This window comes from Ambystoma mexicanum, chromosome 2q (assembly GCF_040938575.1).
Source record: "Ambystoma mexicanum isolate Mex_15411 chromosome 2q, UKY_AmexF1_1, whole genome shotgun sequence".
Lineage (NCBI taxonomy): Eukaryota > Metazoa > Chordata > Amphibia > Caudata > Ambystomatidae > Ambystoma > Ambystoma mexicanum.
In genome coordinates, this window is record NC_090924.1 from 1403341529 (window position 1) to 1403485707 (window position 144179).

A 144179-nucleotide genomic window follows, 5' to 3' on the forward strand; every position below is an offset into this window, starting at 1 on the left:
AGAAGAACTCCAAGGTAGCAGGGGCGAACGGAATGGGAGCACACGGGGGAGCGTTTTACCCAAGAAAACAGGAATATTGGGTTGAACGCACTGCTGTTGTGACCCAAAACTAGGTGGCGGCCATGTTGCTGGGAGACTAGAGCGATACACACATTCGCGGAACGAACGTGGCGGCACCAAAATGGCGACCAATCCTATGTCTCCATTGATGCTAGAATGGCGAAACTATGACAGTACCTCTCAAGTAGCCGTAAAAAACGGTCTTTGGACCTAATCACGGGACAGGGGCCCTTCTTGGATGATGAATATAGAATATCACGCTGCCATATATGGCTTCCGCAGTGTAGTCTGATTACAAAGCAAAGTTATTTGGTGAAACTCTGAATCGCCCAGAATTCCAGGAATTTAAAGTAGCAAGATTCACCGAAAACACTTGCTGTTTATACAAAACAAGACATGGCCTTGCATGGATGATACCCATACCAAGTTAGTTCATAGTTTGAGCTGCCAGCTTCCAAAACTACATGGCTCTCTTCCTCAGGCAGAAACAATACAGCTGGCAATGAGTCTTCATTGATATGGAAGAGTAGTTTGATTAATAATAATGATGTGTTATTCTCTTAGCCTTTTGCCTTTCTGGAGAATGTATTGGAGGTTCCTAGCCATCTTGATCAGCCCTTTCAGGTGCTACCAGGGGCACATGGTCATTGCTCACTTTTCGTTTATGTTCCAGCAGTTAATTTCAGAGAATTATGTTGGCCTATGCATCTAGTGGCCCAAAATCTTGTGGTTTTAGCTGCGGTTTGAGAATTCTCTCCTGAAGACAGCATTTTAATAGTCCCTGTCAGCTTCATCAAAATCCATTGAAAGGATATTGTCCGATTAAAGACGGTGGCATTTTTTGTGTGTGTTTCGGGTAGAAGCTTTCACTTTTATGGTAGCAGGGCAGTCAGTGGGGTTGCGCTATATTTGTCTGTATTTTTATGTTCCTTGCCGATGGTGGTATCTAAAATCTGAAATACTTTTGATGCGGGTGTGAAATCCATCAACGGTGTTGTGAAACTGTACAGACTGCTGTTCACATGCAATTCAATATCCAGTGATAAGGTGGGTGACATTTCCCCAAATGTGCACTCCCACGAAAATCAAGCACTTACCCCAAATATTCTAGGACTGGAGTTAGACTAGTTAGTTAGACAGTTGGCCTGACAGGGGGTGAGCCCTTCATTTGATTATACGCAGCCCGGAGATGCAGTGAGGTGAGCGCTCCCCGCTGGGGGAGCACTGGTCATTATGCAGCCCAGGGCCCGCGGCGGTTATGAAAGGGAGGCAGCGGTTTAAAGTCTAGAGGGCAGGAGGGATATCGAATCTCACAAGAGGGACAAAGATGAAAGAATATGTCTATCGCCCACAAGTGTCGTCCTCTACATCAATATCCAGGAAGGAAGACCAGACATCATTGAAACTGTCCATGCAACCCCTGTGTGTGTGTCAATTGCATGCACCAGCATTGGAAGATGAGTACTTCATTACTCTAAACATCGAGAGACGGTGGAGTGGACAACTTCCAATTTCTTAGTATCATCATTTCAGCAATTTTTGCACCTTTGAAAAACAGATCTGGTTGTGTAGGCAACTTTCTTAGCTTTTGGTTGTCTCTCAGTATAAAAAGAGGTTTCCTCAACTGAATATCTTTTTGCAGGATCAAGTTGACCCTCTCTGAAATTTTTCCGAACCCCCGGGTTCTAAAGCAGAACCAAATCTGATATCGAAGTCAGGCCGTGGTATTTTTGCCTCCCCAGGCGGCATCTGTGTCAGACAACTGTCTTTGGTGCATCCACACTGCTTGCTTGTTCAGGACAGGAGCTAGATATGATATAATCTCATGCTCCAATCGAGCAACATCAGGGCACCCTTCCTGTAGCATCTCTTCCAGACCTCTGCCCTATTTCTTATCAAATTCTCACGATATTTGTGAGATTCTACTGTTGCTTAGTCGTTTATACATGTTGGAAGATGGATGCACTGCACTTTGCCTTGCACGATGGGCTGAGTTGAAAGTTTGCGTGGCTCTGCCCAAGTTCCTCCCACAGCTTCACTGTTTCATGGTGACTAACAATCATGAAGTTTCAGCCATGCATCTCTACTGCCGATGCAATCCGGGGCCAACTGCTGCCATATTGCACTTTACGCTTGCACTTCATGCAACCGTTTGTTATTTAGGCAGGTGTGCGGGTAGTGGTTGCCTGATAGGTAATGCTGGCAGTCTTAAAGAGTACTCCAATTAGAATGTGAATCCAGTACTTTTTCTCTATCCACTTATGAGTCCTGCCACAGTGTGGGGTTAGACGTGTCGTCTCAATGCCGTTGAGGAATGTGTTTTCCCCCATTGAAATGGGAGTTTACCAGTGATGGACTGTGGTTCTAAAATCCTTAGGTGGTAAGAGGGGATTTAACTTGCGGAGGAGGGTTAGCTGGTACCAGGTGGTTTGGGGACTTTCGTTTATATGTTGTCAGAAGAAGAGAGCATTGTGTATAGTGAATCTGAGTGATATGGCGGTCGAGCCAGGAGAGGTGAGAAGCTATCGAGGTGCATGTAGTTTAGCCATCATTGAATGGTATCCTGCTTATGTGGGTCACCGAGTAGGACTAATTATGTCCTTGTGGGGTTGAGCTTCAGGTGTGTGCTGGTCATCCAGGCGTGGATGTAGGTACCACAGACGTTTAGTTATAACTAGGTATGGTTGGTGTAGTGATCTGTCAAGGTCATTGAGAAGTGATCACAATGATTTCTGTCAAGATTAAAGATCAACCGAAACAATAATGAGGCTTGTGGGACTCTGCAGCTGGTTGGGTAGTGGTCTTACTTCAATTTGCCTCTCCGTACAACAGCTCGTGTTTTATTGTACATTACTTTGCTTTCTGCATATTCCGCCATAGGGGAGGACTCCAGTAGACTAGATGATATGTCAGGTAGATATGTGCTTGAAGGAGACGCAATCCTGCAAGTTGTGCTCTGTTTTTCAATTGTTTGATCAAACTCATCGCCCATATTTGTAAAATACCCTGAATAAAACTTGTGTATGTATTACTTGTTTGTTTATCATACTAAGCTTTCTCACACTTGGGCAATACAAGTACCAACATTGGCACCAAGACAGGCCCAATATGTTTTCTGATCCGGAGCGGATTGTTGGTAAGAAGGAATTTAAAGGTTGTTGCCATGGAGGCATGGGAGACTCTGTGTTGGAGGTGTGAGGAGCCAGGAATGAGACACAGACACAGGGGACTAATGTTTTGGGCCGTAAACATTTATGGAAACAAAAGGGGGTTGGAAAATGGCTCTCTGTCCCTATTCTAAGAGGTATTTCCCTACCGAAAACAGAACTGCAGGTCTGTCCGATGTCAAGATGTCCAAAGTAAAATGCCCTGTGTCCAATGTACTATTCTGGCCCTCACATTCTAAAAATAAATAACTCCAAGGTGTAAAGGGAAAATTGAATTGGCCTTGAAAAGTGTTCAAATGTTCAAAAAGGAAATGTGTAACTCCAACACAAAGTTCCAGGAGGATAAAGTTCACAGTTCCAGAGGATGGTTCCCTTCTCCTGGATTTCTCTTCACAATGCTTTATACTTTTAGGGATATCGGTTCCTTGAGTTTCCTTTGATCGAAACATAACGGGTATTCAGAACAACATGCCGGTTAGACTGAATCTTGGAGGGATACCTGGGATACTCTCCTGCCAGGTTTCTTCTATTTAATATCTTTAACACTATCTTTAGCTATTTCCGAGTGTATCCTTCTCAGGACCTTCTCATGTATTATACTTTACACAATGATTAACTTGATCTTGTCTGGTATACTCTCCTGCCAGGGCTTTCTCATATGAATGTACTTGTACTTTGAATCTGACTGGTATACTCTCCTGCCAGGATTTCCTTCTTGTAACTTGAATCTACCTGGTATATTCTCCTGCCAGGGCTTTTTGCATATGAATACACTTGCAACTTGAATCTGCCTGGTATACTCTCCTGCCAGGGCTTTCTCATAAGTACACGGCGTATACTTGCAAACTTAATAGTCTTTTATATTTTCCAATCTGTTCCTTTAAGAAGTATTGCATTTTCCATTCTTTCTTATTCGCTTTGCTTACTTATAATTGCCTTCAATACAATTGCCAAAATATTCTTTGTTATTTACTTTGTTTACTTTTATTTGCTTTAAACATGTTTGCTGAAATGTCCCAATGTCCCTGCTTCCTTCGGGTGTACTCACTGGTTCTCTGAAAGCCTGCAACAGCTCTTCAGCATCCCACTTTCTCTCTCCAGGGTTTCCACCTCTGCGTCTCGGCTTCTATCCCTCTTGTGGCTTCCGTTTACCTGCTTTAGGTCCCTCTTTGATTTTAGGTGCCGATGCACGCCAGGCAGCATTCCTTTCCTTTCTAGCATCCTTTGCTGTGTACCGCCTTCGATTGCCTCCCCTTTTCAGACTCTTTTGCCAGCCAGTTGGATCCACGGTCCTCCCACAAACCCAGCGGTTTCTCAGTCGGCGCCAAGAGGATTGGACTTCCCCTACCAGCTTCTCTGTGTCAGCTGGTTCAGCGGTTTAACAGTCCTGGCTTCTAGTACAGGCTCACAACTAGAGCGCAGCTTGTGTTCTTAACTTCCATTGATCTTCATTACTCGTCTCAGCTTCCTCGTTACAGTATTGTGGTATTTAGGAAAAGGGAAGTCAGTTCTTGATGACTTATATCCAGAGCTTGATAAAGTATTCTTAGTAGCTTTGATAGATAGATGAAAAGAGATTTACAAGAACAAGATAATTAAAAACAACAACAGATCAAGAGGTTAAAAGATACTATTTTAAACAAGACTTGAAAAGAGAGAAAGAAGAGATGGAATGCAGGGACAGATGAAGAGCCTTCTCGGTTTTAGGGGCAAGAAGAAAAACGTGATTGGGCACATGGAGCACGAGGAACAGTCAACAGAAGAGATTTAGAACAAAGAGAGCAGGTTGGATAATATAAAGAAACTAAAGAATAGAGATAAGGTGGAGCCTGGAGAGGGATTTAAAGACAATACAAAGGAAATTAAAGAGTAAACAATGTTTTGATCGCAGAGCAGAGGTGATAGAATCCTGAGGAGCAAGAGTGCAAAGAACTTGACTAGAGGAATGATAGCTAGAGACGAGGGGTTACATGCTAAGCAGGAAGACCAAAAAGAAGAGAAGAGCAATAAAAATGATGAGAGAAGAAGCTTAGCTGAAGACGTAAGAAACCAACAATCATTTTGAATGTTAAAGAGTTAATAGCAACAGAAATGTGAAAAATAGGAGATATGGGCAGAGAAAGAAAAAGACGAATACAAAATAATACTGAGATTACGAACTGAGAGAGAGAAGAGGGAGGAAAAGAAAGAAAAGGAGGAGTGAGAGGACAAGGAATAGTGAAGCAGGGAAAAACAAGACCTCGGTTTTCAAGTGGTACACCGTTCGTTACAGTGAGTAGATTATACCAAATATATCGAGACAAAAAATGTTTTTCCACTCACAACCATGTAAGTTCCTATTCATATTTACATTCAAGGAGAAAAACATGAACGTTTCTCTAAACCTATTTAGTTAAACAATGTTATTTGGCTTCTGTGAGGCATAGCTTCCCTCCTCTTGTGCTTGTGCCTCTTTAAGGTATTTTCCTTCCTGAGTTGTCCATTCATCCAGGAAATCTGACACTTTTGCACAACATTACAGCAGATTGAAAAAAAAGAAATGTCTTGCACATTTTTTAAAGTCTTGTCTACTTTACAGTTTGATTCCCATCTAGTTAACTCCTTATTCTCTAACCTATTTAATCATGTAACATTTTTGCTCAGTTAACTTATTCTTTAAATACATGTCCTTGAGGAAGGCCTTAAAGAAGTGAAACTCCCAACCTACCTTAGACTCCTCACCTATATTCATGGGTTGTATGGGAATTGAACCCAGCCCTTTAAGGAGGACGACCGGAATAATGACTTATGCACGACACTGCCGACGGACTGGGCAGCCAGCCAATGGAATCTTCAGTCTTCCTGGAGAGCCACATTAAGTATGCATCAGAAGAACATGTAGATAGAGAGCGGAGCTGCGAAGAGGAGGTGCAAAGTCGGAAATTAAAACTGTGTTCGGTGAGCGGAGGGCACAGCGCTGTAGACGCTGATGCTTCTACAAAGCTGGAGTCCCCAGACACAGAGGGACCATTGAGGCAGGGAGCATGACCTCTACACAGAAGAATAAAACAGCAAGAGACACAACCCTACAAAGGGGTACCGCAATGGCTTGAGGAGCCCAAACCCTATCAGAGACATCATCATAACAAGGGTAGCAGACTGGCTTGAGGAGCCAATAGCCCGCAAGGGGCTACCAGAGACTCACCACCACAGAGAGATATCGCATCGGCTTGAGGAGTCCATAGCCTGCCAGGGGGTACCAGAGACACTCCCCCCCCCCCCCCCACAAAGGAGTACCACACCGGCTCAAAGAGACCACATCCCATGAAGGGCCACCAGAGACCCATCCCCACAGAGGGGTAGAACAGAGGCTGCGAGGGGCTACAATAGACAGCCTCCCCTAAAATAGGTTCTGTACCAGCTTGAGGAGCCAGCCGCCCATGAAGAGCTACCCGGGACACAACCCCACAAAGGTATATTGCATCAGGCTGAAAAGCCTACAGCCCGCGAGAGACATGAATGAGGTAAACCCTCAAGTTATCAATTTACAGAGGGCAGAAGACACCCAAAACCCACATAAGGCTGAGAGGGGAAAGCCCTGCTGAATCAACAGGAAAGCCTAGAACTGGCAAGTCCATGAACCATAAATACCGACCCCACGAGTCCACGCAATCTCTCCCTGGAGGGTAAACGGAGAAGGAACAGATGAGATTCCTGTTTCCACTGCAAAAGAAGGTTTGAAAGACCATTTTCTTTGGAAAAAATTGTGCCATTTTGTATGTTTTGACAAACAAGACATGGCACGGAATGTAGGGGAAAGGTCCGCGAACCAGCCATCTCCCTGGGTGAAGTAAACCTCATCTAAGCAAGAGCTTGGAATTCTTTCTTTCTAGAAAAGAATGTTAGAGTTACATTAGACTAGCAGGCCGATTCATGGAAATAATGTGCGCGGAAAAACCGGCGCATGCGTGCGAAAACGTGCGATTCGCAGTGGCACAGAAAAAATGGCAGAAAATCGCACAGAAAACAGCGCACATCCATTCATGGAAGCACGGGCACGCACGAAATGTGGGATGTGCGCTGAGAAAGTGCGCGGCGCACGCTGGCGCACGCTGGCGCACAGGTCATCGAACGCCGTGCGATAAGGCCACAGCGAATTCGCACATAGCGCGGCGCACAGAACAAAAGTAGGCGTAACACGGGGCGTCACACGCAGAATGGGGAACAACTCGAGAAAATGTGGGCGTCACGGGGGAAGTACAGGAGGCAAGTACGCAGAACACCCACACGCTCGCCTACAACACGTATTCATGGAATCGAATAGGGAAAAACAGCACATGGACAAAGACGCGCACAGGCCCATACATGTCCGCCACACGAAAGCAGGCGGTAGCGTCCCTGCGCAGGAAAAAAATGTGCGCCAAAGTCCTACACGCGATCGGGCCTGGGCGCGTGTATTTCAGGGGCTCGCGGGTGTATTCACACGCGATTGTCCTGGGCGCGTGTATTTCAGGGGTGCGCGAGAAGATTCACACGCGATCGGGCCTGGGGGAGCGTGTGCGTGTATTTCAGGGGTGCGCGTGAAGTCCCACACGCGATTGGCCTGGGCGCGTGTATTTCAGGGGCTCGCGGGTGTATTCACACGCGATTGTCCTGGGCGCGTGTATTTCAGGGGTGCGCGAGAAGATTCACACGCGATCGGGCCTGGGGGAGCGTGTGCGTGTATTTCAGGGGTGTGCGTGAAGTCCCACACGCGATTGGCCTGGGCGCGTGTATTTCAAGGGTTCGCGGGTGTATTCACACGCGATTGTCCTGGGCGCGTGTATTTCAGGGGTGCGCGAGAAGATTCACACGCGATCGGGCCTGGGGGAGCGTGTGCGTGTATTTCAGGGGTGCGCGTGAAGTCCCACACGCGATTGTCCTGGGCGCTTGTATTTCAGGGACTTGCGGGTGTATTCACACGCGATTGTCCTGGGCGCGTGTATTTCAGGGGTGCGCGAGAAGATTCACATGCGATCGGGCCTGGGGGAGCGTGTGCGTGTATTTCAGGGGCTTGCGGGTGTTCTCACACGCGATTGTCCTGGGCGCGTGTATTTCAGGGGTGCGCGAGAAGATTCACACGCGATCGGGCCTGGGGGAGCGTGTGCGTGTATTTCAGGGGCTCGCGGGTGTTTTCACACGCGATTGTCCTGGGCGCGTGTATTTCAGGGGTGCGCGAGAAGATTCACACGCGATCGGGCCTGGGGGAGCATGTGCGTGTATTTCAGGGGCCTGCGGGTGGTTCCACACGCGATGGTGCCTGGGGGAGCGGGGTGCGTGTATTTCAGGGGCTCGCGGGTGTTTTCACACGCGATTGTCCTGGGCGCGTGTATTTCAGGGGTGCGCGAGAAGATTCACACGCGATCGGGCCTGGGGGAGCGTGTGCGTGTATTTCAGGGGCCTGCGGGTGGTTCCACACGCGATGGGGCCTGGGGGAGCAGGGTGCGTGTATTTCAGGGGCTCGCGGGTGTTTTCACACGCGATTGTCCTGGGCGCGTGTATTTCAGGGGTGCGCGAGAAGATTGACACGCGATCGGGCCAGGGGGAGCGTGTGCGTGTATTTCAGGGGCCTTCGGGTGGTCCCACACGCGATGGGCCTGGGGGAGCGGGGTGCGTGTATTTCAGGGGCTCGCGGGTGTATTCACACGCGATTGTCCTGGCCGTGTGTATTTCAGGGGTGCGCGAGAAGATTCACACGCGATCGGGCCTGGTGGAGCGTGTGCGTGTATTTCAGGGGCTCGTGGGTGTTTTCACACGCGATTGTCCTGGCCGCGTGTATTCCGGGGGTGCGCGAGAAGTTCTACACGCGTTTTGGCTGGGTGCATGTATTTCAGGGGTGCGCGAGAATTTTCACACGCGTATTGGCTGGGTACGCGAATCCATTGGACCAAAGGCCCTTACAGCGCAGGCGCGTCTGTGACGTGAACTGCACGTCCTAGTATCAGCATTTGTAATAGGTCCTTAGCACGTATAGGCGGAAGTGACGTTGGACGTGTGATCCGGTTTAAAAGGTACGTGTAGGACGTCATTTCCTTTTACGTGCTTTTCGTGGAGAGCGAGTGGGTGAAATCTGTACTTCTTGTCGGTTCACACGCGAATTACTTCACAGCGTTTCGAGTTCGTACTCCCTGTTACCTCTGTCAGATTTTTTTTTACTCTTTTTCTCTGGACCTGTTCCCTCAGACAGCGTTCACTTCTCCTGTAGTCCTGTCTCCTCAGACAGCGTACAATTCTTCTTTTGGCGGGGGTGTTGCCAACGCGTGCGCGCGCACGCGCGTGTACTTCACGCACTTTTTCCAGGCAGACGGTGAGTTGCGCACCTATTTTCCAACAGTGCTTGCCCCGTGTGTCGCGTACCCCTTCAGAGGTCATTGTAGGCTGCGTGTGACACGCATATGTTCATTATTGTGTTTCTGGGTGCCACAGCGTAGTGCGTGTTTTTGTTTACACGCACGTGGTCTACGAGGGGTCGCTTGCACGTCATTTTCTGTTATTGGGGTGCCTGTGCATTGCGTGACCCGTCATCTTTCCCCAGGGGTTCCATTCAGCCTTGCAAGTGCACTAGGGTACGAATACCATCTAGTACCCTACCCCTTTGACCCCCAATTTCCCAGGACAATACTTCCCTGTTACTCCCATACGCACAGCTACATCAGTGCCATGTCTGGGAGGCGAGCAAGAGGTAAGGGTGGCAAAGGTGGCCGACCCTCAAGAGGTGGGCGTGTTGGGCGCGGTAGGGGACGTGGCCGGGATTTGCAGGCTACCCTAGCACCCCACGTGTGGAGGACCAGTCAGGGAGACCCATGCCCCCCCCCATGGTTGAGGAAAACGTGGCTGACACCATCGATGCTCAGCCCTTGTAGGTCCCGTCCATTGTGGCACCTGACCTGGCACAGGCTGACTCCGAGACTGATTTCCAGGTCCACAAGTCTAGGCCACGGGTGGCCGTGCCATTCAGTGTCACCAGGCCACGTGTATCAGGGGCAGCCATGTCATCTGCTGACCCAAGTAGGCGGGGTGGGAAGGCTGCAGGGGCAGCTGCAGCTCCGTCCACCCCAGCTCTGACTCTCCCAGCCAGCAGTGTTGGTCCCAGTCCGTCAGTCTGAGGTTCCCCCTGCCACTATCACACTCGAGCTAATGCCTGCAGGAAGTCAGATGGTCAGTGTGCCATTGCACACTACGACACAGTCCACCGGTGCTCCTGCCCCGAGTGGCCAGAGCGGCATATGCCACTCACAGTCCCCACCACCTTACAAGAGGAAGAGGAAGAGTGCACGTGCACTACAGGCTGATGCCCCAGACACGGCTACACAGTCCGGCACGCCGAGGAAGCCTAGCTTCAATGATGCCGAACTGAATCAACTTGTGCAGTACGTGTCCGATCATGACGCCGAAATGTTGAGCACTCCAGGGTCTAGGATCACACCTGCTCGCCGTCAGGCACACTGGCAGGCCGTCGCGGACAGCATAAGTTCCCTTGGGTTTATGAGGCGCACAGCTACCGAGTGCTACAAGCGATGGAATGACCTGAAGCGCAGGGCAAAGAGTAAGCTGGCCTCAAGTCATGCCGCAACTCTGGTGACTGGAGGTGGGTCTCCAGTAGAGGACATTGAGCTCACTCCACATGAGAATGTCGCTGGGACCTACGTCACAGAGGAGCAGATCCAAGGTGTGGGAGAACTTTCAGATTACGAGGCATTGTCCGGTGAGTGCACATGCATGTGTGTGTGATCCATGTGTACGTTGCATGTGGGAGGGGTCCAGGGTGGGTGCCAGGTCAGGGTGTGTGTGCCTGAGTGGTTTGGGTCACCCATGTGCTTCATCCAATGCATTTTGCCCCCCGGGATTTGGGTATTGCAGTGTCCCTTCTGGCCACAGCAGGCATTTGCCACTATATTGCGCCAGTTGACCTTGAAGTGGCAACATGCAACAACATTGTTCCGTATTTCGCTGTGCACGTTCTGGCTGATTGTAGGAATACCCCCAGTTCTATTGCACATCACTCTGCCCTATTCTCACAAATATGACATGCCTATGGTACATGCCAACTGTGGGATGGCACTGCTAGCCAGCATGCATCTGATGTGTTGCCCTTCCATCTTGGTGTCATCAGTGTCTGACATTTACCTCCCCTTCCAACTCAGTGACAGTGCATGCATGTGAGGGACATAGTCATGTGGGACATGTGTCTATCAAGTACATTTCCTGTAGCTTGTCTGGCCTATTTGTGTGCCATGGTGCTAATGCCTGTTTCCATTTTCTGTCTCATGTTTTTTCAGAGGATGATGCACTTGATGCTGTTGAGGGTGAGGAGATGGTGCTCACCCAGGAGGGATCTCTGACACGTCCGAGCACGAGTGGGGGACGTGGTGTGTTGGTGGGTGAGAACCCACTCTTGCTGCAGGGCATTCTCTCCAGGTCTGTATATTGGTGCACCTCCCCAGAACTCTTTTCAGGTGTTGATTCGGATGAGACCCATGTGGATTCGCAGGTATGTGTTCATAGAAGGGATACTGTTCTGTCTGACCCACCTGCACCAGGGGTAGAGCCCACAATGGGGATGTCAGTGTTGGTAGGTGCGCCTGTGGTGGTTACGGATGCAGGGCCACACTCCGCAACATCTGATCCTGTTCCTGGGCCAGCAGATCAGAGGGGAAATGCAGTCCTGCAGCCTCAGGCAGTGCCGACACAGCGAGGCACAGTTTGCCTTGCCCCAGACAGGTGTGGTGCCCGCCAACGCGGTGGCCGTCCGCCACCTGGCAATACCGTATGGGAGCAATCCATATATGGTATGGCCAACCAACAGGCAGCATCATCAGAAATGATTGCTCAAGCCATGGACAGGGTGGCCACTTCCATTGTCCCCCCAGAAAGGCAGAGGGAGCTACTAGAGCAGGCAACAGCCTCCATTTGCCAATCAGTAAGGGAGGACATGTTGGCGTCCAACAGGGACAGACAGGCGGCCCTGGACAATCTGAGGGATTCAATTTCTCTAGATGCCCAGGGACAGAGGGAAGCCCTGAGGGGGGAGGTCCAGCACCTCAGGCAGACTCTACTGGACCTTGAGGCTTCCACTGTCACCAGGACAGAACAGCTGCTGGAGCGCGTCACCCGTACGCTCTCGGCAGAGATGCAGGCAACTCGTGCGGAGGTCCGGGCAACACGTCGGGTGTTGCATGGGGATCTCCGCACCATATCCCTCCAGAACGAGGCCTTCAACACCCGCATGCTTGCTGCAATGGAGGACCACACCAGGGCTTTGCGTGGGCTGCCTCCCATAGCACCACCACCTCCTGTGGCAGCAGCAGAGGTCGAGGAGAGCAAATCCAGCAGTGATTCTCCCACAAATTAGTAGCCGTGCAGGCCATGAGCCCTTGGAGGTTTTATTTTCGCAACATTCACCCAGGTGGCTGTTGGTGAGCATCCTGTCCTCGGACCTCCTGGGTGGCCTCCCCCACCCCCCCTGGCCCCCACATGGCCATTTTTGATTTTTGCTTTTTGATTTTTGAGGTGCAGTGTGTTGCCTTGTGTGGCTCCCGTGGGCTTCCACTGTGTTCCCTTGTGCACATGCAGGCTTGTCCTGAGTTTGGGTTAGATGCTTGGGTTTGTGAGACACACACCCCTCCTGCTTCCCGTTTCCATGGGCTTGCAAAGGGTGTGCCCAAGTGACAGTGAATTACACAGTGACGTTGGACTCCCATGAGCTATGTGGCCAGTCTGTAGTCAATACTGTGTATACATTCCTAGTGCATATTGTAGTAGTATTGTACACTGCATGGTGTATTGATGTGTGCTTGTGCTTCCATGTCTCCCTCCTAATTTGCAGGGTCAGTCCTCATGTCTTCACAAGCCCGTCTACTTTGGAGATGGAGTTCATGTTGTTAGCAGTGCACTCGCAGATGTGGCTGGCACCAACACTGTACAGTAAGAGGTGATCGATGTGCTGGCATCATCAGGTTGTAGGTCAACGTATCCTTTGGTATTTGGTCATGTTTGTTGTCATTTATACATGTATGTGGGCATACTGTGTGTGGGCAGTTTCCATTTGGGACACTGTACTCTGTGGCACTTGTGTAATGTTTGGGGTATGAATTTGTTTGCTCTCACATTGCATGACATGCCATGGTGGAGATGAGTGTGGGCCTGTTGGCAGGTGCCCCTCACTGCTGGGGGGTGGGGGTGCAGGGGGACATGGATGGGGGCCTGGGGGGGAGGTGTTGGGTGACATGGCACTGCTGTCATTTACTATCTTTGATGGTGGTAGTGATATTGACATCATTGAAGTGTGTCTTTTGATGACACAGCATTGGTGGTGTTTGTGTAGGTAGGGTGGCACACAATGGTACACTTCCAGTTGTACAGTCTCAGGCTGGTATGGTTGTGACAGGTGACTCTCCATTGAGGCATCATCTTTGTCAGAATGAGTCATCATTGATTGTCAGCTGGTATGTGCCAGGGCTGTGCCCACTCCACAGGGGTGTGATTTTATGTGAAGTAATCAGCCACCAGCTGCGTGCGGGCTGCCTCCCCCTGTGCCCTTTCCCCTCCCATGCGCAGCGGGCGTGCATGTGGTTGGGGATGTGGGGGCACCACCATGTCCACGGCCAGGCCCCGGCGTGTTGCAACGTTGTGCAGGACACATGCTGCCACTATGATCCTACACACTACTGGGGGAGCGTATAACAGCTGCCCACCAGAACGGTCAAGGGAGCGAAAGCGTGACTTGAGCACTCCGAATGTGCGCTCCACTATGCCCCGGGTTGCAATGTGGGCTGTGTTGTATCTTACCTGGGGTGGCGTGGTGGGGTTCCGAATTGGCGTCATCATGTGGGTGCTGAGAGGGTAGGCACTGTCCCCTGGGGAGGTGGTGATGGGTATCATTAGTGGGGTTGTGACATTACTCAGTATCTGACATGCATGCACGCGCAGTGGCATTTATACTCACCGAGCAGCCATTTATCGCCATGCCGCCCAGCCTCTATGTCCCGGTTTAGGGTAGACATTCTGTAGATGAAGCTGTCGTGGGTTGAGCCTGGATAGTTTGCATATACTGAGGTGATGATTCCCTTGGCATCACATACTACCTGGACGTTGATGGAATGCCAGTGCTTGCGGTTTCTATAGATGTGCTCAGTTGCCCTGGGGGGACGTAGAGCCACATGGGTGCAATCAATGGCGCCTAGCACTTTGGGGAATTGTGCCACCCTGTAGTATTCCTGTGCGACAGCCTGCCTTTCTGCAGGTGTTCTGGGCAGGTATATGTGCCTGCGGACTGATGGGCGTGCAGTGATGATGGCCAAGACCTGGTGTAGGCAGCGTGACTGGGTGGCCTGTGACACCCCCCCCACTATGGCACTTTTCCGCTGAAATGATCCAGTGGCCAAGAAGTGCAGTACATTGAGGACCTTCTCCAGGGGGCTGAGGGCTTGGGAGCAAAGGGTGGGTGATGTGAGGTCATCCTCCCACTCACTGACCAGGTCGAGTATAATGTGAGGTGGGAACCTGTACCTCCCATACACCTGGTCATCAGGCATCCCAAAAAGGCTGGTTCTGGGTGTGAAAATTCTGGCCCGGACTATCCTCCTCCTCCTGCGATATCCCACGGCCACTGCTGCTAGGAACGGTATATTCATCCTGGCGTCTGAGCTTGTTTGTTGTTTGCGTGCACTTTTATGCTGTGCGGGTCAACGTACGCCTGCTTCCTGCTGGCGTACGTGCTTCCGGATTGGCCACGTTCGATTCCATGAATGCGTGTTGTAGGCGAGCGTATAGGACTTCCCGCGCACCCCTGAAATACACGCACGCAGCCCAATCGCGTGTAGAATTACTCGCCCTCCCCTGTAATACACGCACCCAGCCCATTCGCGTGTAGAATTACTCGCCCTCCCCTGTAATACACGCACCCAGCCCATTCGCGTGTAGGATTACTCGCGCTCCCCTGTAATACACGCACGCAGCCCAATCGCGTGTGGAACTTCTCGCGCACCTCTGAAATACACGCATGCAGCCCAATCGCGTGTGGATCTTCCCGCGCACCCCAGAAATACACGCACGCAGCCCAATCGAGTGTGAAACCACCCGCGAGCCCCTGAAATACACGCGCCCAGGCCAATCGCGTGTGGAACTTCTCGCGCACCTCTGATATACACGCGCCCAGGCCAATCGCGTGTGGAACTTCCCGCGCACACCTGAAATACACGCGCCCAGGCTAATCACGTGTGGAACTTCTCGCGCTCCCCTGTAATACACGCACCCAGCCCATTCGCGTGTAGAATTACTCGCGCTCCCCTGTAATACACGCACCCAGCCCATTCGCGTGTAGGATTACTCGCGCTCCCCTGTAATACACGCACGCAGCCCAATCGCGTGTGGAACTTCTCGCGCACCTCTGAAATACACGCACGCAGCCCAATCGCGTGTGGATCTTCCCGCGCACCCCAGAAATACACGCACGCAGCCCAATCGAGTGTGAAACCACCTGCGAGCCCCTGAAATACACGCACCCAGGCCAATCGCGTGTGGAACTTCTCGCGCACCTCTGATATACACGCGCCCAGGCCAATCGCGTGTGGAACTTCTCGCGCACCCCTGAAATACACGCACGCAGCCCAATCGCGTGTGGAACTTCTCGCGCACCTCTGAAATACACGCACGCAGCCCAATCGCGTGTGGATCTTCCCGCGCACCCCAGAAATACACGCACGCAGCCCAATCGCGTGTGAAACCACCCGCGAGCCCCTGAAATACACGCGCCCAGGCCAACGCGTGTGGAACTTCTCGCTCACCCCTGAAATACACGCACGCAGCCCAATCGCGTGTGAAACCACCCGCGAGCCCCTGAAATACACGCGCCCAGGCCAATTGCGTGTGGACCTTCTCGCGCACCTCTGATATACACGCGCCCAGGCCAATCGCGTGTGGCACTTCTCGCGCACCCCTAAATTACTCGCACACGCTCCCCCAGGCCCGATCGCATGTGTAACCACCCGCGAGCCCCTGAAATACACGCGCCCAGGCCAATCGCGTGTGGGACTTCTCGCACATCCCTGATTTACACGCACACGCTCCCCCAGGTCGCGTGTGTTACTTCTCGCACTGGTACAGGGTTGGCGCAGCCCTTTGCGATGGTTTTGCGATCTTGATGGCTTTTCCTTGCGCGAGGGCGTTCTTGGGGGCGTAACTGGCGCTGCTGCAGGGTCGCTGCGATACTCTGCGCCACGGCTTGTTTTGGAGGATTAATCCATGAATACGATGTGCGCTGAAATGGATTTTATCGCACGCGGCTTGCGCAGACATTCGCACGGGAACACTCTGCGCCAGCCGCGTGCGATACTTTTGACTGTATTTCCATGAATCGGCCTGTAGGTGTTAAGACTGAGGACTGGCATTGATTTGGGACTTAATTCCTGGTTTATTATTTTCTTTGGTTTAGGGAAACCATCTTAGCTATAGGGACTAGAATAGGCTTGGCTCCTTTATGCTTATGAATAAAAAGTGACTTCCAAGATGGCCGCTGCATGTTGAACATCGTAACCCCGGAGTTCCCGACCTGTGAACCACCCGAAACAGCTGATTCAGTGTGTCCAGCCCTCCCCGGCTCCAGCATATCATTCAGCCCGAGGCAGGAACGAACCGGAGTGCGGGGTTAGAGTGTGGCGGTGTCTGGAATGGTGGCGGAGCAGTGAGGGAAGGAGACCGAGCTCTGCCTGCGGTGGCGTGGATTCCGGCCATTATCTCTGGGGGCGTCCCGGGCGTTCGCTGCTGTCTGCGCTCGGGCTGGCCGAGATGTGCCTCTGCCATTGGCCATCGGGAAGTTGGCCCTGTGGGAGGTGGGGGTGCGGGCCCCGGAGCTGCGGACGTTGAAGGTGCAGCGGAAGCGCCTTCCCGGAGTAGACCAGTGTGCCCGCTCCCTGCTACGGGGCTGAACTGTTGGCGGCGAGCGGTTCGGGAGGGAGTACCTGAACCGCTAGTCGGAGTGCTGTCGTCGGCGCTGCAGTTTTCCCTCCGGAGATGCGGATCATTGGGCCTCATTGGCACAGTGTCTGTGGAGGCTCCCTGGCCCCGAGACCCACTGAGTTCGGCATGAGGAGACTGGTCCAGTCCTCAGACCCCAGTGCATTCTGAAGCTGCTTTCTTGGAGGACTGGAGGGCTCAGACACTTGCTGTGGCCTTGGGAGGAGTCTGAGCCTGTTATTTAATAAAGTAAGTTGTGGTTTTGAGCCTGCTCCTGCTTCTACATTAGGTTTGGATTTCTGAGGCTTCTGACTGCCTCGGACGGCGATCTTCCTCTGGGTCGCTGTTGGTGGACCTTCCTTTTCATAGTGGGACTTTTGAGATTTCCTGCACCGCTGTCTTGCTGGGCATCCACTCGGTGGCGAAGGAGACCCTCGTGACGCAGAGATATCATGCGGGTGGCCCTGGGATCAGGGTGACTGGTTATTGGCTTTACAGGATTGGGGGCGATGGCTGGAGGGCCCACTGGTCTGGGGGAGCTGTGGATTTTGCCGGCCGGCTGGTGCGCTATAACAGGCGCAGGGCGGAGTCTGACAGCGAGGGATCCACGGTCTGGAGAAGTCTTTGCGAGCATTGAAGTAGCCCCGTGAGCTTCAGGTGTGGAGGGGTGGTGGTGGCTCTCTCGCAGGGACTTGCATGAGTCTACTTTGCTGGAGGAGCAGCTTGAGCAGCCCTTCGCTCTCTCATTCGTAGTCTGTACGGGGTGGAGATCGCCGTCCGAAAGAGAGCACAGGGTTTTTTTTTCTCTGGACTCGCTGGCTGAGGCCGGTTCTCCGGGACGGAACTTGAATTCTGATTTTCGCCATGTCCAGAAACAGAGTCAGGGACCCCCCTCAGCCTCCAAGTGCACTGGGAAGGGTCGAGAGACCACCCTGGCCAAACTATGGGCCAGGGACCATGATCCAGGAACTGATAGTCAGAAGGATTGTCCAGTGGAGGAGGGAGAAGATGGGCAAAAAAGGGACTCTCATGCTGACCACCAAGATGGGCTCGTTACATATACAGCACTTAGGCAACTCCTCGGAGAAATGGTGGATAAAATTATTTCGACAAGCCAAAAACAGATGGACACTCTGAGGGAGGACTTGGCCGAGGGGCTAAAAGATATAAAGCGTGATATACGCATTGTTGAGGAGCGAGTGGACACTAATGAACGGGCGATACAAGAGCTGACCGAGGACGCGAGTAAGGCGGGGAATCTCCTGGACGCGCTGGCTCAGGCCACCCAGAATTTGGAGCTGCAGGTGGAGGATTTGGAAAATCGCTCTAGGAGAATTAACATACGGGTCAAAGCACTGCCTGAGTCCGTACAGGCTCAGGATTTGGCGCAGACTCTCACGGCCGTATTTAAGGACCTTCTCGATGTGGACATGGCCGCAGATCTTCAGCTTGACAGGATTCACCGGGCTTCAGCTTGACAGGATTCACCGGGTGGGCACTCCCCATTTGGAGCCTGGCGCTAGACCAAGGGATGTTCTAGTTGCTTTCCGCAGCTTTGTGACGAAAGAAAGAATCCTTGGGAAAGCGAGGAAAGCTGGTCATATATATTGTAATGGGTGCCGAGATCTTTTTGTACCAGGATCTTTCACCAATAACGCTTAACAAAAGGTGGCGGATGCTCCCAATTTTGAAATTATTACGCGAGAGGCAGATCAGGTACAGATGGCTCCATCCTTTTGCTCTGATCTTTATGTGGGAGGGACAGCAGAGAAGGATTACGTCCTACGATCAAGGCCTGGACTTGTTGGGTATTGAGGAGCAGTCCTCGGCGGATCAGGAGGGCCCTCCCGGGCGGGACGGCTCGAACAAGTCTTGGGAGTGGGTTACGGTGAAGCGTAAGAGGTCAAAGAAACGGCCCGCCCGGATGGCGGATAGCGAGTCTCCGGGGGGGAGCCGTTTACACACGCGGGCCGCCTCTCCTGATGCACCGAATACAACTGCAGTTTTGTAATCAGAGGCCCAGCTGGGTAGGTCCGGGGAGGGTGCCAGCTGCATAATTTTGGTTTCGGGTACAAGTCAGCAGTTGAAGTTATAATGGTTCATGGCAGGGAGGGATGGGGGAGTATATCTTGGAATGGGATGGGGAGATCCCGCGTTGGGGGACACTGGGTTACTTTTTGGACACAGCTCTCGTCCTTTGGTGATGAGGGGGGCATATTGCCAGCTGGGTCCACCCAGGAGGTGGTTTGGGGTTTGGGGAGGGGGGAGGGAGAGAGGTTTTTCAGAAGCAGAGGGGAAGAGGGATCAGATTAGCCTAAATGCCCTGAGTAAAATGTCCGGTATCATGAAGGAATGGGGACACAGTGCGCTAGGCAACGTCTTTACGAGTTGCACCTTCCCTTAGTATGGACCAACTGAAGATATTGTCTTTGAATGTGAATGGGCTCAACTCTCCAGTTAAAAGGAAAAGGGTAGAGCTCTTCATACGTAAGGAGAGACCACACATAGTGGCCATGCAGGAAACCCACATTCAGACACGAGAGGTGTGGTGGGTTCGGATCTGGGGTTATGATCGGCTCCTTCAGGCCACACAGACATGTAAGAAGGGAGGAGTGGCCCTTGCCCTGAGAGATGGGTTGGACCTGTCGATCAAGCCAGTACAGAAAGACAATCAGGGAAGATATCTGGCGGTGCTGTTGGAGGGTAGGGGAGAGATGTACACCGTCGCCACGTTGTATGCGCCTAATACTTGTCAGGATGCCTACCTGCAGAGGTCTCTTGCCCGCCTGAGGGATTTTGCCAAGGGACGTATAGTTTTAACTGGGGACTTTAACATAGCTTGGGACCCCTCCAGGGATAGAAGCAGGGTTCTATGGGGTGCGTCTAATGGCCCCTCTGGGGACCTTAGAAAGAAAATTCAGGACTTGGCCTTAGTTGAAGCGTGGAGGGAGACTCATTTGCCCACAGAACACATTCCCGTATCAATTATATCTGGGTCTCCGCCCTTCTTCTGGGACATATCACTGAGATTTCACTTGGACCCATAGCGCTATCTGACCATGCCTCCATGACATTACTTCTGCGTAGACCGAGGGGATCCCCTGGGTTGTGTAAATGGCGCTATCCCTCTGCCCTGTTCAAAGATCCGGTTCTGATCCAGGAAGTGGACCAGGAGCTGGAGGAGTACGTGGAGAAGAATGCTTGGGAGGATACTTCTCCACAAATATGGTGGGACGCACTCAAGGCGACGATAAGGGGGAAAATCATGGCAATTAAAGCTAGAAGGGAGAGGGAGTTAAGACTTGAGGAAGAAAGCCTGGGCAGGAAGTTTAAGGAGGCAATGACATCATTGGCCACCAAACAAACACTGGCCGCAGCTAAAGAAGTCCGCATGCTGAGAGGGCAATTAAATCTTCAAACTAGAGCAACCGAGCGCAATTTATTGCGCCTTCGCCAAATGCACTACATTGCTAGCCCGAATGCTCCGTAAGGATGAAAAGCGTAGGACGATCCTAGCTATCAAGGGGGAGGGAGGGTCAGAGATTTACGACTAATGAGGCTATAGAGAGGGAATTTCGACAGTTTTATGCCACATTATACACCTCAAGTAGCCCTGATCCTTTATTGCAGAAGGCTTACCTGGATAGGCTTGATCTAGGGGCCCTCTCAGGTGACGAGCGAGATCTGGTTGAAGGGGAAATAACTGCTGATGAGGTCAGGAAAGCAATCTCCGCACTCTCCCCGAATAAAGGTCCAGGCCCCGATGGCTTTATCATTGAGTTCTTTAAGAATCACAAAGAGTGTCTCATCCCTTACCTAACTAGGCTCTTTAATTATGTCGGCGCGTGTGGTGTTCTCCCTGGTTCCATGGACAAGGCTAAAGTAACCCTTAAATATAAGCAGGGCAAAGATCCAGAGGAATGTGGATCTTATCGACCGATTTCTCTCATAAACGCCGATGCAAAGATTTATGCAAAGCTCTTTGCGTCCCGACTAGATTCCCTCATGCCCAAGCTAGTACAACGCGATCAGGCGGGCTTTATAAAGGGGCATCAGTCAGCAGATAATGTGCGCAGAGTAGTCCATTTGATCGAGAAGTCCCAGATTAAGGGGATCCTAGCCATTCTTTTAGCGGTCGATGCCGAGAAGGCTTTTGATCGCGTGGAATGGGGCTTCCTATTCGCCACGATGGTCAAAATGGGCTTCGGCCCCAAATTCTTGGCTCGAGTAATGGCTATCTATTGAAGCCCAACCCTTCGATTGGTAATCCATGGCCAGATCTCAGAACTGGTGCGAATAGGGAGGGGCACAAAACAAGGATGCCCCCTGTCTCTGCTGCTTTATGCACTCCATTTAGAACCTTTTTTAGAGGCAATAAGAGTAGACCGGGGGATAAATGGTATGTTATTTGGTGGGCAGAACCATAAAATAGCCGCATTTGCGGATGACTTGCTGCTCACGCTAACTAACCCTGAGACATCGCTGTCGGCGCTGAACGAGGAGGTTGACCGGTTTGGGTGGGTTGCTGGCGTGAAGGTAAATGCTAATAAGTCAGAGTTTCTGGGCCTGACCTGAACCTGCAAACACCCTTGGAGCAGGTTATCAAGCGAGATTATGCTTTCAGGTGGGCAAGGGAGGGGCTTAGATATCTAGGGGCACTCTCTTACTAAAACTGTGGAGGAATTGTATCGGGCTAACTACCTCCCCTTGCTGGAGAGAATTAAGTCCAAGTTGGTAGACTGGGGCCCATTGTGCATCTCATGGATGGGTCGCATTAATGTTCTTAAAATGGCAGTGCTTCCGAGGCTGCTGTATTGTTTTGCTGCCCTTCCAGTAGCAGTTCCCAGTTCCGTCTTTAGAACCATTTATAAGCTTACTAACCCTTTTCGTTTGGAACCATAAACGGCCCAGGGTAGCTGCAGCCCTTATGAGGACCCTTGCCGGCCGGGGTGCCCTGGGGGAACTTGATTTTAGAATCTACTATCTGGCTGCTCAGATGAGGGTCCTTCGAGATTGGCAAAGGGATGATCGAGACAAATCGTGGAGGCCAATGGATAGGGCGGTGGTAGCGGGAAGCCTGGAAGGTGCGCTTTGGCTCCCGAAAGCAGACAGACCCCCCTCAGATGTACAGGAACCGCGTCACCTCGGTTGTAGGGGAAGCCTGGGACGCAGCAGTCAAGAGAGCACACATCACTACCTTTCCCTCCCCTTATACACCTCTCTTTGATAATCCACAATTCTCGCCGGGTTATAAAACTTCAGCATTTGATGACTGGCACCTAGGGGGTTGTCGGATGATTCGAGACATGTTTGTGGGAGTTAAGGTGAAGGAATTCGAGCAGTGTAAATCAGAGTTCGGGCTGAAGGAGATCCACAGATATGGATATATACAACTGAGGCACTGGCTCTCCCACCCGGCTCAAAAACAGGCAGGTATATGCCCCTTGACCTTGTTTGAGAAGTATCTGGATACACACGAGGGGGCCAGGGGCCTCATAGCATCCATTTATAAGTTTATTAAATTGGGGGAGGTCTCCCACGCAGACCTTACATTGAGAAATGGGAGGTTGCCACGGCACAAGAATAGACGAGGGAGAGTGGCAGGAATTGTGGAAACAGATCCCGAAGCTCACTAGATCTATCCAGTTCCGGGAGACGTGGACGAAGATAATTCATCAGTGGCACCTAACCCCAGTCAGAATGAATAAAATGTCTGTGCACTCTTCCCCACTCTGTTGGAGGGACTGCGGGCATCATACTCCATGCAGGGAGGTCATATGAAATGTATATCTGATTGGACTCCCTTGTTGCTTTTTTTGAAGGAGGGATCACGTAGAGCTTGGTGTCCCAAAAGCATGGAACTGCTTGGCATCATACTCCCTCAAGAACACTCTGATCCAGGAACAGGCTAGAGACTAAGGTGTAAACTAATAGTTTTTGCACAAGATCTCAGGACACTATTTCGCCGAGATGTATTTTTTTTCTACCATGCAGGGGAAAACACTTTGTATTCGTCTCCTAGGTCTGACCTACCAGACGTGCCTTCCTCACCTTTAACACCTCACAAAATCTTAAAGATCTAGAGGTGGGTTTCATTTACCCTGGGTGTGTTCAGGCCCTGATATTTTTCACCCCCACAATCAATCGGTATGGGGGTGTCCAGGGAGGGGCTACATGGTGCCTATACATCTGTTGGGACCAGAGCAAATATAAAACAGGATTACCACTTGTGTTACTGCGAATTATACCGCAGAGGGCAGGGGAGGCAAGTTACCCTGGGTGTGTTCAGGACATTATGTCTTGCATCCCTGCAATAAGAATGTATGGGGAGCCCAGGGAGGGACACTAAGGTGCATATATATCGGTTGCGAACAGAGTGAATATAAAACAGGAAGACTACTTGCCTTGCTGCAAATTCAACCCAAATAGAGAAGGGGTGGGAAACCACCACGAGTGTGCTCAGGCCATGGCATCTTGCATCACAAAACCAAAATGTTTTGGGGGGTACAGCAAGCAGCTAGATGGTGCATATATATCTGTTGGAACTGGAACACATAAAACAGGATGACCACTTGCCTTAGAGCGAGTTAATCCAGAGACAGAGGGGATGTGAATTACCATGAGTGTGTGCATGCCATCATATCATGCATCCCCACAACCAAAAGGTATTTGGGGTATCCAGGGAGGGACTAAATGGTGCACATACATCGGTTGGGGCCAGAGTTAATATAAAGCAGGATGACCACTTGTATTAGTGTGAATTAAACCCAGAAAAACAGGGTATGTGAATTACCCTATGTGCGTTCAGGCCAGGCTATCTTGCAGCCCCAAAATCAAAAGTTATGAGGGTGTCCCAGGAGAGGCTAGGTGGTGCATATACATTGGTTAGAACCTGAGTAAATATAAAACAGGATGGCCACTTGGGTTGCTGCGAATTGCACCCTGGAAGGCAGGGGATTGAAATGATCATGGATGTGTTCAGGTCATGATATCTTGCATCCCTGCATTAAAACAATATGGGGGTGCCCAGGGAGGGGCTAGATGGAGCATATACATTAGTTGAGGGACAAGCTTGAATATAAAACAGGATGACCACTGGTCTTACTGTGAATAAATCCTGAGAGAGGGTTGAGGTGTGAATTGCCATGCGGTGTGTTAAAGCCGTGATAGCTTGCATCTCCCCAATCAAAATGTATGGGGTTGTCCAGTGAGGGCCTAAATCGTGCATATACATGTGTCTGGTTTTCCCCCACGGGCCACAATTTGTCATTTTGAAGCCAGAAAGACCACAACAGTGGTGATGGAAGCATGAGCCCCAAGGTGCAAAGTGTGGGGGGAGCGACTGTCCGGATTATTTTACATTAAATGTAAATTGCATGCAGGGAGCCACCACTGTTAGCTGTACGCAGGGCTCGAGTCCTAACAAAATGGGGGACTGTGACGTATACAACGGGAAGTGACCTCACAAAAAGTGAACATATGCTAGGGCGAAATGTGCACATTTTGATTTGTGGGCACATTATGTGTGGTCCAAATCAGCTCAAGGCCTAAAAGGTGGCGGGGGGACTCTGATGTACGCAATGTGAAGGGACATCACACAAAGTGAGGAAATGCTAAGGGGGTATTTGCAAATTTCATTCAATTTGTCTTTTCCAACTGAGAACAGATTTTCCTAGAACATTGCTGGCTAAGTATAAAAGGTGCACACCTTTTATGTCTATGAATGTGTGACTAAACAAATCTTGTATGGCAGATTGTCAATATGAGACAGTTTAGTGCTATATAATATGATATTCCTCTGGCCTTGTGGTTAAGTACCTGGATTCACATTGTGTGAGTTGGGTTATAATCTGAGCTGTGCATTCAAAAATGGGCTAACGCCCGAAAAATGGGCTGTCGCCCAAGAATCACACTTTGCTCGTAAACAGTAAGCTCCAAATACACTGGCCAAAGAATTGTTGTATGACATTCGGTATATCCATGGTAGATGATGGAGTGGCATTGCATGCTGGAACTGGAAGTTTAATTTTCACCTTTTAATCCAGCAATCCATATGTTTTTTGGGGTGATGGCAGGGGCCTGGTGATCTAAACTGCTCTGTGCTCCTTTCCCCAGCCGTCATTCGCGCGTTTGCGGGCTCTATTTCCTCACCCTGTGTTCTTTCTTCTGACCTGAAAGGGACACCACAGGAAGCAATGGGCCATGACTATCACTGGGTTGGGAGCCATCACTTCTGAAAGCAGGCTTCCTACATGCTGGGTACATTAATGTTTTCCAAATGTGCATCTTACACTTTCATAAAAGATTATTTTTTTTAAAGATATTTCCAATCTCAAAAATGCAGCACAAATGTCACTAGTTTGTCGGACTACCACACAAATACCCTGTAATGTTTTGCCCCTTCCTGTGTGTTTTATCACTGGTTATATCTATAAAGATGCTATATGATTAATCACAAATAAATGCTTCTGTTGTGCTGACAGCAGTTATTAGAAAATTAAACTGGGTTGATGGGTGCCAATTTTTGATTTTCACTCCAGGGGCAGAAATACGCCCATCCTCTGGCCACTTCTACTCCCTAAAAATAGGCAAACATTCCCAAAAATGAAAATAGGGAGTAAAAATACACCCCCCACTAAAATATACGAAAGACACGTAGAACCCTGTGCCCCTGCTTTTACACGCACACACACACATCTCCATAAATATGTATCGCTCAGTAATGCTTATAGTACCACAGGAGGAAACTACTATTATAACTGTCTGATCAGAAGAAGTAAACCTGAGTCTTTTCAGTTGCGTTTTCTAGTTAAAACATATTTTCCTCTCTTATAAAATACTCTTATAGGCAATTCGCCTTACATTTGTACTCCTTAAAAAATAAATTTTACTCCCAACTATAAAGAATAGGGAGTACAATACTCCCAACTTTCAACTCTTATCTGGAGCACTGGCGATAGCCCTTATGTCGGGATTGGACAAGGGAGGGAATATTTTGAGCCCTTGCTGAGACCCTCGCACCCCTGTCCGCCACAGAATGCAGGTTTATCACTATATTGTACATCCGCCCGTGACCCCTTTTTGTAGCAACCCTACCCATGTTTCCTTATCATGCCTTTTTTCCCGGCCTCAACGCCATGAAGTAGCAGGTTGTTCAACGGGTACACACTGTTATAACGTGCGCCGTAACCCATGTCAGGAGACGGGACGCATCATGAAACTAATAAAAAGGGGACATGTGCTTTCACGCGGGTCTAACACCCTGTGACTTGCATACTGGCTCCTGCACATCATTGCCAGGCCCTGCAGCCGGTGAACCGATGGCGCTGGGCCATAACACTGACAAATAAAATAAATGCCATAATGACAGAATGGCATGGGTCGCTGTGTATCTTGATTGTGTCTTTCCAGTGACCTGTGGCTGCAGTGTAGGACCAGAACATATTCAGTATTTAGTCCTTGAGTGTATTAAAGGGCCAATCTGTGATACTGTCACAATATATTATTCAGCACAAGCAAGTCAGGGATCTCTTTCTCTTGCAATGAATGCGGCGCACAGTAAAAACGCTTTTTATTTTTACAATCCCACTTCTTTTTTAAGGAGGCCTTCAACCCGTCTCGCACCCAACCTCCACAAGCACCCTGTGTCACAGTAGACCAGGAACCAGGTCAGTGTGTTATCAATTAATATTTATTAATGTATGATTTAATGGGAACATTGAATAAACAGTTGCAATAGCCACCAAGGTTTGGCGACACAAACTAGAGTTCTTTTAGTCAATTAGCACATCAAGACAACTCAAACTTGTATGGCACAAGGATTTAATTTACTGGTTTCACTGCTACTATCTACAGTTCAATACACCATGAAAATGAATGCAACCCACAGGAAAATGCATGCACACACAAAGGATTCTTGAGTCTCAGCAACCCTCACCCCCCGTAGACCTCCGCTAGGCTTGTCAGCTTTGCATAGAAGGCAGTGGCAGGGAATGGGATCACCCGTTAAAAATCAGATTTTTAATGGGGTTTTCAGAATAAATATGGGAGCCAGCAATGAATGAGACATTTTGTTTTTTCTGCACCAGGTAAAATGGGTTTTTACCTTGTTAGGACAACTGCTATGGGACAGCCCAAAAGGGTACTTTGTGCTGCTAAGACTAGATGACAAATAGGGCTTCAGAACAGACTAGCCAGCACACAATAGGAAATCGATTTTAGGACATGCAGCACATCGGCAAATAAAAAGAGAATGCAATTGGAAATTAGTTACCAAAATATAATAGGGGAAGAGGAATAGACTAGGAAAAACGGTTTTTAAAAGGTTAAGCGAAATTTCCAGGAAAACGAAAATGCAATGACACTCAATTTTACAAAGGCTGCAAATTACAGGTACGTTTTAAGCAATGGGGAACTCACAATAGGAAAATCGGTTTTCAGTTAAAAGGACAGAGTCAAATAACAGGTAGGCTCGAGGCAAAGAGAATACTCACAATAAGAGATTGGTTTGGGTTTAAATTGACAGAAGCAAATAGAAATTCGTTTTGTAAAACACCATTTAAACACATGGACACATTTGTTTTCAGCTCACCATTAATTTATTTTTTGGGGGAAACACCTTATAACTATAACAACTCACAAGACACTGGGAAGAGATAGTTAGTTTCGAATTCTAACTATATCGATCCCGTGAAATAACATGAAAATTAATTGATTTACTGAACAAAAATATACTAGGGTTCTACATAAGCAACTGGAGATTCTTCAATGGGAAAAGACTGACATGCACTGGCAAACACAAAGAATTTTCAGTTGGAACACCTACTACAATGCACCGACAAGTAAAATATTTTTTAATGGGAAAATGACTGAATTACACAAACAAAGAAGAAAGAGGAATCACTATGGCAATGCTGAAGAAGATAGGGCTTATTTAATCTATTGCTGCTGCTATACTTACAGGTGAGGGCTTGATGGACATCAAGGGGGCACCATGGCATCACTGCAGGGACAATCAATGGGTCATTCAAGGCCTCTGTTCTCCATAAAAGGTCCCACTCCAGCTCCTGGCTTCACTCCAAGATTTAGGCCCCTCTCTGCAAGTATGGTTCCAGATTTGGTCAGCTGCACAACTCAAGATTTGGTAGCGAGAGTCCTGATTTGAGGCAGAGTGACCTACTTACAAGGCAAGTGACATCACTTATGTGTCATAGTTCTCGCAGAATTTATAGGCCAGTGTTCAAGGGTTCCCTCCCATCTGTGGGCCGATAGGTCCAAAGAAAGTGTGAGGGTTCTGGGAAGACAAGGGAGGATACCTATTCCATCATCTAACTGGGACAGGGGGCTGGGTCTGGTTTTTGCACATAGAAATATCACTGTATGACAAATGCCCTTTCTCATCATATTTTCACCGTTATGCCAGCATTTTTTTATGCTACATTTTTCAAGGAATCGCATAAACCTTTTGTGAGGTCTGTGCGACCTACGGGTGCAAAACTACAGTATTTTCTCATTTACACCAGAACTATATTCATGAAAATTACAGCACTCGGTGGGCAGAACATGGATAATATTTATATATGTGCTCAAGGTTTTATGGTTCACACCTTACTACAGAGGTCACAATCAAGTTTTTCCTTGTAACTTTTGGTATGTTGGTGTCACCAAGATCGTTTTTGGCTCACCAGAAGCAGCTCGCTAACAGCTTTGCAATCAATATTTCCCAAGTTATCCCATAAACAGCATATCTCCCATTCTGTGCAATGGTTGTGAAACTACTACTTAGCTCTGCCCCTACCCTTAGAAGGGATCTGGTTTTTGGCTCTGACGTCAAGAGGGAGGCTTTTGTTTACAGCAGCCCAGAGCTTTAAGGGCTTATAGCCAGCTTTATGACGGCCTAAGTGTTTTTAGTCATATAACCTGGGAAGCAGGAGAGTTCCTCAACTCGTTTCCCTGACAACAACGCTTTGAAATCTAGTTTCACAATTGTGGAACCCACTGCAAAGAACTGAAACCAGGATTTCGGCCTCTCTCTGCTGAGCAGCATTTTACATTTAAATCAACTTTTAGAATTGCACCATTTCAACATGGAAAGCCCTTGTACAGTGGTTACCTGCAAACAGTGTTACAAAAGAGCAACATAATATGAAGACTTTAACTGTACATGTGAAGCTCAAAGTATCCCTTTAAAGGCACAATTGAAATGTCCTGTGTCAATTCCAGCCGTGAATGGCTTTCACTCTGCTGCAATTCAACATCTCCATGTAGATTCTGCAGATTATTGTTTCCTCTTGTGATGGGCTCCTGATGGACAAAACTTAAGTACATCTATTACACATCTTGCACACATGTTCAGGGACATATCTTTAATATAAAGGGAAACACAGATGTACACATTTCCTTTAATCTTTCTGCCGAAATACATTCTGCTTCACAGTAACGGTAGCTCACAATGCTGCAATCCCATTTAGGGACTGTAGTTCTGGAGGATGTTATTTCAGCTTTCTCATACTTTGGCAATTTATGCATTTGTCTTTCCTTCAATGAGGCAATAAACATTTTTAGGCATATTCAAGTTTTGATGGCTAATTTTGCTCCTTTTCTCTTCGAAATTGCAGGACCTTATTTTCATGTGAATTCAAAGCAGGCCTTTTGGGGAGCCCTCATACTGACTCCGGCCTGTAATTATGGCATTCAGGGCTATTTCGCCCCACAATACAAAACACCATGCTCATTTACCTAATGTGCCTTCTCCGAAACGAACCACCCACTATCCCCTCATGTTACTGGCTCCTCTCTTGCCCATATGCATTACTAGGAAAGGCGCAAAATCAGCCATAACTGGCTAAGACTAACACCCTCCATACCTGCAGATGTAAGGACCTGCTTTCCTATCAGTAGTGTGCGCATTGCTACTTCTGGACATGTGTGATATTGTATCACCAAAATACAAATGCAGTGTATAATCTCATACAATTTACTAGGTCAGTAATCATGGGCCAATGCCTGGTGGGCTTCAACCTCGTTATGACACAGTGCTGGCCCAGGATAATCCCTGTCACGACTAAAACCCTACAGAGTAGCAGATCCAGGATGTCAGAAAGATCCTGTGATACTTCAGAAGGAGAAGTGTGATGTATATAGTGAGGGGAAAGAGATTAATTATTACTGCACCCTAAATCTAGCAAGAGATCGATTTTGAAAGGATACATTCGTGGTTAGATACAAGCCTGCACATGACCAAGGGGTTTTAACTTATATTTCTGAAAGCACAAGAAGCATGCAACAAGTCAAATGCAGTTTCTGGTGCAATTTTAGGAACAGGCAGAGTCATTTGATTGATGGCTCACTTGCCTGACCCCAATCCAACATGCTTACCAGTCTTCCATGTACAGCTATCACAACAAATTTTCCTGAATATGCTCAGCGAGAGGCAGGAACAGTGGTAGCCGCCTGCTAACAAGTAATGATCTTCTCTGACACAGGACTCTCCTTACAGCACCAGGAATCCTTCCTGGGGCACTGAAAGGGCATGACGCTGCTTCTCAAAAGCCAGTTGACCTGGGGTTGGGTGAATCGGCGGCCATGATCCTGGCATGCAAATCAACCCAACAGGTATTTCACAGGCCCTAGCATTTTGGTACCCATTTCATTTGTACTCCCTTTTGACTTATCACGCCAGTTTCCTGCTAGGATACTGTGAAAACCACCAATAAATCATCAAACGGTAAGCAGAGCGGCAGCAGTCAGATTTATTTTCTAGAGAAACAGATGATGAACTAATACAATCCTAAACATATAGACAACCAACCACACACACTCTTTCATAAGCATAAGGTATTTCACAATGTGAATATGTGTAGTCAGTTATATTTAAACAATACAATTCCTAACAGACTCTCCTCTGTCCTTTAGCGGTATGGCTAACAGCACCATTCTTTTCCTGTCCACGTCTGTTCTTCTCTGCCTATTACGGATCACTTCGCCATGCGTAATGAGTGATAGCCTGGTAACTGATACCCAGTTCTCAGGCAAGACTAAGCCTCATCTTCACATGTGGCTCATCACTCAGGAGACGTCACTTGACGTGCCTATGTACCGAGGAGGGATTAACGTCACAGCCGTGTAGCCTCCTAGACTTTCCTGATTCTCGTCACCCAGCCAGTGGCATCTTGGGGTATAGCCATGTCACATCAGCAATAATGGCTGCGGCGCTGTCCTTCTCTGTACAATTGCATGCTCAGTACTCATGAGAGATCATGAAAATTTATCAGCATCAACAGTGTTTTAACTATGTTTCAAAACATGTATAATCATAGTCTAACAGTAAACAAATAAAATGACCCATAAAGAGCAACAGAGATACATTGGGATCGAGCGGAGATACCTGGCAGCCTTCACAAGTCAAACTGATCACTCAAGTGAGGGTTATCTTGCATTTTAAGAAACTGCCAAGTATGGAAATGCAAAAGCCCAGTAACGCTATTACTGTTGATCAACGGCTGCTCACTTCTTTCACCAACACATTTCTGACCAATAGGAACACAGCTTTCCGTGTTTTCTTTGCTAGGCTTGAGATGCTATGCAGGTCCTGATGCTTCGGCTCAAATCATTCTCATTCTTGTATAATACTTTGACTTTTACCTTCACCTAGTGCCAATTGCACTTGCACCAATGCAAGCTTTCTATAATAGGGCCCATGCACAGGTTTGCACTTTTTTGTTGCCACTAGCTGTCCATCCTCCTCCATTTCTATCTTGACCGGTTTGCAACATCAAACTGTATGAAAGGCAGGGGTGTTGCTAGGTCTGGAAAATATCTGAGGCTACACTTATGTCGGGACTCTGGGGTAGCTGGCCTTTTGTTTGTAGCCCCTGAGCTTCTTTCCAGGGCTACAACCAAAACACCCAGGGTTATAGCCCCCTTAAGCTCTCCCCAGCAATACATCTAGTGAAAAATGCCTGTGAATGTTTGACATTCTTATCATGTGCTCCTGAGTTTAAATTCTGCCTGTTTTTTCTGGACCTCAGCTTCATACCCTACAAGCTAACGTGGGCATTTCCCTTCCACAATCTACATTCCCACACCCTCTGCATCTGCCTTCATTCAATGGCTGCACAGTGAACGATGGCATGAGTGATGTCTGGAGCCAGTCTTGACGTTTCAGCCACTTTGCATTCTGGTACTTGCAGTTTCTCTCTGACCTTAATAATTGTGGTCCTAAAAGCCCAAACATGCAAATCAATGTTTGTTAAACATTCTGAAATGACAAATGGGGCCTGTGATGCTGGAAATGCATTGGAGAGTCGGGGCCTCCATATCCTTGTCCTGTATTGCTTTATCATGTATGTTCTGTGATGTTTTCCGTGCAGGAGTTCATATGGGACACCTGGGTGTGCGACGCTTCCTCTTTTTGGTTTGGTGAACAGACTCTTGGGATACCCTTATGGCATTGATGGGTTGGAGTACAATGCTGTACTTCTAGTGTATCTTTTTGGGCACCTGTGTGTGGCCCACAGAGCAAGGTACGGGGTGTTGGCAGCTCCGTTCTGAATTGTCAGGTGCCCTGTGTATCTTCCATTTTGGGATGCCCAGGCCCTGTCCTTGGAATCAGTGGATTCCTGATGGAGACAAGATGGCCCCTGTGGCCTCTTGTTTCCATGGTCTGTTACTTTGTTTTCCCAAAGTCCCGGGAAGCTCTGACTCTGTCCCTTCCCCTGACTGGTTGTTTGGTGGAAGTTCCATGTAGGGTATTGTGGGGAAATCCAGGCCAGACTAGCTGGAGCCTTACCAATGATTGTTGTGCATACGCCCCTTGGGGTGGGACCTGGGTGAATGGAGTGTGTGACGAATACGCTCTTCGTGTTATGGATGTCTGGTTTCTGGTGTATGACACAATGACTTAGACAGCCCTGCCAGAAACTGGTATGAATGCAGTGTGAAGTGCTGAATAGCCGGGTGCTTGTCCGAATCCACATTCCGTGTTCTGTGAGCCTGATTGGCTGCCTGCCTGCCTGAATGCCCTTCTGAGTGATTGGTTGCCTGAGTGTGACCCAGCAGAGTGAATGAGATACCAACAGTATATCTGGGGACCTCTCACTGAAGGAAATCGTTCAGAAGCTGAAGTCGAAACTTAATGCATAACCTTGAGGCCCGCTGGAAGAAGAATTGCTGCTGCTGTCCTTTACTAATCTGAAAGCTGCGTGACTATCAAGGAACTGATCCGAGCGAGGACCTGGCTAGGAGACCTCTTCCTGAGCTACGAGGGACCATCATGCACCATGATGAAACACATGTGTATAGGCGCGTTACAAATACCATATCATATCATATCATATCATACCAGCTGATCTTTTCCACAGCACCCTGGAAGTCAGACCCCGAAAGGCTGCCGACTGGAGAAGGGGACTGCCAAGGAATCTGAAGTGAAGCACTCAGACATCCAAGTCCATCATCGTTGACCAGGGTTTGCAGGTTTGCTAAACCGCTGGAAGCCTGTTGAGTCATGTTGCCCAGAAGAGGGGACAACTTGACGCTGTGCTGCTCAACTACCGTAGCTGCAATGCTCCATTGCCTAAGACATTTGAATCAAGGAGTCCCCTTGCTCATCATCGTGGACCGCTTTGTCCGGCTGGAGAAAGTCAAGGTCGTCGACGACCGAGGAGAATCCGCTGGTGGGTTTCCCGCCACCCGAAGTCCTCAAAGACCCCGAGGAAGATCCGAAGGCTACCTGTGGTCGAGACCCGATCGCTGAGGCTAGATGCCAACGACCTGATGCCCTTGCTGGGCCAAAGTTCTTCATTGACTCCTTGCGGCAACAAACTCTTGCCATCAAGGTGCACCGCACGCCTCATCTTCACAGGACGATCACAAGCCTTTGTCAACGAGCACCGCGAAGATCGAAGCTTCTCCAGCGACAACAGTGTTCACCTTTTCTTCACCAAGGAATCTCGATGACCTGTGGCTCCTGCCTTAAAGGGAGTTCACTCAAGAAGGGCCTGTCGACGACTCATCGAAGAACTCTACGAAACCAGTTACATTGGGGTTGTAGAACCTTTAGAAGGAATCTAGACTATATTAAGCATAACTGGACTGGGCTTGTCAATGCGCTTTATTTACAGGTTGCCCAAGTGGGAGGATCCTCACACAGAACAGTCTCATGGTAGAGGGTTAGACAGTCTGCCATTGCTTGATTTAACTTGCTTTCTTTCTGTGGTCTATTGTTGATTCATCTTACAATCTGATTCGTATGTCATTTAACTGTTAGAAGTTGATGCATTTCAAAGGAATCGATAGTTAACAGTGGTCCCATGTAGACCTGTATATATTTGCCAGTACAGTATTGCCAGAGTACAAAGTGTGTTATTTTTATTGTGTATATAACATGAACCTTATTTATATAAGGAACTGTGTTTTCACTAATATAGTGTGTGGACATTCGTTTTTTTGCTTGTGGACTACACTGTACTTAAGAACCAGCCTGCATCACCTCCTGAGAGCTTAACCCTTGATTGCTCGTCCACGTTATTTATCAATTAGAGAATCTTGGCTGTGGTGCTCTGTGCTTCGACTCTTCCATGTAGAGAGCAGGAGTAAAGTAACCCCCCCTCCAGCCTTTACAGGGCCGCACATGATAATTGGGCCACTTGGCAGAGAGATTACACATTGGCATATCTCTCGAAAATGTAACTCAATCCCAGGAGAGGTACGAAATACCCGACACCATAATGTAGTTCGGCGAAACACTACAAATGTGGCCGTTTCAAAAATACCTGCCAGACGCATAAAAAGCCCTCCCTCCATCAACAGCACTGCGCTTCTGTATTAAATGCCAATCCCAATGAGGTCACCGTCTTGTTGTAAATAGCACCACTGCTCTCAAGTTAGGTTGCGCTATAAGCGCACATGCCAACCCTCCCGATTTAGGCGGAAGACACCCGATTTTTGCGTGAAAAATATTGCTATTTTTCACGTTCTCCCACCTAAAATGAATCTTTGCCCAATACATTCCTATGGGCAAATCTCAGTTTCCCGATTTTTCGGACATAATCTCCCGCACAGGTGGGTTGAAATGTTGGCATGTATGGCCATAAGCAATAAGATAAAACTAACATTGGCGGTATTTTTTTGTCTCACCAAATTATAAAGGTCTTCTGTAAAAAAAAAATGCAACCCTACAGGACTTTAGGTCTAAAATTGACCACATCTATTTGAATAAAGATCATACTTGTCAGAAATATAAAATTGAATATGTCTGCCCTTTTCTCACAACAGCATTGTTTGCACTCACAAAGAATGAAAACCAAAAGTTTTGGTTCACGGCATAAAAAATATGTTACGTTTTCAATGGGTCGCAAGTACCTGATTCGTTTGCCTCTCCTCATCATTGCAACCAAAAAAAATGCAACCAAAAAAAAATGGCTGAAACTAAAAAGAGAACTGAAATCTGCCAGCCCACTTGCCAGCAGCTGCACCTCTGTGCAGAGCAGATAAGGAGCTGTCCCAGGCAGGCAGGCGGTGCAGCGATAGGCCCGGATCTCAGAGCATTTGATTCCAGAATGCTAATGACGACGCGCCTTTCCAGGGCCGCCTCGCGCGCTTGTAGATCTGTCTCCTTCCGCTATGACTGATATTTGCTTGTAAGTACACAGAACACTTGTTCGAAGGGCCTTATCTGTCGGCGCGCAGTAGGCTGACCTACATTGCGCTCGACGCCATCTCCTGCCCAAAACCGTCTCCTGTCGAATTTTTCATCGACGGCTTGAAGAAAAAGAAAAAAAAAGCGCGGGAGGGATAAAATAATGGCGCGCCGCGTCATGGCGCTAAATCAAAGATGACGTTGCAAGCCTAGCCGTAGGGGTGTCACTGGGGCGTGACTAGGGTTAGCCATTGTCTGGGGCCTAAAACGTTCTGTGCTCCACTGCAAGTTAATGACAATAAACAAGATTTCTCATCATGGTGCCGGATATCAAATGTTGGACAGAATGCATTCGAATGTTACTGTTTATTTTTAAGCTAGCTGTTTGAGCATGTTATCAATATGTTTATTGACATGCTGGACCCTTCAGACTTTTGTGTTAGTTGTTCAAAAAACAAACCTACATTGACCTGCCTTTGGGGCAGAGGGCGAATTGAGGTTCATGCAGGGTTTTAAGTAGGTCGCAGCTAGCCAGGGCCAAGCCCCAGTAGTCTCTGAGATGGGCTCCTGAGCCGGGACCCTGCCGCAGGTCATCCCGACTAGCCCCAGCCACGCTGACCTCTCAGGCAGCCGTTTAGCCAAGCGCTGCACGGTTACTCGGCTGCCTGCAGGTGACAATATTTTAGATAAGAAAAAAGGAAAGGCACAGCCTTTTTGAAATCCGAAATGCTGACACCTGAAGTCAGCTGTGCAACCGAGCAGCCCTTCGGCTAAACCTGCTGCGCAATGTCTCTTTATTCAGAAACAGGAGGAGGCCTGGGTTGGCCAGCCTCTCCTTTTTGTTTCTGAGTAAAGAGCTACCATGCAGCAGGAAGCCCATTAACCGTGCTTAGTTAAATTGCTTCCACTGCATGTTAGCTCTTTCCCCAGAAACAAAAGGAGAGGCTGGCCAACCCAGCCCAGCCCCCTCCTGTATCTGAATAAAGAGACATCACATGTGGTTGAAAGGGTTGCCTGAGGGGGCCAGCGACCCCTGCCAGTATGTTTTTAACCACAGATCCTTCAATGCAAGTGCTAAGGGGGCGCTTCACAATTTACCACCCCACACTACCTTCGAGAAGCAACAGAGCGTTTTACAGAGGTATTCAACAATAGAGATACTCAACGGAGCGCTTTACAGGGGTATGCAACAGTACAGATACACAACAGAGAGCTTTACAGGGGTATGCAACAGTACAGATACACAACGGAGAGCTTTACAGGGGTATGCAACAGTACAGATACACAACGGAGAGCTTTACAGGGGTATGCAACAGTACAGATACACAACGGAGAGCTTTACAGGGGTATGCAACAGTACAGATACACAACGGAGAGCTTTACAGGGGTATGCAACAGTACAGATACACAACGGAGAGCTTTACAGGGGTATGCATCAGTACAGATACACAACGGAGTGCTTGTCAGAGTTAACAACAGATCAGATATACAGCGGGGGGAGGGGTGTTAGGATACCGAGGGGCACTGAGGAGCGGTACAGCTGTACTGTGTGTCCGTGAGGAGAGGGAAGCAATGCTGTTGGCTACTCCAAACTGTACCATGACGTGAACAAATGTAGATATATCCAAGTCCTGGTGATCCAGGGGGGAGAAGAGGGAAGGGGGGGGCAAGTAAGAGATGTAGTCAAATAGTGGATTCCAACATTGGTAGCCCAATTCATGATGTGGTGGCGGGGGTAGAGCTACCCTGTGCTTCCTTCTTCCCCAGTGTTTCCGTTTCCCTCTGTTTTCCTTCACTCCCATGTGATCGTATCCCTAGCTAGCAGAGGCCTCTCGCATTATGGCAGGAGCAACCATTAATACCACCTATGGGGACATCCCATTTTGGAACCCTACCCTCTCTTGCAAACTCCCCTGAAATTATGGACCAATATGGAGACCGCTGGTGCCCCACTGCACTGCCTCACTGTAGAACTGTGCCGCCCTACAAGAAAACGCCAGCCAAGCCACTTGCTGGCATGCAGGATTCTGGCATCTACCGAGCTGTTATAGAGACCACACCAGCTGATTCCAGGTGCATCTTAGATCCTGGTGTGGATTTTTATTTGAAGTTTAGATTCTCCCTGGGCGTATAAGTGGAACCTCCAAAATCCATATGACGGCTTTTTAAGGAGTATGGATACTGTCTGGCTTCCGTGCATAGGTGTGATCTTCTCATCTATCTGTCCAACTTTCTTCTATCATGTGACTGGACACCACGAATTGAGCATTTTTGTTTATTTGATTTTATTCTTCAATAGTCCTCTGACGTCTTTTGATTTTGCTTGACCTTCTTGAACAGGAGCTTCTGTTCTTTCACATTAATTGTATCTAATGTCAGCCAATTTCAGTTCTGATAAGACCTTGGCTTTTGTGGCTCAGCCAACTCCTTAGCTGAAATATATTCTGTTTGATTCAATTTCTAGTGTAAATGAAACACTGAATTGAGGCCTTCCTCGTTATTCAGGACTGCTTTATATGTAGTGGAAACATTCATTCTTTATTTAATCCATATGTATCTATGAGGTATAGATGTATATATTGGCGCTTGCCGCCATTTAACTATTTAAAAGCATTTGGCGAGCTTCATGATTGCTTTGCTGCTTGCGTTTCATTGCATTTGTACATGTTTAAACTAACTAAGTTTCTTCATCATGTTTGTGGCATAAGTCTCTTCCTCTTGATCCCAAGATGTTACTTATCCTTGCTACTTCTTTGTACCTTATAAATTGCCTGCCTCTCTGGTCTGGTTATCCTCTATATGGAGTCGATTTAGCTTTGTATGACGTCACCATCCATCCTTGTCTGTTAGTTTCTTTACTTAGTCAGGAATCTCATTCAAATGACCATCGTATTGTCTTGGCTATAGGTATGGTTTCCTCAATGGGTACTTCACCTCCCATATTCTATTAGGTATAGGTATTCCTCTTTCTTCTCTTTTCTGGTTTAACTGTTCAGTATACGTCACATATTTTGGTTCATACGTTTCAGATAATGTAGGCGGGGCAGGTGGAGTGGGGGTACTTGGCTCCTCCTCTACAAAGCCTTTTAACCGTGCTTAGTTAAATGGCATCCAATGCATGTTAGCTCTTTACCCAGAAACAAAAGGAAGGCTAGCCAACCCAGCCCTTCTGTTTTGGAATAAAGAGACATCACTCAGCAGGCAGCCCATTGCCTTCAAGGAGCCGTGTGGTTGAAAGGGTTGCCTGGGAGTGTAAGAGGATTCAATTCAACACTACAGCTAAGTCAACGCCTAGTCTATAATACTGAATGAAAACCCTTATTGATATATCTTTATGTCCAGTTCATGCGTTCTGGATGACTACCCCTATATAACACCCCTCTCTTGGAATCCCCCTGACCCCACTGAGCCAAGAAGTAGTTCTGTTTTGCAAATTAAAAGGTTTATTTGATAATTTAAACAATATATATTATATCACGCTTTATAATAAATTAATAATTGAATATCACACTTAATCTGATATGATAAAGATTAACAACGGAGAATCTGGCACTAACACGCTTCTCTATAATCAATAAGGAGTTGACATGAAATGGATAAGATAGCACACTGGTAAATAGGAACAAAAGAAGAAGGTAGTAAAGAATGCTTTATGTAAGCTCAGGTGGATGCAAGGTTGAATGAATGAAATGCAGTATAGAAAATACTCAATATGATTTCAACAAAACAATGTAATCACTTTTCTCTGGCAATCCCCTCCCCCCCTTGATACAATGCAAGGAAATGGAAGGAAGCACACAGTTCTCAGAAATGCAATCAATGTAATTCAGTTCAATCCCCCCCAGCAAGCTTAGACTACAGAAGTTTGAAAACACAGGCCCAAATTGCTTTGATATGTGCTGGCAATGAATTAAAAAATATGCTAAAATGCTTTTAATTCCCTTTCAGAGGTTCAGGGTGAGTGGTATCTAGTTAATATTAGCTCAGGCTCACTCTTGCAATGATTCAGGGATAGTTTTTATGAGGCAAACGGTTTTCTGGCAAATGGAAGGCAAGCAGCAGCTGATTTTACATGTGGAGAAATTTGCAAATCGCGGTAAAATTCGCGGATGCGTGTTCCGCGATTGCGGTAAAACTATAGGGGGTAGGAATGCGGTTCTAGGTTCGTAGGAAAGCCACGATTCTAACCTTTCAGATGAAAGTTATTGCAAGTCTCTAGCACAAACGGTTGCGGAGATATGAGTGATTAAATAACGGTCGTTTTTCAGATTTGAAATTTTAAAAGCTCAAAATGACAAGTGACAGATTTTGCAGCTAGAATGACAGGTGACAGATTTGGAGCTATCAGACAGTTCTACTTAGGTTAAATAGATTGAATTAGATGAATTTAAACTAAGAGATTGGTTCTACACAGTTCTGCTGGGTACTCACACTATATTCTTGAATTAAATGGGCCTCATCACGGATCTGGTCAGGGTTTTAGACTGGGCTCTGGTCTCTCTCTGGGCACAGCGTCTGGTCTCTGGAACTGCTCGCTCTCTGGTCTGGTCTCTTAGTTCTGGATAGATTGAAGTCTCTAGTTTGGCTTTCTGGAGGTTGATGAATTTGAAGTCTGGATCTCTGGATGTTGTATGGTCCGGCAGAGCGCGTTGCAGCAAATGGAATTGAAGGTCCCTATCTGTCCTGTCTGTCTGTTTTTATGTGTTTTGAGAGTGGGTGGGTATGTTGGTCATAACTAAACTTGCCCCTCTCACTTGTCATTGGTCAAATTTCCATTCCTCACTTGATTGGCGAAGCTAAGTTGTGTCAGAGTGATGTCATTTTATGGCTTGCAGATAGGACACTCCTCTGTCAGATTGCACACATTCTATATTTGATAACAAAAGACATATTTCACAGTTACACAGTTGCTTGAAATTACATATACATGGTGTGGCTGAATTTAGCCATGTCTCTGTCCAAATCTGTTGTTTCTAAGAGCTTGCATTCAGAAATGGCACATAATTGACTTTTTAACTGATTTTTCAATTTCTGACATTGACCCAACTTTACATACATGTGCGCAGGGAGTATGGACATTAACTGATGAAGTTTCAGATTTTTAACATGCATACATTTAGAGTAATATCCACTTTTCCGCTGACACCCCCCTGAACATACCACCGGTTCTAAAACCTCTTAAACTGTGGGCAGAAAAATCACAAGAATTATGGTTTCATTTATAAAATTTTCACATGTCCGCTCTATGAATGATCCATCTTTTTAAAGTTATGTTCTGGCTCCAAAGGGGTGTGGTTTCCTCTCAGCACAAGGTAGAAATACTGGTTTATCCAGTTCTGCCAAGCCAGCTTCTGTCTCCAGTTTCTCCCCCTCCCAGTTTCTGCCAAGAGTAAGCCACTTTTACGACCCCTGCAATATAAGATTTGCTTGGGTCCTGAAAGGCTCATTGTTCAAGAGGAAGCCATTTATGATCCTCTCAATAAACCCTCTGCCTGGGTGAAGGGAGTTGCATTGTTCACTCTCCTGCAGAGCACAGGTAATTCAATTATCAGATAGATGGTATATTCTTAGTGTGGCCAGCAAAAAGGCAGATAGTCCTGGGAACACAGCTGTGACTCAAGTTTCACTCCTGATGGGGGTAGTTGTCAAGCAAAATCAAGTTCCTTAAGCCAGACTTTCAGCTAACTGTCATGTTTTTTGTTGCTTTTTAAATTAACTTGCAATTTTACACATGCAGCTAGAATGCTGATTCTAAGTGCAAAACTATGACATTTCAACAGTTACAAAGGCATGTGACACCAAACATAGGTCACTCATTTAATCTAAACATTTTCGATTTTAGTGTCTTTAAATCCAGTGCAACTTAAACTGCTGACTCCATAGCTCAGCCAGTTTTGTTATAAGCATTGTTCTGGGCTATTCATTTCCCAGATTTTGTAGGCACACAAAACTCCATTCTGCCAAATGTCTGCTGGTGTTCAGTGAATATTTTGCACATATTGTAATGTTTGAAAATAGGCATTTTGAGCCTGCCTTCAGAGAAACACAGGGTGGTTTTAAAACGCCGGCTTTTGGATAGTGGTGAGTACTGGTACTGCACCCATTTTTGGGATTTAACCAATGAATTCCCCACCATTCTAAGTTGCATTTGGCAATCAGCATTGCCATTCCCAATGGTTTCAGACTACTGTGCGGGTAGTCCAATGGTGGTTTTAAAGCGCTTTGAAGCTAACCGGCGCTACTGTTTTTCCTTTGGCAACCCATTTCCCTCATGGCAACCCGGCCTTTCATTCTCGCACTGGTGGGTGGCAAGTGAGGCAACCATTTTGGTGGGCGCACAAACTGCGCAGCTTTCCTGGATTTCGGCGCACATGTGGGTTTTCCGCCATCTTGAATTTTCTAAGCCCACAGCACCAAATGTTGTGGCATGATAGCTTAAACGTGGGTCAGGACACCCAACAAGGCCCCCCACGCGACTGCACTTTGAATTTGAGTCGATGGGGAGTCGCGTGCCCAAGGGTTTTGACCCACGCACCGGTCTGTCCGCATAATCTTCTTCCTACTCTGTAGATGGCACAGTTCAGCATCTTCTTCTCCATCCGGTACTGATCGATCGGTTCTCCTCGCCGGTCCTGATGGGAATATTGGGCGGTCCACTGAGCCCATTGGATCTTCGTTCCTGGTCTCCGGATCATCCTCCTTGGCCAGTCTCAAGGTCTTCTTTCTCCTAGGACGACAAAGGAAGAGCGGCAATACCTACTCATAGACGTTTTTCCACCACTGTTGAGATGGTGGGACAGCATATGCATTTCATCATGACGAAACATTACATTCTTATTTTGATAAAAAACAGTATAACTAAGAGACAGTTTCATGCAAATCACAATATTTTAGAGAATAGATGTGGTATGTTTTATGGTTGGAACTGAATTAGTCTGAGACAGTACCCGCTAGGATTCCAGAGGATTCCTCCAGTTGTTGCAGAGTGTGCCTGGGATGGCAACATTTCAACTGGTTTATGTGGACCCACTTGTCTTCCCCCGCTGCCAAAGGACCTTTGGGGATGTGGATTTTGTAGGCCACAGGGGAGATCTTGTCGATGATCTCAAAGGGTCCTTTCCATGTAGGCAAAAATTTGCGCTGCTTTGCCTGGTTTCTTTGGAAGTTGTATAGATAGACCCGGTCTCCCACCTGATATTCCTTCCTGGAAGTTTTCAGGTCATAATGGGTCTTCATGCTATCAGCTGATCTTTCTAGATTCCGCTGAGCATAAGCAAAAGCATGTTGGAGGTGTTTCCTTAAATTCTCTACATACTCATGAGTAGTGGAGGCATTTATCAGTGTCTGCTCTTGGGTCCTGTAGAGCAAATGCTGAGGAAGCACCATCTTGCGCCCAGTCATCAACTCAAATGGTGACATTTTGGTTGCAGATGAAGGGGTAGATCTGATGGCCATTAGGACCAGAGGTAATCGGATATCCCAACTTGGCCCAGAATCTGCCACAAACTTCTTTAATATGCTCACAATTGTCCGGTTATATCTCTCTACTGCCCCAGAAGAAGCTGGTCTATAAGCAATATGCAGCTTTCTCTTGACCCCCAGTATCTCCCACATCTTTGTCATTACTTCACTGGTGAAGTGGCTACCTCTATCTGACTCAATCCTTTGAGGTAGACCAAAACGGGAAAAGATGTGGTTAATCATCAAGGCAGCTGCAGTTTCTGCCTTGCAATTTGGGGCTGGGAGACATTCCACCCACTTGGTAAACAAGCATGTCACAGTCAACATGTACTTATTCCCCCTAGCCGAGCGAATCACAGGGCCTACAAAGTCGATTTGTAAATCTGACCATGGCAGTGTCATCCCCCTCTTTTGGAGAGGCGCGCGGTGCGTGAGGGATGATGGCTGAAATTGTGCACACACAAGACACCCCTTCAAGTATTGGTCGAGGTCCTGCCCCATGTGTGGCCAGTATGCAACCTCTCTTAAGATTTCCAGTGTTGTGTGAAACCCCCTATGACCGGCAGTGGCCGCATCATGGGCGTGACTTAACATCAGGCTTCGGAATGAGGTAGGAACCACCCACTGATCGTGGCCAGCTTTGGATTTCCTTACCAACAAACCGTCTTGGATTCGGAACATTTTTGGACATTTCATCAACACTCTTAGGTCCTCTTTCCCAATGTAATCGGTATCCGTCAGGGGAAAGTTCTCAGGGTCCTCAAGGTGCTGGTAAAATTTACCAATAATTGGATCCCCCTTCTGAGCGGTAATCAAATCAGCATCAGGGGTCTCCTTACTCCATTGTACAATTGAAAGGTCGTTGTGAGCATTTGTCTGGGACCTAGTGATGGCAGTGACCTGGATTTCCCCCAACAGGGACTCAATCTCAATTAGATCCCCTTGGATGGCCCCGGTTTTGGCCAGCTGATCAGCTAAGTCATTTCCAGTTTTGTCTGGTCCCTCTACTTTGGAATGACCCTTGATCTTTTTCCAGTAGATGGTCATCCCATTCAATGTGACCAGATCATCAATGTTTTGGATCAACTTCCCATGTTTCAAGGGTTTGTTGTTAGCACATAACATGCCTCTGGTTTTCCAATTAACCAGGTGCTCCACGAACCCGTTCCGTACATAATCCAAATCTGTGATTATGACCAGTTCGTGGAGTTGATGCTGGACAGCAGTGAGGATGGCCTGATGCACAGCCATCAATTCTGCCACCTGACTACTTCGGGGACCAATTTTGTATCCAGCGGAGGGTTCTGGGGACTCATTCACCCATGCATTCCCTACGCCGGCCACCAGTTCTTTCTCCCCGTTGTTGTCAACATGGTAAGAGCATCCATCCACATAGACAGTGGGCATTCCCTCACACTTGTCCTCTTCAAAGACTTTGTGTGGGGAATTAAGGTATGCCTCCGTGTTGTCCTTTATTTTTAGACTCTCGTCCTCGAGACAGTTTTCTCTGGCACAATCATGCAAGTCAGCCAGACCTTGCGCGAGGGGACTCTTCTTGTTTTGGCCATATCTGACTTCCACAGGAAAGCCTTGCATTGACAGAATCCAGGAAGTAATTCGGGAATTACTCACATTTCCGGCCCGGATTCTGTCACTTTGGAGATATTGCAGAGGCTGGTGTGGAGTCTCCACTATGATGTGTTCCCCCTGGATAAACGGGCGGTAATTCTTCAATGCCCACACCGTTGCCAGGAGTGCCTTCTCACAATCGTTGAATTTTTCCTCCACAGAGGATAAAGTTTTGCTCGCATAGGAGATTACTTTATTGACCTTGTCATGCTTTTGGTATAATACTGCCGTCAAGCACGTATTAGAGAACCCTGTCTCCAGGAAGAACTCCTTGTTTCTGACAGGGTAAGCTAGGCAAGGCGCTTGTGAGAGGCTTCTTTTGAGTTGTTTTACCGCCTCGGCTTGTTCTGGACCCCATTCCCACTTGACCCCCCCCTTCAGGAGATGAATCAGGGGTCTGGTGATCTCTGCGTAGCCCTCAATGAACTTCCTGCTGTAATTAGTCAGTCCAAGGAGGCTCCTTAGTTCTCGCAGAGTTGTGGGGTCTTTCAGTTTCTGAAGTGCTTCCACTTTCTTTTCCTGGGGACAGAGACCCTGAGGAGTAATCTCATGCCCCAAGAAATTAACACGGGTTCTACACCACTGTGCTTTCTGAAAGGAAAGTTTTGCTCCGGCGGCCCTCAACTGTGTCAGAACATAACGGATCTCCGCTATGTGTTCCTCCACAGATGAACTTTTGATGAGGACATCATCTACATAAGCCAGGTTACCCCTCGCACCCAGGTCGGGCATGGCCTTATGTAGGAAAATGTTGAATTCATTGCCGGAGTTGAGGTATCCGAAGGGAGTCCGGGTCCATGTGTACTGCTGGCCCCCAAAGGTAAAAGCCAGTTTGTATTGGTCCTCCCTACTGACAGGCACGGTCCAGTATCCATTGGTCAGGTCTATTGCAGTGAATACCTGTGACCCCTGGATCTGGGCCAGCCCTTGGTCAATGTAGGGCAGTGGCCATCGGGAAGTATGGACCCGTTTGTTGAGCTCCCTGAGGTCGGCGCAGAGTCTCCACTGGCCGTTTGGCTTCAATATTCCCAGCACCGGATTATTGAAGGTGCTGTGGACTGGACGGATTATTCCCCGGGACTCAAGGTTCTTAATTATTTCAGTAAGTGACTCCATGGATGCGAGAGGCAAACGATATTGCTTCACAAACACAGGAGTCATGCCAGGGTCCGTGGGGATTGTTGTTGTGTGGATGTCGGTGCGGCCACAGTCATATGAGTCTACCGCAAAGAGATCTTGGAAATCCAAGAAAACTTGTTTCAACTTTTGCTTTTGTTCCAGAGTCACACAGGCGTCAGCTAGGTTGACTCTCTCTTCCACCATCTGCCTGAAGCCTGGAAAGACTTCTGGTTTGGCTATCTCAGCGGCCTCCTCCAGCTGGGTGGAGAAGTCCCTGGTCAGAGTGCTGATTTGGACTGGAGGCTTCAGGTGGGAAAGGCAGCCCTCATGGACCTGGAAAATCACCTCATCCCGACCTGAAGTCACAAGTCACATCTTCCTTACCATAGGGGCAGGAAGTGTACACCAGGAAGTTTCCCCCATGCCGGGTAAAAATCCTGTCTGGTGTTGTTTTGTCCTCACTGTCACTGTCAAAACAGTCCTTGGGGATTGGTCCTAACAGTTCATTTACTAAGTCGATGGAAAAATGTCGGTCATCAACCGCCATTCCAATAATGGTGCCTGCGGCTAGAGTAATACTCTTTAAGTCGCTGTTATCCACCTCTATTGGAATGGTGTCATGTTCTATGTTGACTAATGGAGTTGGGTTTACCCCCAACCCTTGCTGTTGGAGAGAAGCATTGAGATGTATGTAAGCATCAGGGTTTTTTAAATGTTGTCCTCTTTTAACTTTCACTTCCAGGGAGAATTGTCGGGTCCTTTCTGGGATGGTGACTTCCTCTTTAATCTGAATTTCAACTGCATAAGGTAGCAATTGGGCTGACCTAAATGCTTTTTCTGGATCATCAAAGCCCATGGGATTATCCGCTAATCGGGACCAAGCTTTGAAGTTTATTAGGTCCAAACTAATGGCAAAGCGATTGAGAATGTCACTGCCTAAGTAAAAGGCGGCAGTGACGTCTCGCACGACCCAACAATTGTGGACTATGCTCTTGTTGCCAATGGAGATTTTGAGCATGCACCTGCTTGGCAGGAGATGTTTGGAATTAGGTGCTTCCAGGTCCATTTCCCATTTGTCTATCAGTTTGAAGGTGGGAATGGCTGGATCTTTTGGGAGTTGGCGGAACATGGCTTCGCTGATGAAGCTCTTACCGTTGTTCACACACACTCGAGCGAGAACAGAGTCCTTCCCATCATTTAACTGAACAGGGATGAACAACTGCTCTCCAATTTGCTGAATATCAGCCAGGCTCTGAGCTGATTTCACATCTTTCTGGACTATTGGAGTGGGAGTTTCTGATTGTGGATTAGTGTAGAATTTCAGGGTGTTTCCTTCCAGCGTGGAGTACCACTTTAGACTGGAAGGAAGGTTGATTTTCAGAAATAGAGAGGACCCCCCATCACCAGTCTGTTGTCCTACTGCTATTACTGTCACGTCTGGAATCTGGTTGTTCTGGAAGTGAAATTCTACTTGGTCAGATTTTTGTTCAACCATGTGGCATGTGCCGTTTAAACTAACATGGTTGACACTCTGTTTTAATTTTATGGGTCGGCTAGTCTGGGTCCAGAGGACCTTGTTTACGCAATCTATTAGGGGTGACAACCTTCTCAGGAGGTCATTCCCTAGTAAACAAGGGGTGCCCTCTGGGGTCACAACTATGACCGGGTGTTTCAACTTATGTCGCCCAATTTTAATGTCCAAATCTGCCGTCCCCTCGACGGGAATTTCCTTCCCGTCAAAGTTCTGCAGTTGTCCAGGAAGAGAGGTGAGAGGAATTTGGTAATTCTCTCCCCTTCCTGCATTCAGTTCGTCAAAGGCCCTTCTGGACAGAAGGGTAGCTTGAGATCCAGTGTCCACCAGTGCCGAGATTGTACCCTGCCCCTGTACTTGTACCGGGGCATAATATCTTCCCTCCTTCTCCTCAAGGGGGCACAGGTAATGTACATTTTTGGGCAACTGGTGGGCTAACTTTCTGGTTTTGGACATCGCTAGCGAAGAGATTTGGGCAGAATTCTGTGGAGAGCCTTGGGAATCTGAAAAAAAAGTTGGCAACTGGAGATCAGAGCCATTGTGGGTTCCCCTGGCTCTGGTTCTGGGCCGCCCCCCCCTTTTTGGAGGCAGTCACCAGGATGGGTTTGAACCAGGGGATTTTCTTGCTGTTGGTTCTGGGATGAGATGGTGGGCGGCGGTAGGTCAGTCTCCACATCTCCCCAGTCTGGATTTGCATCCCTAGGGACCCATTTTTCTTTGGGAGGAGTTCCCCCCTCTCTGAAGGAGAAGATCCTTTTCCCAGGATCCTCTGAGGATCCCTCTCCCTCAAATTGGAAGATCTGTACTTCCTCCTCAAACTGTGTCTGTTTGGGTCTTTTGTTTCTCCTACCACCCCTCTGCTCCTTAGGAGGCAGACTTTCAGGGGCAGGAGATTTTGTTTCCGGTTCCTGGGTTTCCAGGGGCTGTTTACAAGTGAGGAAGGAAGCTTCCTCCAAGGCTTTACACCCCCCTTCCCTTTGTGCCTCCTCCCTGGGAACCGGTGAGTTATCGGGGTGCTGCCCCCGTCATTGTTCTGGAGCACCAGGTCCAGAGTTGGGTGCGTTCTGCGCCGGCATGCCGATCTGAGGGTTCTGCTGAGCCCTCAGTATGTGACCCAGATCCCGCGCCATGTTTTGAACCTGGCGCTCTAACTGGGAAACCCGCTCAGGCTGATACGGGGCCCTGTTTTCTCCCCTGGGCTGATCCCGGGAAGGGTAGCTGTCCCTCCTCTGGTAATACCCCGGGTTGGGAAGATTTGGGTACCCCTCCACCCTTAGCCTCCCCTCTCCCGGATTCAGTGGTCTGGGCTCAGGGAATTGGGGAAAGAAGGATGGATGGTTTTGGGGCTGAAAGTCGGGTGGATATCTGGGGAAAAAGTTCTGCCCAGGGTTTGGTAAATTTCTGCCCTCCTGTGTGAAGTTTGGAGGGAAGTTCCCTGGGTTAGGTGCTTGGCTGGATCCCCCCCCTTGGGCTGGAGGAGTCCACACATAACCCAGGATGGGTCGATTTCCCTTGTAACGGGGACTTACATAATCAGGAGAGCGAGGGACCCCATTTGTGGGGCTGCCTCCTTGGCTCCCTGTCTGTGACTGACCCGAGGACCTCCTGGGCCTAGCATTATTAGGTGCAGGTAGGTTTTTAGGCCCCCCCATCTCCAAATCCAAAACGGGGGTGACCTTTACCTCTGCCACCTTGACAGCAGCAGGGGTGCTGTTGGCTTTGGGGTTTTTCTGGGCATTACTTTTGCTATCTACCGATTTCTGCACCTCATAGATCCGGGTAGCCTGTTCAATGACCCAGTCTAAAGATCTTTTCTCGTGAAAATCCCTCACGAGCTGGGTCATTATGTATTTGGGCAAGGCATGGAAAAACGTATTTATAAATTCTCTGCTATCCGTGCGCACCCTTCTTGTGGTCTGTGCAAAAGCACGCTTTAACCCCTGCACAAATTCTTGTGGGGCCTGATCCTCCCCACATTGCAAATTGTAGGCCGCCTTGCGAGCCTCTTGAGGATTTCTGTGAACAGAAAAATGTTTCAAGATGGCCGCCTTATAGGTGGACCATCTTAAATGATTTTGGTCCTCCAGCCCCGCAAAGAAACTGGAGTATTCCGGGGAGAAGGTCCACTTTACATATTGAATACAGCTTTGGCTGTCCTTCAAATGGAAAGTCTCCATCATTTGTTCAAACAACTCTAAGTGCTCCCAAACAGAATACTTAGCGTTCTTATGGTAAGGCGTGATGACGCTCCTGATCGCCTTAATCTGCTTTAAGGGGTCCTTCAGCAAGGCCCTTTTTGCCTTATTGGCCTTTTTGGTTCGGGTAACCCTTGTCCATTCGTCCTCGGACTCAGAGGCACTGCTCCCAGAGGTTCCCGTCTGTTCTTCCAGGTTTTCCCGGATTCTGCGAGCCTGGGAATGGCTGGCAGAATGTGGGGACCTGGTCTCCTGTGTCCTGCGCAGTTCAGAGGAGTCTTCAGATTCCTCCTTGCTGCCAGGATTTGATGGGTACCCCCTCCACTGACCTAACTGGGCAGAGGTTTTCAGGATGCCCTTAATGGGCCTACTCTCCTGGGGTTCCCCACTGAACTGTACTGTACTTGGGTGCCCATACCCGGATGCCCACCCCTCCATTCCTGAGTGGTACTGGCCTATGAGCCCCATACTCTTAGCTGGATAGTAATCTGCCATCCCTGTGGCCCTGTGCTCATGTGCGCCTGGGGACATGGGGGTGGTAGAGTCCAGGGACTGGGGGAGATGAAGGCCCCTGGTGTTAGGGCTCCTGCGGTTATGGTCAGGAATCTCTCTTTCCCAGCGGACCTCATCTCTATCCGCCCCTGCTCCCTGTTGCAATGCAAGAGCCTGCATTTGTGCTTTCAGTTCCTCTGTTAAGGCCTTACTCGACTCTATCAGTTTCTCCTGCATCGCTACCTGTTGCTGGAGCCTCTCATTGTGCTGGCAGAGAGCCTCATTTTCCCTCTGTACTTCCTGGTTGGTCCTGGAGAACTGGGCCAGTCTTTGCTGCAGGAGGGTTACCTCCTGAGCTGTGTCCCTATTGGCCTGCTCCTTTCTTGCTAGAGCATCCTCCACCCTCCTGGTGTGCTCTAGCAAGTTCTGGTGTTCTTTTTGGAGGTCACCCAGTCCCTGGTGGGCCAGGTGATTTTCTTCCATTTTTCTTTTTAAATGGCAGACTTCCTGGCCTAAGGTATCCCTTTCCTGACTAAGAGCCTGCATCTGTGCCGCCAGGTCGTCCCTTTGCCTTTGGAAGGCACCAGCATTCTGGCGCTCCTGATCAAACTCTGCCTGGGTATCCAGGTCTTTCAGAATTAGTTTGTTGCTCTCTGCCTTCACTCTATCTAGGTGGCCTTGCAGGGTGACTACCTGCTCAGCACATACCCTGTTGAAGTCCAGTTGTTGCTCCAGCCTTTTCTAGTTTTGCAGTAGGGAGTCCAAACCTTCTTGGTATTCCTTCTGCAAGGCCAGACATCTGGTATCCTGTTCTACCTTTTCCTGTTGCAGCACATCCATATCCTTCTTTATTTTAATGATGTGCTGCCTACTATCATCTTCTGACTCCTGGCTCCTCTGCAGCCTCTGCTCAGAAGAGACCAGGTCAGATTGGACCTTCTCTAACGCCATCTGTTGCCTATTTGCCAGATTTTGGCTTTCAGCACATCTATCCTGCATGTCTCCCATATATAGGTACAGGTATGCCGCTATCCTAACAATCTTGTCGTGTTCATCTTTGGCCTTAGGAGCCATATATAGTTCACTCAGGGCCACATGTAATGGACCCTGATCTCTCCATAAGTCTGACCTTGTTTCAGTGACCTGTCGCGTGATGGCCTGCAACCAGGCATCCTGGCCCTGTTCGGTCCATTCACCTCTCACAAATAGCTTATGCAAGAGGTGCTCTCTGGTTATTTTCATATCTACCAAGGTCGTCATTCTAGAGATTGGTCTCTGTCCTGACTTACAGAAGTTAGTATTTTATTTTTGCAGAACAGAACTTTTCTTGGGGTGTCCCTTTTGAGGAATGCTTTACAGCGTAACACAGCGTGGTGATCAGACCGGATATGTGTATCTGGTCAGCTGGCACACTGTATTAATCTGCACAAGTGGTATTCTAACCCAGAATCCCGGATACGAGCCCCCACTTTGTAAGAGGATTCAATTCAACACTACAGCTAAGTCAACGCCTAGTCTATAATACTGAATGAAAACCCTTATTGATATATCTTTATGTCCAGTTCATGCGTTCTGGATGACTACCCCTATATAACACCCCTCTCTTGGAATCCCCCTGACCCCACTGAGCCAAGAAGTAGTTCTGTTTTGCAAATTAAAAGGTTTATTTTGCAAAACACGCTTTATAATAAATTAATAATTGAATATCACACTTCATCTGATATGATAAAGATTAACAACGGAGAATCTGGCACTAACACGCTTCTCTATAATCAATAAGGAGTTGACATGAAATGGATAAGATAGCACACTGGTAAATAGGAACAAAAGAAGAAGGTAGTAAAGAATGCTTTATGTAAGCTCAGGTGGATGCAAGGTTGAATGAATGAAATGCAGTATAGAAAATACTCAATATGATTTCAACAAAACAATGTAATCACTTTTCTCTGGCAATCCCCTCCCCCCCTTGATACAATGCAAGGAAATGGAAGGAAGCACACAGTTCTCAGAAATGCAATCAATGTAATTCAGTTCAATCCCCCCCAGCAAGCTTAGACTACAGAAGTTTGAAAACACAGGCCCAAATTGCTTTGATATGTGCTGGCAATGAATTAAAAAATATGCTAAAATGCTTTTAATTCCCTTTCAGAGGTTCAGGGTGAGTGGTATCTAGTTAATATTAGCTCAGGCTCACTCTTGCAATGATTCAGGGATAGTTTTTATGAGGCAAACGGTTTTCTGGCAAATGGAAGGCAAGCAGCAGCTGATTTTACATGTGGAGAAATTTGCAAATCGCGGTAAAATTCGCGGATGCGTGTTCCGCGATTGCGGTAAAACTATAGGGGGTAGGAATGCGGTTCTAGGTTCGTAGGAAAGCCACGATTCTAACATTTCAGATGAAAGTTATTGCAAGTCTCTAGCACAAACGGTTGCGGAGATATGAGTGATTAAATAACGGTCGTTTTTCAGGTTTGAAATTTTAAAAGCTCAAAATGACAAGTGACAGATTTTGCAGCTAGAATGACAGGTGACAGATTTGGAGCTATCAGGCAGTTCTACTTAGGTTAAATAGATTGAATTAGATGAATTTAAACTAAGAGATTGGTTCTACACAGTTCTGCTGGGTACTCACACTATATTCTTGAATTAAATGGGCCTCATCACGGATCTGGTCAGGGTTTTAGACTGGGCTCTGGTCTCTCTCTGGGCACAGCGTCTGGTCTCTGGAACTGCTCGCTCTCTGGTCTGGTCTCTTAGTTCTGGATAGATTGAAGTCTCTAGTTTGGCTTTCTGGAGGTTGATGAATTTGAAGTCTGGATCTCTGGATGTTGTATGGTCCGGCAGAGCGCGTTGCAGCAAATGGAATTGAAGGTCCCTATCTGTCCTGTCTGTCTGCTTTTATGTGTTTTGAGAGTGGGTGGGTATGTTGGTCATAACTAAACTTGCCCCTCTCACTTGTCATTGGTCAAATTTCCATTCCTCACTTGATTGGCGAAGCTAAGTTGTGTCAGAGTGATGTCATTTTATGGCTTGCAGATAGGACACTCCTCTTGTCAGATTGCACACATTCTATATTTGATAACAAAAGACATATTTCACAGTTACACAGTTGCTTGAAATTACATATACATGGTGTGGCTGAATTTAGCCATGTCTCTGTCCAAATCTGTTGTTTCTAAGAGCTTGCATTCAGAAATGGCACATAATTGACTTTTTAACTGATTTTTCAATTTCTGACATTGACCCAACTTTACATAAATGTGCGCAGGGAGTATGGACATTAACTGATGAAGTTTCAGATTTTTAACATGCATACATTTAGAGTAATATCCACTTTTCCGCTGACACCCCCCTGAACATACCACCGGTTCTAAAAACCTCTTAAACTGTGGGCAGAAAAATCACAAGAATTATGGTATCATTTATAAAATTTTCACATGTCCGCTCTATGAATGATCCATCTTTTTAAAGTTATGTTCTGGCTCCAAAGGGGTGTGGTTTCATCCTCTGCCTGGGTGAAGGGAGTTGCATTGTTCACTCTCCTGCAGAGCACAGGTAATTCAATTATCAGATAGATGGTATATTCTTAGTGTGGCCAGCAAAAAGGCAGATAGTCCTGGGAACACAGCTGTGACTCAAGTTTCACTCCTGATGCGGGTAGTTGTCAAGCAAAATCAAGTTCCTTAAGCCAGACTTTCAGCTAACTGTCATGTTTTTTGTTGCTTTTTAAATTAACTTGCAATTTTACACATGCAGCTAGAATGCTGATTCTAAGTGCAAAACTATGACATTTCAACAGTTACAAAGGCATGTGACACCAAACATAGGTCACTCATTTAATCTAAACATTTTCGATTTTAGTGTCTTTAAATCCAGTGCAACTTAAACTGCTGACTCCATAGCTCAGCCAGTTTTGTTATAAGCATTGTTCTGGGCTCTTCATTTCCCAGATTTTGTAGGCACACAAAACTCCATTCTGCCAAATGTCTGCTGGTGTTCAGTGAATATTTTGCACATATTGTAATGTTTGAAAATAGGCATTTTGAGCCTGCCTTCAGAGAAACACAGGGTGGTTTTAAAACGCCGGCTTTTGGATAGTGGTGAGTACTGGTACTGCACCCATTTTTGGGATTTAACCAATGAATTCCCCACAATTCTAAGTTGCATTTGGCAATCAGCATTGCCATTCCCAATGGTTTCAGACTACTGTGCGGGTAGTCCAATGGTGGTTTTAAAGCGCTTTGAAGCTAACCGGCGCTACTGTTTTTCCTTTGGCAACCCATTTCCCTCATGGCAACCCGGCCTTTCATTCTCGCACTGGTGGGTGGCAAGTGAGGCAACCATTTTGGTGGGCGCACAAACTGCGCAGCTTTCCTGGATTTCGGCGCACATGTGGGTTTTCCGCCATCTTGAATTTTCTAAGCCCACAGCACCAAATGTTGTGGCATGATAGCTTAAACGTGGGTCAGGACACCCAACAGGAGAGTCAGCAAACCCTGCAGGTATTTCTTTAACCAGAGATCTTTGAATGCAAAGGCTAAGCGGGCTCTTCCTGAGAGACCCCCTCAATTTACCACCCCACTTAAAGGGTATCCATAGAAAAAAACGAATCCGAAAAAATCGAGGAAAAATGTACAGCTTTTTTGTGGCCGATTTCTTTCGAAAATTTTTGTCCAGTTTTATTAAAATATAGGTGTGGGGTAAGGGTATTAGATAAGGTAAGCCTACAAGATAACATTGGCGAGTTGCCTCTACAACATGGTTTCTGAGGGGGTCAGTACTGTTGGGGCAAGTGTCCGGCATGGAACACTTGATGAAGAAATTTCCCGACAGCTAGGCCTCTTTAGGTGAAGGACAGTGGCAGAAAGTAACTGTAACTTCTTCCACCAGTTCAGCCACCAGTTCTGACTGGTTCTATGTGATATTTCTGCATGTTGAAGGCCCGAATAAAAAGTCCTCCCTCCCCCGAAATCGTATCGCGCCTCCCGTGCTGGCAGGATGTCTTGAAAATCGGAGTAGGGAGATTTCACCCCCCCCCCCCAAACCACCCTCCCCTCCCCTGCCACCTCCCTTCTCTGCCCAAAGCCGTCCTCCAATACTGACCATGGACACATTAACACAGTCACACAAACGTGCATACACTCGCATTTACCCGCTGCCCGCCCCCACCCCAAACATTGCTCACACACAAAAACACTTGCCTGGGCTGCCAGTGACTTTCCTCTTCCGGCGCGCCATGCCTGTATGCTCTGCCGGGCGATCGTAAAGCATCTTCTGGCATAACATTTCGATTTAGGAGTATTCTCCGAGCAATCTTTCCAAATCAAACTTTTAAATGTTCTTTTTTTAAAGAGATATATTCACTCTATGCCCTTTTGACCACTCCATGATTATAAAGGAGCTGTGGAGGAGGCAGGACTGTCTCTGTGCATGTGTCTAGACTCTGGAACATGTATATGAGATCTCTGCGCTCATATGTTTTCAACACAGGCTTTGGCCTTCACACTATAATTCCTGGTACTAACCCCACCATTTAATGGATGGCTCGATGTTTTAGGACCAATTAACGCCCCTTGTAGCAATTGGATGCTTTAGCAATTTTATAGCATGCACATTGAAATGTTAAGACGTTGCAGACTTTAAATTGCTTGAAACAATACATTATTATGATGTTATTGTATTTGAGTGCGGCCCTAGCTTCGAGCAGAGGCCTCTTGCATTATGGCAGGAGCAACCATTAGTACCACCTATGGGGACATCCCTCTCTTGCAAACACTCATGAAATGATGGTTTAAGACCAATATGAAGACCGCAGGTGTCCCGCTGAAATGCCTCATTGTAGAACTGTGCTGCCCTACAAGAAAGTGCCAGTCAAGCCACTTGCTGGCATGCGGGATTGTGGCATCTACTGAGCTGTTATAGAGACCACGCCAGCTGATTCCAGGTACCTCTTAGTTCTTGGGGTGTATAAGTGAAACCTCCAGAATCCATATGACGGCTTTGGATCCAATAAAACACAATTTGTTACTCGTCAACTAGGATTTTCCCCATGGAAAGTTGGTGTTCACTGCCTTGTAGATCACATGACTGAGGGCGGCAGCTCCATTAGTGTGAGGTCAGCACCTTACATCCCTAAAAATGTGGACCAAGTCTTGTCCGTGGAGGCTAGATCGGTTGGTCAATGGATGTTTGTGGGTGGGTCTGCCGTGGTTCGGGGTGATTTTCATGCTCTGTCACCATACCCTTAGACTGACCTGCAAGCATGCAGTGGGTTCTGGCTTGCTGAACACCAACACACAGCAAAACCTTAATATTAGGGCACACAAGGAACACCACAGCCGCATCCTGCAATGATAAAACCCGCCCTGCCTGGCAGAGGCAATTTAACAGCAACGTCTGCTTTGCTCCCACTAACCCACCCATAACCCCACCTTTCTACTTGCAGGGCCCAATGATATGAGAGGCTAAGCAAATGGCAAAAGCTCTGCTATAAGGAGACCCTGTACCATAACAGAACACAAATAACCATTGCTGGACAGTGGATAGTTCATTATGAAGGGGCCTGCAAACTTCCACTCCTGTCCAGGCAGTCCTGTCAGTCTCATGTTATTCATAGGATGCTCCCTTTGAAATGTGACATGTTACCAATGACATTTCAACCTTTTCGACGAGGTCTGTGACTCAAAAGGGAGTATTTTTAAAACCCCAATAAAGTTTGGAGAACACCCGATCTCCATACCAAAAGTCTTGAAAGGTCCACCTTCCCTTGAGAAGCCTATTTTTGGCTGGTGTGTATTTTGATGGTGAACTGGAGATTTGGAAGGAGCTGTGACAGGCACATGCTTCTGGCCCCCCCCTCCCCCCCCGCACAATATTGGTGCAATCGTAGCTGGCTTGGGAAAGTACTTATTGTGACAAATTGGCTTTTTGCCAAGCCACTCCATCTTCATAGCGACCATGAAACTCTCCTAGAGGCCAGTTCGTAGAGGCTATCGTGAGAAACCACTCTCTGAAGTGTAATCCACACCTAGGGCTCAAGTTCAGGATACACTTGGGTGGACGACCTCTGCCCACTTTTTTCAGAGGCCGGACGCTGACCAGAGGTCAGTGGGCTGAAAATATGCACTGTAACCTGCTTTCAGAGCATGTCAGGCAGTGGCGTCACCAGTAGAGTGCAGGGGTGCAGACTGTACCGGGTGACACCGGGGGCGTTGAGTACGCCTCCCCACCCCTAGTGAAGCCACTGTATAGGCTTCTCCTTTGAGCAATACAAATGCAATTTCTGAATGGTGCAGCCTATTATCGATTCTAACAGAGCTGCCATTGCAGTCACCACCTCTGCGACACTGGCCATCCCCGGCTGCTACATTTTATTTGCAGGTTATCAGCACGTTCGGCCTGCAGGGGTTGGCCGGCGCAGCAGAGGCAGTGAGTGAAGTGTGTGTGACACTCGATGCAGGACTCCCACCTCCCCGGGTGGGGGTGACACCATGAGTTATCGCACCGGGTGTCACCAACCCTAGTGACACCACTGATGTTGGCTACCTCTTATGTTCTATGACACTTACGGCCTGCAAAGACACCATGGCACTGGTAACTAGGATCTGTGTCGAGGTTGTGGTCACTCTCTACCATACTAGACCGATAAGTCTTGGATTTTGCTCTGAAAGACATCTGGTTAGGGCAGACTCTTGCTCCTTGTGTGGGATTACTCCAGAAGTGGGGAGCGATTGTAGCGAATAGTCTGCCGCCTACGGTCTTGCACACTGTTTTGGGGAGTATGAAGCATCTGCATGCCATCTGCTTGAGGGCTGAAGGCATTTGGTGTGAAGTCCTGAAGAGATGCTAGGTGAACGGAATGTTGAGCGAGTGATCCGACATAGATGGGAGTTGACTGGTATGAGAGAACGATGGACTGGGAGGTGTCCACTTAACTGCAACTAGGACGATAAAATAAACAAGTCACTTATTTGATACCACCTCGGTCAACAGTGACTCACTGAGCAATCAAGTATCTTCGCTATTGCTGATTAGCAGGTGGTTGACCTTTGCAGATGACAGGGCTCTGTTGGGTCAGTACCGTGAGATATTTTCATGTGGGTGCTATAGTACAAAGCCTTCTAGGGCAAGGAGATTTTGCTTTTCTAGTGGAAATGTATTTATTTATACACAGGAGGAACAATGGTCTTTTGATCACAAAAGACCATACGATAGAGAAGAAATCAGATTTGATGGAAAGCAGTGAGCTTCTTACAATGGGGTGAGTTTGAGGGACATTCTGACCAGGTTGTGGAGAGGAGTAAATGGAACAGTCACCAAAGACAATACATAAGTAGACATACATAGATTAAGGAAAACCAACATTAGACATTTTTAAGTGCAGGTAGGTGGTACGGACAGCTGTGCTCAGGATGTGACCATGATGGATGAAGTGCTAGAGTGGAGGCAGGGGAAGTAAGAGACAGAGGCAGGTTAGAGACGACGGAAAAATAAGGCAGGTGAGAGGTAGGTTAAGAGGGTAACTTGGAGGTGAGGAGGTAGGCGGTAAGTTTGGTCATGAACAAAGCCTACAATGAACGTACCTGGTGCAGTTTGGATTTAAGGCAGCCTTTCACTTTGATAGGATGGGAGGATCACAGATTTCAATCTGAATTTGTAATTATATGTATTTAGAGTGATCAGAAATGGCGTAATAAGGTTCCCTGCAGGGTGATTTACAAAGGGAGAAAAGGAAAGTTGCGCAGGTTCATAATCCGGGGAAGGTTCACGTGGGAACATACAAAAAAGATGATATGATATGATAAGTCATTCATAACTCCCCTGTACACAAATGTTTCTAGGCGTGACAAGACAAGGAAGGGTAGACAGAGGAAGACCAAAACAAATGATCTTACGAGGCTTTGTGTCATTCAGATCGTGCAAGTGCGAGGGGGAGTGAAGAGGTGAAGTGCCAGGCGGAGGTGGCAGGGGAGAGTGCAGTGGCAAAAAGCGCAGTAAGTGCTGCCAGGTTGGTGGCTCAAGTAAGTGCGGGTGACAGGGGACTATAAGGTTGCAGATACTGTCCCTACGTGGGTGGGAGGCCCAGAGGCAGTGCAAGGGGCAACTGGTCATGCAAGAGCCTGGTGCCCGTGAGGTTCAGTGTGTGGTCAGGTAACCAGTTAACGTAGCTGATAGGTGCATCAGCAGAGGCGAGAGAGAAAAAGCTGAAGCAAAGAGGAAGCTCTAGAGTTGCTTCCGGGACCCTTAGGTGATCCTGATCAAGTTTGAGAGAGGCAGGGAGGCTGTTTTAGAAGGAGGCCTCAGTCGAGGACAGAGATCTACCCCCAACTCTCTGCCTGGAGAAACATCTGACCCTCAGAGAGTTGGAGGTGGAAGAGCGGACGGCTTCGGAAGGAAGATGGCTAGGGAGAGAGAGTTGGAGGTAGTGTGGTTACCGGCCCCAGACAGCCTTGTGTAGATACAGAGGACCTTGAACTTGATCCTTGCAGCCACCGGATGCCAGTGGGGAGATTTCAGGGCTGGAGACCAAGGAAAGGTCCTGCAGTCCTGTTCTGGATTAGTTGCAAGGGGCGAAGAGTAGAGACAGGCAGATTTAGAAAGAGGCTGTTCCAGTAGTCCAGCTTAGAGAGAACCAGGGCTCTGGAAACAGTGAGCTTCTGGGGGAAGTGAGAAAAGGAAGAATACCTCTGAGGAGGTGCACCTGTTAGTGTGACTTCAGAGAGATGTCAGAGATGTGAGGAAAGAAGGAGAGGCTGGAGTCGAAGATGACCCCAAGGTTCTTCGCCTCACAGGAAGGTGAGGGTAGGCGGCCCAAGGTGGGCGGCTAGAGTGAGGGAAAGCAGGAGCAGGAGTCCCAATACAAAGGATCTCGGTCTTACTGGCATTAAGGCAGAGATAGTTGGAGGGCCACCATTTCTGAATCACGGATAGACAGTCAGGTATGAGCGAGAGAGCAGAGGAGGCTGAGGGGAGCCTGAAGGAGAGCTGAGTGTCATCGGCATAACACTGAAAATTAGGACAGACGGTAGAGATGATGTCAGCCGGAGGTGCCAAGTAATGGTTGAAGAGCCAGCGTGAGAGATTAGAGCCCTGGGGAACACCACATGTAGAGAAAGAGGTGGTAGAAAGAAAGGACCTCAGTTGGACCTAGGAGGGTCGATCAGAGAGAAAGAAGGTCAACCAGGCTAGGGCCTGAATTATGATACCCAGGTTGTCACAGAGACGATGGATCAAGATGGCGTTGTTCAATATATCGAATGCAGAGGATAGATCAAGGAGAATAAGGACAGAAGGAAGGTTAGCATCGAGATTAGAGAGCAAGTCTTCACAGGTGTCCGGGATAGCAGTTTTTCCGTGCTTCTGGCTGTTCTAAAGCCAGACTGGTGGTCATGGAGACAACCAACAGATTCAGTATGAAAGGTAAGCTGGAAGATGGCCAGCTTTTCCAGGAGTTTTCTCAGAAAAGGAGTGGTAGAGATCGGGTGGTAGTTTGCCAGAGAGGAAGAATTGGCAAAGGGCTTATTGAGAAGGGAGTGAACAAGGGAGTGTATTAGGGGGTGGAAGTGAAGGTTCCAGTGGCAAAAGAGTGATTGCAGAAATTGGCCAAGGCTGGAGCAAGTGTGTCGATCTGGACTTTGTTGGTTCTGGAGGAGCAGGGTAGCACCTGCTTTGACGAGACTTTCATAGCTCGAACTTGTCTAGAAACATTGTCGGGAGTGAACAAAGAGAAGGGGGAGAATGGAGGAGAAGAGATGGCCTAGGAGGGATGGAAGTGGTAGTGGGAGAAGAAGATGAGAGAGTCGACATGATGTCCTGAGTTTTAGTGGTGAGGTGCGAAGCCAGTGCTGTGCAAAGGGCCTGGGAGGGAACAGGAGAGGTGTAGAATGCAGGAGGATTGGCCAGCTCCTTGCAGATTTTGAAAAGTTTGGCCGCCTTGTTAGAGGCCGCAGAGACCCGGATGAGAGATGGATGCTCTCTTCTTGGACATGACAGAGAGTCTATATTGCCATTGGAGCAGGCGGTAGGCCAGTTTGTCGGAGGAGGAGCCTGATCCCCTCCACTTCCACTCAACCACCCTATACGTGCGTTTCAGGGTGGCAAGGTCGGAATCATACCAAGAGTTGCACATGGATGTGGACTTCAGACGGATTCTCATGACAGGGACAAGGACATCAAGAGCATTAGAGATTAAGAGATGCAGGTCGGAGATGGCTGTGTCAGAGTAGGAGTCAGCCTCAGGAGTAGGAGGAGAGAAAGTAGCAGTGAAAGCCTCCACTGACACACGCTTCATGGGCCAGATTACTGAGAAAGTGGGTGGCAATGTTGAGGTTGGCTTTACCTGGGAGACAGAGAGCGACTGGTGAGAGGAGGGAAGAAAGTGGTCAGTCGAAGAGAGATGAGTGGTGAGAGGGTTGGTGTCACTGTTCATGAACAGAGTAGTCGCTTACCACATAAGCGGAAATGTCCCTCCCATTACACCCTGCGCTCCTGGTGGTTGGCATGGCGCTTATTCCAACACCTTGAGTTTACCCCAAACATTGTTCGTCGAATTTCTGAGCATCTCTGCTGTTGTCATGGCTACGCAGCTCACAGATAATACTCGACACACGTCTATACTTCAGTGCGTGATACAGAAACAAAACAGTAGTATAAAGAAGTGGGCATCCATAGCGCCGGTGCTTATGATCACAGTAAGTCCTCCTTGACTCCTTTTCCTATACTCTTACTACATCCCTTGTCTACCGTTGCTACCACTGCTTTGTGACTACTCGACTTCCCTTGGATCACGTCTTTGGTACCGTACTGACATCTTGGTTGACCGGACCCTTCTTCTGTTACTCAGGTTGCCTACTGGATTGCCCTCTTTGGTTTTTGGTTACTTTGGACTGGGCTGGACAGGTATCGTGGAGAATCTACCAGCCTTTTACTCGACATTATGCACTGAACTTTGGACACTACGCTGTGACATTAGAGTGAATCCTGTCTATCGTAAGTGCATCCTCGTGCCGCGCGGGAAACAGGTCCCTACTAACCCCATTAATTTCCACTCCCTTTGCGTATAGCCATTTCCTTTATTTCTTTTCTTCACAAGTGGATTCAAGCAAGCTAGGAGCTTTTCATCACCAGCCAGTTTCCTTTACTTTGAAGCCCATTCCCAGTGTGATTCCGGTTAGTGTATGTCACTCTGATTAATTTACTTTTCATTGTACTCAGACTCTTAGACTCTCAATATAAACAAAGATTATTGAGAGTCTGAACCGCGGTTATCAGTTGCTGGACTTGTTGATCCATGGCGTCGCTATCTCTTAGACTCTCAATATAAACAAAGATAGCACTCACAGAACTGGTCCCTTCGGAGTTCGTTTCTGTAGTATCGAAGTTTGTGGTATGCCTCCCAGAAGGCGCTGAAGAGACCAGGAAAAATGGGCTCTAAGCGCCTCGTGGGCGACACCCTCGGGAAACACTCCGGGGAATAAAACCCGATGTGCTTAGATACCAAAATACGTGCAGGTCTGGTGATGTTCTAGTACAGAGTCCTTAGAGATGTTGGCCGAATTGTCCAGCTGAAGTAGAAAGGGAATCCGGCTCCGTAAAGCCGAGTCTCGTGAAGGGATGTCCGGAACAGGACAATCTTCTTGTCTTCTTGATGGAATCCGAGAGCAAGGAAAAGTAACAGGACGCTCAACGGGGCGAGACGGCACCCGGAGCAAGGAGAAGGAACAAGGAGGCACAGCGAAGCTGAAGCACAATTAGGAAGGAGAGGGGAGGAAGCGGCAAGGGATACCGCCACGGGAAGGGAAAGGAAGGTGGAATTAGTGAGGAGAAAAGGGGAGGAAAGACCGTAGTCAGAAAGGCAAATGATCGAAAGGTAGGAGCGTGAGCTGCTATGAAGCTGCACGGGAGTGGAGCGAGTAGCGACGCACCTACCTGGGTCTTAACGAGACCGATATAGCGTTTGGCTTGAGGAGGTCGCCATCTTGGAATAAGCTAGACCTGCCCGGAGCATTAGGAAAAAACGGAACCAAATAGCCGCCATCTTGGTTTCTGTTGAAGGTAGCGAGGATGATGTAATTTCCATATCTTCCAGTATGAACGCTGGGATTTCCTAACACAGACACTAAAACTGGTTCTTTGTTTTCCTTACAGCCTAGCGAATACCTGGTGGTATTTTTGCTCTTTCATCTGAACCTCAGTCCTGTCTGTATAATGAAACGGACAGGGCAGTGTTGCACAGGAAAGGTAGCCCTCTTTGAGGAGGACCACAGTGGGCTGGCCAGCTGCAGCATTATCGACAGCAGGTTCCCCCTTATCATTCGAGGATTCGCTGTACCCACACATTGGTCATGTGACTACTGACAGTTGGAGAGGGGGATGTCTGTTGAGATAAGAATATCCAGGGTGTGTCAGGCAGAGTGGGTGGGCCAGAGGAATGAATAGATAGAGAGAGAGAGTTGCAGAGATTACAAAAAGAGCCCCGAAGAGGGGTTAGGAGCATCCAAGTGGATGTTGAGGTCTCTGAGGAGGAGAAGTTGAGAGGTAGAGGCAAGGAGGGAGGGGGAGTGGACAGCCCACTCGGAGAGGAAGAGGGCGACCTGGCCAGGTGGCCTGTAGATGGTGGCCACAGTAAGAGAGACACCAGGAGCGATAGAGAGCCTACAGACCAGGCATTCAAATGAGTAGTAGGAAGATCAGGGCTACTCCACCTCCTGGACGGTTGGTTTTGGGTTCAGAGAGGATCTTGTAGCCCGAAGATAGGAGAGTGTCAAAGCTCATGACGGGCATGAACTATGTCTCAGTGAGACCGAGGACATCCAGATCAAGATCTTCGAGTAGTCGGCAGATGTCAGAGGAGTGTTTGACAGCAGAGCAATAGTTAAGAGTAGCGATGTGGAGCAGATTGTCACATTAGAAAGACTTCCGTGGAAGGGTACAGGTCTGAGGATCGCCCTGCAGAGGTGTTATAGGTGTCCGAGGGAGGGCAGAGGAGGAAAAAGGAGAAGACAGAGTAGTCAGAGAGGAAGAAGAGGGTGCCATAGAGGTGGCAGAGGAAGGAGGAGGCAGAGCAGCCAGAAAAGCTGAGAAGGGTGCCAGAGTGGTGGCAGAAGAGGGTGGCAGAGGATCGAGAGAGGTGTATGTAGGAGTAGCAGGAGAAGGAAGGAAGTTGATAAGACGCAGGGAGCGACTGTCGAAAAGGAGGAGATTGGGCTGAGGGTCTGAACCAAGACGGTGCCATTCAGATAGACATTAATGATGCATATTATATACAGATCCTGGTCTGGCTTACACTATGTATAGTTATTTGCCTTTGTACAAAGTAAGAGTGCACTGAAGGGGGGTCGGAGGAGGGCGATCTAGAGGGAAGAGATGATCTGTCTCTAGTTCTGCATATGGTTTGGGAATCCTGGTCTAGGGAGTTCCTGTGGTGGTGTGGAAGGAGAGTGAGGGAGGGAAAGCAGGAAATAGAAAAGGGTGGAGACGCTGTCAGGTTCAGTAGAGCTTGAGATCGAGGGGCGGGGGAGAGGAGGGTATTAAAGGGAGACAGAGCCGGCCAGGTAAGTGGGGGCCATTCCATGAATCGGCTAAAATACTAGAATGAGGAGTTTGAAGCAGGATATGTACTGCACACAGCCCAAGTGAAGCCAGTGGGTAGGTGTAAGAGAGAGGCATGGGAGGCTGTAAAGAGTACAAGTTGCAAAGTAGAGAATTCTACTGAGACTTGTGCAGTTGTTAAACCGTATGATGGCCTGGATGGTGATCAAGGATTTAGTAGAGCGGTGTGTGAGAAGTGGATGACTCCTGTGACTATTCAGAAGGGGTAACCCGCCCTCTGTAGCATTCGAGGTAATGAATTTCTGGAGGTTTAGTTCAGTGTTAAAGAGAACCCCAGGGTTGTGATCCTTGGGAGCTGGGATAAGGAGATCAATGAGAAGGCATTGCAGGGAAATGGGTAGGGGTGGTGTGGGCATTGGGATCAGGAAGGTGGGTAGCTTTGGCTTTGCAAGGCTAGAGACTGAGGCACCTAAGTGCCATCTTGCGGTGGACAGTGCAGTTGGATATAAGGTTGTGGTTACTGTCACTGAGTTTCCGCGGGTTTATCTTGTTGCCAGCATAGAGGCTGCCTAAAAGAGTCAGTTTAGTTCAGGAGGCGGTGCCACCATCATAACAACACAGAAAAACATGGAAAATGGGTGAAGTTGGATTAAAAACTAGAACAAAGTGGATTTAAAAAAAGAGGGGTAATGGGTTTGTCCCCTGTGTAATGGATAAGGGGAGAAAATAAGGGTGAAAAACAAAAAGGACGGCACAGCTCCTCAAAGAAATGTTGAAAATCGGCTCTCCTGGAGAAAGTCACAAAATCATGCGGAGCAACAGCAGGAAAGCGACATTTAAAAATTAAGCCGTAGATGAGAGCTAAGTGGTCGGTAAGGGGTCCAGAGAATTTGGGGAGCCGGGCTTGTGGACACCACTCAATTCAATGACTGCTGCATTGCTGTAGAGAGCCAAATTAAGGCATAGTAAACAGAGATACCATGCAAAGAAGTGTGGCAGATCAAAAAACCAGAGGTATAAGGAGGATGTGTCAGGGGCGACGGAAGTAATGTAGAAAAAGAAGTTTGGTATCGTTGGCAGATAGGTGGTAATTGAAACCAAAGTAAAGTAAAGTAAGTTATGCGAAGACTGGAGGTGTAGAGTGTGAAAGGAAGTGAGTCAAGGGCAGAAACGTGTGGAATGGCCATTGGGGGCAGGGGGAGTGGGAGGAAAGATGCTGGTATTCCATAAGATGGCAAAGGACCGGACAGATGGGTAGGAGGCAATCCTGTCTAAGACAGAATTGCTGATTCCAGTGTTAGAGAAAATAAGGAGATGAGAGGGTTGGTCCGCAGTGTCAAAGGAAGCAGAGAGGTCAGGGAGAATGAGAACCAAGCACTGTTCGTAGTGGTGGGCGGAGGTGAAGAAGTTGGAGATGCGAGTTAGTGCTGTTTCCATCGTAGAGTTGGAAGGGCTTGCAGATGCTCTTGGTCTCCAGGGATGAAGCAATGCAGTTGACCGGTACTTGTTTGAGGATTTTGGAGTAGATGGGGAGGGGAAAAGAGGGGGAGGTGAAAGACACACTGACAGTTGGCATGGTTATTGAGGTGATTAGTTCAGGCTGTTACGGTAGTCCATTCTTGAGTTTACACCATTGGGTATGTTCTGATAGTATGCAGGGTAGGATTCTTTTGAAGGGTTTCATCTAAAAGAAAGCTGATTTGACCTCAATGCCAACCTGTGAATTCATGCTGAGGATGTCATTTCAGGTGAAGTCTATCTTGCATACTTTTTTTTTTTTTACAAAGAACATTTCTCCATAGAATCTGGGAGCGGGGCATTGTGAGGAGGGCTCTTTGATGAGGCGAGATGGACTAAGGATTAGAATTCCACTTTGTCACCATTGAACTTGACACTGTATGTCTGATCCAACTCAATCTGGATTTGAATCCACGTTTGTGAATTGGTGTTTTTGGCCCATTATCTATTTCACCTCCACGGGAGCACAAAGAAGTCAATGTTTGCATAACGGGTCCGTGAGGGGGTTGACATAAAAGATGGAAAGCAGGGGAGAGAGGTAAGAACCATGAGGTACTCCACAAGCCACAGGATTGGATTTGGACGATAGGTTTCCTAGTCGTGCGCTTGGGCTGCTGTCATTCAAGAAGGACTTGAACAAGCGCAGTGCGGGAGGCACGATGTTGGCCAAACGTTAAATCATTCTGTGATATCACGAACCTGCGTCCGCAAAGGATTTTCCTGAGATTCACTCTCTGATGGGTTCAATATCAGTCCAAAGGTCTCGACTGTGTCTTCAAGTCAGCATCAGGGACAAAGGTATGACAGTGATCGCTGCTCACCTCAGACACTTTAAGGTGCACATCTCCTTGGGTTGCGACGTCTGCCCATTGCATACCTGTCTCTACGTCCTTTAAATGATACACATTTGTGTCAGGTTGTACTGTCAGTGAATACATCCGGGTCATCTCTTACAACCACCCAACGCCGGCCCCTTCACAGGGACTTTATTGGCCACAATGGCCAAGAAGAGTTTCGCTCTCAAGATAGGATTCTAGAGAGCTAAGAAACTTCTTGTAACTTCAAAACTTATTTTTCCACTGGGGTATTGCGTTTTGTTTAGGACTTCTCTGGACCTCATGACATCGAGGGTTCAGGAATTTCCTTCTTTCTGACAGGGGTGTTGCTAGGACTGGAAAAGATCCGGGGCTACGCTAATGTTGGGACACGGGACTAGCTAGCCTTTTGGTTGTAGCCTCTGATCTTCTATCTGGGGCTACAACCAAAAGCCCCCTCAAACCCCTGAACCCCTAGCAACGACTCCGCTTTCTGACACAAGACAAGGACTGTGTGGTGCCCACCTGACTCAGAGCAGGAAAGTGACCCTGAGTGTTTGCAGAATTGACGAGAGAGGACCTCTATTGATGGTCTCAAGAGCATTGATTGAGAATGGTATGGATGAGTTTATTATGCACTGTACTTTCCGTGTTTATTTAGTATGGCACTGAGAACAAACAACTTCAACTCTCTTAACCCCGCATTGAGCCACCTCTTTCATGGTCCATCATCAATCATGTACTCCTTGTTCAGTTTACCATCCCTCTGTGTCCAGGGCAGCCCTCTTTTCCTTCGGAGACAGAGAACGTAATTTCACAGAATCGATAGAAAACCGAAGAGTCCCCGCAATAGGCAGGAAAGGTGAACACTTCCTTCAGTAAAAGATGAAGAGACATGGGAAGGGAGGGGGAAGGCATTGTTAGGTGTGACCCTCCCATGTGTATTGCCCCTTTAAGGGGATGTGTCCCTCCCACGTGTATTGCTCCTGTAAGATGGGCCATGACTGTGTCATGGCCCAAGTTAATAAAGGGAGCCCCTGCAGGCACGTGAGACAGTACACCTGCAGACTCCAAAAGAGGAACTCCTGAGTCCGTGTGTCATTACTATGTAGGCTGCAGGCCTACACGTGGAGGCCCAGGCCTGCAGGCCCTGATGCCGTGGGACCCTCGTGCCAGGACGGTGGCATAGGTCCGCATGGTCAGGGGCCTGGCCGGCTGTGCCCCCACCCCAATGGTGCTGGTGCCCCATGGCACCAGGGGGCTTGCCGGTTGTCTAGGGCAGGCCCCAAGCCCCACAGGTACTAGGCCTGTTGTGTGCTGAAGAGAATAGCACCGGGGGTGCCTGCCGGATATCCATGGCAGGCAACCCCCAACAGGCATGATACTCCCTCCGCACCATTAACAGTGGCGCCTGTTATGCATGTTTCACAGCTGACACATGAACACAGATGGAGCACACATAAGAGGTTTACAATAAAACGAGCTGTAGACAGCATGCCATGTGCGGATCAAGCTCTCTCTCTCTTTCCCTCTGTGTGTGTGTGTCTCTCTATCTCTTGTTTCCTCTCTCGCCCTGTGTGCTCGCTTTCTCTCTCTCTCTTTTCCTCTCTCGCTCTGTGTGCTTGCTTTCGCTCTCTCGCTTTTCCCCTCTCTCTCCCTCTGCTTGCTTTCTCTCTCTCTGTCTCTCTTTCACTCTCTCTCTCTCCGTCTCAGTCTGTCTCTATTTCTTTTTCCTCTCGCTCTGTGTGCTCGCTTTCTCTCTCTTTTCCTCTCTCTGTGCTTGCGTTCTCTCTCTCTCTCGCTCTGTCTCTCTCCATCTCAGTCTGTCTATCTCTGTCTCTATCTCATTTCCCCCCTCTTGATCTGTGTGCTTGCTTTAGCTCTCTCTCTTTTTTCTCTCTGTGCTCGTTTTCTCTTTTTCACTCTCTCAATCTCTCTCTCTGTCTCTCGCTCTTTGTCTCTCTCCGTCTGTCTCTCTCTCTCTGACTGTCTTTTGCGCCCTGTCTCTCCCAGTCTCACTCTGTCTCTCTCTGTCTTTATCTCATTTTTTCCTATCTCTCTCTCTCTGCTCATTTTCTCTTTCTCTTTCTCGCTGTCCCTCTCTTTCTCTCACTGTCTGTATCTCTCTCTTTCGGTCTCTCTGTGTTCGTTTCCACATTCTCTCGCTGTCTCTCTATCTCTCTCTAGCTCTGTGTCTCTCACCGTCTATCTCTCTCTCTCTCTCTCTCTCTCTCTGTCTCTCTCTCTCTGTCTCTCTGTCTCTGTCTCTCTGTCTCTCTCTTTTCATTTCTCTCTGTGCTAGCTTCCTCTCCTCTGTCTCTCACACTCTGTGTCTATCCTTCTCCATCTCACTCTATGGGGCAGATTCTCAATCAATGGGGTGCATAGGATGCACTGTTGCCATTTATGAAACAAGCAGATTACCCTATTTACAAAGGTGACCCACACCTTTCTTGGAGGCTGTGCAGCAGGGAAAAAAATATGTTGCGGCCAGGCTCCTTGTATTCATTTATGTTGGCAGAAAATCCCAACATTAGGGTCTGGCCTACCTGGTTGCATGGCCGTTTGTGATGCAATATTTGTGTTTTTTATGGAGGTAAGCTGTTAGAAAGTAATATTCTTGAGGCAGCAGGTAAGGCTTAAGTAAGTTCCTGACCCTAAGATGGCTGCCGCCACGTCAACCATAAGCAACCGGATGCAACTTGGTGTATTTGAGCCAATAGACTCTGCCGGCAGGCGGAAGGCGGCCCCAACGCAAAAGGCCCCCAGTATAAGGCCCTGTCCCGAGCTTCTGTTATTCATATCTTCCACAGGGCAGGAGCACCTGCACCGCTGCTGCGGTCCTTCTTGAGGATAGATATCCAGCCTGCGTGCTACGTTCACTCGACTTCTTCATTCCTTTATCCAGTTTCAGAACTACATCTACTTTATGAAGAACAGCAGCCTGCCCAACATAGGCTAACATCACCCTCACCTGCATGCTGTGCCACCTGTATTTCGTGCAGTTTTGAGTTTCGGCTGCGAGCCCCACGTGTGGCACCAGCCTCTGCAACTCCCAGCTGACCTCTGAAATGGCCGCCACCACGTTGATCATATTTTGTTTACACGGTTGTTAAGCAACCTGATGCAACTTGGTGTATTTAAACCAATAGACTCTGCCGGCAGGTGGAAGCCAGCCCCATAGCAAAAGGCCCCCAGTATAAGGCCCTGTCCCAAGCCTCGGTTATTCATATCGTCTACAGGGCAGGAGCCCTTGCACTGCTGCTGCGGTTCTTCGTGAGGATAGATATCCAGCCTCTGTGCTACGTTCGCTAGACTTCTTCATTTCTGTATCCAGCTTGAGAACTACATCCACTTTATGAAGAACAACATCCTGCCCAACATAGGCTAACATCACCCTCACCTGCATGCTGTGCCACCTGAATTTCGTGTAGTTTTGAATTTCGGCTGCAAGCGTCACGCAGAGCACTGGCCTCAGAAACTCCCAGCTGACCCTAAAATGGCCGCCGCCATGACGATCAAATTTTGTTTACACAGTTGCTAAGAAACCTGATGCACCTTGGTGTATTTGAGCCAATTGAATCCACCGGCAGGCGAGAGCCGGCCCCAACGCAAAAGGCCCCCAGTATAAGGCCCTGTCCCGAGCCTGTCGGAGCCGGAAGGACCGTGGGACCGTCACACTCTCTGGACATATCGACTTTCTCAACGTTCTTCACGAAGTTCACAATCACGAAAGCATGTGACCTACCTCTTATGCATTATTCACAATCTACAGTGTCTCCACACCTCCGGCTGATTGTGTGCATGAGGCCGTAACATCATTCGATACCAGTAAGAGGGTTAAGAGCTCTCGTACCACCTAGTATCTTTATCATGCTTGCATTGTTTATATGCCCCTGCTTTGTACCCCAGCACAGTCTCCTTCTTTATGCCCCACTGTGCCTCCTCTTATTGCCATCAGTACTGTCCGCAATACCTCCCTGCTCTCAGAAAACCTCCTATTGTATTCTCGCCCACTGCCATTATTCCCCATCAATCTACCTGACCTGCCCCTACATAGCCAGCGTACCCTTGAGATTTAGTTTGCCACCCGCCCACCGCCAGGATCAGAATTCTCAACCTTCCGCCCTCGCATTACATTATAATCGCTCCCCCACCCATTTTTGCCTCCCGTACCATGCAAAGGACAGCCACATATTGTATTTACCTTGCAGCCTGGAACCCGTTGGTCTCTCCACTTTGTGTATCTGTAGGCTCACTGGCCTGATCCTACTGCGCACGGTGACTTCACTATGCACCTCACTAGATGAATGGGACCATTTACAACATTCTGCCACCATTTTGTTTCTATGATTGATTTGCCTTTTGTCACTAGCTTGACCTTACCTAACCCTGTGAATGCTATTAATGACAAATATCTAGCACCAGTGTATTTCGAATTGTTATGTTACCTATACCACATTCTTCCAGCCAGTCTAGGTTTGCCTCTCCCTATTGTGTGTCATTTTGATCTTGCTAGCCTTGTTAAGCAAATATTAGCAAAATCGGTCACTAATGGGTCTTTAACGGTTAGACTGCCCCACTTCACGAAATTACCTACTCTGATTATGTATTTAGCCTTGCTATTTGGACTCCCAGCATTCTGACTTGCACTGCCTCTTAGCCTTGGCTTGTCCACTCCACTGGGCTCCCATGGCTAACCTCTGGGTTGTTACCTTCTTACCTTTATTTAGCACTATAGCCCACCAAATTGCTTCCTCCATTCTCTCCTAGTCGACTCATGCCAAACCCCAACACTGAAGACTCCATGTTCAGTAACTGCCCCATCTCGCCAAGCCAATGTTTACTACAATACACCTCTCAGGCCCACTAACAACATTCCTTGCCCCATTGGCCTCAGAAATGCCAGGCTAGGTTCTCGCATTAGTAACTTCTGGCCTATCACCACTCACCGCAAGACCTTCACACACAACAAGACACTTTTCACCAAACCCATATTATTCAACAATTATCATAATATATCCAACAATACCTTGCCCCGTCAGGCATCTGATCTCCCCCTAGTAGCCTTCCACTAGCTGTGACCCCCCACATCAAAGGAGCCCTCATCAATGGTCGGTCTTTGATTACTCACGCGTTACACATAGCAGACCTGATCTCATCCAATAGCCTACACTTCTTAGCAGGCACAGAAACTTGGTTACACCGCAGGACCATCCCTTACATTCACCTTACCAGATAATTACACAATCATCAGATCTGATAGAACAACTAGCAGAGGTGGTGGAGTAGCATTTATTGAAAAAAAACAGCTCGGCATCAGAGAAGTTCTTAACGAACCATTCTCTTCGGGAGAACTTCTCTCCATCAAGCTTCCTCTATCAGATTCACATACACTACTCATCCACCTTCTGTACAGACCACCAGGTCCTATCTCCACATTTGAGGAAGACATCACACACCTTCTCACCCATTACACCAAACCTGCCTCCCAAATCATGCTATTGGGTGACCTCAACCTAGGCTTACATGACATCCAAGATGCTAACGCCACAGCCTTAGAGAACACTCTCACCAAGCTTGGCTTCACACACCGCATTTCCAAACCAACACATAGCAAAGGTAGAACCTTGGATTGGTTAGCAGATGTAAACTGCAATACTGAGATACTGGGTAAAACCAGCACGGCTGCCGCCGGTATCATTTTTTGCCCGGGCCCTCGAATGGGAAATTATCAGTTCATTACGGCCTGCCGGACCCGGTAATTGCACATTTGCGGGTGCCAGAATAAAATGCTCCCCATTCCCATTTGAGCCCTATATGGCTCAATAGGAATGAGGAGGACAGATGCCCCGGCACCATTCGTGAATGGTGACCGTGCACCCGACATGCTCTGCTCGCGGGTGCCGGTAAGACCTGGCGGGCGGGAAGGCACCCGCGAGCAGAACTCGTAGTTTGCTGGTCCGGTAACAACGGTACTGGCAAGCTTAACAGTACCGTTGTTACCAGACCAGCAAACTTATAATGAGGCCCACTCTCTAATTCTCCTTGGGTCTGGTCTGACCACCAGGTCATATCCTTTGCGATACAGGTTACCTTCCACCCTACTCTTAGTAACATACAAGTACCTCCTGCCCTAACCCGAAACAATCGCCTGATCACTTTTGAGAACCTTCTCCCTGTACTTCAACCCATCAACGACCCCCACGAGAATTTAGACAAGGACCCAGATAGCCTGGTGGACCTTTACAACCAAAACCTACTCCAAGCCTTTGACCTAATAGCTCCTCTCAAACCAAGAAAAGCCAAGCCACCAGGACATTTAAATAAATGGTTCTCTTTAGACCTAAAAGCCTTACGCAAATCCAAAAGATGTGCCGAAGCCATCTGGAAGAAAAGAAAACTCGGTCCAGAGCAAGGACAAATTCATCCCTATCAACGCCTATAAAGAAGCCATTCGGAAAACTAAAAGTGATACTTCCAATGACAAAATTCTGAACGCCAAATACATCTCCAAAGAGCTCTTCACTATCCTCAGAAAGTTGGAGTCACCTATCTCTCCTCCTGAAGCATACATTAAAGATGCCTCCTGGTGTGCCAACATCTAAAAGGCCTTTCTAGACAAAATCGCCCTATTATAGGCGAAAACTGAAGCAACAAAACTCAGCCTCACATCAAACACTAAACCGAGTGATATACACCTCACTCCCCCTATACCCTGCAGCCTATTCGAATTCACCCCAGTCACCACAACAGAGGTAGAAGCTATCATTGCTAGCCTAAAACCCTCTAGATACCAAGGTGACATATCCCCATAAACAATCATAAAGGAGAGGGTGAAGGAATTTGCTCCTTTCATTACCTCTCTTATCTACACCTCATTCGAATCATGCACTGTCCCAAAAATTCTCAAAGAGGCCTGGGTCATGCCTCTACTTAAAATACCTAATCTCGACCCCAGCATTCTGACTAATTTCAGACCTATAACTACTGTGCCTTTTCTTCTGAAAATATTGGACAATGCGGCACACATCCAAATTCGAAACCATCTCGAAGTAAATAACCTTCTAGGTCTCCACCAATCTGGATTTAGACCAAAGCATGGTACAGAGACAGCCTTGCTGGATTTTAAATTCCAGATGGATGAATCTAAAGACAATGGAAATCCTGCTCTTCTCTTCTTGCTCGACTTATCGGCAGCGTTCGATTTAATCAACCACAATATCCTAACTAAACACCTGACCTCAGCAGCCTTCTTCTCTCCCAAAGCTGCCGCCTGGATTTAGTCCTTCCTTGCAGACAGAACTATGAGGGTTGTCACTCCTACAGCCTCAGCAGAACCCGTTCCGATCACGTGTGGAGTCCCCCAGGGATCTTGTGTCTCCCCGACCCTCTACAATATCTTTATGAAGCTATTGTTTGACCACCTAGACAACCCGGGCGTCTTCTACACGAATTACGCGGACGACACGCAGATCCTCATCACTCTCTCAGGCTCTTACGACAAAGACTCCAAACTACTGAATGAAACCTACCTTAGAATCCAGGCATGGGTGGCCAATCATGGTCTATGCCTCAATGACGAGAAAACCAAGCTACTACTTGTCGGCTCTAGGTCACGTCTTAATACATTAGATTCACAATATAACTAATTTAACATTGATGGGAACAACATCATAGTATCTAATGATGTCTAAACTTTAGGAGTGTACTTGGACTCTGCCCTCTCCCTCTCCAGACAAGTTAATGCAACAGCATCCGCAACGGCTTACACTTCCAAATGTTTGATATCAAAATGATTCGAAATCAAATTTAATATATGGATTTAATATCTGTTTTATATAACCAGCTATATAAAGTGTGTTTGTGCACTTTGATACGGTTTAATATAAAGTTTATATCAAAATGATATAAGGTGTATATCAAAATGTTTTTAATATAGGAGAGCGTGTGTGCGCTGTTGCTTGGTCGAGGGCTAAGTGAGTTGTGAGGAGTTAGACAGCGTGTTAGGGTTTGGTGACGCAGCGATGACGCTGAAGTGGGTGGTGCTGCGTGTGTGAGAGTTTGAAAGAGATGCAATATAATGCTAGGCAGGTTGGGTGATATCACGCGGTTCTAAGAGTTTTATGAATATAAATCTAGCATGCTGAAAATTGTCACGACTTGATGGGGGTTTTAGAGAGTTTGAATATAATTCTAGGGGGATCGTCAACATGATTTCATATGGATTCAATATAAAAAGGAGGGTTTTAGGCACGCCATTGTTGGGGGTGCGGTGGGGGCAGACATGCCCAGGTATGTATGCTTGTAAGGACCATGGAACCATTGAAAATAGAAGCTGGCAAAACAAGTGTAATGCTCCAGCACTGATGGGAAATGTGAATGTGTGGACAGCGCGGGCGCAGTTGGTTGCTTTTTCATTTTTTTTTAAATGATTAGTAGAACCTTATAAAGCGCTTGCTATAGTTAAAAGGGCCTGTGAAACTTGTGGCCTGTTTTAAACACGGGCCTGTTTGTTTTATAGAACAAAATGGGTTATATTTGAATCAAGGCTGCGCATGTGTGTGTGTGTGATTTATGTCCTTCTATAAAGCTTGCTGCAGTCTAAACGAATTCAATACATGAGAATAGACTGCTCTGAAAAAATGTTTGCTACACCCGCAAGCAAAACAGTTGTGTAGCTGTCAAGGGTTACACATACACAAACCGGTTAGGCTCACACAATTTAAAGAGATAATATCAAACATTTAATATGACGGGGCATTCATGATAATGCCCCAGGCCCCCACACATTTCCTGATAAACCCCAAACTTTAAATAGCTATTAGAATAGGTGAGACAAATTGGCAATGTCAAGAGATCCAGGGCTGAGAAGACAGCCTATGAATCTGGGCTCTTGTTATGCTCGAGGGGATTTAACCAAGAATTTTAATTAGGTGTGACAAAATGAAACTGTCAGGCGACCCGGGTTTGAGTATCACAGGCTCACACCATCTTAAGAGATAATATCAAACATTTAAATTGACGGGACATTCATGATAAAGCCCCAGGCCCCCTTACAAGCACATTTCCTGATAAACAAAGAACTTTAAATAGCTATTAGACTAGGCGTGATAAATTGGCAATGACAAGAGATCCAAGGCTGAGTATCGCATGCTCACACAATCTAAGGAGACAATGTGGGACTTTAAAAATGACGTAGCACTAATGGCGTTAGCTGAGTGTCACAAGGGGAAAATGAACTAAAAAGCCCCTTCTACAAAGATGTGTAACTTGTTCTATAAAAGAGTGGTCCCCTGAACCATTGTTACAGCGCCAGGCTTGCACAATTGGATGTGTGAGGTGGACAGCTTATTTTATCTTGACTTCGAGGCATTGAACGACACAGTCTGAATAAGGTAAACGACATTGCCCAGGGGTTGCATATATTTTTCAAAAGGTGTTTCTGACAGCAGGGCATTGTGCTTTTAAAATGTGAAACAGTGTCAGGCCTAGTCATTCTGTGTTAGGAGGTATTCACAGCTCCCCATTGTGTGAAAGATAGCTACAGACAACGAGCGTGACATATTTATTTTAAACACGGGCACTCTTTCAAATTTGCTGGCGAGCACAGTGTTTTTTCCAGGTGCGCTGGGGTGGGGCAATATATGCTGAATGATTCATTATAACTTCTAAAGCTATCTTGTGTGCGATATATATTGTATGTGTTTTATACAGTTTTCAAGATGTATAATGCATCTTTTATTTACAGCTTTTTTATTTCCAATTAGATATACATTTTGACATAGCGCTTAAACACCAGGTAGAAGCGTGCAGTCGTTCTATTGTTTGTTTTATCAACTTTTAGAAGCTTGAAGGCGCGCAATTTAAACTCACGGAGAGGCTCATACTTGGATATCTGTGCATGCTTCACTAATGCGTAACTATTTGTCATTATGGATACCAGGCTACAGCATCCCTTCGTAAGTGTGCTGGTAGGTCCTTCTAAAAAACATTTAGAAAATGCCCACATGGCACCAAAAATATTATTTGGTTTTACAGCTGCTTGCAACCTCTTTACAACAGCAGTTTAAACATCTTTGGTTTGTAGACGGGATGCCCGAGTCTCTCAACGACGATGGTTTATTACCGCTGAGCGTGGTGAATATGATTATTGTGGATGATTTTATTGACCCAGGGGGGTCAGAATACCGAACGAGAAAAAGCCTTTACTCAATCCCATCACCGTAATCTGAGCATATATTATATTGTGCAAAAAGTATTTAACAAGGGAAGAGTAACAGGTCGATAACACTAAACGCTAGCTATATAGTGTTACTTAAAACCCCCCCGGGATAAACAGCAACTAGCCATGATAGCCTGCCAGATGTATCCGACCAAAACGCATTATTTCATGGAAGCTTTTGAAGACGCGACCAGTAAGCCCTGCGGATATCTCCTGGTTGATTTAAAAACAACCACTCTAGGGATAATATATTGCGCACCAATCTATTTCCACCAGGACTATCCACTGTTTATATTCAGAGAAAGACATCTAAAAAACATTAAGCGCAATATCGCATCAGTACCCTGTCGCGCTTTCACCATGTCGACACGCATACGAAGAAATATCACGCTGTTGAAAATGCTTGTATATGTCTCCCGTCAACAACGTAAGGCTATTCTTGTCACTGCCTCTGACGATCTGTTGGCCGCTACTGCGGAGATTGCTCAGAACACTTTAGAGGGATACGTCCCCCTAACACACCATTAAATAATTGTGTTGAGAAATAAAAAGAAGGTCATCAAGAAACTGTGCAATAAGCTAATGTTGCAGGCCGTTGTGTTCATAGGATCGCTCAAGGGGATAGCCCTACCGCTAATCACCAGCTTGCTTGGGGCCAATAATGGAACACACCCATAAAATGTATCTCGTGGACAACCTGATGACTCCCACAGCTCTGCCGGATTGGGATATAAGAAAAGTTGCTAACATGCATCTCGACTCGGAAATGAAGGATGTTTTGAACAGATCTGTATTCGAATATTTGACACAAATATTTAAACCATACCCGACACGGCAATGAAGAGAAAAACAAACTTACTTTATACATGCCGCCCGAAGAATCTAGCGGCATGAGTTAACCATCGGGGACTGATTTGGTTGTGACTGATGTGTCTCTTAGCCAATGCTCTAAACCTAACGCGGAACTATTGCAACATAAGATGAAACTTGCAAAGGATGTGTCTGCGTGGACCAATAGGGTAGAGTTTGTTTATAAGGGCAGGGTTTTAATGGGTTCCAACTTGCAGGATCTAGCATGAAGTGTTACAAACCGACACCCCACTTCTACAATAAATGCCCCCATCGGATGGAACGAGTTTATGCAAGCTGTGGCTGATTTAAATATACCGACTGTGGTCATGGGTAAAGTCGCCCAATGCCGCCTTTTGGAGCGGCTAAAAGCCGGAGCTCCCGCAACTTCTCACCAACAACACAGCCCGTTAAGCACACCCATAAGCAGCCCCCGCTCATCCAGCCCCGAGAGGGGGTGGAACACCAGGTGGCTTACGGATTCTTTAGCCGCCTCCGGCATGCGTGACTCTGAAACGTCTAGATTCCGACAGGCCTATCTGGTTATCAGAGTAATGCGGGGCGCCCCTTGATTAATGTGTGTGATTCTTCACTGCTAAATTCTGCTATAAAAAAGTTCCTTCAGTATTATATATGTCTTTTTATTAATAAATGCTTTCAATTCATAAATATGACTAGTTGTTTATTATGTTATATTATCTAGTATGTATAATAACACGCCCTGCATGGTTTAAAAAAAGCTATTTTATTGACACATGTATCAGTGTATACGATACACATTTACATTTTTGACACACTGTAAACATTTAGCGAGATCTATGCACGCTGTGTAGCGTCTTCTTAACAAATCTGGTCACCATGAGCTTGTTTTGCATGGGATTGCTCAAATACATTTTCAAAACAGCCGACAGCGCTCTCCATTCTGACATTTGAGTGATGAAAAATATACAGTGTTGACCGCAGGTCATGCCTTTAGAGTCTTGAACCAGTACAGTAATATAGCGAAAATAAATTGCAATGCGCACCAAACTGTCAAACACTGTTAACCCCCCCCCCTGTCCAGCCACAGATCTATCCAGTGTGTTCCACCCTGGTCCTGCGAGTCGGTGTTCACTACCAGGCTTACAGGGTGATTTCTGGGTAGACGGCTGGGACATGTATCACTGGCATACACGCCGTGAAATGTTTTTCCTGCATGTCTATGCTTGCACAGAAATCTGTAGAGTTTCTATTAAATATCAAAAACTATGTTTTTCTGCGCATTGATCTTAAGAACGCTATCGGAAATGCTCCACTCTAGCTGCGAATGTGTGGCGGTTAGGTTTCTTTCAAACTTTATCTCAGCGCGTAGGTTTCTGGTCCTCCAAGGTTGAATTGCACTGCTGACATTTATCGGTTCAGTAGGGTATAGCCGAGAGCATATTTGTTTTGTGTAAATGAAACCGGCACATCGCGCAAGTGTTTCCCCGTGACAGCCACCACCCCCATGTATTCTCTGATTATGTTCGGAAGTCCAAAGTTGGGGTGTATGCTTTGCAGGGATTGAAACACCATCCTTGTGCATTGCCACATAGTTCATGTTACAGTGTTTGAACTCGAAGGGGTTTTTATCGTATGCCCCATTGAGGGCCATTGTTTCAACAATCCCCATGATGATTATTTTAGGGAGCTGGCCTAGAAACAGGTTGTCTTGACTGGTACCGTGGCTACCGGTAGGAATGCTGAAGACTTTTAGAGCGACTCTCTCCACAGGGTATTTCACGTTAGATATCTGGAGCACCTCTCTATGCGCCAGGCTAACAGTCGGTGAGACGCCTACACGCTTAATGAATAAACTGGCCGATACGATGACTAGTTTGTATTGCTCAGCATCCCCGATCATGAGGCAGAAAGCATCCGTGTTTCTGGATAGTTTCACTTTAAGATCAACACTGTTAATCATTAGTTTATCCTGAAAGAATAGGTTGGCGTGTAGGCGGCCTAGTAAATCAAAAACTCTGCTGGTACTGGCTCTTTTCACAAATCTCTTGTTATCACCGTCCAGAATGGTGCTGTCAAAATGCCCCATGTTATTGCGGTACAGAGACCGGCCGACAGCTGTTTGTCCAGTACATCACTGCTAGAATTTAACAGGCTCTCTATATAGGCCCTCTAGGCGTACATGTTATCGCTCTGCGTTATCCGACGATGGCCGAGCATCACGTCCACCTGATTGAACATGCTGGCTATCGGTTAAGCAATCGCGCCCAGTTGCGATGTAGCAGCGGTGTTGGTTCCATCAGCCTTTGTTATTTTACAGGTTAGATGTAGCAGTGTATCGTACAAATCCAGATACATATCGGTCGCACCCGATACAAAAAATGCAATGGGGGCTAGCAGTGATAGAGCCGACAGTGGCGAGACCTCAATAAAGAAACTGTTGTCACTGCTGGTTTGGGTTGGTGGCACAGTAAAGAGATCGAGCTCTGATTTAACACACTCCCCTGATGCTCCGTGTAGGAAGGCCATTGTTCTTTAGAAAATATCACTGCCCTTGTATCTTTTAGGAATAACAGGTTTCTTCTTCCCATGCGTTAATGCGTAGCGGGGCTTTGTTCTGTTTTTCCTGTTGGGTCTTGGTGGACCGCGCAACACAGGCGCAACCTGTTCCTCTTAACACTTCTATGTGATTTATAAAGGAGACCTGACCCGTCCTGACCCTCTTTTTTCCGTCTGGCTAGCCGCTCAGCAACTGCCGTTTTCATGCTTCCCACAGCGTCTTTTGCAATATTGCCAGTTGCTGTTTTCACGTGCTGTTTAACTAATTCAAAGCCATGCCGTAGAAAGGGTACTGCACATGCCGTAGAAAGGGTACTGCACGTCTAAAAAGACTTTTAAAGACACCGCCGAGCCCTGACCCGTACATGACGGGGGCTCAGCTAAAATACGGTTGATCACTGTAAATGGCTTGGTTCATGTAATATTCTATGTAAGCCCTTGTATCACCATAGTTCTTCAACACTTCCATTATAGCACTGCTTTTATTAGTCTTTTAGCTGGAGCGGCCTGAAGAGCAACCGCAGCCAGATTTTTCAAACTGCCCCAATCGGCTCTTATCGTTATGTTGATGGTGCCAATGGGGTTTTTACACATGGGGACATACTTGGGTTTGCTGTTTTGAATGTTCACAATATCGTTGTTGTTTCCTTTATTCTCCACGGTTCTAAGCAGCGGGCGTAGCTGTCCCTCACCCTTTGATACTCCACGATGTCACTATAACGCAGTAAGCTATAAAAAACCCATTTAACATCGGCACAGGTTTTGTCCCACGGTTCCTTGCTTCCAATGTGTTGCACAGTTCCCAATATGCTGTGCAGTCTCCCGGTTGTTGAAAACCTAAAAGAAGCGTCTGGGCCCTGTAGATAAACTTTCAGCTGGTGCGGGTCTAAATGTAGCGTTGTGTCCTCATACTCGGGTATGCATGCTGCAGCCTTGTTTGTGATTCTGACAAGTTCCTGTATATTTGGATAATGTCCATCGGGAAATCCTCCCGAAAAAAAGCCTCAGAGGGTTTGTTCGTTTTATGATAAACATAGCTACCCCCGGGGCTAATGTGTTCGCCGATCGGACATACTGAACCTCAGCGAGCGCAACCGTTCATTGACCCTCCAGATTTACAGGGTTGGCCAGCTTCACAGTAAAGTTGGATATTTTGTTCCCTGGAAGTAGGAAGAAGGATTGCAGAGCGAAAGAGAGGCTGCTGTGAAGAAAGTAAGACTGAATAGAGGGTGCAGCTGAAAGGCAGAGGAGAACTAAGGTCTCTTACGGAAGAGAGAAACTTCAGGTAAAAGATACAGGCTACAGCCAAGACATAATGCAGTGGAGATACACAATAATGCCACACTGCATGGGAGTGTTAAACTGTGAGACTGCAGCTGAAGACAGAAGCTGCAGGGCAAATGTAAGAGAATGCCGGAGAATACGGAGGTGGGACTTGCGATCACACATTTGAGCACATAGACTGCATCAGGAGACAGGCATGGTAGAGGTAGAAAAAGGAAATGGGAGACTGCCAAGAGAAGATAGAGACAGCAGATGGACCAGAAATCTCATAAGAGATTCGAAATAGGCTAGTAGAGTCAGGGGTCGGAGGTCTTCGGCTCTCCAGATGTTTTGGACCACACATGCCATCAGCCCTACACAGCATAAGTGATGCTGAGGGATCATGGGAATTTGAGTCCAAAACATTTGGAGATCTGCAGGTTGAGTTTGCAGACCCCTGCTGTCGAGTAAAGTGTAAGACAAGGGTATGAGAGCAAGTGCTGCATGGGAAAGATTGCAGCAAATATGAGGCTTCTGTGCAGGGGTGCACTGGCCTGCAGGGAACTCTGGGGATTAACGGGGGAGCCTCTGCATCGTGGGCCTCTTTTGTGTGGTTACCAAGGGGTGGACTGGCATACAGAGAACTCTGGAGTACCCAGGGGTGGACTGGCCTATAGGGAACTCAGGAGGTTTCCTGGTGGACCTCTGCATCATGGGCCTCATTTTCTGATGGAAAATGAGTTGGGCTTGCTGAAAATGTGTAATATGGGGCCACGCTGAAAACTTTTTCCATGGCCTCTTTTACTTCCCAGTCCACCCCTGCTTTTGTGCATAGAAGGACTGCAGTGGGAATCTGCAGTATTCCACGTGAGGACTTCAGAGGAAGAAGAGACGGGGTGGCGGGGGTGGTAAATAGGGTAACTGCTGCAGGGACAGGAGACCTTGAGGGAAGAGGAACAGACTGCATGGGGTAACAGCGGGTGTGCTGCTCTGTGTTGTGGCAACATGGTGGCAATCAGCCTTTTTAAGCATAAGGGTGGGTTAAGGGACTTTACGCACTCTTTGGCTGCTCCAGATGTAAGGGTAGGGCTGAGACGAATGAGGATTAGCGTGGGGTTCAACAGGTTGAGACATGCAGGCAAATAAATCAAAAACCCAGGAGCAAAATACTGGACCAGCCTCTCGGGTTCTATGTGAAAAGACCTCCTTTTAAGGTCTGAAGAGAAAAAGACCGATTTACATTGACCGATTTTCTTTTGATTGTAAAAACAGCATTGTTAAGGTCTTTTTCCCTTGGGACCTTTAAAGTGCGTTTTTGCTCCAATGGGAACATAATCTTGAGAAAGGGGGACACAGCGGAGATCTGGGTGCAACCCGGAGGTGGTCAGAGGTCCACATTATGGCAGAGCCGACTCCGCCTTTCATCCTACAAATGTCAACAAATGAATAACGTTGCAGTGGTCTGTAATAGCATTTATTATTTAGGAAACCAGAGGATATCGAATATGTGTGAACTATATAAATTGGGCCCTTTTTAATATTTATATATTTAACTTAATTTATTTAATAATGTGTTACAGTTTATATTTACTTTTCACGTGATTATATAAAATCAGAACAGAAGAAAAGAAAAAAATATATAGATAGCACAATTCTAGGAAGATTAGGAACACATAAAACCAAATACCATAAATGATCACGTGTTAAATAAAGCAATAGATATGTAGTTTAAAATATTTATATATTTACTTTATAAATCCTTGGAGTATGAAAGGGTGAGTCGAGCTTGCCAGGGTTTGGCAACTATGTTCAGCTATCCGTAGGCTTATGATCTGAGGTGCTCATGCAAGCCAACCCCCAGTTTACCCATCATGCATCTCCGCGGGCCCGCTTTGGAAATGACGAGTAGTCTCCGGCCTATAATCACACAGATGATCTCACAATGGTTTAATAGAACAATACCCCGAGAAATTGCGGGTGGCCACCGAGCTCAACCTTTCCTCCTAAAACATGTTAGTTCTGCCCGTGAAGCACCATAAGTGAGACGGCGATGCCACGACATGTGCTCGCCGCGCCAAGTGCCTCAAGCGCAACCTCTCTGACCAAAGCATTTCTGGGGGGGTGCTTCCTCGTCTTGTGTGCCGGCCTTGTCCTTGCTATTTGGCTTTTGGGAGCAGGCTCATCCTTGATTTGCATTTGGTTGGATCCCTGAATGACAAAGGCAAGCGTAAAACAATGGAATGGAATCCTAGGTAGTGGACTCACTCTCCACTGGCTAAGAAGTGCTGGTGCCAGGCTCCTTATCCATCTCTTTGTCATTTCCTCAGCTCATCTTCCCAGGCTTTTAAAAATCTAATTCACCTAAAATATTTACCAGTAATATTGCTTTCACTTTAACTTGGGCAAGGTTAAAGTGCTTTGAGTCTACTGCGGCTGTGAGCTGGTGCAGTACAAAAACAAAAGAAAAGCATTAATAATGATACGAGTAAAGGCAATAATATTCACTCTCAGAATGGCTATTGTAATTAATAATTCCTATGGCCTATCCCTGAAGAGTTCTCATGTGTGAGCCCCCTATTTTCTAGAGAGATGTTGTATTCCCTAATATGCGGCAGTGGTCGAAGTGAGACGGGACGGTTGGGAGCGAGTTCCACTACTTTAATGTTTTACTGTTAATAGTCCCGCTACTTCTTCCAGCAATGTCACCATTCCGGAACTGTTCTTTGTGAAGTTAAAGCACTTTTCTCCACTTTACCACCTAATAGCAGTTGCAGCGAAAGTGAAATCTGTTTCAACGCAATTGTCCGACACGCAGCACGGCTGCGACCTTTGAAACACGTGTCGCATGTTGCTCCCCGCCCGGGCCACAGTTCCAATACTTTTCTTTTGGTACACTTCTACCGCGCGCCTCCATTAGCGCCCACATTTCATTGTTTTTAGTCTGCATTCCTTAAGTGAAATCGATCGCAGATAATGTGCAGGTGTGCTTCGCTAACAAGGCCTCCACTGTTATTATAGCATAAATACCTGCGTCGTCTGATTGCCCCACTTTTTTTGGGAAAATCAAAAAAAAAAGTGCCGTCGCGAGCGGTTCGAAATAGGCGGCAATTAGAGCCTGGAAAAGCTGGGACGAGGCTGCGAAAGCGGTGCAGGCTTTTAACCAAATCTTCGGCACTTAAAACACACAAAAAGCCCCTCTCGTAAGAAGAGTTATTAAAATAAGATCTCCTGATCATCTCACAGCTATTGCGGGAAAAGTGAGCGTTTTTCATTCACCTGATTTTGTGGGATGCTTAAATGAGACGCTGCGGCGACCAGACAAACAAAGAAATGAACACCCCGCCGCCCCCCTTTCTAACACATTCTCCCCAACTGTTCCTAAATTGCAACTTTTATCATATTCTGTTATATATCTGACTTAAAGCACCTCAGCACCATTGGTGTGGCTTCTTAGCGCTGCATATAATATGCAAAGATAGCCTAAAACCCGACACTTTTGCCAGGGCATACTGGACCAAACGTGCCCGAGGTATTGGGTCAAAATTGATCGGAAGGAGCAGTTGGCTGTGTACATGTTTGTTTTCCCGTTTGAAGTCGGATGCATTCATGCGAATGTCCTATGTGGGCAGAGTGGGGTGCCCACAGTTTTGGCGTTTGTGTAGTGTGACGAGTCCGAGGAGGTCGTCTCCGTTTCCCAAGGGAGAGCCAATCCCAGTGTGACTAGGGAGGTGAGCCTGCTATGCTTAACAAGCCCTAAGGAACAGGGAAAGCGGGATCCAACTGGAGGTGACCCCCCACTTCGGGGGAAGTATCAAGTCTCCTTCTTCTCTCTCAGATGATGACACCTTCCATGGATATATGGGAATCACTACGTCTTATAAAACTGGAATCCATGGTATAAGTGGTTAAGAAGGCTTCTTGCTTCTCCCCTCCCAAGCCAAGTGAGAAATCAGCTGACAAAGCAACTAACACAGACCAGGGAGACACGACAGAGTCTGAGCCAATCGGAAGACACGTGCTGCCAAACCCGCGCTGCTCAACTAAACTGGCGTACAGAGAGGAGCAGTGGCTGGTCCCAGAAGCATGTTTATTTTGACATCCCAGTGGCAGTGGAAGCAAGTGCTCGATCAGGCATAGCGACGATCTGAGCGGAGGAGCCACACTCTGCAGCTTCATCGGAGAGGAGTCCCGAATAGGCAGTGACCATGGAGGAGCCTCGCCCGGACATCCCGAGAAAAGCAGGGCGAACCAGCACAGATGCGGAACACGTTGGAGATGCCGTCCAAGTAATTCCAACTCCAGCGACGATGAATGCCAAACGCCTTGCCCGAGGCCCCACCAAGGACGAAAAGGTACATGTGGCCTCAGGGAACCAGAAGGCGGGCAGAAAAACAAGAGACTCTCACAAGCACGATGGCAGGGTGGGGAAGTCTTAGAGAAGCCCCAGAGTGGGAATAGAGAAACCCAAGAACCCCCAGAGTGGGTTAGGAAGAACTGAAAAGACCGAAGTGGGGAAGGGAAAACCAAGACAACTCAGAGTGGGTTAGAAAGAGTTAAGAAACCTCAAGTGGGGTGGAGTCAACCAAAACATCCCGGAGGGGAGAAGTGAAATCCAAGAGACCCTGGAGTGGGGTACAAAGTATCATGGAAGCCCAAAGTGGAGTAAAGAGCCCCAGGATGACCATTTTGGGGAACAGGCACCCAGAAAACCCCAGAGTGGGGAATACAACCTGAGACCACAGGGAGATGTCAGAACCAATCTCATACCCTTATCCAAACAGGTGAGGACCACCTCAAGTAAAGAATGTATCCTACATTGGAGAGACTATGCAACGAAAGAACTATACAAACCTCAACCGAGATCTCGCTGGAACCGAGAAGGGGAGTTGCAGCACCCAAGAGATGGTTATTTGTATCTACAACCATAGACACAGCCTATGATAAAAGGGGTAGGGTCCAGAACCCATAGCCATTCCTTATCAGGGAAGTTCAACCGAAGTATGTCTGTTTGTTATCCTTTTGGTTTTAGTGCCAGGGACAGGGTAGGTCCGAGTAGGTTTCAGGATGGAGGACTGTGCTCTTTTGTGCTTCTACATCCCGACGAACACTCTTCATTATTGTCCTTTCTAGTAGAATAGGGCTTAGCTTTAGAGTCCAGGGCGAGAACAGGGTTTCTTCAACCACAAAATAAACCAACCCAGAGAAAGTATGTCATTGTGCCGGTCTCCTGATTCTGATTTACCGCAGGAGCCAACTCTGTAAATGTATAGGCCACCCGTAGAGTGCCTAGTAGAGAGACGGTGGAGTCAACCAACACAGGCTAAGGAGTAAAGTTGCTTTGCCAACGATTGCCCACAACTTCCCGGGAAACGGCTTAATTGCCAAGGATTGCCATCAAATGCCCTGGGACTTGCACCACTGCCAATGATTTCCATCAAATGCACAAATATGTGCGCCATTGCCAAGGACTGCCATTGTGTGCAGAGAAACCTACCTCATTGCCCTACATTCCCAACATCTGATCCGGCACTGGCACTATTTAGAATTGTCACCAAATGCCCAGATTCCGTTTCCCATCCGAAAGGATTGCAACCATCTACCCGGGTAGTAGCCTCATTGTTATATTAGGATGTGTTACGTTTTTTATGTTAATGACATTTCATGAAGCATAGCGGTTACCCAAAATTGTCATCTATGTGCTAGGACGCAGATCCAAAGGCACAATATAAATTAGGCTGAGGAGAAGAGAAACCTCGTCACTTCTTCCTGTAGCATGTATGGGGTCTTAAGAATCCCATTTCAAAGGGCAGACGGGCAAAATATGGGGGTTCAAATTGGCACGAGCGATTCAAAACATTTGGACCTGAAGCTCAAAATGGTTCAAAGTTTTCAGACTCGAATTTGAGATGCTGGTATAGATATGATATTTGATGGCTCGGCTCAAATCAAACTCTGTGGAAATACTACATTCTGGAGTACTGGTGGCAAAGGAAATAAGGCGATATGGACATCATTTCCTGCCCCGGACCAATTTTGTTGCAGGGAGACCAGGAAACAACCTCTAAGCCTCATGTGCATAGGTACAAAGCTGCTATGGAGAATCCGAAGGGGCGCGGACACTGTAAAGTCATTTTCACTCGATAGTTAATCTAAAGTAAAATAAGGCCTTTCTTTTCCTATGGCTATGGGGTGTTCGCTACCTATTTCCCTAACTAAGGTGCTCGTCAGTCAGTGCGAATGTCCAAAACAAGTCCGTCCACTGTCCAAATCGAACCCATCTGTCCCTACCACTCATATATCTAACTAAGTCCAGGGGAATGCCTCCCTTCTCCTGGCTTCTGTGTTTTGTCACAGGGTTTTCTTGATTCTATTGTTATAGATAATTTGTAAATCATGTCTGGTTATCCCCTGGATTAAGTTCTGCAGTACTTGGGGCTTGGTATTTTCCCTGTCCTCTTTCTTATAGATTCTCATTTCTGTTCAGGTTCCTTCTCTCTCTCTCTTGTAGGGCTCAAGACAGGGTCGGATTGGCACCTCGGCCTTTCAGCCTGTGGCCAGGCAAATTTGTCCCTGGGCAGTGGGGGCTGGTTTATGGCCACGCCTGGGCCGGTTTGGAAAAAAAAAAGAAATTGGAAAAAAAAAGGAATTCTTTTTTTCCCTTCAAAAAGCCTTTCATCCTTCTTAGGTCGATAAATGAGTACCAATACAGGTTGGGTGATATTGTATGCATATGTATTCTATAAAAAAAAGAGCTTAAACATAACTGCTATACAATAACATATTATCATATGGCCTTGGACGTCTGCTTGCATTCACAGTAATTTGACAATATGGATCTATACACACAGATATTAATTATACATATGGTGATCCATTCTTGTATGAAATGTATATCACATTAGTGAAATCATAACCATATTTTTCGTAGTGTACTTAGGAACAATGCCATTTGATGCCACTTCCTGTTTTGCCAAGGGGTGAAAGGTCGTGTTTCATCGCTTCCTGGGATGTCACTTTGGGGGTAGGGTCAAATGACATCACTTCCGGTGATGTCATCAGAGGTCAAGGGTGGTGAGGCGAGGGGTGGGCCACTTTTTTGAGACGAGGGAAGGGCCACTTTTTTTGGGTAACCAGGCCTGTTTCTTGTCCCAGTCCGACCGTGGCTCGAGACCCTCTTGTACGTCATTCCCCTCTAAAACATTTTGGTTGCTCAACTTCCAATTATAATCCACCTCTTCCCAGGATGCTGTTTCATGTATGAGGCTCATCTTCCAGGGCTCACAGGTCTTTTTTCCCCAATTACCTTTGTCTAGTATGCTCCCTTTCTTCTCCTCGCAATATGGGTTGATTTTTCTGAACCCACGGGTCTGTACTCTCCAAGTTTTTCTCTTTATTGTATTCTCTTTCTTATCCTAGGGATCTGGGTTGACCTTTCCCTTTTCCCAAGGTATCAAGCTCACAACTTTATCTGTTGCGCTCTCTGGGGTTTTTGGATTCCTCTTAATTTCATTAACACAGCTCTGGTGTGATAAGGTTCTAGTTCTGTTTCTCTTCCACTCTATGGTTCTTGTGTTTGTCTTGAATACAAAACTGTTCTTTCCCTAATACGGTCTCTTTCCTATCGTCAACATATGGGTTGGCCTTTCCCTTTTCCCAGGGTTACAAGTTCCCAACTTTGTTTCTCTCCTCCTTAATGGTTTTTGTATGTCTCCTAATCTCAGTAACACAGTTCTGGTTTATCAGATTATTTCCACTTCTTTTCGCATTAGTATTGGGATGAGTTCCGTTTAAGTTATAATTTTGAGATTCCAGCATTCCTCTAGACCTTCCAGCATTCCTGTATCCTGTATTAACTTCTGTTTTCAGGGGTACCGGCGCCGGTACCTGTAGGACATTGGACTCTTGCTTTCTTCGTAGCTTTGCAGCTTACTTTCCGCGGCGCCTCTCTCCTCAGCATCCCGCTCTTGCTTTCTGAATAGCGCTGATGCCGTAATTCAGTTCAGAGTTCCTTCCTCCCACTGGTGGTTTCGGCGTCGTTGTATGGGCGGCTGTCCACCATTATTGCTTTGTGGGCATGTCATCACTGAACTCTGTGCCACCATGTTCTGATTTCCTCTGCTTTCACACGCCAATCTACCAGCATTTCTCCTCTGCGTCGGAGCTGCTCTGGTTTAGGCGGACTCCACGTTCTGCGAAAGCCCCGCCTCCTTCCGCTTTACTACATACAGGGGGCTTCCGCTGGTTCTCTCGGTCTTTTGCTCTCTCTTGGTTTTCTGCTCTTCCTCTCTGGTTCATTAGTATTTCATCCCTTTTTAGTCTCCTCAGCACAGTCAATTGGAGACTTTTCTTTAAAGGGATAGCCTCAGTTTCTTCTCGCAGATAATGTAGGTTCACTTTATCTTCACGAAATTGTTAACATTCTGATGTATTATACAAGTGCATTTAAGCCATCACTTGGAGGGTACGAGGGAGTTCCTCATGGGAATGGGAGTCATTATCCCCAAAGGGTTAATCTCTCCCAGTGATGTGACACTTGCCTTGACCCCCAGTGAGGATGTTGCGGAGCGTGCTCACCTCCCTAGCCTCACAGGGTGGGGCTTCCCCCTTGGGGAGAAGGAACAAATACCACCCATTCTTCCCACCACCCTTATTCAAAATCCTTTTTTTCTTGATAAACCTTACTTCATCTGTTTAGTTGAATACATTTATTTTCAGAAAAATATTTTATTTTGATTTTAATTTATTTGAATAAAAAGAAAAGAAATCAGAGTATGGGTTATTGAGGCAGTGCATGGTCAGCAAGTTGCTGACTCAGCCAGTGCTTTTTTCTGACTTATAATACTTAGTTTCAGAACATTGATCATGGAAGGCATTTTTTCAGGTCTCAGTTAATTTATTTGTCATCTCATTTAAAGCTAAATAAACAAATCTTCTCCTTCACGCTGTTAGCTTAACTGTTTTCGGCAAATACTTTTTCTTTTCCCATTAAATTTGTCTGATTGTTTCTTTTTTTTTAAAGTTATTTTATTCTCTGAAAACGATAAGCATTTGTGCAAGCCATTCTTGTGTGAATGATAGAGTCCCAATGCAGAGAAGAGATTTCAATTTTATTTTATTTTCCTATTACATTTTCTTGTTCTTCTCAAAATAGGCATTTAATTCTGTTTTCAGTAAAAAGTTAATTTAAAAAAAATGTTTCTATTAGCATAATGTTTCCAAATGAAACCTTTCAGCTTTTACATTTCAAACTGTCATAATCTCTGAAGTAAAAAAATAAATTACAAGGATAAAATGGTTAAATCTATGGACATGAATTTGAGCAAAACTGGATGAAGACAATTCAAAAGACAGTCAAGTAACAATTTCATTTCCTGCACCAAGTTACGAAAACTTATTGAAACAAATTTCAACAGGGCAAATGTCAATGAGATCCTGGTTCCCTGCACCAACTGGAGACAAACTTCCCTTTTTGTTAGGGTTCGATATTCAGTAAAAAATGTGCCCATCAAGTCAGTTCTGGTGTGATTGACAACCGGGCAACTCATAATCAAGTGGTGCAAGGATTCTACTTTATAACTACAAAGTCTGCAGCAGTAGTCTCTTGATTCCTTGGCTTTCCTGACTTCAAGCACCTCCTTTGTTGGCAACAATTTGAGGCGCAATCTTAAGAATTGTTTCCGTAAGAGATCCGAAGGAAATCTTATCAAGTAAGGTAAGGTAGTTCCTTGCCTGCTAGGGGCCGTGCAGCGCTTCCCATAGAGTTCAAGGCTAGTAACTGACTCCAATGTATCAATCCAGTCTTGTTTATAAAGTCTTCGCTTTACGCAATCTGGGTTTTCCTTTAGTGATTTCTCTGTTACACAAATGCTCACTAGTATTCCTTTGCATTTGTCACTCCATTCTACCAATGAACATTCCCTTTTAGCCTGGAGTGCTTGTCCAAGTAAGGTGAATCCTCCTTCCGAGGGCGGTAGAAGACATTTTCGATAGAAGGAAAGAGTCTTCCAAACGGTTAATGTGAGCAGCGATGTTAGGCCCAACTCTTTTCTGATCACTGCTACTGGAGTGGAGTTCGGCAGAGAAAGAACATATCTCCAGAAGGTACCCTCCAGAACGTGCCACACTTTCCAACTTAGTGAGAGTGACGCTTCTGCCCCATATGTCAGGATAGGAATTACTTTCATGCGATAGAAAGTAATTACTGGGACAAGTGGAAATGTGCAGTATCGGAATCTAATGAGTTTTGCCTCTGCTGCTAAAATCTTCGTTTCCATCTTAGGTCTGCCTCTGTAAGGGCATCAATAGAGCTGTCATGTATTGATATACCTACGTATATCATCTGGGTGATCTTTGGAATTTTTGCTCCATTCATAAACCAACCACTGGTCTTGACTGCTTTCCCTGAAGACCTGCCGTATGTTAAGAAAGGAGATTTCGATGCATTTATCCGCAGGTCATTAGCTGACAGATAGGTAGCGAGCGCCTCTAGTTGGTGCTGGAGACCGATTGGCATTTCATCCATAATCACTGCATCATCGGCATACAGCAGTCTGCTTACCGGTGTTCCAGATATACATGGTGGGGAACACCCAATCCCTTTAAATGCCTCTTCCATGTCAGAAGTATTTAAAATGAAGGTGGCCGGTGCCAGGCGACAGCCTTGTTTAAGGCCAATTGTTGTCATAATGGGGTCGGTCATGTCACCCAGTTTATTCAACCTGATTTGGACAGATATACCCAAATGGAGTGCCTCTATGGCTTCTCGTAGGTCAATGGGACAGCCCCAAGCCTTTAACTTGGACCACAGGATTTGTCGGTTGACTGAGTCAAAAGCCTGCGCCAAATCTAGTGAGGCCAAATAACGTTTTTTGCTGTTCCTCAATGTCGTTCTCATCTTCAAGAGATTAATCAAAAACAAATTCAAGGCAGTTCAGATGCCTTTTTCAAATCCAGCCTGCCATTGATCATGATGATTTGCTTCCCCACTGCAAACGTTGGGATGTTTCAGGATGAGGGCTGCAAACATTTTGACAATCACATCAAGAAGGGCGATAGGCCTATCATTTTCTGGAAGTGCCCTATCACCCTTCTTGAAGTTCAGAACGACAGTTGAGGTTCAAATAATTTCTTTAGCAGGCAGTTTATTTTCTTGGCATGTTTATTTTCTTTTATTTCAAGCTCCAGTTCTGAGACCCTTAAAAAAAATTATAATGAGAAATAAAACATATTCTCTGACGGTTGTTACTGGCTAGCAAAGTGTACAGGAAAAGGGAGTAAAAGAGCAGCTGTTTTGTAGAGGAGAGCCATTGCAATTTCTTGAGTGCATCTTTTCAGTAATGGGCAGCCATTTACATTTTTCAGAGGTGTATTTCTGGAAGAGAGAGCCTTTACCATTTTTCAGGGAGCAGCTGTTCTGTGAAGAAGAGCCAGAACAAATTGTGTATGATAGAGAGTGGCTTTTCTGTGTGTCTGAGGGAGAGCCAAGCCAAAACGAGCATTTTTAAGTGAGCCACTTTCCTGCATAAGAGAGCCTTATGAAAAGTTACATTTATAGAATACCTGGACCAACAAAAACATATCCTGGCATGTAGGAGGGCACAACAATGTTGCAGAAGACACAACGGGTGCTTATGAAAGGTGCTAACGGCCCACCAACAAAACTGAATGCATTAAACGTACTTGTGAACATTTGTGGACATGGCTGCAACAATGGATGTATCTGTAAACGAAATGTATTTGCCTAATAGTGCTGCAAGAAAATTCACAATCAAAGAAGGAGGGCAGAGTACTCATGAATCACAAATGAAACAGGTGACAATGTTTGAGGCGATAGCAGAGAGGGAGGGAGAATATGAATCTGATCAGTCCTCAAATGAGCGCGTGATCACTTGATGAGAAACAACAGGTGATCTGAGTGGCAGTATAGAGCGACTGGACTCGGGTGTAGACTCTGTAGGTGCCGATCCCATAGAAAGGTTGGCAGAACGTGGAACCCAACATGCCGATAGACAAGAGAGTGAAAAAGCTAGTAGGACAATGTTTCAAGTTTTTAAAGGAAAAAAGGAATCTTGCAAAGGAAATAACCAGTAGGCTGACTTAAAATACAGAACAGGACAAACATATGGCGAGTCCCCACTCCCAGAAGAAACCACAATACCATCTGCAAAACATAGGTACACAGGGCACCGTGTTTTAGGTCCAAGCACTAAACCCTCAACATCAATTATTTGGAGCCACTTTCAACCCAACTCCAAGGAAACCAACTCGTGCTCTTCGCTCCTCCACCTCCAACTCCTTGAGGGTCAGTCGCTTCTCCAAGCAACAAGTTGGGGATAGATATCTTTTTTGGCTGGTGCCTCCCTCTGGAACAGCCTCCCTGACTCTCTGAAACTTGAGCAGAACCATCTCTGGTCTGTAAGCACCTCAAGACCTTCCTCTTTGCTTCTACTTTCCCTCTTCCTCTCCCCTGCTGATCCCCTGTCTGATACTGCACTGGTCACCTGGCTACCCTCTGTATTCAGGCCCAGGTGCCTGCCCGCCAAGTTGCACACCCTCACTGCCTCCTTGTAACTCCTGCACTTGGGTCTGTATCTGCAACCCTACAGTTCCCCTACTTGCACTTATTGTACACCTAATGCCTGCACTAAACCGTCGCACTTTCCACCTGCTGGCCGCAGTACTTGTTATTTTGATCCCATGTCTGGCACTCGCCACCCTCCCCCGCCCCTGGCACTTTTCCCCTCCCCTGCCCCTTGCACTTGCATGATCTGAACGACACTAGCTATAGTAAGATTGTTGTCTTTGTCCTCTAACTTTTTTCCCCTCCCCTACCTCGTCGCGCCTTATAGGCGCGTTATAAATGCCATATCATGTAATTTATTTATTTAAATTTTTGGAACGCGCCACATGCCCGTGGGCCTCAGGGCGCACATATATTACTACTACCATCTATACTACATCTAACCGGAAGTAGGCCACAGGAAACAAGCAGGGCGAGTCAGTACAACTCTGATTAAGCACCATCTTGATGCCATCCAATGGCTCTTTCTAAGGGTTGTGGACAGAGAACTGTTCTTGAAAATTAGAAGAACGGTGACAATACTTGCAGGAGAGCTGTCTCTTCAGAATGCAGTCGAATATCACTCCAAAAGCATGATATGAACGAGAATAGCCTATGCCAAAAACCACACAGTAACTCTGGAAATCATCCAGGTGATTGGACAGTCCATAGCCAAAGACATGCAGTCATTAGTGTTGTCGAAAACAGTGGTGCTAAAGCCCTTATTAATTACTTTGCACCACACTACGGTTGTAGGTCACATGGTCGAAAACAAAAGGGTCGAAAGCCTTTTGATCGACAGTAAAATGATCGAAAAAAAGGGTCGATTTTTTAAAATTATTATTTATTTATGGGAGGGGTTCCCCCGCCCAACCTCCCGTTTTCTTTATTAAAAACATTTTTCTACCAACCCAAACTAAAAAATATATATAAATAAATTAATAAAAAAGTTCGACCTTTTTTTTCCGACCATTTGACTGTCGATCAAATGGTCATTCGATCCTTTGTTTTCGACCATTTGACTGGACACCCCACACTACAACATGATACACCGGAGGTTCTTTCAACTTTGCAAGTTCCACAATTGTGCGTAAAGCTGGGCCACACTGCCCTGAGTGTCAGTTAAAACCACACTGTCCATTTAACAACTGATATGCTGACCAGCTCCCAGACAGCAGATTACACGTGAATCACTGCATATTGGGAGTCATTGCAACCTCTGGCCAAGAAACCCACCACATTGCTATTCTACAGGCAGTGGTATACAGCAACAGGCAGCTCTCTGAATCCACGCACATCGCAAATAGCATTTTAGAAGAGCAGCAGGATGTTATATACAAGTGGGTACAGCCGCTGAACCTACCTGTCAGTTTTGTGGCATTTGATTGTTGGCCAAACCTAGGGCCTCATTACAAGTTTGCCGGTCAGGTAACTATGGTACCGGTAAGCTTGCCGGTACCGTAGTTACCGGACCGGGAAACTATGAGTTCTGCTCGCGGGTGCCTTTTCACTGCCAGGTCGGTCCTGGCGAGCGGTCCGGCACCCGTGAGCAGAGCATGTCGGATGCACCGGCACCATTCTGAATGGTGCCGGTGCATCAGGCCTCCCCATTCGCATTGAGCCCTGTGAGGCTCAAATGGGAATGGGGAGTGAAAGATTCCGGCCCCTGGCAATAGTGAAATACAGGGTCCGCCAGGGTTGTAATCGCCCTGTATTTCCGCATTGCCAGGGGCTGGAAAAATGTGCAAGTTTAGCGGCAGTCTGCCGGTTTTACCTGCAAGGCTACCGGCAAACTTGTAATGAGGCCCATAGTGTCTGCATTGCAAAAGGGCAGATTCCCCCATATAAAATGCTTTGCCCATTCTTTGAATCTTCTGGTCCTTAACTTTTTGGAGGGGAACAGCGGCATCGCGACCTTGGCATGAACCTCAAAGTTAATATGTAGCCATTTTCACCATTTCTGTAACGACACAGGCAGCATGGGCAAACATTCAGCCAAAACACAACTTGCCATGTCAACAGCCTGTGTAAGATGTGCCCACTTTTAAACAATGTGAAAGCAAATGAGCACGGCACCGGCGAGCACCTGGTAGAATATAGTGACAGAGAGTGTCATGCCTAATTCATCACAGTGGCTCATGTTAAAGCATGTGGAACAACTTCTTTGAAAAAGCCACTCGCCATGTTTGCAGAGAGCATGCCAAAGTAATTGGATTGATACCAATTATAAATCTGTTAAAGCATCACGTTGAGACACAGCGTAGTCCCAACGTACAGGGGATGGCCCCTAATGTTTGGAGGAGTGGTTTTGGTACAAGCGATGACCCTGGGCAACTTGTCACAGAGGCCTTGCTACAAGGGTTTCCCTTTAATCATTTTTCAAGGAGTGGTTCTGCTCCAAGAGCTGATCCATAGCAAATCTTTGAGTGGGGGGGCTCTGCTATGTCTCGTAACAATAGTTTGAGAAGCTTCGCTACAAGGTATGTCTCGTAACAACATTTTGAGGAGAAGCTTCACTACAAGGTATGTCTCGTAACAATATTTTGAGGAGAAGCTTCGCTACAAGGTATGTCCCTTAAGACATTTTGAAGGAGCGACTTCAGTACCACATGTGACACCAATTTTTCAAGGAGCGACTTCCCTACAAGAGATGACCCTAAATCATTTTTCTATGAGCAGCTTTGCTACAAGGCATATCACTAAACATTTATTTTTTAATGAGGGTCTTCTCTACAATTGCAGACTCTACACAATTGTTCAAGGAGAGACTTTGCTACAAGGTATGCCAATTTTTTGAGGAATGGCTTTCACCACCAGAGATAATCCTTAATAATTTTTCTAGGAGGGACTAGGCTGCCAATGATGACACTTAACAATTTTTTAAGGAAGGACTTTGATACAAGGGATGACCTGTCACAAGGTTTTGATGAGCATGTTTGCTATAAGTGCTGAGCCTTAAATACTTTTAGAGGAGTGGCTTCTCTACAAGGGATGCGCCTTCATTTTTCAAGAAGCGGTTTTCACACAAGGGCTATCACCACTTTCTCAGGGAGTGACTTTCCTTGTTTTGTTGTTTGTATTTTTAAGGGAGATAAAACTTGGCCATAAAGAAGGAATGGGAACACATCCAGAATGAGTGGCAGCAGGGCAGCCTGGAATGGCCAGAGATGTGCAACCCTTGCCTTACATGCCTCACGCGGTGTGGAATTGCTGCCCCCAAACACCATTGCATGTCAGATGCTGCACACGTGGGAAAGGACCTTCTAGAACACATGGCGAGACCTACTGGGGCGTCTTCTGTCGAGGCGACTGAGGGCTCCACTAAACGATGCTGTCATCTCCTCTTGCTGGCGACAGGGCTAAATGGTGGCCCTTGTTGCAGAAATCCCTGAAGAGAAAACAACTGTGTATTTTTTCCCGCTGTGCCTCAGCCTGCCTGTGCTTATGAAGTGGGCCCATCTGCCCCAGCCCACAATGTCCCCACAAATTGTGCAGTTCACCCAGCAAGCCTTATTTTTTTTTTTTTAATCTAAGGGTCCCCCTGGCAGAGCAGCAAAATATGCTAGGCCACTTAACCCTTCTTGTTACCCTGGTCCACTGGATTGTCATGCATTGATATTGATATTTTATTTCTATCGCGCTCGTACACAATTGTTTCAGAGCGCGACAAGGCAAGGGAGGGGAACAGGAGAGAACAAAACAGCGATCTTACTAGGCCCAGTGACATTGAGAACGCGCACGTACATGGGAGAGGGGGAGGGGAAAAGTGCATGGAAGGGGGGAGAAGTGGAAAGTGTGAAGCAGAGGAGAAACAGATAAAAAACAATAAATAAATAATAAAGGTAACAAACAGTGGTAGTGCAGCCAGCAATTTGCAAGTCCTAGGTTTAAGGCAGCAGACAGGGTAGGTCTGATAAGTGCAGGAAGAAAAAGTGGGGGGCTGTATGGGTACAGATACAGACCCCAGTGCAAGGGGTGGCCCAGAGGCAGTGCGGGTGGGTGGGCGGTGAGCAGGTCTGGGCCCGGAGGACAGAGGGTGTCCAGGTGCACAGTGCCAAGAGAGAACAGATCAGCAGGGGAGAGGGGGAGAGAAGGCAGAAGAAAAGAGGAAGGTCTTGAGGTGCTTCTGGAACCATTGATGGTTCTCCACAAGTTTTAGAGTGGCAGGGAGGCTGTTCCAGAGGAAGACCCCAGCCGAAGACAGAGATCTACCCTCAGCTCGTTTCTTTGAAAAACGACTAACCCTGAGGGAGTTGGAGGTAGAGGAGCGAAGAGCTCGACAGGGGAGGTATTTGCGGAGGGAAAGCTGTAGGTATTTTGGACCCAGGTCCCAGAAAGCCTTGTGGACAATGCAGAGGGTTTTAAATTTAATCCTTGCATCCACTGGGAGCCAATGGAGAGATTTCAGAGCTGGAGAGGTACGATCCCAGGGCTTGAGGCCAAGGACAAGTCTTGCAGTCCTGTTCTGGATTAGTTGCAGAGGGCGTAGACTAGCGGCAGGTAGATTTAGAAAGAGGCTGTTACAATAGTCCAACCTAGAGAGAACCAGAGCTTGGGATACCATGAGCTTCTGGGGGAAGGAGAGGAAAGGAAGAGTACCTCTGAGAAGTTGCAGTTGGAAATTTGACTTTTTAGAGACCTCAGAGATGTGGGCAGAGAAGGAAAGGGTGGAGTCAAAGATGACCCTGAGGTTCTTAGCCTCGCAGGTGGGTTTAGGAGGAGGGCCAAGGGAGGCCGGCCAGAGGATGGTGGGAAAGGATGGTGAAGGTGTGCCGATGAGGAGGATCTCCGTCTTGCTGGCATTCAGACAAAGATCATTGGTGGCACACTAATCTTGAATGGCAATTAGGCAATCAGAGATGAGAGAGGGAGAGGAGGTGGCAGAGGGCAGCCTGAAAATTAGTTGAGTGTCGTCAATATAACACTGGAAATTTGAGCAGAAAGTGGAAATGCATTGGGCGAGAGTTGCCAGGTATTGGTTGAAAAGCCAGGACAAGAGGTTAGACCCCTGGGGAACACCACAGGTAGAGAGGAAGATAGATGAAAGGAAGGACCCAAGTTGGACCTGGGAGGGTCTATCTGAGAGGAAAGAGGTCAGCCAGGACATAGCCTGATCAGTGATACCCAGATTTTCACAGAGACGGTTGAGCAGGATGGTATGGTTGACCGTGTCGAAGGCAAAAGAGAGATCGAGGAGGATGAGGACAGTGGGAATGTTAGAGTCAAGGTTAGAGAGCAGATCTTCACAGATGTTCAGGAGAGCCGTTTTCATGCTTCTGGCAGCTCTGAAGCCAGACTAGTGGTCATGGAGACAGCCAACAGAATTGGAATGAAGGTTAAGCTGAAAGATGGCCAACTTTTCCAGGAGTTTGCCCAGAAAGGGAGTAATGGAAATTGGGCGATAGCTGGACAAGAAAGATCAGCTGTGGGTTTCTTGAGAAGAGGATGCACAAGGAAGTGCTTCAGAGGGAAGGGGAAGGATCCTGAGACAAAGGAGTGGTTGCAAACATCAGCAAGGGCCGGAGCGAGGGTGTCAATGTGGTCCTTGATGGTTTTAGAGGAACAGGGATGAACCTGTTTTGACAAGGCTTTCATAGATCGGACTTGTCTAGCGACCTCGTCATCGCGTTGTTTGGGGCAGAGACTGGAGTGCAGCCTGAGATGGGGCCCCTGGCAGAGGCTGCTGGCCCGTCCAGTTGTGCTGTGTTTATGTGGGCTGGTGCTGTGCTCCATGGGCCTGGGCTGTGAGGTACTACAGCATTACTCCTCTGAATATTTAAATGTTCTGGTACCATCTTCTGCCGTCTCCTTGTTTCCCTGCTCTCCTTTTTATATTTCACACACTCTGGCGACACTGTCTCTTCCTCTGCCTCTCACTGTTAACAGGCTATAGGATGTCTCTTCTTCTCTATATGCTCTCAGCTCTCAAATGCACCCTTTTTTCAAAGAGCAAGGATGAAGTAAGCCATCCGGTCCCTTTAAAACGTCGAGCTCACTCGACACCCTTCAGGCCAATCAGCATCAATTAGCTAAAATCATGTGATTTCTGCTTGAGTTAATAATAATAAAGCAAGTTGCATGTGCTGGAGTAAACTCAACGCGTTTTACGCCAATTCAGACCTATCTGCTCGAAGCGCTTGGCGAATTGGGTTGAGCTAGAATCATGGGATGATGTACTTCCTATCAGCTCGATCCAATTGGCACTCTTAAAACTAATTGATGCCTTCTGGCACTGTTGAATTGGTTCAAGCTAGTATAGTCACTGTATGACCTACATCCTGTAAATGTTTTGCCAAGAGAGTCAATACTAGACACGCACAAGCCGAATCTGATATTTTACGATTCAGCTCGATTCGCCCCGATTCGGCTTGTTTCGGCTTCATTCGGCTCAAATCGGCTTGCGTGTTAACTCGCTGCTGGCTTCACCGAGTCATATTTTTTTAAACAAAATGTACTAAAATGTGGATGCCCCTGTACCGAGAATGAACATTGATATGATATGATAGTTTATTTATATAGCGCCTATACACAATGTGTTTCAAAGCGCTTAACTCACCTTGTCTATGGGATGTTTCACACTCAACCATGTTTTAGCTCACTGTACCTTTCACAGAGAAGGAATATCCAAATGCACATCAGTCTGATGTCACTTATAAGGGCAGTCCAGCACTTAAATGTTCGGCGGTTCTCCTATGAACAATCATCAGCAACCCCAGACATGTGTTTCAGCCCTGTTGGGCATCATCAGTGAGGTGAAGCTGAGACTTTCTAAGCAAAGTGAGCAAGGGCTCCGGGTCTGGGTGACTTAGGGTGAAAACCCAGATTTTAAAAGAGCTTGCAAAAATGTGGGAGTCCCCCTAACGAAAAGAAACATGACTCAAATGATCTGTTCTACCAGATATTTGCAACTCACAAGACAGTTCCCAGAGGAGAAATATCCAGACGCATATCAGCCTTGTCCCACCCACAGGGGTTGCCCAGCTCTGATATTCCAGGCAATTCTCCTCTGAACAAGACTACCATCAGCAGCACCAGGGACATGTTTCAGCCTTGTTGGGCGCCATCAGTGAAGTGACGCCGAGCTTCTTTAAGGAAGAATGAGCAAGTGGTCCATTTCTTGGTAATTAGGGTTTTTCAAAATTAGCAAACGTGTGGGAGCCCCTCCACTGACAATTAACACAGCCAAATAACCTGTTCTGTGGACAGATTACCACTCAAGAGGGTCTACAACCACATACTTAGAGAGGCTGAGGACTGGGGCGTCCACATCATCACCACTCAAAGTTTGACACATAGGGTTGGAGATCCAGCGTGTAAGGTTACTGCCATGTAGGTTCCAGTTAGTGCAACCCGCATCAAGGTGTCCATCTTCAGAGTAGGCATTTTAGCTGATTAATTCCCTACCGTTCAGCTTTGGGTGGTGCATGTGACAAAATTCTGTCTGGTGACAGTAAAATTGTCAGTGCTTTTTTGATTTGTATTACATAAAACAATACATGTAATTCTGTTTCTGAAAAGGAGGACTGCTAATTAATAATAATGTGGCATTTATATAGCGCTGCATATTATCACCCACGGTGTGTGGTGCTCATTTATCGACCTCTGAAGGATGAAAGGCTGAGTTTGGCCCCGCCGGGATTCGAACCTGCATTAGCAGACTCTGCACTGATGTCAAAGCGAGCGCTCTACTCGCTGTGCCACTTGACCGGCTAGATTAGACCCCCCTTGTCAATAAATGCTCCATGCTAACATGATAGTGCAAACATGTGCCTTTGCTGTTCTGCAGCGGCACGCAGCAGGTTAGAATGCCACATTTGCATCCCCAATTGCTGCTGGAACACAAAGTTCCTGCAGGAAGAGGTGACGTTAAATCTCCTACATCTGATTTTAATTATAATAATTGTATAAATAACTTAGTATTGTGGAACTTAAATCTGTAAATATAGGCCATGCCCGAGTGTGGCATGATTACTGCTAAGAGCACAAAACAATAGCAACAGCAATTTGATATCACACTAATGTTCCCTCTGTGAGCAGGACCCAGCTATGACAGGACTGATGTATATTGGTGTCTGACCTGTCTCCACAGCTTCTGTTGGGAACAATAGGCCACATCCTGCCTTTTTTATTCTCCTGCAGGAAGGGTAACACCTTCTTGAAGGGCATACGAATGTCCCACAGGAGGTCTCCTGGGAACTGCTGTTTCAAAGGCAGCGCTGACATAACAAAGCTGCTCTCACACGAGAGAGCTGATAAATGGAGTCCCTTGGAAGTCAGCTGGCATTGGGAGGGGTAGCGTAGAGTAGCCAGAGAGGGAAGGTAAGCCTGGGAAAGGGTCCCACTGCCTTTATTTCTGTTAGAGCTCTTTTCCTTTTTCCTGTCCCTTCAATTTCCCGCAGGCAAGATATTCTGGATGTGATGTCATAAGGCAAAGGGCACTTGTTACAACAACAAGGATTGGACCCCTTACAGCATGCTTGCTTAGGACCAATCCGCTATGGTATTTTACCTTTAAACGGGGAGGGGCACCCTGTAATTTTGTAATTCATCTTTGGAGCATCTAGAGAAAAATGATACACTTTTGGACCTCTGTTGGGAGTGCAGTCCATTTTAAAGTCCTCTGCTATATAGGTGAAGACAGGCGGTATGCAAGGCAGAGGAAAGCTACGTCCTATAATCGTCCCCAGGGAACGGTGGGGCGAGGGGGGGGGGGTTGCCTGCTTCTGGACCAAGTCCTCTCTACTGGCTACACTGGAACCAGGTCCCTGTTCACTTGAGATAAAGGATCCCCTCTATGTGACAGGCAAGCTCTCGGGAGTGGGTGAACAGAACAGAAGGACTCACCTTGTCCTGGAGCCCCTGGCTTCTAGACCGAGAAGCAGCTGGAAACCTGTTTTGCTGCCTCGAGTCTCTGGATTGACCTTGCTTGATGACTTCGAGCCACCACAGGACCAGTGGTGCTGCTTTTGACACTCTAAGGAAACTTTGTACCGCTTGCGGCTCAAAACAATGGAAGACATCTTCTCACCATCAAATGCCAAATGGACCCTTTTCGAGCCTGCACCATCAAACCCACTTGAAGCTGCCCACCAGTGGGATAGCCCCTACTCAAAACATGTAAACATCGGCTTGACTGCAGCTAAAGCACCATGAAGCCCGGCTCAATGCTCTCCAATCCTAAATGACCAGAATAAGATGATGTGAAGGGGCCTTGATGCTCTGGTCCACTTTTGAGACCATATTGACCTTTAATCCCTCCCTTCGCTACATGTTTCCTCAAAGAACATTGACAATGTTGCGCATTCTGATTGGCTGAACATCTCTGGTCATCTACCCAAAGTGCCCTTTTTCAAACGTCTGCATTTTCTGTGTTTTCTTTTATAGGAGTGGGTTTTTCTAGTGTTTTCTGATTAGTTGATTGCTTTTTTATTGTTAAATAAAAGTCTCTATTTTTAAGGAACCTTGATAAGACATTCCTTTATTTTGGAACCATTGAGCTTAAGTTGTTGGGTTGCTACCCTTATCAGCTCACACCCCTCCTGGAGATCTAACCTGCCATCAGCCCATGCTACCAAAAGGGGCAAAGAAGGTACTCCTTTCTGGCTGGGCCTGTTTCACCTCTATGATTGGGATCACTGCTGGCTTAGTAGTAGTGTGGGGCTGAGTGGGCGGTTTAGCCCCTACTTATCCATGTATTCCTGCCCTCACAGCAGAGCGCAAGTAGAGTGTACACAGGTGTGTACGGCATCTGCCTAATTTGTCTGAGTGTGATACACCTCTTTGGTGTGTTTGAAATAGAACGCCATCCCCCTTGGGTGTTTTTGAGGTTTGGAGTAAAAATGTCTTCTTGAATTAGGATTTAGTCTGTGCTCGAGGTTTGAACTCAGGTCGTCAGGTTCCCAGATCAGAATTTTAAGCAGCAGAGCACATGAAAGTGTGACAACAACTGTGAACTGTATTGGACCTTTCCCGTTCACGCGATATTTCATTATTGATTCTTAGATTTAAAAGGTGTACACTTTGTCAAGAACGTTATAGGGACATCTCCTCTCTCGGTTTATTTTGCAGGCGATGATGCTTCATTTCCTGAAAGGTAAAGTCTCATTTGCACTGTGCACTGTTGTCATTTTGGAAAGGCCAATTGAATGAAGATATGGTCACTACCTGTCATGTCACTTCCTAAAGTGTATGTCAATGAGTCCCCCACTTTTTTTAGACTCTGCTTTCGAAGTCAACTGAAAGATTATTTCATTATTTCTATTTGCCCTGTCCTTTGAGGCAGTAGTAGAATCGCCAACGCTTGCAGAGTGATGCAATCTCTCTATCCCGTCCACCCAGAAGCATAGGGCATCTGTATTCAACTGACATGATATAATGTCTTGTTTCATTCCTTCATTTGTTTCCCCCTCTTTCCTCATCGTTCCTCCTCTTCTTATCTCCTCATTCTCACATCCATGTTCTTTCCTCCTGCCCTTTATCCCCTCATTCTCTATTCATTTCTACCCTCTCCTCATGTTCTTATGACGTCATTCTCCCACCCCTTCTACCCTTTCCTTTCCACTCTTCTTATTTCCTCAGTGTCTCTTCCCTTGTATCCTTTCTTCTCTCCTCTTTCCCACTCATTCTCTGTTCCCTTTTACCATTGTTCTCCTCTTCTTTATTCCCTCATTCTCTCTTCCCCTTTATTTTCTCTGTCTCTTCTTATCCCCTCATTCCCGCCCTTCTACCCTTTCTTTTCTTTCTCCACCTCTTCTTACCCCATTCTCTTTCCTTCTACCCCTTCTTTTCTCCTCCTGTTCTTCTTTCCTCATTATCTCTTCCCTTCTACCCTTTCTTTTGTCCTCCCCTAATTCTCCCATCCATACAGCACTTCTTTTCCACTCTACCTATCCTGCATTCTACCCTTTCTTTTTCCCTGCTCTTCTTATATCCTCATTCTCTCTTCCCTTCTGCCCGTTCTTTTCGCCTATTCTTCTTATCCCATTTTTGTCTTCCATTCTACTCTTTCTTTTCATCTCCTCTTCTTAGGCCCTGATTCTCTCTGCTATTCCGCCCTTTCTTTTCTCCTCATCTTATCCCCTGATCCTCACTTCCCTTGTATTATTTCTTCTCTTGTTTCTCTTCTCTTTCTCTCCTCGCCTATACCCTTTTCTTTTCCACTCTTCTTAATTCCTCATCCTCTCTTCCCTTCAACCCTTTCTTTTCTCCTTCTCTTCGTATCCCCTCACTCTCTCTTCCCTTCTACCCTTTCATTTCTCCTCCTCTTCTTATATCTTCATTCTCTCTTCCCTTCCACCATTTCTTTTGTCTCCTGTTCCTATCCCCTCATTCTCTCTACCCTTCTACCCTATCATTTCTCATCCTCTTCGTATCCCCTCATTCTCTCTTCCATTCCACCCTTTCCTTTCTCCTGCTCTTCTTATATCATTATTCTCCCTTCCATTCCACCCTTTCTTTTGTTCTCTTTTCCCCCATTCTCTCGTCCCTTCTACCCCTTCTAGTCTCCTCTTCTTATCCCCTCATTCTCTCTTCCATTCTACACTTTCTTTTCTCCTCCCGTTCTTATTCCCAATTCTCTCTTCCCGTTATTTTCTCCTCCTTATCGTATCCCCTCATTCTCTCTTCCCTCCTATCCTTTTTTTTATCTTTCATGTTCTCATCCCCTCATTCTCTCTTTCCTGCTTCCATTTCTTTTCTCCTCCTCTTGTATGACTTCTTGGGCTCTGAAATGTGCTCTCCTTTCCTCTTACTCCCTCATTGCTCATCCTCTACTCCCATTCTTATCTCCTCCTTCTGTCTGTGGTGTCCCTCTTCCTGTGGACACCAGGGCACCATAGCACCCAGGAACCAGGGCCTAGTGAGCTCTTTCATGAGCTTTGCACTGATTGCTTTAAAATACTCTTCCTCAATACAGTAGGACCATGTGCAGGACTTATCTACGCATATCCGAGCAGTTTTATTGGGCATAGGTAGTATTTCTAAAAACATTGTGTTCTCCTATAGCGCTTCATGCCAGACTCCTCCATCATCTAAGCGCTGTAACAAGTGTTAATATTACCAAATGTTGAATTGTGCTTGATTTATCAACCTCTGAAGGAGTCAGACACCAACGCTTTACTCGTGTAGCTTGCCACCAGTACAGACAATATTCCTACCCTGATCTTCTTAAAAGGAACCTTTTCAAAACATTTTAACAAAAAATGTGCCCCAGAACTACTGAGTTTAGAAAATGGCCAAGGCCACATTTTTGGGTTGCGTGGTCGATGGTTTTTGTCCCAGTCTGACCCTGCATCTGAGCTTCTCCTTCCCCGTGCCAGACTCCATGATGAATGCCATTGCCCTCCTCCCACCCTTCTCATGTGGACTGTCACTCCAGGGGCAGTGAGGCAGGACTAGGGTCTGATAGGGTACTTGGCCTTACTCTTTTGGATGCAAAAAAATGTATTCGAATAATTTGCTTTTATATAGCGCTTTAATCTAAAGCACTTCACAGTGGACGTATGTACATACAGCCTGTTCCTTACACTGTCGTCTCTCCTGTCTCAGCGCTTTGAAAAGGCATAAGGATAACACTGGCACTATAACAGTAACCAACATGAAATTGCATCATGTGCTTTTCTTTATTCTGCCCTACAACCTCCTTAGATCTTTTTCTGAGGCATTCAACCATCCCCACAGTGGGTACGCATTCACCAGGGCTTTTTTTTAAAATGTTTAATTAAATGGAATGATGGTAGATCAACATCAGGAAAATTGTGGGGCTAATCCACACACATTTTCCTATGCTCACACCACGACAAACTCATAGACCTGTGTACTCTGGGTGGACCCAGCCTACAGGCACAGTCCAGCCTGCCATATTTAGTTGGAATGTGACAACCAGGAGTACACCATGTCATCTCCAGAAAGTGGGAGGGCCAGCCTTCCCCCCTGCCATGGCCAGCCTGATTAACTAACCAAAGGCTCCATGGATCCACCCTGATCTTTTGTTAGGCCATGCAACTGGTGACAGCGATTACCATACTAATAGAGTGTGCTTCAAACAGGCCCACATGGGACCTGGCGCCAGAGGTTAACAAAGGAGACAGGAAACCCCAACAACCTTCCATATGTAACTGTGTCAACCTGAAACCAGCTCTCACCCTCAGTATCATTGACAGTGAGCTGTCATGTCTGGGACTGCATGCCTACGGTAGGCTACCCCAGTAGGAGGACCCCATTCGTACCATTCATAAGGTAAGAGAATGTGGTTTTCAGGAGCCAGAGAGTCTGGCCTTGCTGCAGTTTCAAGGGAGACCTGCTGCTTTAATCAGGAACCACAGTGAGATCCATTAACCAGAGAGTCTCTTTGATCAACAACAGACTGGAAGATGGCCGGGTATTAGTATCACATGTTTTCACCCCTTTAACATTCCTGTTGCAAAGCTCCTATGCACCTCATGCATAGAGGAGATTGTTGGTAGGAACCCTAGGATTGGTTCATTATGGTAGGCCCACTTGGTTTTAAAAGAGGGCTGAGCCCCTCTTTTGGCAGATCATCTGAAGACTTCACAAGGAGTAGCAAGAAGAACTCATCATTGGACCCTGGCTGAAAGTACGTTATGTTATGTTAAATTAATTTATTGAGTGCACATACGCCCAGAGGCATCTTGGTGCTGATTGCATGAAGGGATTTCCGTGTAAGAGCAGTGGTCGAAGTGTACAAAAAGTAGTAGTGGAACTATGTTCCCTGCTGGCCTGCCCCCGCTCTACACAAACCCCATCGCTGCGTGCCCTCCCACACACAATCCAATCCCCCAAATGAACACACCTGCTATTTAAGGGAATGTTCAGTGCAGCGCACTTAAGTGCAAGCTTCAACACTTTTAGTTTAATACTAAACCATTTCAGAATGGTTTCTTTTTTAAAATAAAAGTATAGGAACAGTGAAACTTAAAAATAAAAAGTATAGGCGCACCGCTCCCGTCTGCTCCTGCCCACTTTGACCTCTGTGTAAGAGAGTAGCTAAAATAATAGAGTTTTCAAGAGCTGACGGAAGGTAAGATGATCCACAGTACCGTGGAGGGCGAGAGGCAAATCATCCCAAGCTTTGGCAGCAGCTACATAGAAAGCCCGTCCACCTGTCCGTGAGAGTCTGATCCGGGGAACTGCCACCAAAATGGCGGATCGAGAATGCAAAGCACGTGTGGGGGCATACAGCACAAATTTCTCCTACAGATATTCTGCCCCCACGCCGTTAAAGGCACGGTGTACAATGCACATGACCTTAAAAAGAATGTGATTTTCAACAGGGAGCCAATAGAGCTGCCTTAACAAGGGAGACATGTGCGCTCCAAAAGGGGGGCAAAGAATCGATCTGGCAGCAGTATTTTGAAGTAACTGAAGCCGGTTAATCATATACTGATACAGCACTTGTCAGGCTCTGGCATGGCTGACTTCTTTCCTCTCCTACCGACCCTCCCAGGTTCAACTCGGGTCCTTCCTCTCTGCTATCCTTTTCTCTACCTGTGGTGTCCCCCAGGGGTCTAACCTCTCTCCCTGGCTGTTCAACCAATTCCGGGCACTCTTGGCCCACCGCATAGCTTCTCTCTGCCCCAACTTCCAGTGCTACGCGGATGACACCCAGCTCATCTTCAGGCTCCCTCGGCCTCCTCCTCTACTTCCCTCATCTCTGACTGTCTGTCTGCTATCCAGGAGTGGTGTGCCGCCAATGTAAGACTGAGATTCTACTCATCAGCACTCCCACTCCCTCCTTCCCTGCTGCTCTCTGGCTGGCCTCTCTTGGCCCCCTTCCTGCTCCCACCTGCAAGGCAAAAAATCTCAGGGTCATCTTCGACTCTACACTCTCCTTCTCTCCTCACATCTCTGAAGTCTCTAAGAAGCTACACCTCCTCAGAGGTATTCTTCCTTTCCTCTCCTTCCCCCAGAAGCTCACTGTCTCCAGAGCTCTGGTTCTCTCCAGGCTGGACTATTGCAACAGCCTCTTTCTTAATCTGCCTGCTTCTACTCTCCTCCCTCTGCAACTTATCCAGAACAGGACTGCGAGACTTGTCCTTGGCCTCAAGCCCAGGGATCGTATCTCTCCAGTACTGAAATCTCTGCACTGGCTCCCAATGGCTGCAAGGATTAAGTTCAAAACCCTCTGCATCGTCCACAAGGCCTTCTGGGGCCTGGGGCCTCAACACCTTCAACTCTCTCTTCCTAAATACCTTCTTCTCGGGCTCTTCGCTCATCTGGCTCCAACTCCTTCAGGGTCAGTCGCTTCTCCAAGCAACGAGTTGGTGGTAGATCTCTTTCTTCGGCTGGGGCCTCCCTCTGGAACAGCCTCCCTGCCTCCCTGCCTCCCAGAAACTTGAGGAGAATCATCTTCTGTTCCGGAAGCACCTCAAAACCTTTCTCTTTGCGTCCGCTTTTTCTCCTCCTCTCCCTTGCGGATTTCCTGGCTGACACTGAAACTGCACTGGCTACCTGGCCACCATCTGATCTCAAGCCCAGGTCCACCCCCCCCGCCGCCAGTCGTACTCCTGCACTGCCTTCCTTGCAACCCCTGCAATGGGTGACTGTTTTCTGCATCCCTACGGTCCCACTTCCAGCACTTGACACTGGACGTCTGCACTTACCCTGTCACTTGCCACTTCTGGCCGTACTATTATTTATTGTTTATTATTGTCTTTTCCCATGTACTGCACTGTTCTCTCCCCCTCACCCCACACTTCTCCTCCTTCCCCTGCCCATGCACTTGCACAATCTGAATGACACCTGGCCTAGTAGGATCGTTGTCTGTCTTCCCTCTGTCCCTCCCTTGCCTCATCGCGCCTCAAAACACTTGTGTATAGGCACGTTATAAATGCCATATCATATCATATCTTAGCGAGGTTGTGCCAAATAGGGAGAGTTGCAATAATCAAGCCCACTCAAGACCAAAGCAGCCACCACCGGAGCCTGGCACTCTACAGGGATAAAGGGGAGAACCTTCCACAGAATCCAAAGCTTAAACTGACCAGTTTTACAAACTGCTGCCACCTGCTTGTCCATGGCAAGAGATGCAGAGATTTTAACTCCCAAGTTCTTGACCGACAAAAGTAGGCATGGGGAGAGGGCCAAGAGAAGTTGGCCAGAACTCCGCAATCCTGAAACGGAGGGGAGAAGTGGTCCCAACGACCAGCACCTCGGTTTTACTGCCATTGAGTTTTAAACAATTTTGTTCTCATTCAAGCTCCTAGATCCTCAAGGCACTTTCTGAGTCAGACCGCTGTATCAGCTTGAGTAAGGTCCAGGCAGACCAAGAGTTGAGTATTGTCCGCATATGAATTGTAGCGAAACCCATGATACAAGATGACGGCAGGAGAGGCCTAATATAAACATTAAACAAAGTAGGGGACAACGCAAACCCCTGGGGAACACCACAGAAAAGCAAGACCGGACTGGAACAGAAATGAGGAAGAGAAACTGATTGAGACGATCAGCCAGGAAGGCCACAAACCAGTCAATCACTCAGCCAGGCAGTCCTGCGTCTGAAAAGCGGGAGATCAGGATGGGATGTTCAACCGTGTCGAAAGCGGCTGAAAGAACCAGCAACAAAACCGCCTGACACCTTCCTGATCCACCAGGCGCACTAGGTCATTCAGAACCGAGTTCAAGACTGATTCAGTGCCTCTCCCAGGTCAAAAGCCAGACTGAAATGAATCACAATAATGAGAGGATTCTAAGAAAGTAGAAAGGAGGTGAGAAACCAGTGCTTCCCAAACCATCATCAAAAAAGGGAGAAGTGAGATCGTATGATAATTGGCTAGTACTTCAGGATCCAAGGAGGACTTCTTTAACAAAGGAATCACCGGGGCATGCTTAAGTGTAGGAGGGATCACATCACTAGTAAATGATGCATTTATGGCAGCAGTGATATGAGCAATCAGATCACCTGAGACTTCCTTCAAAAGAGCCAAGGAAATGGCATCCGCAATGGAGGCTGATTTCAGGTGCTGAATAGGCTCCAGGACGTCTGTGTCAGAAAACGTAGGGAACGTGGACCACAGCCCCTGAGCAAGAGAAGGCTCAGCAGGAGATGTATGGCAAGGTGACTGCGGTAACTCCCTATTAATATCATCCCGAATGGTGACGAATTTAGTCACAAAAAACGAGGAAAGAGAGTCACAAAGAGCCTGTGAAGGCGGCACCTGCGCTTCAGCCTTCTAAGGGGTGGATAAAGAGTGGACTAGATCAAAGAGGGCCTTAGGTTTATTAAGGGCTGCCTGTACCTTGTGAGTGAAGAAAGATTTTTTAGCATTGATAACTGATTTATGATAGGCAGTAAGGGAGCTGTGAAAAATCGATTTGGCCTCAGAAGAGTAAGTCGACTGCCATTTTCTCTTAGCCTGTCTACAGCGCAGTTTACCAACTCTAAGTTCCTCCTAGAACCAAGGCTCCAGGGGGCAGGTTCTCTGCTTACATAGTCTAAGTGGAGCCGACAAATCAGCAGTCACTTTAAACGAGGCATCCAGAGTGGCTAGGGAGCAGTCAGCTACCTGCCCACAGTGGGCTTTCACAGAAGTAATGAGCTCGGAGTTAGACACCCTGTGCCATCTTCGCTTGAGAATAGAAGGTCTAGCCAGGGCTGGAGATGCAACCCTGCAAAGAATTGAGAATGGCACCGGGAAGCCTTACATCTTCCGACAGTGAAGAAAGGCCAGGACCTCCAAAGAGGGAAGCAAGATCTCTCCCTTAAACATCTCCCAGGGTACAGAGGGCAATAAAGACCTCAGCTGACCCTCTGGCTGCTCCAGAACCGGTACCCAGCCAGCACACAGCGTGCCCTGCTAGGCTCTGCAGCAAGCTTCCTAGGTAGAAAACGCCAGAAGGTCTCTAAACCTACAGCCACCGACAAGACTGCTTGCAACACACTTCTCAGCTTTGGGCCGTCCGCCTTAAAGGACAACACAAGCCAATTGAAGAAGTTGTGAGAAGTGCCCCGATGAGCATCTACTGATGTCTGAGGAAATTTTTGAGTCAGTCGAGTTCCTCGAGCTGCAACCGACTTCAATGTTGACCGATGTCAAGCCGCATTCGTGCCTTGAAACACTTGTGTATAGGCCCGTTATAATTGCCATATCATATCATAAAGACATCTACGACATCTCAACCAGTGCTTCAGAACCACCATCCAGCACCGAGACAGCGATTCCTGACCCTGATCCGACACGCAGGCCAGCCGGCAGCCGTAAGTCCAGTAACGTCTTGCCACTTGATACGCGCGGCTGACTTCCATCTCGAACTCTGTCACAGAAGCCAGAAAAGCATCCTGAAGCTGACTTGACAGTGTCGAGCACCATGATTACCTACTGCACAAGGTTCATTGTGGTTCTGTCCTCCTGGTCCTTCCTCGAATGCCCATAGAGACATTTGAAGACCCATTCCTCCCCTTGTGCTGAAGCCAAGAAACCTTAAACTGTTGTGGTTATTAACCATACTAACTACCCTCCTGTCAGTATCCATAGTGCATCCCCTTTCCTTCTTAAAAATGTATGTCCTCTGTATTCCTTTACATGGTGGGTAGCATTTCGTAGTATTGCTAGAACAGTCTGTTGTGATATAAATAAAGTAGAAATGTTTGATACAATCTTGACTGGACAGTCCCTTTTATCATTGGTTAATAATTGTATTCACGCAGTGTTGCAACTAACCAACGATCCACAACCTTTCGGAGCTAAGTCTGACGTTCCGCCCACGTTACCAAAATTGGACAAGTAGGTTTATAATCCCTCCTGGTGTATTAGAGTTGTGGGCTGATGGATGGTTTAGAAACAGATATTCACCCTTGCACCACTGATACCATGGAAGTTGATTCGTCCCACTTTTCTATTACTTTTTTAATTTACCGAGCTCATCCTTCCCTTGTCTGCTATCTTGCAGCGCTCTGAAGCTGCCTTATAGCGGCAAAGGCACTATACATGGAGCTAGCATGACATGACAGAGGAAAGTGTCAGACTCTCTTTTGAGAATACATCAGTGGGGCTGGACTGATTTCCAGTAGGTTGTTCCCCTTATGGCATGGAGAAGGAGGATCAGAAATCAGGTTGTTCCCTTTCTGGCAGGGAGAAGGAGGATCAGAAATGGTGAAAATGCTAACCCGGGCTATTCTGAGTGCTTTACAAGTGTTTCCTAACTCATTCCTATCTGATGTTTTGCTTCCTATTGTTTAAATTGACAGAAGTACACCAAGGAGCTCTTCGTTCTACTGACATCTTCTACCCAGACCAAATTTTGTGATCCTGGACAGGTCACTTAATCGCCAAAACCCCTGTTTTTGTGAATGCCAGAATACGAGTTCTAGTAAAGGGGGTAAGAAGCAGTGGATAAGACATTCGTTCACGTATATTTCACTCTCTGCGCTCGTCGTGGTAAATGTGGTACATGTGAGACACGGCAGCTGGGTTCAGCATGACCGAAAGGTCAGGAGAAGAGAGGGAATGACAGAAGGGAAGAGTGCACACGGTTCTTTATGAAGGCCTAAAACCATTCTTCAGTGCTAGAAAAGAGTACATAGAAATGAGTTGGGAGTGCGACCAGTGGTGGACTGGCATACAGACTAGCACAGGTACAAAAAGAAGTCTCTTGCCAGAACCCGGGCACTCGGGTATGAATGCCAGCACAGCCAATTCCTCACATCTTGTTGAGAAAACTGTTCCAATTGGTATATATTTCTTGCAATTTTGAGACCTTTTGTTAGGGTGAGTATTGTGACCAATAAAAAGAGCCGAGACCAACTTCCATTACTCGCTCAAAAGAGTTTCTTACTGAATCACTATCACACATATGTTTCAAATTTAAAATTGTGGCCATTCTTATGTTCCCAAAATGCTCTTTGCTTTTATGAAAATCACCAGTCTTGGGTTCCGTGAAGAGATGCTGTGTTGCATGACCTAACCTGGGGCTCTGCCCCTTGTCCACCGCAGCCACTCCCCCCTCCAAAGAGGAGAAGGTTCCCAGAGTACAATTTTGAGTAAATGTAAAATATAGCATACTTAATTAGCATTCAGAAAATCAAAATAGGCCCTAGGTCAAGCCCCCTTTGCTCATCTCCCACATTGAAATGACTCCAGATCCTCGACTCTTTGCTTCTCTCCGACATTCAAATGACTCCAGATCCTCGCCTCTTTGCTCATCTCCCACATTAAAATGACTGCAGTTCCTCGCCTCTTTGCTTCTCTCCCACATTAAAATGACTCCAGACCATTGCCTCTTTGCTCATCTCCCACATTGCAACGATTCAAGGCCTTGGCCCCTGATACTCGTCACCCACATTGAAAAGACTCCAAGTCCTGGCCCCTATACTCCTCTTCCACATCAAAATAGCTCCACACCCTGGCAACTTTGCTCAGCTCTCACATTAAAATGAATCCAGATCCTGGCAACTGTGCTCCTCCGCAACCATAGGTAACCTGTTCAACGTATGGTTGACATCTTTATCTCCAACCTCGTATATATTGTAACACACATAGGTGACCCACGACAACAGCACCAGTAACTTTGAGGCTTAGATTCAATCTATAAACCCTTGCTAAACTCGCACTGTCCCTAAAGGAAGAACTAAACTCTCCTTGGGAACCCAAAGATGACCCTAGGGTGTGGTGTTGTGCCGCCTATCCTCAGGGAAGGAGGAGAGATTTATCCCGCCACTAAGCTCAGCTATTGATATAATAGAGAGTAATGCATGAACTGAAACACAGTGTAACTCAATTCATCCAGCCCGTCTCCTCTGAGGACCTCGCCATAGGTAGTGGACCCACAGATCCTAACCGAGTTGTCCAGCCAGCAGAAAGCTCGGTACCAACTAAGTAAATAAAATACCCTTTGAAAAACAAAGGAGGTAAAATGTTGCAGGCCCATCCCACAGTCAATGCCCATAAAACATATATTAAAACGTTATGTCGCTTTAGCATATGTCGAAAAAGGATATCCACAAAGCGGGTCGACCGCTTTCAGTGACATATAACAAGTAACTTTCTTCAGGACCAACAAACCATCAATTTGCATCTGGCGGTCAATCTCCTGTCATCAGTGGTGCTGATGATGTGGTAATTGGCCGACCTTAAGGAGATACAGTGCACAATGCTTCAATTTCTAGAACGGTTCCGCCGCTTCTCATTAATTAAATAATGTCCCGTACTCGGGACTCAAACATCATTTTAAAATATGACACGGGCACCAGCCCCAAGACCTCTGCTTACCTGAGAATGACTGAGCGGTGCTTGCGGTCTTCACGGCTCTATTGGTGCTCCCATTGCGCTGATGTCATCAATTCGGTGTCCACCCTCTGTAAACAGAGACCTACAGAAAAATACAGGACAGGCACTCGCATTACTGCCCAATTGCTCTGTATCCATCCTCAGCAGTGTAACACTGAGTGGTGTTCAGAGTTAGTAGTGGGATAAATCATGTTCACTCTCTGTGTCTTATATTAGGTACCTGATGCATTTTTGCTTTTTTTGTGAACGGCAAACACCGGCTCCTGATATCTCTGCTCGGCTTCTGTGTAGAACCTGTATGAATGTAAAGAGATGGTGCGGCTCCGAACCCCAGTGTGTTCAAGGTACTGCCCGCGCCTCGCAACTCCGAGAGGTAGGGAGTAGTGGTCACGTTTCCGCTTTCCGGGCCATCATCTTTACGTGGCTAGAGCAGCGTATTACTCGTAATGGCCTGTGTGGCATCTCTTGCTCCTCATTATGAATCAGTTATCATGATAAAGACCGGAGAGAAAACATAGCAACTTTATTTACTGTGATTTTCCCTTTCATTGATTCAAGTCTTGGCTTAATTCTGACACACTGCTGGCTATTGGGAAAAAGTCACCCGCCCTCTGTGGGATGTAGATCTCTTAGTAGCCTCTGTGCAACTGAGGGATTAGGGTCCTCAAAGTTAACAAAGGGTACTGCTTGCTCGACTATGTTGGAGTCTGCCGTGGCTTGACATGCACAGAGACCGCCAAACGTAACCAGCACCCTCTATCGGCTAATGTGGGCTTGGGGGTCACTGTGTGTGCACTCACAGATCCCAATGGACAAAGTATTGAATCATCGGAAATAAGGGGAAGAATACCTTGATGAAAACAGAGTGGGGGCGTAGTTGGTCGATATATGGGTTGCAACCATTGGTGCCTAGTGCCCATACCAATGCGCACGCTCTTCTTACGTAGTAGTTGGAAACCCCACATCATACATAGTCATGTTATCCAAGCCCAGCTTCCCATATTCATGCATTGGCAAGAAGCAGTGGCTGGAGTCTTATATTCTCATTTCTGGATCTAGTAAATTCCCACATCCACACTGTGGATGGTATTTTCCTTCCAGTTATCTCTACTCGGCACAATTGTAATATTGCGACAGTGTTATATTCAGACTACTGTCCATGTGGAAAATTATTCCTACTGTATTCATGTCGTGGTCATTTAGCTCCCACCACCAACTCGTGCCACTGAATTTCTTCATTCAGGCCGCTAACATGCGTTTGAAGCCTGAAAATCCACTGTTGTTCTTTTCTGAACAGCATATCCGAGAAATCACTGCCCCTCCTGTCCATCTTAGATCATCAACCAAGTGGCCCTGTTCTACGAAGTGATCAACCAAAGGAGCCCCAAGACGTCTAGTTCTAATGCACGACTTGTGTTATTATTCTTTTCCTTACTGCTTGTTCAGTCATCCCAATGTATTTAAGTGCACATGGCCAGGTAATCAAATAAATCACACCAGTGGTGTTGCAGTTTGTAAGAGTTCTCTCTTTGCAGAGATATTTCCAACCAATACTATCATGGTGCTTCTGCATGTCTAAGCACATACCGAGCAGGTTCCTGATGAGGCATGTCCAATGGGTTTGTCGAGATTCCTCAATGTCCTTTGTCCTGCAAAGCTCTTCGCTTGTATTTGGGATCCTATGTACCAACCAGTCTCGAATATTTATCTACGTTTTAGAGCGAAACGTGGTCTGTTGAGTCGTTGTACCAGTGTTGAGGATCAGCAAAAGTTTGGGAATCTCCCTTTTCAGCGTGTAATAGCTAAACACTGCTGTCATATCCACTGTCTCAGGTCTCCTCTCTCGTTGCTCGAGTGTGACCTCCCTAGGAATATTCTGTGCCCATTTGAAGGCACATTTGATGGGTTTTTTGGGTTAGCCTCTCTGTGTGAGTCATCTCTAAAGTTGTTTACCATGTTACCTGCACACACTTACATCTGTTAAGGATTTCAATCAGGCAATACACCCAAGTCACATCCTAGCATGTAATGCACAGATGAAATACTTATTTATTGTGTCTATAGGTTCAGTATTCTGAGTGATATAACACTCATCCCACACCCCTTCTCAAAATACCCCCAGGTCACAATGGACCAGGAATCAGGCTGGTTGGTAAAAGTAAATATTTATTTATTAAAATTCAAATCAACATATGTTTTAATATATAAGGGGCAGCAATCACCAATGTGGTGACAATACAATTCAGAAAGTAAGTAAGGCAATTGAATTCACTTGTAGCAATACAGAAGATAAAACACAGGGATAAGAACAATTTTGGCTTGTGAAAAGATAGCGCTTAGCTTAAGATTCCCCCTGCAAAGTTCTTAATTAAAAAATGAGTAATTCTACACAGATGTAGGTAAGCAGCAGGTATTCAGGAATGTAGAACAGTATACAGGATTTGTATATAATCTTCCCTCCCCAAACAAGAGAGAAACGCGTTTTGGAACTTTTAAAATTTTAAAATGACAGTTGAAAATGGCTTTGTAAAAAAATGAAAAGTGTGCTAAAATCCTTAAATTGATATAAATTCCCATGAGAGCAATACTGAACAGGTTCTAACAAACATAAGCTACAATATGAGCAACAATACACACTTAAAATCAGAATGGGAGTTTGGAAATACTTTGAATGGGAAAAGACATGTGTAAACCCTTTGCAAAAATTCAAATTACCACCTAATTTTCGCAATGCTGTTTTTAGTTGTGGATGTAGCTACCGGTCTTAGGTTTAAGTGAGAGTTGAAATTAAGTCTCTAGCTATAAAATTGAAGAAGTTAGGCAAGTTTTAATGAGAGGCGTTTTTGAGAAAAATCAACAGAGAAAAACGGAAAATCGGTTTTAAATGACAGATGGGTTTTATTTAAACTATATTAATGACTAAGAAAAAGAAGAATGCCACCCGGGAATCTCAGCAGTTACGCACGGCCCCTTGTAACTCTTCACGTGGTGGATACTATGTTTTCTTTATGGAAATTACTTTATTTAATCCAAATCACTAATGGCTTATGGTCTAGCAAAACAAATGAGAGAAATCAGCGCTACCACTACGGATACAAACAGGGTTGCAAGAATGGTTCTGACACTATTGGAGGTTCTTATGATAAAGAGAGGATGGGTTTAGATTGGGGTAGGACAAGGCAAATATACTATGGGTTACTATGATTCCTGTTGATACAGTCCACTGTAAATTAAGATTGGTCCGTCAGGTTTTGGTCATCACGGATCGGGTCTACAGGCGGCAGGGCACTTCTTGTGGGATGGTTAGCTGGGTGGTTGTGGTCAATTGGACTGCACCTCAGATTGGATTGGATTGGCCCTTCTGGTCACTGGACACTGTAGATTAGCGGGATGGTGAGTTTCAGCAGGCAAGCATAAATGGTAGCAAGCCAGACTGGATCAGAATGATTTCCCTTAAGTTTGGGATGGTTCAGGATTTGGGCCTAGCTGAAGAGAGTTCAGCAAATGCAGAGGCTTGGGTTTTGCAAAGTAGTCTGGAATCAGGACAAGATGAAAAGTTCTGGAACAGGATGCAGAAGTCAGGAGCAGGGCGTCATGCAGAAATCAGGATGTGGTCAGGAATCAGTGAGTATGAGTGTTGTGAGGTTCCCATATTTATAATGCCAAGTGACATCACTCAGTTTATTGTATGGGCAGAATTACAATCCACACCCCAAGGCTGTGAGTGGTCAAATGCACTTGCCTTTTTCTGGTTGTAAGCCAGAAAGAGCTGTCATATTTTATGATGTGACCTTGGAACTCCCATAATTTAACTTTCCTACAAATACACATTTCTATAATTATGCCCTGTAATAATATCAGACACATGCATTACATATTTGGTGGGTTACCCTTACGTCCAATTCCCATCTCAGTGAGAGCTGGCTTTGTCGTTCTGTGGAATTTAGTCAATTTTAATCATTAAGGTTTGGCCTAAAAATTCCTAATTCAGTACATATCTGTGCAATCACCCCTAGAATACGGGTATACAATATTAGACTTGCAGCATTCATAATTTTGGCACAATTATTCTTTTTGTGTAGCTTTTGTTCCTTATGTAGTACAGGGTTCAATCACATCTTCAAATGTCTAGCATGAGTTCAGATTCATAAGTATGTATTTTTCACTCGTCTACTTATTTTGGCCGCCATGTTAAATGTCATGAAGTTTTGTGGCAAAATAAGCAAATTAACTCCAAAATCACAAGTCAGATATTTTTTTCTCTTTCTTCACAAGTGAGCAAATGGCCAGTCCTTTGAAGTTAACTGAGAAGCCTACTCCACATCCTGCCCCTCCTCTGGGAGGATGGGTGTCCAAGCCTTCTGTTGTCTGTGTCTGAAGCAAAGACGAATGTCTAATGAGGGCCTTTGTTCTGAGTATGCGAGGCCTCCCCATAGCAATTAGGCCTTCCTGCTAGCAGTGAGGTGTTACCCATTCCCAGGCTCAAGCTGTCAAGCAGAATTGTAATTACTCCAAACTGGGTTTTACTTTAAGTTACCTACATCTTTAATTAAAACATATAAATGAACACAGTTAGTAAGTGGATTTTGACATTTAAAGAATTAGGCCTTTTAACAAAAACATGCTTTTAAACAGGCGATTTTGCACTGCATTCCTGAAAAAACACTTTTAAACTGAGTCTTTTACATCAGATTTTCCTCTGCAGCACACACACATTTTTAATTCAGCATTATTTCTGTCCTTGATTGCTGGGATGTGTCTGCAGTCCGGATGTTGTATCCAGCCTTAGCTTGAAATTCCCTCTGCACAGCTGAAATTGTTACATGTTGCCGTTTTAGCCGCATTTTTCCTGTGGAACTGAAAACAATGTTGCTGGGCTGCCTTTTTCATGAAATACATTTCTTTGCTGCTGTCAGTCAGTGAGGCCCGGCTCCTCTGAGCCACCTGGATAATCTGTAACCCTTTTAAATTCAATGGTTCACTGGAAAATGAATGGATCTAGCGCCAAAACAGCACTTTGAAGGTTGCAAATCTGCATTTTAAAGGCATTTTCGGTTTTTAGCCAAATTCTGCGGCCTTGCTTCATGTTGAATGGAACAGAGCCCAATTGCATGCTCCTGCAGTGAGAATTCTGTTTTCACCCCCACTTTGACTGTGTGTGGCAGGGGTGTGCAGCCATTTGTGATTGTGACCCACATGCAGTTTTGCAGGTTTTTGCGCGTACAGGGGTTAGCGCATCCATTTTTGTCTGTTTCTTTCCCCATTTGTAAAGTGGTGCAGTGGGGCACATCGGCATGGGTCAAAATATCCCACATATCCGAGCGCGATATCCTGTACTGTAGAAACTGCTCGAATGGAAAATTCTCTCTTAGAACCCTGGGATGGTAACTACCAAACTGTAGCAAAGAATTACGGTCCGTGGGTTTCTCATAAACTTATACACTGATGAAGAGATCCAGAAAGTGGATATCTTTGTCGCTGTCACGCAAGAATTTAAGGTGAGGGTTTCTCCCATTCAGCCATACACAGAACGCATTCAGATTGTCCCGGTCTCTCTGGAAGATCATGAAGATGTCGTCTATGTAGCGCTTCCATTTCAGAATGCGCTCTTTGAATGGGTTATCTGCTGGATAAATATGGGCCTGCTTGAACACATTGACATAGATGTTTGCTAGACTGGGTACAAAGTTTGCGCTCATCAGAGTCTCGGATACTTGTGCGAAAAAGATGCCTTGATATAGACAGAGGTTCTTGGTTAGGGCTAACTCAGCTTATTGTAAGATGAAAACAGCTGGCACATTGCCAAGATTCTCTTTGGGGAACAACAGCTTCTGAATCGCCAGTAGTGTGGCCTCTTATGGGATTTTAGTATACAATTATTCGATATCTAGCGGGACGAGGAACTGTTAGAGGCGTCAAATGTCTTAGTCCTCAACAGGTTGAGCATCACCGTTGAGTCTTTGACTTTAGATTCCATCTTGGGGATCTCGTCCCTAATGAACCAGTCGACATATTGTGACAATGGATCCAAAATAGAGCCAATACCCGATACTATGGGCCTGCCCAGTAGAGAGGAGAGTCCTTCATGAACTTTTTGAAGGGCATAGGGGGCCAGTAATCGTGGATGTGGTGGCATTAGAAACACAGCCTCTTTATGGCTTATATAGCCTTTTGCATCCGCTTCTTCAATGATGGGAGCGATTATTACTCGAATGGTCTGTGTGAGTTCCGTCGCCAATATTTGGTAATTCAGGCAGTCAGCCAATAGATGTTTAACTATGATGCCATAATCCTTGCTGTTCATAAGCACGGTTGCACCTCCCTTATCCGCAGGTTTTATGGTGATATCCAAATTGTTAGACACAAACTTCAATGTGGCTAGTTCTTCGTCACACAGTTGTGAATGAAGGAGATATCCTTTTCCAGTTGTTCCAGTCTTTTTTAGTACAGCCTGTTCAAAAACGACCGATTTGGGTGTGGTGTAATTTGACGGTGGGTAGTACCTAAAGGGTTTATGTAGACCAGTGCCCTGGGGTGTGTCATACATCTCTTCATCGCCAAAATATTGTTCAAGCATTACCTTTGTCATCAAACGCATGATCTCAATGCATGTTTGAAAACCTAGCTGTTGGTATAAAAGATAATCGCTTTTCAAGGACTAGCATCTCTGCTGGGCTCAACTGGAGAGGTTCATGATCAACCCAAAACCCTGGTTCCTCTATATTCTCAGCGAGTCGTGTTGCCATCTGGAACTGCCCCTTCATCTGCCTCTTTCCTGTAAAAAAGGTTGCGCACTGTTTACTAGATCCTGACCTCAAACCGGACTTGTCGATCTTGGAATCTTGGTTGCTTCCGAGCAGTTGCGGTGCGTGCCCCTCGGTTCCTCCTCAGAACTTGTGGTAAAAGAATACCAATCATCTCCCCTAGTCATAGGGTCTCGGAAAGGGCCTGCCAGTATTAAGATATTGGGTTTCCCTTCTAGCTTGCCTGGTCTCCGGTGTATAGTATTTGTGCACGTTCTGAATACTCACAAGGCATAGTAGGTTTGTCCCTTTTTCCCTCCACTGTATTTAATGTTTAATCCCATGTTCCCTCCCTGTTGCCCTGTGGGCGCTTTGAAACAGAATTGACCTACTGTATAAGTGCCTAACAAGCAAACAATAAATAAAATGAAATAAATCTGAAGTATAGGGATAGGCTCGCATGTGAAAATGCCGCAATGTCTTTTTTTGAGCTTGAAAAATTTCTTAAGGTGCAATTGCTGAAATTCCTTGATCGTGAATTCAAGGGCTGCAAGTTTCTTATTCTAATTCTCGAGCACCATCTGGTTCCTAACTCGCTCCATTTTGTCTAGGATCTCTCACATACAATTTCGGACATAGTCTTGGCTGTACATCATTCTAATGTATGTTGTTATGGGTATTGTCACGAGTGACTGGTTGCCAGTACACACAGTATTTTGTGGACACATCTCACGGACGCACACTTAAGGGTGGGTTGAATACATGGAAAATCCTCACTTAAATGCTAGATGGGTTGACCCCGTGACATTTTGCCTCTTTTGTTTTTCAAAGTGTATTTTTTTATATAGCTGGTACTACTGGACAACTCGGTTAGGATCTGTGGGTCCGCTATCTATGTGGTGGTCCTCAGAGGAGACGGGCTGGATGAATTGAGTAACACTGTTTTTCAGTTCATGCATTAGTCTGCATTATATCTACAGCTGAGCTTAGTGGCGGGATACGTCTCTCCTCCTACCCCTGAGGATAGGTGATCCAACACCACACCCTAGGGTCACTTTTGGGTTCCCAGGGAGAGTTTAGCTCTTCCTTTAGGGACAGTGAGAGTTTAGCAAGGGTTTACAGATTGAATCTAAGCCTCAGAGTTACTGGTGCTGTTGTCTTGGGTCACCTATGACAGTTAACTAAAAACAAAACAAACACTGTGCTCCTCTCACATTAAAATAACTCCAGATCCTTGCAACTCTGCTCTCACATTAAAAGGACTCCAGATTCTGGCAACTGTGCTGCTTTCACATTAAAATGACTCCAGATCCTAGCCCCGATACTCCTTTCTCACCTTAAAATGACTCCAGATCCTGGCAACTCTGCTCTTACATTAAAAGGACTCCAGATCCTGGCAACTGTGCTCCTCTCACATTAAAATGACTCCAGATCCTAGCCCCGATACTCCTTTCTCACATTAAAATGACTCAAGATCCTGGCAACTTTGCTCTTACATTAAAAGGACTCCAGATCCTGGCAATTGTGCTCCTCTCACATTAAAATGACTCCAGATCCTGGCAACTCTGCTCTCACATTAAAAGGACTCCAGATCGTGGCAACTGTGCTCCTCTCACATTAAAATGACTCCAGATGCTGGCAACTCTGCCCTAACATTAAAATGACTCCAGATCCTGGAAAATCCTCTCCTCTCTCACATTAAAATGATGCCAGATCCCGGCAACTGTGCCACTTTCACATTAAAATGACTCCAGATCCTGGCAAATGCTCTCCTCTCCCACGTTAGAATTACTCCAGATCCTAGCCCTGATACTCCTTTCCTACATTAAAATGACTTCCGATTTTGGCAGCTGTGCTCATCCCCCACATTAAAATGACTCCAAGTCATGGTGGTTTCTATAGTGATGTCTGGCCATTATGCAATCTTCTCACGTGAAAATGACTCTAGGTCATGGCCCCTATACTCCTCTCCCACATTAAAATGACTCCTGATTAATGTGAGATCAGCGGGGGCACACCACTATGAAATTCATAACATGCTTGAGGAGTTATCCCCTGACATCCTGTGCATGACTGAGACCTGGTTTTCTGCCAGTTCAGACCCTGATGTTTGCCAGATGTTACCTGGTGGCTATTCTTTACTGTGCCAGGACAGGCTCCAATCTAGTTTGGGAGGTTGCCTTGCATAATATATAAAACCTCTCTCAAATGTGAGGCTATAACTGTAGACCACTCATTGTGCTGTGAGCTCCTTCTGGTTAGAGTACAGGTAACGTCTAATGTGTCAGTCCATTATCTGGTGATCTATAGAGTACCTTCACACAGTCGGGCCAACTTTGGTCTGGAGCTCCGACAGCTGGTGGCTGAGTTAGCATTAAAGAACTCGAATCTGGTTCTACTGGGGGATTTTAATCTCCACCTAAACGATCCTTCTGATGTTTATGCAAAAAAAGGTGATTGCCGGTCTAGCCGGCCTTTCTTTTACTTTGTGTAACCATCTGCCTAGCCACCGCACTGGGAATACCCATGACCTCATTTTTGCAGAAGCTAATTTCATCGCTGCCTTTACCCCCCTCCCCGTACTTTGGTCTGATCACTTTCGGGTGACCTTTTGGGCTACCACACCTTATCACCCATCAAGGACCTCTCATTATCGGCAGACCAAGTGGTTCTGGAGCAGGGCTGATCACTTTGTGGTGGAGAATCAACTGATTAAGATTAATAGTCAGTTAGTGGCTAGTGGGCGAGACCCATGTACTTCTCTTCTAAACATCTTGACCAAGGTAGCAGATCTGGTAGCTCTGGTGGAAGCCCGGTTTGGACGCTCAAAACCTTGTGCACCATGGTTTACCCCTAGTCTTCGGTCCCAAAAACAATGATGCTGTTGCTTAGAGAGGAAATGGCAGCTTAAATACTGCCAATAATCATGTGATAACTATGAACACGCAGTACTCTGCTACCATGACTGAGGGTTTTCGGCAGGCTATTAGGGAACAAAATGTACACAAGCATAAAGCGGCGCAACTGCCTAGCCACCCTAAGGAATGTAGATCATCTGCACATGTGGTTGTCTTTTCGACTAGGGCCGATTGATGGTGCAATTATGGCAATGGCCATTAAATCAGCGCCGCCCGCTGACGCAATAGCCTTGCATATTACCCCCAAAGGTTATTACTCTGTTCTCAGTAGCCATACAGCACCCCTTCTCCTCAGGTGAGATTCCCGCTCAGTTGAAGCATGCTTTGGTCTCCCTGCTTTTAAAAAAACTTAATCTCAACCCTAGTTTGGCTGAAAACGATCTCCCTATATCCCTGCTACCGGTTGTGATGAAGTTGATGGATTCTGTGATTACGCCTTCTTTTTCTCGATTCCTGGGAGTCTGCACCCGTTCCAGTTGGGCTTTTGCCTCTCGGGCACAGACTCTGTCATGGTCTCTCTCCTGGAGGATTTTGCTCTTCTCCAGGATCATGGAGAGGTTGGGGTGTCGATTCTTCTCGATCTCTCTGCAGTTTTTGACACTGTAGATCATGGGATTCTGATGGCCCGCCTGGAGCAGGCTGGGGTCAAGGGCACATTACTGGCATGGTTTAATTCCTTTTTGGCAGAGCGCACGCAAACGGTCTGACGTCAAACCTACCTTTCCCCTCCGCAAACTCTCCCTTATGGGGTTCCTCAGGGGTCGGCTTTGTCCCCTCTTTTGATTAATCTCTATCTGCGGCCTTTGGCGGATCTTATTGCAAAGATTGGAGTCCTTTACTACACCTATGCCGATGACACACAACCAATTGGTGTTTTGGCTGGACCTCCCATCAACTGATCCCCTGCTAAGCTTAGAAACTACCTCTCTGCTAATGGCAAGTGGATGGCCACCAACGGGCTCAAATTAAATGGGGAAAAACATAAGCGCTGATAGTTGTCTCTAAGAACCATACCGGTCTTTGGAGGTCTCAGTTGTGGCCAGACTCCCTGGGCCCTTGTCCAGTGCCCAATACGTCGGTAAAAAGTCTTGGTGTGAGGCTTCTGTCTAATGGTTCTAGAGAAGCCCAGGTTACAGCGGCTTTCAGTACCGGTTTCGGCAAACTGAAGGTCTTGAAAATGCTTCTGTCTCTACTCCCACCCACTAGCCGCACACAGATAGTCACCTCAGCAAAAAAGGGGTTGCTTGCCTACTGTAATGGAATCTATCTAGGGAAGCCTGAGCGCCAGATACAGTGGATACAAGTACTTCAGAATGTGGCAGCAAGTCTGGCCATCAATACACCCAGGCTGACTCCTTCTGCAGGTCTATTGCAACAACTTCATTGGCTGCAGGTTGCTGCCAGAGTCGACTTTAAGACTCTCTGTGTCACTCCTCAGGCTCTTCATGAGGGGGGGGGGCGAGCTACCTGAAAAACAAGATTGAGAGGTATTATCATACCAGGCGTCTTCATTCGTCTACTCTGAGTCTTCTCAGAGCGCCTATGTATCAGCGTGCACAAGCAGGTTGTCATTCCTGCCTTCTCGGTACTTGCACCAACTTTCGTTGTGATTAACAGAGGAATACCTTCCCTTCAGGAAGGCACTTAAAATGTATATTTTCTAATCCTGTTTCTGTTTGACAGGACTCCTCTGGGTTCCCTAGTGTCCATATGGAGCCTTAGCGCCTAGATGCCCGTGGTCCTTAGTTGCGCTCTATACATTTCGTTTACATTACATTACTCCGGATCTTGGCTGGCATAGGTCGTGTCTCCTTTCCAAGATGCTGGGCACCCCATCCGCGACTTCCACGCTGATGATTCTTCCTCCAAGATGCCATTCGCGACTCCTGCACCAGTGTTTCCGGTTCCCGCTTGCCACTGGCGGCACCACTACCATCTATTTAGACTCCAGAGCCACCGATGCACCTCATTGTGTAAGTTCCCATTACACTTCCTTTGTGCTGCTACTCTTTGAACCTTCCCTATTCCGTTTTCCTTCCTTCTTGACTTCTGTTCCTTCCCTTAATTTGTCTTCCTGCCTCCCGGCTTTGCCTTGGTACTTGTTCTGCTCTGGGGTACTTCTCCCTTCTCAACCTCTCCCATTTCCTGGAACTTCAGTGCTTCTAACCTTCAGTTCTGCTATCTAGTTCTTGCCTGGATTCGACCTGGATGACTACTGCTGGATTATTCAGCCATCAGCGAAGCAGTGGGTTTTCCCCTCTTCTTAAGGGGTGGGTGTTTCCCACCAGAACTTGGTTTTCCATTTTAGAGATTCAACTCAATAACTTATTAGGCACCTACAGGATGGCTTCCTCTGAGGGCAGACCATGATTTGCCAAACAAAGTACCTAGGAACAGCGGTAACACCGGCCCTTGGCAGAATAGGGCACCTTAAGGCTCAGACTCAGCCCACCCACAGTATGGCTCAATAAAACCTCTTGGGAGGGGCACAGCCTCTCAAGGCTGAAGTTCAGGCCTTGAAGCAGGAGAATGTGATCCTGAAAATGATGATCACTGTCCGAGAGGCCATGGTTTTCGAATCCCCACTCAGCGAATTATCCTGTGGGAAGTATTCTGATGATACAAAGAAGTTAAGCAATTTTTTAGCACTTCTCTTATTCAATTTACTTTCAAGCCTCTGGTATTTGCTACTGATTGTTCTAAAGTAGGCTACATCATTGGGCAACTGACAGGTACAACGCTCGTAACGGCGGCTAGCCCATTATTAGACCAATATGATGCCTTTCGGTCTGCTTTGTGTTCCATGTTTGGGAGACCTGAATTAACCTACTCCACCCAAGAAAGGTTGCTAGACTGCCCAATTTATGGAGTTTGAAGTTTAGTTTAGTTTATTTGTAAAGCGCACCAGGCCTGTGGGCAACCGGGCGCATAATCTTAGGTAAAGGTAACAACAAGAGTATGTCACTCGATTTAAACAACTCGTTGAAGAAACCAATTGGCCTGAGGATGCCGGTTTCGCCCTCTTTCAGAGGAGTTTGTGAGAAAAAATGAATGACAAGTTGGTGTGGGTTCCTCGACCTGCATCCTTTCAAGATCCAAACACTATGGTCCTTCGAATGGATTATGCCTTTTGGAAAGACGCGTGCAAATGGAGCAGAGGGAATTTCACGCCCTAATTTTCTGCTTCGTAACCATATCCTTCAGACGTTACAGAAGAAATCGTAGGTGTACTGTGGCTCTGCGCATGTACTGTGGTGCTCATGAACTAGTTAAAAAATGTCTTCTCGTCCAGAAGAGACGTTCGGAACATTCTCTCTCCCTGTCATAATGGGAGCTATGGCTGTGTGGCAGGAGAACAGTTCCCAGAGACACGGAGATGGCTCAAATCCTGTTGTAAGAACGCCTTTGTTGTCTCTTCATGTAATTACAGGGGAAATGTGTTCGGATGCACACACTGTTCGCTCTATTCCCACCTTAGTCGACTCAGGCGCTACTGGGAATTTAATCAATGACAGATGGGCACAGGATCTATATATTCCTTGATGTAAGAAGGAGACGATAGTACCCATTGAAGGAGTGGATGAGAGTCCTTGGTTTTGGGACCTATCACTGCTAATACCTATCCTTTGGTTATGGGAATCTCACGACATTGGGAAAACATCGTGTTCAATCTGATATGAACTGCCCATTTTCCTGTGATATTGGGGTGGTCATGGCTCAGGACTCATAACCAGTATATTAACTGGACAGCAAATAACTTTTTTTTGGGATCAGAACTTTGCATTTCACATTGCTTGTTAACCCAGATCAAGCGGAACAAGCATCCATGGTGCCTCAGCCCGATGAAACACCAACTTCCAGTTCCAATCTGAACTCTTCTGAAAATACTTTTTCACCCAGTCCTTTCGGAATTCTTATGTACCAATTAAATACCAGGACTAACTACTCTGATGTTTTTTTAGCACAGTCTCGAAAAAAGTTCTGCCTCCTCACAGGGCATATGATTGCGCCATATAACTCCAGCCTGAAACCAAGATGCACTTTGGAGTGATGTTCACGTCTTTACTTCACTATCTTCAAGTCAATGTTAAGAATGGTCTTATTACAGAGTCCAAGTCCCCTGCTGGGGCGTCTTTGTTTTATTTTTGCATATAAAAGATATCTTTGAGCTCTGAACCTGCCTAGATTACTTTGGACTTAAAGTATCCACTACCAATATATCCTGGAAGATTTGCCTGAACCTCGAATCTTCACTAAACTAGAACAAGAGGCACGTACCCTCTTTTCTGGAGTGGGGAGGGTGATGAGTGGAAGACTGCCTTCCAAACCTCATTTGGTCACTGTAAGAACTGTGTAATGCCCTTCGGGCTAGTCAATGGACCCGCTGTTTTTCAGAAGTATATGGATCATGTTTTGGTGACCTCATGTTTCATAGCGTGATTGTATATCAGGACGGTATTCTTGTGTTTTCTTCATCTGATTTGGAGCATACAATTGAGCGCGAGGTGCTGCAGAGATTATGGGAGTTTCGGAATTATCTGTGTCGCCTTTTGCAAATTGAAAGGGCTTTTGGATATCACCCTCATACCAATGGATAGAAAGAGCACTTGAACCAATCCTTCGAACAATGCTTGATGTTTTTTCATCTGCTTCTCAGGACAACTGGGTATAGATGTTAACCTTTGCAGATTGCTGTTACAACAACTCGATTCATTGCACAATAAAGATGAGCCCATTGCACTGTAAATATGGATATTATCCCAAGAGCTTTCCTGTTGCCAAGCTCTGCAATGTGCCTATTCCGTCCCTAGAGCAGCATCTCCTCACTATTCAGAAAGCAACAAATTTGGCAGCATGAAACATCAAAGAAACACAGAAGCAGTATAAGACTGAAGCAGATTGTCATTGCATTGAATCGCCATCCTTCCCAGTGGGAGATAAAGTCTGGTTATTGGCCAAGCACTTACCTTTGCATTTGGTCCCCGTGAAATTGATCCGTGTGCATCTTTGACTGTTTTTGATTGTACAGCGCATCAATCCAGCTGCCTTCCATCTACGCCTGCCGGATGCATGGAACTATAAATCCAGTGTTCCATGTATCACTTTTTAAACCACTGGGTCCCAACACTGCCTCTACCTTCTAGGGGCTCTTATGGAATTTGAACTCCAGAGTATATGTGACTCACGAATTCGTAGGTGACGTCTCCAGTTTCTGATTGATTGGATGGGATACAATCCCTGTGAGAGGACCTGGAAATCTGCCATACATTTTCTTAATTCTGTCTGGTGCGTAAATTCTACCGGCGTCACACTGGAAAACCCAGAGTACCTGGGCTTGGATGGGGGTATACTGTTATGGATCGGGTCTCCTTTTGGAGATGCTGGGCCCTACATCTTGGACTTCTATGCCAACGATTCCTACTCCAAAATGATGGCCATAACCTCTGCACCAGCGTTTCTGTGTTGGCACAGGTGGCGCTACTACCATCTGGTTAGAACCGGAGCCACCGATGCACTTCCTCCCGTAAATTCCCGTTACTCTTCTTTTGTGCTGCTACCCTTTGGACCTTGCCTATTCTGCTTTCTTCCTTTCTTGGCTTCTGTTCCTTCCCTTAACGTTTCTTCCTGCTACCCAGTTTTGTCCAGGTACTTCTTCTGCTCTGTGGTGCTACTTCTTGCTCAACCTCTCATATTGCCTTGAGCTTCAGTGCTTCTAACCTTGAGTACTGCCATCTAGTTCTCGCCTGGATCCCACCGGAAAGACTGCTTCTGGATTGTTCAGCCATCTTGACCAGCAAAGCAGTGGATTATTTTCCTCTAGAACTTGGATCTCCATTTTAGGGATTCACCTCAATAGTTGGTTAGGCAGCTAAAGTGTGGCTTCCTCAAAAGGCTGACCGTTCTTAGCCAAAAACCAGCACCAAGGAACACTGATAAGCCCAGTCTTTGACACTGGCCCCCTATACTCCTCTCCCACATTAAAATGATTCCAAGTCCAGGCCCCTGTGGTGTTCTCAGGCCCCTTTGCTCATCTCCCACATGATAATGGCTCCAGATTCTAGAGGCTAAGTTCTCCACCACATTAAAATGAACCCATATCGTGGCAACTATAATCCGCTCTCACATTAAGATGAGTCCGGATCCTGGCCCCTATGCACCTCTCCCATATTAAAATGACTCCACATTCTGGCAACTGCCCTCCACTCGACCATTAAAATGACACCAAATCCTAGCCCCTATGCTGTTCCCCCACATTAAAATGACTCATGCCGACCCCTTTGCTCCTCTCCCACATTAACATGACTCCAGATAGGCACCCCTATGTTCATCTTCTAAAATAAAATGACTCCATATCTTGGGAAATGGGCTTCTCTCCCACAATAAGATGACTCCTGATCCTGCCAACTGTGCAACTCTCTTCCATTCAAAAATACTCCAGATCCTAGCCACTATGCTCCTCTTCCACATTAAAAATGCTCCAGATCCTAGCCCTTATACCCCCTTCCACATTACACTGACGACTCCAAGTCCTGGTCACCATACTAATCTCTCACATTAATATGACTCCAAGTCCATGCAGCTCCTATGCTGCTTTCAGGCCATTGTGCTCCCCTCTCATCTTAAAATGACTCTAGGTCCTAGTGCCTATGCTCCTCTGCCATAGTAAATGACTCCAGGTGCTGGTACAGAGGCTCCTCTGCCCTAGTAAATGACTCCAGGTCCTGGCGCCTATGCTCCTCTCCCATAGTAAATGACTCCAGGTCCTGGTGCCTATGATCCTCTCCCATAGTAAATGACTCCAGGTGTTGGCGCCTATGCTCCTCTCCCATAGTAAATGACTCCAGGTCCTGGCGCCTATGCTCCTCTCCCATAGTAAATGACTCCAGGTGCTGGTACAGAGGCTCCTCTGCCCTAGTAAATGACTCCAGGTCCTGGCGCCTATGCTCCTCTCCCATAGTAAATGACTCCAGGTGCTGGTACAGAGGCTCCTCTGCCCTAGTAAATGACTCCAGGTCCTGGTGCCTATGCTCCTCTCCCATAGTAAATGACTCCAGGTCCTGGTGCCTATGATCCTCTCCCATAGTAAATGACTCCAGGTGCTGGCGCCTATGCTCCTCTCCCATAGTAAATGACTCCAGGTCCTGGCGCCTATGCTCCTCTCCCATAGTAAATGACTCCAGGTGCTGGCACCTATGCTCCTCTCCCATAGTAAATGACTCCAGATCCTGGTGCCGATGCTCCTCTCCCATAGTAAATATGACTCCAGGTTCTGGCGCCTATGCTCCTCTCCCATAGTAAATGACTCCAGGTGCTGGCGCCTATGCTCCTCTCCCATAGTAAATGACTCCAGGTGCTGGCGCCTATGCTCCTCTCCCATAGTAAATGACTCCAGGTCCTGGCGCCTATGCTCCTCTCCCATAGTAAATGACACCAGGTCCTGGCGCCTATGATCCTCTCCCATAGTAAATGACTCCAGGTCTTGGCGCCTATGCTCATCTGCCATAGTAAATGACTCCAGGTCCTGGCGCCTATGCTCCTCTCCCATAGTAAATGACTCCAGGTCCTGGCGCCTATGCTCCTCTCCCATAGTAAATGACTCCAGGTGCTGGTGCCAATGTTCCTCTCCCATAGTAAATGACTCCAGGTGCTGGCGACTATGCTCCTCTCCCATAGTAAATGACTCCAGGTCCTGGCGCCTATGTTCCTCTCCCATAGTAAATAACTCCAGGTCCTGGCGCCTATGCTCCTCTCCCGTTCCTCTACCATAGTAAATGACTCCAGGTACTGGCACCTATGCTCCTCTCCCATAGTAAATGACACCAGGTCCTGGTGCCTATCATCCTCTCCCATAGTAAATGACTCCAGGTGCTGGCGCCTATGCTCCTCTCCCATAGTAAATGACTCCAGGTCCTGGCGTCTATGCTCCTCTCCCATAGTAAATGACTCCAGGTGCTGGCGCCTATGCTCCTCTCCCATAGTAAATGACTCCAGATCCTGGTGCCGATGCTCCTCTCCCATAGTAAATATGACTCCAGGTTCTGGCGCCTATGCTCCTCTCCCATAGTAAATGACTCCAGGTCCTGGCGCCTATGCTCCTCTCCCATAGTAAATGACTCCAGGTGCTGGCGCCTATGCTCCTCTCCCATAGTAAATGACTCCAGGTCCTGGCGCCTATGCTCCTCTCCCATAGTAAATGACACCAGGTCCTGGCGCCTATGATCCTCTCCCATAGTAAATGACTCCAGGTCTTGGCGCCTATGCTCATCTGCCATAGTAAATGACTCCAGGTCCTGGCGCCTATGCTCCTCTCCCATAGTAAATGACTACAGGTCCTGGCGCCTATGCTCCTCTCCCATAGTAAATGACTCCAGGTGCTGGCGCCTATGTTCCTCTCCCATAGTAAATGACTCCAGGTGCTGGCGACTAAGCTCCTCTCCCATAGTAAATGACTCCAGGTCCTGGCGCCTATGTTCCTCTCCCATAGTAAATAACTCCAGGTCCTGGCGCCTATGCTCCTCTCCCGTTCCTCTCCCATAGTAAATGACTCCAGGTACTGAAACCTATGCTCCTCTCCCATAGTAAATGACACCAGGTCCTGGCGCCTATGCTCCTCTCCCATAGTAAATGACACCAGGTCCTGGTGCCTATGATCCTCTCCCATAGTAAATGACTCCAGGTGCTGGCGCCTATGCTCCTCTCCCATAGTAAATGACTCCAGGTCCTGGCGCCTATGCTCCTCTCCCATAGTAAATGACTCCAGGTCCTGGCGCCTATGCTCCTCTCCCATAGTAAATGACTCCAGGTGCTGGTACAGAGGCTCCTCTGCCATAGTAAATGACACCAGGTCCTGGCGCCTATTCTCCTCTCCCATAGTAAATGACACCAGGTCCTGGCGCCTATGTTCCTCTCCCATAGTAAATGACATCAGGTCTTGGCGCCTATCCTCCTCTCCCATAGTAAATGACTCCAGGTCCTGGAGCCTATGCTCCTCTCCCATAGTAAATGACACCAGGTCCTGGTGCCTATGATCCTCTCCCATAGTAAATGACACCAGGTCCTGGCGCCTATGATCCTCTCCCATAGTAAATGACTCCAGGTGCTGGCGCCTATGCTCCTCTCCCATAGTAAATGACTCCAGGTGCTGGCGCCTATGCTCCTCTCCCATAGTAAATGACTCCAGGTCCTGGCGCCTATGCTCCTCTCCGATAGTAAATGACTCCAGGTGCTGGAGCCTATGCTCCTCTCCCATAGTAAATGACTCCAGGTCCTGGATCCTATGCTCCTCTGCCATAGTAAATGACTCCAGGTGCTGGCGCCTATGCTCCTCTCCCATAGTAAATGACTCCAGGTCGTGGCACCTATGCTTCTCTCCCAGAGTAAATGACTCCAGGTCCTGGCGCCTATGCTCCTCTCCCATAGTAAATGACTCCAGGTCCTGGTGCCTATTCTCCTCTCCCATAGTAAATGACTCCAGGTGCTGCTACAGAGGCTCCTCTGCCCTAGTAAATGACTCCAGGTCCTGGTGCCTATGCTCCTCTCCCATAGTAAATGACTCCAGGTCCTGGTGCCTATGATCCTCTCCCATAGTAAATGACTCCAGGTGTTGGTGCCTATGCTCCTCTCCCATAGTAAATGACTCCAGGTCCTGGCGCCTATGCTCCTCTCCCATAGTAAATGACTCCAGGTGCTGGTACAGAGGCTCCTCTGCCCTAGTAAATGACTCCAGGTCCTGGTGCCTATGCTCCTCTCCCATAGTAAATGACTCCAGGTCCTGGTGCCTATGATCCTCTCCCATAGTAAATGACTCCAGGTGCTGGCGCCTATGCTCCTCTCCCATAGTAAATGACTCCAGGTCCTGGCGCCTATGCTCCTCTCCCATAGTAAATGACTCCAGGTGCTGGCGCCTATGCTCCTCTCCCATAGTAAATGACTCCAGATCCTGGTGCCGATGCTCCTCTCCCATAGTAAATATGACTCCAGGTTCTGGCGCCTATGCTCCTCTCCCATAGTAAATGACTCCAGGTGCTGGCGCCTATGCTCCTCTCCCATAGTAAATGACTCCAGGTGCTGGCGCCTATGCTCCTCTCCCATAGTAAATGACTCCAGGTCCTGGCGCCTATGCTCCTCTCCCATAGTAAATGACACCAGGTCCTGGCGCCTATGATCCTCTCCCATAGTAAATGACTCCAGGTCTTGGCGCCTATGCTCATCTGCCATAGTAAATGACTCCAGGTCCTGGCGCCTATGCTCCTCTCCCATAGTAAATGACTCCAGGTCCTGGCGCCTATGCTCCTCTCCCATAGTAAATGACTCCAGGTGCTGGTGCCAATGTTCCTCTCCCATAGTAAATGACTCCAGGTGTTGGCGCCTATGCTCCTCTCCCATAGTAAATGACTCCATGTCCTGGCGCCTATGCTCCTCTCCCATAGTAAATGACTCCAGGTGCTGGTACAGAGGCTCCTCTGCCCTAGTAAATGACTCCAGGTCCTGGCGCCTATGCTCCTCTCCCATAGTAAATGACTCCAGGTGCTGGTACAGAGGCTCCTCTGCCCTAGTAAATGACTCCAGGTCCTGGTGCCTATGCTCCTCTCCCATAGTAAATGACTCCAGGTCCTGGTGCCTATGATCCTCTCCCATAGTAAATGACTCCAGGTGCTGGCGCCTATGCTCCTCTCCCATAGTAAATGACTCCAGGTCCTGGCGCCTATGCTCCTCTCCCATAGTAAATGACTCCAGGTGCTGGCGCCTATGCTCCTCTCCCATAGTAAATGACTCCAGATCCTGGTGCCGATGCTCCTCTCCCATAGTAAATATGACTCCAGGTTCTGGCGCCTATGCTCCTCTCCCATAGTAAATGACTCCAGGTGCTGGCGCCTATGCTCCTCTCCCATAGTAAATGACTCCAGGTGCTGGCGCCTATGCTCCTCTCCCATAGTAAATGACTCCAGGTCCTGGCGCCTATGCTCCTCTCCCATAGTAAATGACACCAGGTCCTGGCGCCTATGATCCTCTCCCATAGTAAATGACTCCAGGTCTTGGCGCCTATGCTCATCTGCCATAGTAAATGACTCCAGGTCCTGGCGCCTATGCTCCTCTCCCATAGTAAATGACTCCAGGTCCTGGCGCCTATGCTCCTCTCCCATAGTAAATGACTCCAGGTGCTGGTGCCAATGTTCCTCTCCCATAGTAAATGACTCCAGGTGCTGGCGACTATGCTCCTCTCCCATAGTAAATGACTCCAGGTCCTGGCGCCTATGTTCCTCTCCCATAGTAAATAACTCCAGGTCCTGGCGCCTATGCTCCTCTCCCGTTCCTCTACCATAGTAAATGACTCCAGGTACTGGCACCTATGCTCCTCTCCCATAGTAAATGACACCAGGTCCTGGTGCCTATCATCCTCTCCCATAGTAAATGACTCCAGGTGCTGGCGCCTATGCTCCTCTCCCATAGTAAATGACTCCAGGTCCTGGCGTCTATGCTCCTCTCCCATAGTAAATGACTCCAGGTGCTGGCGCCTATGCTCCTCTCCCATAGTAAATGACTCCAGATCCTGGTGCCGATGCTCCTCTCCCATAGTAAATATGACTCCAGGTTCTGGCGCCTATGCTCCTCTCCCATAGTAAATGACTCCAGGTCCTGGCGCCTATGCTCCTCTCCCATAGTAAATGACTCCAGGTGCTGGCGCCTATGTTCCTCTCCCATAGTAAATGACTCCAGGTGCTGGCGACTAAGCTCCTCTCCCATAGTAAATGACTCCAGGTCCTGGCGCCTATGTTCCTCTCCCATAGTAAATAACTCCAGGTCCTGGCGCCTATGCTCCTCTCCCGTTCCTCTCCCATAGTAAATGACTCCAGGTACTGAAACCTATGCTCCTCTCCCATAGTAAATGACACCAGGTCCTGGTGCCTATGCTCCTCTCCCATAGTAAATGACACCAGGTCCTGGTGCCTATGATCCTCTCCCATAGTAAATGACTCCAGGTGCTGGCGCCTATGCTCCTCTCCCATAGTAAATGACTCCAGGTCCTGGCGCCTATGCTCCTCTCCCATAGTAAATGACTCCAGGTCCTGGCGCCTATGCTCCTCTCCCATAGTAAATGACTCCAGGTGCTGGTACAGAGGCTCCTCTGCCCTAGTAAATGACACCAGGTCCTGGCGCCTATTCTCCTCTCCCATAGTAAATGACACCAGGTCCTGGCGCCTATGTTCCTCTCCCATAGTAAATGACATCAGGTCTTGGCGCCTATCCTCCTCTCCCATAGTAAATGACTCCAGGTCCTGGAGCCTATGCTCCTCTCCCATAGTAAATGACACCAGGTCCTGGTGCCTATGATCCTCTCCCATAGTAAATGACACCAGGTCCTGGCGCCTATGATCCTCTCCCATAGTAAATGACTCCAGGTGCTGGCGCCTATGCTCCTCTCCCATAGTAAATGACTCCAGGTGCTGGCGCCTATGCTCCTCTCCCATAGTAAATGACTCCAGGTCCTGGCGCCTATGCTCCTCTCCGATAGTAAATGACTCCAGGTGCTGGAGCCTATGCTCCTCTCCCATAGTAAATGACTCCAGGTCCTGGATCCTATGCTCCTCTGCCATAGTAAATGACTCCAGGTGCTGGCGCCTATGCTCCTCTCCCATAGTAAATGACTCCAGGTCGTGGCACCTATGCTTCTCTCCCAGAGTAAATGACTCCAGGTCCTGGCGCCTATGCTCCTCTCCCATAGTAAATGACTCCAGGTCCTGGTGCCTATTCTCCTCTCCCATAGTAAATGACTCCAGGTGCTGCTACAGAGGCTCCTCTGCCCTAGTAAATGACTCCAGGTCCTGGTGCCTATGCTCCTCTCCCATAGTAAATGACTCCAGGTCCTGGTGCCTATGATCCTCTCCCATAGTAAATGACTCCAGGTGTTGGCGCCTATGCTCCTCTCCCATAGTAAATGACTCCAGGTCCTGGCGCCTATGCTCCTCTCCCATAGTAAATGACTCCAGGTGCTGGTACAGAGGCTCCTCTGCCCTAGTAAATGACTCCAGGTCCTGGCGCCTATGCTCCTCTCCCATAGTAAATGACTCCAGGTGCTGGCACAGAGGCTCCTCTGCCCTAGTAAATGACTCCAGGTCCTGGTGCCTATGCTCCTCTCCCATAGTAAATGACTCCAGGTCCTGGTGCCTATGATCCTCTCCCATAGTAAATGACTCCAGGTGCTGGCGCCTATGCTCCTCTCCCATAGTAAATGACTCCAGGTCCTGGCGCCTATGCTCCTCTCCCATAGTAAATGACTCCAGGTGCTGGCGCCTATGCTCCTCTCCCATAGTAAATGACTCCAGATCCTGGTGCCGATGCTCCTCTCCCATAGTAAATATGACTCCAGGTTCTGGCGCCTATGCTCCTCTCCCATAGTAAATGACTCCAGGTGCTGGCGCCTATGCTCCTCTCCCATAGTAAATGACTCCAGGTGCTGGCGCCTATGCTCCTCTCCCATAGTAAATGACTCCAGGTCCTGGCGCCTATGCTCCTCTCCCATAGTAAATGACACCAGGTCCTGGCGCCTATGATCCTCTCCCATAGTAAATGACTCCAGGTCTTGGCGCCTATGCTCATCTGCCATAGTAAATGACTCCAGGTCCTGGCGCCTATGCTCCTCTCCCATAGTAAATGACTCCAGGTCCTGGCGCCTATGCTCCTCTCCCATAGTAAATGACTCCAGGTGCTGGTGCCAATGTTCCTCTCCCATAGTAAATGACTCCAGGTGCTGGCGACTATGCTCCTCTCCCATAGTAAATGACTCCAGGTCCTGGCGCCTATGTTCCTCTCCCATAGTAAATAACTCCAGGTCCTGGCGCCTATGCTCCTCTCCCGTTCCTCTACCATAGTAAATGACTCCAGGTACTGGCACCTATGCTCCTCTCCCATAGTAAATGACACCAGGTCCTGGTGCCTATCATCCTCTCCCATAGTAAATGACTCCAGGTGCTGGCGCCTATGCTCCTCTCCCATAGTAAATGACTCCAGGTCCTGGCGTCTATGCTCCTCTCCCATAGTAAATGACTCCAGGTGCTGGCGCCTATGCTCCTCTCCCATAGTAAATGACTCCAGATCCTGGTGCCGAAGCTCCTCTCCCATAGTAAATATGACTCCAGGTTCTGGCGCCTATGCTCCTCTCCCATAGTAAATGACTCCAGGTCCTGGCGCCTATGCTCCTCTCCCATAGTAAATGACTCCAGGTGCTGGTGCCTATGCTCCTCTCCCATAGTAAATGACTCCAGGTCCTGGCGCCTATGCTCCTCTCCCATAGTAAATGACACCAGGTCCTGGCGCCTATGATCCTCTCCCATAGTAAATGACTCCAGGTCTTGGCGCCTATGCTCATCTGCCATAGTAAATGACTCCAGGTCCTGGCGCCTATGCTCCTCTCCCATAGTAAATGACTACAGGTCCTGGCGCCTATGCTCCTCTCCCATAGTAAATGACTCCAGGTGCTGGCGCCTATGTTCCTCTCCCATAGTAAATGACTCCAGGTGCTGGCGACTAAGCTCCTCTCCCATAGTAAATGACTCCAGGTCCTGGCGCCTATGTTCCTCTCCCATAGTAAATAACTCCAGGTCCTGGCGCCTATGCTCCTCTCCCGTTCCTCTCCCATAGTAAATGACTCCAGGTACTGAAACCTATGCTCCTCTCCCATAGTAAATGACACCAGGTCCTGGCGCCTATGCTCCTCTCCCATAGTAAATGACACCAGGTCCTGGTGCCTATGATCCTCTCCCATAGTAAATGACTCCAGGTGCTGGCGCCTATGCTCCTCTCCCATAGTAAATGACTCCAGGTCCTGGCGCCTATGCTCCTCTCCCATAGTAAATGACCCCAGGTCCTGGCGCCTATGCTCCTCTCCCATAGTAAATGACTCCAGGTGCTGGTACAGAGGCTCCTCTGCCCTAGTAAATGACACCAGGTCCTGGCGCCTATTCTCCTCTCCCATAGTAAATGACACCAGGTCCTGGCGCCTATGTTCCTCTCCCATAGTAAATGACATCAGGTCTTGGCGCCTATCCTCCTCTCCCATAGTAAATGACTCCAGGTCCTGGAGCCTATGCTCCTCTCCCATAGTAAATGACACCAGGTCCTGGTGCCTATGATCCTCTCCCATAGTAAATGACACCAGGTCCTGGCGCCTATGATCCTCTCCCATAGTAAATGACTCCAGGTGCTGGCGCCTATGCTCCTCTCCCATAGTAAATGACTCCAGGTGCTGGCGCCTATGCTCCTCTCCCATAGTAAATGACTCCAGGTCCTGGCGCCTATGCTCCTCTCCGATAGTAAATGACTCCAGGTGCTGGAGCCTATGCTCCTCTCCCATAGTAAATGACTCCAGGTCCTGGATCCTATGCTCCTCTGCCATAGTAAATGACTCCAGGTGCTGGCGCCTATGCTCCTCTCCCATAGTAAATGACTCCAGGTCGTGGCACCTATGCTTCTCTCCCATAGTAAATGACTCCAGGTCCTGGCGCCTATGCTCCTCTCCCATAGTAAATGACTCCAGGTCCTGGCGCCTATGCTCCTCTCCCATAGTAAATGACTCCAGGTGCTGGTACAGAGGCTCCTCTGCCCTAGTAAATGACTCCAGGTCCTGGCGCCCATGCTTCTCTCCCATAGTAAATGACTCCAGGTCCTGGCGCCTATGCTCCTCTCCCATAGTAAATGACTCCAGGTCCTGGCGCCTATGTTCCTCTCCCATAGTAAATAGCTCCAGGTGCTGGCGCCTATGCTCCTCTCCTGCTCCTCTCCCATAGTAAATGACTCCAAGTCCTGGCGCCTATGCTCCTCTCCGATAGTAAATGACTCCAGGTGCTGGCGCCTACGCTCCTCTCCCATAGTAAATGACACCAGGTCCTGGCGCCTATGCTCTTCTCCCATAGTAAATGACACCAGGTCCTGGTGCCTATGATCCTCTCCCATAGTAAATGACTCCAGGTGCTGGCGCCTATGCTCCTCTCCCATAGTAAATGACTCCAGGTCCTGGCGCCTATGCTCCTCTCCCATAGTAAATGACTCCAGGTCCTGGCGCCTATGCTCCTCTTCCATAGTAAATGACTCCAGGTCCTGGCGCCTATGCTCCTCTCCCATAGTAAATGACACCAGGTCCTGGTGCCTATGATCCTCTCCCATAGTAAATGACTCCAGGTCCTGGCGCCTATGCTCCTCTCCCATAGTAAATGACTCCAGGTGCTGGCGCCTATGCTCCTCTTCCATAGTAAATGACTCCAGGTCCTGGCGCCTATGCTCCTCTCCCATAGTAAATGACACCAGGTCCTGGCGCCTATGATCCTCTCCCATAGTAAATGACTCCAGGTCCTGGTGCCTATGATCCTCTCCCATAGTAAATGACCCCAGGTTCTGGCGCCTATGCTCCTCTCCCATAGTAAATGACTCCAGGTGCTGGCGCCTATGCTCCTCTCCCATAGTAAATGACTCCAGGTCCTGGCGCCTAAGCTCCTCTCCCATATCCAATTCCCTGTGATTCTTTCTCACATATGAAAAGCCTTTTCATGCCCTTATGCTCTTCTGCCACACAGCAAATTGCATATCCAGAGCCCTAGTCTCCTCTCCCATATTAATATGACTCCAGATCTTAACCCGTGCGGTCTAATCCCACAATAAAACGATCGCAGAACGCAACCGGCCCCTATGCTCCTCCAACACAATTAAAAGGACTGTAAAAAGCAACTAGGCTCCTCCTTCATTATGAAGCTACTGCAGATGGTGGCCCTTATGCTCCTCTCACATAAAGATTGACTGCTGCTCTATCCTCTGGATTATTTGCCAATAATATTGATCACACTGAGTCCAAATGAAAGGTACACACACAACCACCGATAATCCCAGAACCCCTTAACATCTACTAAGCACCCGGCTAAGCATCAAAGGCTGACGGCTGCACAGGAGCTGGAGGCAGGAAGAAAAATTGCAACAAGGACGAGAAGTATGTAAAGACTGAGTACAGCCAAAGATGACTCTGACATCTTCTGATGTACAAGTTACTTCTTTAATTAAGTTCTTGTACATTATATCAAGTACATCAGGTCAGGTACACTTAAGCTTAGGGCAACATGCACCGGCATCCTCTCTAGGGATCTACAGCTCTCCAAATGCACACTCAGAACTTCCACTCATACATCAGCATTCTCACAGGCTGCATTCTCTCTCACTCACTCCAACATTCCAAGCATTCAACTCAGGGTCCAGGGGAAGTTTAGTCACTAGAAAGTACTCTGTGGGATGCAGATTACCTGTACACAGTGCTGAAAACTGACAAAATATGCTGGCAGAACTCCCCCGCCCCCTTTGGCACGGGGGGGATGGGTACCAGGCGGGAGGGAAGGCGGCTTGTCAGTGGTTCGCGCAGGACTGAGGGCAGAGCTTGGTGTCGAATAATGTGGATGTCCTGAATTTAGGATGCTGGCTGCTTTGCATAAAAAAGTGCATTTTGGGAAAATAAGAATGACCACCAATTGATCATACATGTCTGTGATAGTAATTCAAATGTGCATTCCTTCTAAGCCTGCAATGTACACTATGATGCTCATTTCATCTGTCAGAATAGTCACCATGACAGTAAAGTGTGTGCAAAGCATGAGACATATTTCTTTTTATTTTGTAATGGTGACATATAAAATCTTACACAAAAAGAAACATCTATTACACTAATGTACATACAATAAATACACACTGCAAAATACAGGTTCCATGTAATAATGTCCCCTCAAAAATATCGCCATGCAAAAATATTGCCGAAAAATGGCTGTTTTTTGTGGGGACATTATTGCATGGAACATGCGGGGGACACCCCTGCAATCCCCAAACCCTTTTTGACCTTTTCCCGGGGATGTTATATACGGCGACCATATACATGGGGATAATATTACCTGATACCAAAATACATTAGTATAAAACAAAGAAATTCGCCAAATATTAAGATAATGGAATCAGATTAAAAACCCTTAAAAGTGTTTGGGAGGATTAACAAATTCCAAGCAGCAATTCCATATCCAAAGAACACTCAACGAGTATATTAATCATTTATACTCAGCAGCTCATGAGATATTGGATGTCCCCCAATTGCAAAAAAATAACGTCAACAAAATTCATCAATGCTACTGTAGGGGACATTGTATCTCCTACCAGTCGGCAGGAGGATTGCTCAGGGGCAATGCGCGCGTCTTGCAAGCAAAATGCCGCGGAGCAACACAGGATCGATCCCTGGGTCTGTGCTTAGAAACATCTGGGTATTAAGCGCGTTATAAATAACCAATTATACATTCAGACAGCTGGAGTCATAACCAATCTGACAAGACTTCTGAAGTATTATTTACAAACTTTCCCAACATATTATGATGTAAAGCCCCCATTCCAAGGGCTGGAATGGGGGATGTGGGGTAACGGACGAGGGCTCCGGGCTGTTAACACCCCGTTCCAGCCCTTAAGGCTATTAGCACCCAGGGTTGCCAAAGCGGTAACCCGGGGTGCTAAAAAAAAGGATTTTCCTTCATTCAATGGGAAAATCCTTTACAAAGATGGCCACCATGGACTTGCATCAGCGGTTCAAGCCCAGGTTCCTAGCCACCTGATTGGCTGCCTTCCCCCGCCCGGGTGCTAATAAGAAATAAATCCCTTAGTGCTGAACAATGACCAAATGTCTGAGAGT

At 47.1% G+C, this 144179-nt stretch overlaps 1 protein-coding gene across 1 annotated transcript; it reads right to left on the reverse strand.

Moving 5' to 3' along the window:
• Window positions 1–138267: 138267 nt before the first annotated feature.
• Window positions 138268–138834, reverse strand: LOC138568861 (uncharacterized). The gene has a single exon (XM_069646640.1). The coding sequence runs from the start codon at window positions 138832–138834 to the stop codon at window positions 138268–138270; it is 567 nt and encodes a 188-aa protein (XP_069502741.1).
• Between the last annotated feature and the right edge of the window lie 5345 nt (window positions 138835–144179).

What these genes read in the sequence shown, in the direction of transcription:
- LOC138568861 (XM_069646640.1), bottom strand. Translation starts at nt 138,834, where the DNA reads ATGGGAGAGGAGCATCGGCACCAGGATCTGGAGTCATTTACTATGGGA.